Source organism: Ranitomeya variabilis, chromosome 5, assembly GCF_051348905.1.
Source record: "Ranitomeya variabilis isolate aRanVar5 chromosome 5, aRanVar5.hap1, whole genome shotgun sequence".
NCBI classification, from domain to species: domain Eukaryota; kingdom Metazoa; phylum Chordata; class Amphibia; order Anura; family Dendrobatidae; genus Ranitomeya; species Ranitomeya variabilis.
Genome location: NC_135236.1, coordinates 375141212 through 375285390, shown reverse-complemented (window position 1 = coordinate 375285390; position 144179 = coordinate 375141212). Strand labels below are relative to the sequence as shown.

Sequence of the window (144179 nt, the reverse complement as noted above, 5' to 3'; positions counted from 1 at the left end):
TATCCTATGTAGTGTTTTTCCACAAATTAGCTGGAGATGGGTGGAAAGACACTAATAGGAATTTTTTGAAAAAATGTGCAGCAGCCTGCACTACTTAAAACAAAATGAAAATTGATTTTGCAGTATGACGCAGTGAACAACCCTGAGCTGGAGACAACCAGGCTATGGCTGCTCACAGACTACAGGGCGAGCTGCAGTCACACGGAGACCGTGCAGACAGCCGTAAACGGCGCTGCAAGGCCCAAAAACCCTCCTCTACGTTATCCTATGTAGTGTTTTTCCACAAATTAGCTGGAGACGGGTGGAAAGACACTAATAGGAATTTTTTGAAAAAATGTGCAGCAGCCTGCACTACTTAAAACAAAATGAAAATTGATTTTGCAGTATGATGCAGTGAACAACCCTGAGCTGGAGACAACCAGGCTATGGCTGCTCACAGACTACAGGGCGAGCTGCAGTCACACGGAGACCGTGCAGACAGCCGTAAACGGCGCTGCAAGGCCCAAAAACCCTCCTCTACGTTATCCTATGTAGTGTTTTTCCACAAATTAGCTGGAGACGGGTGGAAAGACACTAATAGGAATTTTTTGAAAAAATGTGCAGCAGCCTGCACTACTTAAAACAAAATGAAAATTGATTTTGCAGTATGATGCAGTGAACAACCCTGAGCTGGAGACAACCAGGCTATGGCTGCTCACAGACTACAGGGCGAGCTGCAGTCACACGGAGACCGTGCAGACAGCCGTAAACGGCGCTGCAAGGCCCAAAAACCCTCCTCTACGTTATCCTATGTAGTGTTTTTCCACAAATTAGCTGGAGACGGGTGGAAAGACACTAATAGGAATTTTTTGAAAAAATGTGCAGCAGCCTGCACTACTTAAAACAAAATGAAAATTGATTTTGCGGTATGACGCAGTGAACAACCCTGAGCTGGAGACAACCAGGCTATGGCTGCTCACAGACTACAGGGTGAGCTGCAGTCACACGGAGACCGTGCAGACAGCCGTAAACGGCGCTGCAAGGCCCAAAAACCCTCCTCTACGTTATCCTATGTAGTGTTTTTCCACAAATTAGCTGGAGACGGGTGGAAAGACACTAATAGGATTTTTTGTTAAAAATTAGCAGCAGACTACACTACTTGGAAAAAAAAAAAATAAGAACAGTATGAGGCAATGAACCACCCTCCCTGAACTGAATACAACCAGCTATGGATGGCCTATGTGGCTGCACTCAGACTAGAGAGTGGGCTGCACTCACACACACACACACACACACACACACACACACACACAGACCTTGCAGATCGCTGTGAAAACAGCGCTGCAAGGCAAAAGCAAGGTGAATAGTAGGTGAACACAGCGGTTGCTAAATTAGCCTTTGGAAAGCACAAAGAAGCAAATCGCTATCTCTACACTGGCCCTCAGTCAGCAAACAGCGTCCTGTCACTAACTGAATTCACAGCAGAGTGATCGCAAAATGGCGCCAGCGACTTTTAAACTGCATCATGACATCATTTCAGCAGCCAATCACAGCCATGCCAGTAGTTTCATGCCCTCCATGCTGAACAGGATGTGCCCACACTTGAAATCATTGTCATTGGCTGAATTTGTGCATTTTGAATCTGGGAACTTCTGATTCCGGTATCCGATACGCGGCAAGTATCGGAATCCCGGTATCGGAATTCCGATACCGCAAGTATCGGCCGATACCCGATACTTGCGGTATCGGAATGCTCAACACTACTTATCATACTGTGTCCACTTATTTGTTGGCATATAACACCCTTGCCACACACCTTGGGAGCCCTGGGGACCCCGCTTCACCTGTGGAAACTGTCACCATCATTGCTGCAACAACATCCCCCAGAGGACCCCTTTAAAGCAGCGTCGTCCCCCTTATTGACTGAACACCACAGGTGGCATCACAGCACACTTTATCACAATTCCCTTTAAAGACCTTTCCCCTTTAATTGGATGCCCAGGGCCATGGACCGGGTCGCAGCCACCGTGACATCCCCTTTAAAAGAGACCGGACCCAGTACCGAGTAGGTAGGGCGCTTCATGTATGTGTATGCAGAGATGTGAATGGTGCTGTGTGTGTCTGTGTGTAGGTGGAGGAGAAGGCAATGATGGGTCATGGGGCAGAAGGCAATGATTGAGTCGACGGAGAGGGCAATGATGGGGGTGATGGGGCAGAAGGCAATGATTGGGTTCACTTATTATGTATAACACCATCCTTAGTTACATTGTTTCCTCTTTTGCTATGTATAACACCATCCCTTATTACATACCATCCACTCTAGTTATATATGGTGCCATCCCTTATTATATAGCTTCCTCTGCTGTTATGTACAGTGCTGTTTCTTACATAGTGTATTCTTGTTATTTTTGTTATTCACAGAACCCTCTTTTATTACATACTCCCCTCTCTTAGATATAAAATGACTACTGATGGAGGAGCCGGTGACCAGACAACCTGTCCATCAGCTCCTCCTTTAGAAAAGAAGCCTTCCCATTCTCCATCAGCCATCATTGCATTATACAGCTAACAAGACAGGATGGTATGTAATGAAAAAAACAGGGCTCTATAAAATCCAATATGTAAGGGACGGCAATAAACATAATAAAGGAGACTATGTAATATATACATGTATGTGTGTGTGGCTATATATAGTATATACAGGGTGGTCCAAAATAGGGTAATGAAGGGGGAGTAATAGGGGGAATGTAATAGGGTTATGAAGGGGGAGATTTATCAAACATGGTTTTTGGGGTTCAAAGTTCTCACCACACATCTAGATAAGTTCCTTGGGGGGTCTAGTTTCCAATATGGGATCACTTGTGGGGGATTTCTACTGTTTAGGTACATCAGAACCAAAGATCTTAAATTTGGACTCATCAGACCAAAGCACAGATTTCCACTGGTCTGATGTCCATTCCTTGTGTTCTTTAGCCCAAACAAGTCTCTTCTGCTTGTTGCCTGTCCTTAGCAGTGGTTTTCTAGCAGCTATTTTACCATGAAGGCCTGCTGCACAAAGTCTCCTCTTAACAGTTGTTGTAGAGATGTGTCTGCTGCTTGAACTCTGTGTGGCATTGACCTGGTCTCTAATCTGAGCTGCTGTTAACCTGCGATTTCTGAGGCTGGTGACTCGGATAAACTTATCTTCAGAAGCAGAGGTGACTCTTGGTCTTCCTTTCCTGGGGCGGTCCTCATGTGAGCCAGTTTCTTTGTAGCGCTTGATGGTTTTTGTCACTGCACTTGGGGACACTTTCAAAGTTTTCCCAATTTTTCGGACTGACTGACCTTCATTTCTTAAAGTAATGATGGCCACTCATTTTTCTTTACTTAGCTGCTTTTATCTTGCCATAATACAAATTCTAACTCTCTATTCAGTAGGACTATCAGCTGTGTATCCACCAGACTTCTGCACAACACAACTGATGGTCCCAACCCCATTTATAAGGCAAGAAAACCCACTTATTAAACCTGACAGGGCACACCTGTGAAGTGAAAACCATTCCCGGTGACTACCTCTTGAAGCTCATCAAGAGAATGCCAAGAGTGTGCAAGGCAGTCATCAAAGCAAAAGGTGGCTACTTTGAAAAACCTAGAATATAAGACACAATTTCAATTGTTTCACACTTTTTTGTTGAGTATATAATTCCACTTGTGTTAATTCATAGTTTTGATGCCTTCGGTGTGAATGTACTATTTTCATAGTCATGAAAATACATAAAAATCTCTAAATGAGAAGGTGTGTCCAAATTTTTAGTCTGTACTGTATATATACAGCTTTGCCACCTTAAAAGGAGGCGGGTCCACAGACACATTTCCTGCACAGGGGCCCCAAGCTGTCTGTGTCTGCCCCTGCTGTATGTGCATGTCTACATACCGTGTGTGTGCATGTCTGCATACTGTGTGTGTATCATGAAGAAATATCCCATCAACTGAGACAGCAGCTGATATTGTGAGACAGAATAGCCATTCAGTACAATTTGAAGGCTCAGTAATTGGAATGAGTAGTTAAATCTTTTAATGAGCTTTGAGCCCGACCACAAAGGCAGAGTAAAATTATTTTTTAGGCACGCTACAGACATGGCTGCAGAGTACACAGAGGCTTTTAGACCCAGTACCCCTGTAAGGAAGTAGCAGGTTCCTTTAAGTGCACTCTCTTCCCCTTCTGTGCAGCCCCCATGCCTCTCATGTAAATTTGTGATACATTCCTTATCGTAATGTACTGTTGTAATATTATGCTATGTACCGCAATATAATGCACTGCATATGTGACATGCAGAAATAGAGCTAACTGTAGTTACTTCAAAAGCATCCAGCAACTAGAGGGGTTAACACAGTCACAGGAGACAGGGAGTGGTTAGCAGAGCTTCAGGGGGATTGTGGGAAACTTGTTTATAGTGATGGGCAGTCCGGCTCTTTTTGGTGATCCGGCTCTCATGGCTCCGCTCACCAAAAAGAGCCAGCTCTTTCGGCTCGTGAACCGGCTCTTTTTGGATCCTAAATGGATCCCTATTGACTATCTGTTCAGGCGTCCGAAACCCCGCCTACCTACCGCAGAATCTCCGCCCACTTCTTAAAGCCAATTAAATTGAAGAGTGGGCGGGGTTTTGCTCAGGTGGGCGGAGTTACGCCTCCCGAAGTCTGGGATTTTACACCCAGTGAGAGCCATTCAGGAATTTTAGTGGCTCTCACTGGCGTGCCGGCTCCCATCATTCACAGCAGGGAGCCGGCTCTTTGTGTCGGCTCGTTCGCGAACGACACATCACTACTTGTTTACCATTTTGGCAGCAGCCAACAGAATGAGTGGTGTGTTTCTGTGCTTTCGCTCACAGAAGTTCAGGTAAGTGAGCCATAGGGATACTGGATTCATGTACAGAGATAATTTGGGCTACCCCCTGTACTGCTAATTGAGGAAGTCTAACAGGAGTGGAAAGATAAGGACTGAAAGAAGTTGTGTACAGGGATCATCTCCCTCAGCAAACCCCCCTCCCTCCTCCATTAACCTGTGCTGGAAGGAATGCTGTGTACTACTGTGCTTTTGTAAAGAGTCTTGATCTGTACTGAGCTGTGCTATCTAAAGAGACTCTTAGTCAATGTGCCTCTAAGAAGCAGCTGTACTGTCTATCAAGCCTGTGCTTAAGAGACTTGAATTGTACTGAATGTGCTGCAACATTAAACTACACTGTTCATCTGTTCATGAGGACTCTATCAATTGTATCTGTGTGAGCAAGTGCATCCATCTTGTGCCTGGGGAAGCTGCAGTGCATGGTTGCCCTGAGTAACGGTTCCCCCAGAGTTCCAAAGAATTCATGAGACCTTCCCGCCCCTATCTGAACCTAGCGGCGTACACATAACATTGGTGGCCCGTACGGTGAATTCCGAGCAGGAATTAGAGTGTAGAGGGATAAGAGGCAAAGTGACTGGAAAATACAGCAGCACAGCACCTCAACTCAACTCTGCTACACCAGTTAAAGGGGGCCAGCCCTATAGCAGCGCAGCACCTCAACTCAACTTTGCTACACCAGTTAAAGGGGACCAGCCCTAAAGAAAACTCACTATCAGCAATGGATGTGGAAATACAAATGGACCAGATCAGTGAACTGCTTCTTCAGTTAACATGTGAAGAATTGAGAACAGTAGCAGAACATATAAAGATGTCAGAAGAACAGATCTCTAAAGCACACTCCCGCAGGCAACTTGTAGCCACCATTAATACACAGATAGATGAACTGAGGGAGAAAGAAGCTGAAGATGTCATGATGACATTCCTCCAGGAGCTAACACAGTTTCTAACCGAGTTGATGTTGGAAGATGGAGGGGACGGCACCAATTACCAAGAGCGGGAATCTCCTTCTGCAAACAGAACTACAGGAATTGAAAGAACAATTCAAAGCCTTAACAACAGCCCTGCAGAAATCTACCCAACCCTCTGAACGTGTGGCAGGCTCTGACAGAACCTTTAACCTGCTTCGGTTTGATAAATCAGGAAAACAGTACTCTCCAACACCACAAATCACCATAAGGAAAGAGTTCAAGATCCTGGGACAGATTGAAAAGTGTGAGCAGAAAGAGAAACTGTCTTATATGAACTTGTTGCACCAGATCGATGCAGGATTATTGAAAGGATACCAGCCAGATGAGATCATTGAGGGGGTGGTGAGAGCGATCAGCCCAGGACTGAACCTCAGCAGTATGCTAGACATGAAAGTCAATTGACCCTACAACAGTTGAAGATGATTTTAAAAGGACACTATAAAGAAGAGAGTCCTTCAGAATTGTTCCACCGACTCATTAACATCTCACAGAACAATAATGAATCACCCCAAAGTTTCTTGTTCAGAGGATAGACTGTTGTTCGCATGCAGAGATGTAGGGGCGGAGGAGAAGTTTGATCCTGGGCGATTCCAGAAGAAGTTCTTGAGATCGTTGGGAACAGGCTTAATCTGAAAAGATATTAAGTTACAGCTGAAACAGTATCTAGAAGATCCTGACATTCTGGATGAAGTCCTAATTTAAAAAATGAAGGAGGCAGCTAGTTTGGAGTCAGAGAGCGAACAGAAGTTAAAGAAGGGCTCCACCAAAATGCGTCAGCTGAAGTTGTAGACCTCCGGTTGCCAGTCCAAAGATGATGATGAAGACCCTCCAGTACCACTGCTGAGTGAACCTTAAACAACCAACAAAAGGGAGGACAGCCAGAGCTAACTGGGGAGAAGTAATAGGAGAACTGCAAGCTGAGCTGATGGAGGTGAAAGAGTTGATTCATTCCAGGCCAGAATCTGTATCTCTCAGAAACAGGAATGGGTTCCATAACAGAAGATACTCAGCTTGTGAGGCATGCTGTTCATCAAATCAGAGTGCGGTATGTGTCCACTGTTTAAGATGTGGTGAGGAAGGACATTATGCCAAGGAATGCCAATGGTCACAGTCATTTGGGTTAAAAGACAGGAGGTTGCCAGTGTGGGGCGACTGGTAACCACGACACAGAGGAGGCCCCAGAAGCAAATCCAAATCCCATCAAAGCCCAGAATGGCGCATGAGGTAAAACAGCTGCGTCAGCGCTATCCCCAAGTGTGTTCCCATCTACAACAGCTGCAAGAGACACAGGGGCATCAGTTACTTAATGCCCAGTGTGGAGGTCTAACGTCACACTCCTCATTCACCTCATCAGCCTAATCGGTGAAAGGTGCTATATACAGTGCCAGCTAGATGGACTCCCGGTAAAAGCACTGTGGGACAAAGGAGCCCAAGCGAGCCTTTTAAATAAAGAATGGAGAAGGTGCCACCTGCCACATACCTGCCTTTGGTCGCTAAAGGAACTCTAAGAACCAGTGGAACTCCATGGCAAAGCCATCAACCAGACCAAAATTCCTTTTATAGGCTGGATGGAAGTGACTTTCCAACTCAGGGCCACGAAGAACAGCAACTCCATTGAGCTTTTGGTACCTTTTCTATCCTGGGTTATAATGTAATCAATGAGGTCATCACAAAACACAAGTCAGGGACACTGATAGTGGATTCAATTGCCACATCGTTTGCCATACCCAACGATGTGGCAGAAAATGTGATTCATGGAGTTAAGAAAGCACAGAATACAATGGACCTGAAATAAGTCAAGGTAGGCCTGCGCCCAACCATCATCCCTGCAAATCAAATGGTGGGAGTGAGGTGTGGAGTCCGGTTGGAACCAGGAAGAAAAGTCCAGAAGAGACTGTTCATGCCAAAAGACTCCTCTGAACTTCCAGAAGGCCTAGTTCAAGTTGAAACTGCTTACAATTCCTACTGGTGAGTTTGCCCGAGTGCCGGTGATGAATACCACAAAACACGAAATTAGACTGGATCCAAAGACTCTGTTGATGCCGGACTTTGATTCGTTCAAAGGAAGATAAACATAGCATTAACTTTGCATTTTATAATGGTTTCACATTTATCTATACTGTGGGTTATATTTTATTGGTCACTTGTGATTATGTTTATCTGATGTATATTATGTGGTGTATTTTTTAGTAGTTAGCAGCTTGATGGTGATTGGTGCCCTGCGTGGTATCCACACTATTTAAACCGGCATTTTGTATTCCTGTATATGCTTGAAAAAGACCAGATTCTGGTCGAAAAGTTGCTGTTTCATGGCAAAATAAATATTCTTTTTGATACTATTACACCTGGCTGGAGCGCTGTTCATCGATTTTTGGTCTGTTAGGTCACATTGAAACCATCAAAGCGGTGTATCCAGCCAGTGTGAGACCCGCACAGTGTTCTACCGTGAATTCAGTCCCCCCACCAAGGAACAGGAGTTGCCCAGGGAAGGAAATTGCACTACCCACCTCGGGATCATGGGATTCCCCAGTACCCCTGGAACACTTGTGTGCTGAAGATCTAGTGGTAGCAAAACAGATGCTTAGAAAAGTGTCATGCATTCTCTAAAGATGACTCTGATATAGGCTGTATTCCTTCGTTGCAGTTGAAAATTAATTTGAAAGACACGACCCCAGCAACCAAAAGTTACATGTCGGTTGGGCCTCTGTTAAGTAGATCTTGGAGTATCTTGGAGTATCTGGAGCTTAATATCAATGCCATCAGGGGGGATTTGGACCCTTTTGCATTTTTTTCTTCAAACATGGAACAGTGGCTGGAGCTCGCATGTCACGCCTTGGAGGTTTTGTCATGCCCAGCAGCCACAATTCTCTCAGAATGTGTTTTCGGTGCTGCTAGTGGTGTCTTGACAGATAAGAGCATCCGGCTGTCCCCTGAAAGTGTAGACCGCCTAACTTTCATCAACATGAACAAGTCATGGATCTCCAATGACTTTTGCACCCCAGTCACAGATTGGGCAGACAATGCGATGGTGGTTTTTAGTGCCATGTATTGATCTTGCGTTATTGCAGTTTTTGTCAGCTTTGTGGTGTCCTTTGTGCCTGCTGTTGCTACTGCTGCTGATGTTACAAGCAATTTTTTGAAATGTGGAGACTCCAAATTGGGTCTTCATTTGGTGGGTTGCCTGTAGTAGAAGGATGTTTCAGCAGCCTATTATACTGTTTCTACTTTGTGGAAATTGATGCCACTTTAGTTCTGTGTGACAATTATTTTTTTTAAAAGGGGAGACTTCAAGTTGGGTCTCCATCTGGTGGGTTGCCCGTGTAAGTAGAGCTCCCAGACAGGCAGGCCTGCACTTACTTTCAGTTAACTACCTGTGTTACTTTCCTTACATTTTTCTACCAATATTACTGCATAAAAATGATGTTTGTGCCATCTGAGTATGACTGTAAAAAAAGAAATTGGAGGTGTTGTATGAGGTATCAGGGCTCCCAGCGCAGCCGTCCTACACTGGTCCTTCAACCACCTTGTCTTAACTTAAACTTAAATTCAAAGCTCTAGATGCTGACCCAAACCCTGAGACCACATGCATGGCTTATAGCCGATAGCTAGTGTGCCATTATAAAATGTTCTACTCTGGGTCAATTGATCAGTCACCTACCTGTGTTACTATCCTTACATTTTTCTACCAATAACAGTCTATGAAACTGATGTTTGGGCCACCTGAGTTTGGCTGGGAAACTTAAAAAATGAGCTGTTACATGAGGTATCTGAGCTCCAAGCTAAGAAAGCTTACACTGATCCATTAACCACCAAGCTGTAATGCTGGCCCAGACCCCGATACTTCATGCATGACCCATGGCTGACTGCTGCTGTGCCATCTGTAAATTTCTACTGTGGGTCAATTGATGCCAGTTTTCATGATGTCTACCTCTAATTTTAGCTGTTTGGGAAGCTTTTTGTCACCCCTTAAGGTGTTGTGTATATGTTTGGATTGGCCTCCCATTGAATCTAATAGCGTTCGGTTAAGTCTGTTGAACCACTTGGCGAATTGAACCGAACCTTGAAAGGTTCGCTCATCTCTACTCATCATCCAACCTAACAAGTGATTAGGCATCTGTGCACTTATTCTTGTGGGTCACCTTGTCGACGGTGGTATGGCTTTTATGCTATTTTTGATCAAAAACAGTGTTACAGTGGGTTTTGCACAGGAAAGTAAGCTGTGAGGGTTGTATGTTACTCTTTTGAATTGTCAAAAACTGGAGGGGGTGTCTGTATAGGAAACAGAAAGCATTGATTGGAAACAGACTAAAGAAAAATAGCATTTATATTGTGGGGTCCGGGAGAGTCAAAGCATTAGCTGTGTAATAGGAATTTACTTGGCACTTCAAGAAAGGTTAACAGTGAGAGGTCACCTGGAAGGAGCAGCATAAAGAATGAGTGAGTTTGATGGGACAGGGGAGCATAAAATAAGAAGTAGATTATCAATTGCCAGGATAGTAAGGACTTGATACTCAAATATCAGTGTTGGCTTACCAAAGGGCTTGTGAGTCGAAGGTCAACCCAATGGTGGTATAAAGCAGAATATGTTGATTAACAGCATCGGGAGAAATCCCAGGAGCGTATTGTTCCCTAATTGCCATTTTAGATATCGATGCAGCAGAACAAAAAGGAAGAACACCTATCACTGCAGAAAGAAGACTTGACCTTCGCCTAGATACCCCTTTGAGACTCCAGAAAATCCCTCTTGCACTTGGCACGGAGCTGAAACATCTTCTGTCAGATTTCAGCCATGAAGAGGAGACTGAGATACAGCCCCAAAACTACCTCTTCCTGTCATTTTTCTCTGGGTCATAATTATGCATATTCAATGTCGGACAGGAGCACCTCGGGTACACCTTAGAAAATAATTCTTGGGGCCCACTATGTAGCTACATAGAAATAAATACAAGACCACCGATTGTGTGGTAAAACACGCTAATATCAGGGTATAATATGAGCGTCTTAATGATATAGCAGCGGTTGGGGTAGTTCCCTCATAGAATAACATTTAGCCACCTCATAAAATATAATGCAGCTCTCATATAGTATAATGCAGCCCACTCATAGAATATAATGTAGCCCCCTCATATATAATGTAGCCCCCTTATAGAATATAATGTAGCCCCCTTATAGAATATAATGTAGCCCCCCTCATAGAATATAATGCAGCCATTCTTATATAGTATAATTCAGCCCCCCACAGAATTTAATATGGGGGCGTGGGGAAGAGTGAATATTAATTTCTATTTAGCAGCGGTGACAGGCTTTAGTCACAGCAGCCGACTTCTGCCTCCTGTTACCCGCTGCTGCTCCTCTGGCACTGACTGGCTCCCATAGCAGCTGTGCTGGCGTGACGCTATTAGCAACATACCACTGGCTGGGGGCCCCTGGTTCAGCGGGGGGCCATAGGCAGCTGATGGCCCTGTGTGTCCAACCCTCTATATTTCTGTATAAAATATTGTATCTGATTGTATTGCATTGTATCTGATGTAAATTTCCGGGTTTACTGGGAGTACTACTGTCTAACAGCCGCAAAACATGCAGCCACAGGGAATCAAATATATTATTCGAGCACATGCAAGATATCACCCGAGCATGCTTGGATAACACGTTATCCGAGCACATCTGCTCATCGAGAGTGACTGCAGACTTATCGATTTGGAGTGGACAACCCCTTTAAGATTGGCAAAGACTTGACCGCAGAGAAAAGACATGAACCAAGAAAGATCCAGAAAGAAGACTGTGTATTCTGTGGATGGAGATGCTGGGTTACTGTGAACGGCAGGGAAAAGGAGAAAGCCGTGATGGGTGATGTCTAAGTACAGTATTAGACTTCATTCCACCCTGAACGTAACAGTTATGTTAGGGTTGAGTAGACAAATCCTAACACACACTTCCCTCCAATTTCATTGTTGTTTTCTCTACAACAGGGGGTTTGTAAAGGGAAGCAACCCAAAATTTACAATAATGTGGTAGATTGGCTCACTCATTGGTACACGGAGGTAGACACAGGAACACCGTCTCTTTAAGAACTTCCTTTGGTTCATTATAGGCAGTAAAAGCCAAGCTGAATTAAAACAAACATGGCCCTCTGAGCGAAACAGGAAAACAAAACAAATTGGTAGCACAAAGCATTCTGGTAGCAGGGTTCCTCCCGCTCCCAGTTAGCAGAACATCCACGGTTCAGGTTGGTTCCAGAAAAACCACTTCTCTGGAGTGTTCCTCTCCAGATACTGAACATCTACTGCCTATGGAGGCCAGTTACTTAAGCCCCAGAACACAAAGGAGACGCTGCGGCACAAGGATAATAGGGCTGGACCAGCTGCTCTTTGACTCCTCGACCCTGGCTTCAGGATTGGCCCCTAGGCACATTGCTACCACCAGATCCCTGTCACACCACGGTTTCAGCAGGCTAATGTGGTACACTTGGTACGGCTTTGTTATCTCCTTTCCCTTCTCTCCTTTCCTGGGAGAAAATTTGGACTAGCTGTTGAGCTATACTCCTGGCAGAGGACTTTCTCAGTAGTACTGCCTCTGGGTACCGTGTTGAATAATCCATTACCACCAGGATGTATTGATGACCCCTGGCGGTCTTAACTAGAGGCCCGACAAGGTCCATGACTCTCCGGTCAAATGGGACTTCTATTATGGGCAATGGCACTAGGGGACTGCGGAAATGGGATACGGGAGCTATTAGCTAACAGATAGAGCAGGATCTGCAGAAATTAACAATGTCTCGGTGACACCCAGGCCAGTAGAACCTCTTAAGAACCCGCTCTTGAATCTTATCTACTCCCAGATACCCACCCAAGACATGAGAATGGGCCAGATCCAATGCCCTACACCTATAGGGACCCGGTGACAATAACTGCTCCTCTATGTTTAGTGACCCGATAAAGCAGTTCTTCATTTAAAGTGAAACACAGAAACCTGGTGTCCGCCCCCAGCACTTGAGCAACTCCATTTATCACAGTAACATTGTCAAACACATTTTTTTAAAGTAAGAGCCTGCATTTGGGCAGTCACATAATTCCCCCCAGAAGGCCCCAACTCAGGAATGTTGGCCTCACTGGTCACTGGCTCGTTCTCGCGACCAGCAAGGACACACAAGAGGAACTCATCTGTTACTGTCTGCGCTGGGGATCCTTCATGAGTGGACCAGCTCATGTTTGATTTAGTGGGCACCCTCGCCTTTTCCCACAAGTCCCAGAACAGGCTAATGTCCCACCCAATTATCACCGGGTGTAGCAAGTCTTACTACCCTGACCTCATGGGACTCAGTACCACAGTTAGGTTTTTATTGTCAATGGGGTATTCCTTGGCATCACTGTGGATAAAGAGGACACCCACATGTTTCCCTGGGATCAACTGGTGGGGAAGTGTGGCTCTTATCAGTCACCAAACTTCCAGAGTCCAAGAGTCCTAACACCAGCACCCCATTTATTGTCACGGGACATGCGTGTGGCCCCTCACTGGGCTGATAGTCCTTACTGTAGAATAGCATGAGCAGCGCCTCCCTTGGCTGCAGTCCATCTCCTTGGAGGACAATGGGTGGCTATATGTCCCGGACTGCGACATCTCAAGTAGAACAAGTCTTTACCAACGGCCCTTGACAACCCCTCAGCGACCCCTTGGGATCTAGGACTCCCCCAGTGGTAGCTCAACTGCTCCTCTTTTGGGACTCAGGCTGTCGCTGTATTCCCTGGTATGGGGATGCACCACCCCCGAGCTTTCTTATGGACCTCTCGACCACCTTGTACCGTTCCACTAGGCCCACCAATTTGTCCACATTCCGGGGATTTCCCTGGGTAACCTGGCCTAGGAAGGGAGTGAACAAATCTGTACATGACAACCTGCTTGACCATCTGGGATGGAGTGGAAGACTCCGGCTGCAGCAATTTCTGTACAAGATGCAGTAAATCAATAATTTTGGATCGAGGAGGTTTGTCACCATAATACGCACAGTGGTGAATCCTTTGTGCTCTGACCTACATAAACACTCCAGCTCATGCCAAAATTTCAGCTTTTATTTGGCATACTCCTGCACATCCTGTAATGCCAAATCATAATAAGCCTTTTAGGGATCGCCAGTTAGAAGGGGGGCCAGCACCTCCCCCCACTGCTCTGGCGGCAGCTTCTCATGCTCTGCTACCAGCTCAAACACAGTCTAAAATACTTCCACTTCTCACCTGGGGTAATTTTTTGCGTGGCTTATCTTACTGACTTCTGTACTTATGTGTTGTCACCTGGACTTAGGAGAGAGGCTGCTGGCCTTCCATGAACCGCCTCTGCGAGCAACCACTTCTCTGGAGTGTTCCTCACCAGTCACTGAACATCTACTGCCTCTGGAGGCCAGTTACTTAAGCCCCAGACCACACCCTGGGGTGGAGATAAGTTGGAAAACCTCCCACCGGCTCTACCGTTGTCCACAACAACCCAGCCGATTAAATAAATTAGCTGTTGACCCCTCACAGCACTTAATGTGTTGGAGGAAAATCTCTGAGTTTTACATCACTGACGCCATTAAGCACAGTGAAAGATATATCCCCTCCAGCACTTTACCAGTGACTTTGTCATAATATATATTTAGTATGTTAGCCCTTGTATATATAATATATATAAAGTTTCTCGGAGGACATTTTTTTCATCTATTGTGAGCACCCTCAGCTGCCTACTCTTCTTGGTCCAGTGATTTAGTTGGTCTCAACTGTCCCACAGACACAGAAAACAAGGTTATTTGTCATACCCATCTTGTTGCCCGAGCAGCATGCACAAGGCCTTCAAATCCACACACACTTGCTAATCGTGGTCTTCATATTTAAGTTTACAAAGAACCAATTCCAAGTTCTCGTAGGTTTCCTTCAAGTGTACGGAATGACCTACAGGGATGGAAGTGTAAAACAAAAAACAACATTGTGGAGTAAAACTGCTTTTGAGACTTCTTTTTGAAGAATCTAGAAAAAGATGCCATTGTCCTGAATCATATTGGATTTTGAATTGATCCATCAAACCTTTGACATCGATGCCATAAACCAAATTGTCTTCCTGGGCAAAGTAAGGAACGAACTCCTCTTCACGATGTCTGAAACATGAAAAAGACACTCAAGGTTACATTAAATTCCTGCTTTTGAGCTTTGATTCGAGTAACTCAGCAGCATCTTTGGGAAGATTCAAGTCTCTTACTAAATCCTTCATCTCCTCCTGGATAAAAAAAATTGGTCTTGTATCATCTTCAAAGTCAGAACTTGATTTGTCAGCTTGTTCAGGTATGATTCCACCTTCATCGGAGCTAGATATAGCAGGGGCCTTGTGTACTGGTATATCTGTGCCATGGGGGATGGGACAAATTGCTGAGTGAAGATTGGGGTATGAAATGGAATGCTTCCATTTGTAATTATACCCTTTCACATTGTATGAACAAAAGTAACAGTCGTCACTATGGTTCTTTTGCTCTCGCCATACCATAGGAATCCCATAACGGAAAGCTTTTTCTTACCCTTGAGCCAATTTCGGAGGTCCTCAACACACCGTTTGCATACTTGATGAGGCACCCAAACTTTTTCTGGATCTCCAACTTTTAGTCCGAAGTATGCAAAGTATAATATTTTCACAGTCTGTATTATTCAGCTGTTGATTCAACACTGTATATTCACCACAAATGAAACAGAAACGGTCAGGCGAATTAATACACTTCTTCAAAGCCTTAACGCTAATTTGGGGAAACACGGTTCATTAATGAAATTCCAACACAAGTTTCTTGAAGGCATAAGGACCTTTCATTAAGTCACTAACCACCTGACTGCCACCAGCTAATCACGCTGTTCCTATTGGTGTTAATGGGGAAAGAAAATAAGCTGCCTGTCGATGATTGACACCAGAGTTTACAGAAGAACCTATAGGTTTGTGGAAATTCCTGACGTTTATGTTTTTTTTCAGTATTTTTTTTCATTATCAAAAGACCAAATTACATGGAAATTATATGAAAATAATCAAACAGCTTTTTAGTTGCAGACCTGTGTAATTAATATTCGGAGTAGCCCTGTAACACGCACGTTAGGGTGCAAACCTGTATTGCCTGCAATAAATGTCAAAAGCCATATCTGCGCATGCTTTTTCTATAAAAATAGGAACCACAGCAGTGGCAACTATTGCAAAACAATTATAAGATTTCAATTACTTTGGCCAAATTTCCTTTTGACGCATATAGTTTTGAAAATAGATGTAAATGTTTTTATGTGCACGGTAAGTCATTTTCTTTTTTGCGTTTTGGTAGTATTTCACACAGAGGCCAAGCCATGCCCATCCCATAGAAAACATAAGGAAAGGTACTTTACATGAATATTCACTTTTCTCTGCATCTTTGTGTGAAGAAAGAAAACTATTGTATACTATCCAATTTGAATATAGAATGGAACTCTTGGGCAGGTGCCAGAATTAAAGGAATTATTATTTCCGATGAATAAAAAAAGAAAAAATATCACATCTTCTGCTTCCATCCTGCAGAAGTAAAACAATGGGGAATGAGCAAGATCAGAAGAGTGGGTACAAAGGAAAAGATGAAGACAGAACACTTCTCCCACGCTCTGCTTTATTGGAAGCCTACTAAGCCAATTTATAATAAATGTTTTAGACAAAGGCTATATAGCTGATTGACAATACTGCTTGCGTGATAGTTGAACACCTTCTGCAACATAAGAAGACATTACGGTATTTTGTGTCTATCTTACAATTGTCAACATTGATACTTTTCTTCTTACATCGCCGTCCTCCTGCCATGCTTTATGTGGATGACACGCCCTACGTCATCCACAAAGTGTCCCCAGCATTGCGCTCCTGAACAGGTGCACTTCTCTGCCCTGCTGAGGACAGAGCAAAGGATTGTAATGTGCATGCGCTTTACTTCCAAGTCATCGGTGCTCTTTGGCCTTTTCCTGTGCATGGACATTAGAGTACTTTGCTCTGCTCTCGGCCGAGCAGAGAGAAGTACGCCTGTGTAGGATCACAATGGAGGACACTGTGTGGATGATGTAGGACATGTCAAACGAAGCAGGGAATTGGATGAAGCAACGGGTCAAGACCAAAGATGTCCATTGGACCGGACTGCCCCATAAGTATACTAAAAGCTCATTTTTGGGATCTGGAGATTGGATTGGGGACTAATAGAGACTCTAAAGGTGGCCATACTGTATATGGGAAAAACTGGTGGGAATTTCTTAATTAAAAATATGCACTTCATGTTTAACAACATTCCATATTGAAGTAACTGCCAAACTGCTTTTAAAAGAACTTATTCCATTTTTTTTTAAAGGAAATATTTCAGAGCTCTGTCTTCTCAATCACTTTCTACATAGTGCTCAAATAGAAGTGTCAGTGCCAATGTTGAATCCATTGTTCTCTACAGACATGTCACATTCTCTTGGGGTTGCTCTCTAACAGAAGGGCTGAAGATCAGCGTTAACTTCACTCGATAGACTTTCTCTCGAGTCTATAAACCGCTCAATGCGATCACTTAAGTAGAAGCTCAGCAAAAATCATATTAGCTAAGACATAGCTTTTTCATTACTATGGACAAAAATACTAAAGTGGTTAAGTATCAAAAAAGCATCATAATAATGCAAGTTTCAAATGGTTACAAAACACTGCTGTGCTGCATAGAATATTAACAAGAAATTCAATATGCACCTTGTAATTCTGTGAGTGTCAGGAATCTATTAAACCTTTTATTGTTTCCCCCCTAATTGTAAAAAGTGAAAAAAGTGGAGTACTCCTAGAACATTGATAGGAAAGAGCAAATGGAGTAACCATAAATTACAAGGAATGGAATAAAAGAATGTTTTTATTTAGAAAATCACATAAAACATAATATACCAAATATCAAACAATCAATTTATGAGGAAAAGGAGGAACACTTAGAGGGAATCAACCAGGGGTTGATAGCATCTGTAGGGTAGAGAGACACCAAATTATGTGAAGTACCATAGAGTGCCAAGTTCCATATTAGGTTCAACCACAAAGTGTGCACCTCCCCTTGAGAAAGTGAAAGCAAAACGTGCGTCGGGGCATTGTGGGGACTCCCAGCTTTACCATAACACGGGTGTCAGACTCCATTTATTACATAGTACTACCAATTGTGGCAACCACAGATGAGTGTATTTATACTCAAAACTATTTGCCAATATTTACTATATGCTGGCATATTAATTATTAGTATCTTTTCCTTTTCTTCACATTCACTCCTAGGTATGTGGAGTTACTCCATTTGTTTCCCCACCTGTTTTTTTTCCACACTTTTTGGTTGAACCTCATACAGCACTTAGCACTTTATGGTACTTCACATCATATGGTGTCTCTCTACCCCATAGATGATATCACCCTCTGGTTGATCCCCTCTATGTGTTCCTCCTTTGCCTAAAAAAAATTTGATATTTGGTATATCAGGTTTTATGTGATTCTCTAAATAAAAACATTCTTTTATCTTTTATTCCATTCCTTGTGGTTTATGGTTACACTATTTGCTCTTTTGTATCAATGTGCTAAATAGATGTCCATTTTATTCCATTTTTTTCAACTTCTAAGTTCTTATTTAAATCAATGTCTCTGGGAAGTCTACATAAAATAAATGTACTTGTTCACTACTACGGCTTGCCTGAAGGACAGTACCTCCTGTGGTTCCAAAACTAAAATTCTATTTTATCAGGACTCCTGGGAGGAAATCAATGTTGAAAATAGATTTATTTAATCCATATTGGAGCATTTCACAGAACCACCACTTTGCAGATGATGTACTTAAAAGATAAAGTAAAATTCAAGCCTCCTTTTAGATATGTTAGGCCAGATGTATTAAACTGAAAACTAGTTCTCAAAACAAGAAAAAAAGCAGTTTTTTTAATTGAGGCTTTCACATCATCTTAAAGCAGCATAAGTGCAACTTGCCAGAAACTGCTTGATGCATCAGTGAAACAGCATGGTGCACTCCGCAGAGAAACACCCTGGAAATATTTACAGCATGCTTTCCTAAGTCAGCTTTTAACATAGCGTGAGGTCAGAGCTTCAGCTAAATTAATGTAATTGTACCCACTGCACTAGGGATTTGCAGTGGTCATATCAGAACGTTCCCTTCTGGTGTTAATTTGATTCACCCAATACATATAAAATAGAGACGAAAAGATTGGGAAACCTATATATTACATCTTTAGGAGCTATTGTGACATCACATTATGAATCCATAGGATAGACAGCTTCCTCTCTTCTGGGAAGGCCTTCTACAAGATGTTGGGTTGTGTCTATGGGGATGTTGATAGTGTATGAGATAGAATACCTTGAAATCTCCCTTTTAATTTATCATAAATGTTTTGCATGGAAAAACGTATATGGCTCACACACCACTAAACTCCATCAAATTCTCCCAACCAAACCTTTATGGACCGTACTTTGTGCCCTGGGCAAAGTCATGCTGGAAAAGTAAATGGCCTGTCCTAAACTGCTCCTCAAAGTTGAAAGCATACAGGTGTCCAAAAGCCCTTGGTATGCTGAAGCATTAAGATTTTTCTTCAGTGGAACAATTCCTAAAAAAACAAACCACATAATATTATCCCTCCTCCACCACCAAACTTTACAGTCAGGAAGGTAACATTCTCTTGAAATTTGACAAACCAAGACTTATCAATTAGATTTGCCAAATAGAGATGCTGAATTCATCACTCCAGAGCAGTGGTCCCCAACCTTTTTTTGCACCAGGGACCGGCTTCAAACAAGACCATTTTTCCATGGCCTGGCATGGCAGGGTGGGGCAGGAGCGGGGCTTTGGTCATATAGGGGCAGGGTTATGGAGGGGGTTGAAGTTTAGTGCATACTTATAATTTAATTATGACACACATGTAATCCCCATATATAGTATGATGGTCCTACAACTGTAACCCCCATATATAGCATGATGGCCCCACACATGTAATCCCCCATACAGTACAGAGCAAAAGTTTGGGCACACCTTCTCATTTAAAGATTTTTCTGTATTTTCATGACTATGAAAATTGTACATTCACACTGAAGGCATCAAAACTATGAATTAACACGTGGAATTATATACTTAACAAAAAAGTGTGAAACAACTGAAAATATGTCTTATATTCTAGGTTCTTCAAAGTAGCCACCTTTTGCTTTGATGACTGCTTTGCACACTCTTGGCATTCTCTTGATGAGCTTCAAGAGGTAGTCACCGGAAATGGTCTTCCAACAATCTTGAAGGAGCTCCCAGAGATGCTTAGCACTTGTTGGCCCTTTTGCCTTCACTCTACGGTCCAGCTCACCCCAAAACATCTCGATTGGGTTCAGGTCTGGTGACTGTGAAGGCCAGGTCATCTGGCGTAGCACCCCATCACTCTCCTTCTTGGTCAAATAGTCCTTACACAGCCTGGAGGTGTGTTTGGGGTCATTGTCCTGTTGACAAATAAATGATGGTCCAACTAAACACAAACCGGATGGAATAGCATGCTGCTGCAAGATGCTGTGGTAGCCATGCTGGTTCAGTATGCCTTCAATTTTGAATAAATCCCCAAAAGTAATATCACCAGCAAAGCACCCCCACACCATCACACCTCCTCCTCCATGCTTCACGGTGGGAACCAGGCATATAGAGTCCATCCGTTCACCTTTTCTGCGTCACACAAAGACACGTTGGTTGGAACCAAAGATCTCATATTTGGACTCATCAAACCACAGCACAGATTTCCACTGGTCTAATGTCCATTCCTTGTGTTCTTTAGCCAAAAAAAAGTCTCTTCTGCTTGTTGCCTGTCCTTACCAGTGGTTTCCTAGCAGCTATTTTACCATGAAGGCCTGCTGCACAAAGTCTCCTCTTAACAGTTGTTGTAGAGATGTGTCTGCTGCTAGAACTGTGTGGCATTGACCTGGTCTCTATTCTGAGCTGCTGTTAACCTGCGATTTCTGAGGCTGGTGACTCGGATAAACTTATCTTCAGAAGCAGAGGTGACTCTTGGTCTTCATTCCTGGGGCGGTCCTCATGTGAGCCAATTTCTTTGTAGCGCTTGATGGTTTATGCAACTGCACTTGGGGACACTTTAGAAGGTTTCCTGTTATGATCCTTAGTGGCTGAGGATCACAGAATGAACTAGCTAAGTTACTGAACATAGAACGAGCTCTAGGGAGGTGGTAACTGGACCTGATCCTAACCAAACACACTGAAGGTAGCCGGTGAACGTGCCTAAATTCCTGGACGTCTCGACGCAGCCTGAGAAACTTGCTACCCCTATAGAGAAAGTAAGACCTCACTTGCCTCAGAGAAATGACCCCAAAGATATAGTAAGCCCCCAACAAATATTAACGGTGAGGTAAGGGGAAAATACAAAACGTAGAAATGAAAACAGATTCAGCAAATGAGGCCCACTAATACTAGATAGCAGAAGACAGGCAGGGAACTGTGCGGTCAGTAAAAAACCCTATACAAAATATCCACGCTGAGAATACAAGAACCCCCACACCAACTAACGGTGTGAGGGGAGAAACTCAGCCCCCTAGAGCTACCAGCAAGCAAGGAAATCACATAATAGCAAGCTGGACAAGGACAAGTAAATAACCAAGAAACATATTGAACACTAATGAGCAAAAAATAACCAAACAGAAAACTTAGCTTCTCTTGGAGAGACTGATAGCGAAGGAATTCAGGAGGATCAAGATAGCACTGAATACATCGACAGCAGGCAAACACTGAAAGTCCAGGTGAGCTAAATAGGAAACCAGCTAACAGATAACGAGACAGCTGATCCGCCTCAGACCTGCAGAAAGACACAAAGAGCCACCAGAGGGAGCCCAAAGACAGCACTCACACAGTACCACTTGTGACCAAAAGAGGGAGCCCAAAAACAGAGTTCACAACAGTACCCCCCCTTGAGGAGGGGTCACCGAACCCTCATCAAAACCCCCAGGGCGATCAGGATGAGCCACATGGAAGGCACGAACCAAATCGGCCGCATGAACATCAGAGGCGACAACCCAGGAATTATCCTCCTGACCATAGCCCTTCCACTTAACCAAATACTGAAGCCTCCGTCTAGAAATACGAGAATCCAAGATCTTCTCCACCACGTACTCCAATTCGCCCTCAACCAGCACCGGGGCAGGGGGCTCAACAGAAGGAACCACAGGCACCACATACCTCCGCAACAAAGACCTATGGAACACGTTATGAATGGCAAACGACACTGGGAGGTCCAAACGAAATGACACCGGGTTAAGGATTTCCAAAATCTTATAAGGACCGATGAAGCGAGGCTTGAACTTAGGAGAGGAGACCTTCATAGGAACATACCGAGAAGACAGCCATACCAAATCCCCGACACGAAGTCGGGGACCCACACCGCGACGGCGGTTGGCAAAGCGCTGAGCCTTCTCCTGTGACAACTTCAAATTGTCCACCACATGGTTCCAAATCTGCTGCAACCTATCCACCACAGAATCCACCCCAGGACAGTCAGAAGGCTCAACCTGACCCGAGGAAAAACGAGGATGGAAACCAGAATTGCAGAAAAAAAGGCAAAACCAAAGTAGCAGAACTAGCCCGATTATTAAGGGCAAACTCGGCCAATGGCAAAAAAGTCACCCAATCATCCTGATCAGCAGAAACAAAACATCTTAAATAAGTTTCCAAGGTCTGATTAGTTCGCTCGGTTTGGCCATTCGTCTGAGGATGGAAGGCCGACGAAAAAGACAAATCAATGCCCATCTTAGCACAAAAGATCCGCCAAAATCTGGACACAAACTGGGATCCTCTGTCAGACACAATATTTTCAGGGATGCCGTGCAAGCGAACCACATTCTGAAAAAATAGAGGAACCAAATCAGAGGAGGAAGGCAACTTAGGCAAGGGCACCAAATGGACCATTTTGGAAAAACGATCACACACCACCCAGATGACAGACATTCTCTGAGAGACTGGAAGATCCAAAATAAAATCCATGGAAATGTGCGTCCAAGGCCTCTTCGGGACAGGCAAAGGCAAAAGCAAACCGCTGGCACGAGAACAGCAAGGCTTAGCCTGAGCACAAATCCCACAGGACTGCACAAAGGAACGCACATCCCACGACAAGGAAGGCCACCAGAAGGACCTAGCCACCAAATCTCTGGTACCAAAAATCCCAGGATGGCCTGCCAACAACGAAGAATGAACCTCGGAAATAACTCTGCTGGTCCATCTATCTGGGACAAACAGTCTCTCTGGTGGGCAATGGTCAGGTCTATCCGCCTGAAATTTCTGCAGCACTCGTCGCAAATCTGGGGAAATGGCAGACAAAATCACTCCCTCTCTGAGGATACCAGCCGGCTCTGAAACTCCCGGAGAGTCAGGCACAAAACTCCTAGAAAGAGCATCAGCCTTCACGTTCTTCGAACCAGGCAGGTACGAGACCACGAAATCGAAACGGGAGAAAAACAATGACCAACGAGCCTGTCTAGGATTCAGCCGCTTGGCAGACTCGAGATAAATCAGGTTTTTGTGATCAGTCAAGACCACCACACGATGCTTAGCTCCCTCGAGCCAATGTCGCCACCCCTCAAATGCCCACTTCATAGCCAACAACTCCCGATTACCAACATCATAATTCCGCTCGGCAGGCGAAAACTTTCTTGAAAAGAAAGCACAAGGTTTCATCACAGAGCAATCAGAGCTTCTCTGCGACAAAACAGCCCCTGCTCCAATCTCAGAAGCATCAACCTCGACCTGAAAAGGAAGAGAGACATCAGGCTGACACAAAACTGGAGCCGAAGAAAACCGGCGCTTCAGCTCCCGAAAGGCTTCCACGGCCGCAGGAGACCAATTAGTCACATCAGAACCCTTCTTGGTCAAATCCGTCAAGGGTTTAACCACACCAGAAAAATTAGCAATGAAGCGACGGTAAAAATTAGCAAAACCCAAGAACTTCTGAAGACTCTTAACAGATGTAGGCTGAGTCCAGTCATGAATAGCCTGGACCTTGACTGGGTCCATCTCAATAGTAGAAGGAGAAAAAATAAAACCCAAAAAGGAAACCTTCTGTACTCCGAAGAGACATTTTGAGCCCTTCACAAATAAGGCATTAGCACGCAGGACCTGAAATACCATCCTGACCTGCTTCACATGGGACTCCCAGTCCTCAGAAAAGACCAAAATGTCATCCAGATACACAATCATAAATTTATCCAGATATTCTCGGAAGATGTCATGCATGAAGGACTGGAACACAGAAGGAGCATTAGAGAGTCCAAAAGGCATCACCAAGTACTCAAAATGGCCTTCGGGCGTATTAAATGCTGTTTTCCATTCATCCCCCTGCTTAATACGCACAAGGTTATACGCACCACGAAGATCTATCTTGGTGAACCAACTGGACCCCTTAATCCGAGCAAACAGATCAGATAATAATGGCAAAGGATACTGAAATTTGACCGTAATTTTATTTAGAAGACGATAATCTATACAAGGTCTCAGAGAACCATCCTTTTTGGCCACAAAAAAGAATCCTGCACCAAGAGGGGAGGAGGATGGGTGAATATGTCCCTTCTCTAAAGACTCCTTTATATAACTCCGCATCGCGGCATGTTCTGGTACAGACAAATTAAAAAGTCGTCCCTTAGGGAACTTACTACCAGGAATCAAATTTATAGCACAATCACAATCCCTGTGAGGAGGCAGGGCACCGGATCTGGGCTCATCAAATACATCCTGGTAGTCAGACAAAAACTCAGGAACCTCAGAAGGAGTGGAAGAAGCAATTGACACCAAAGGAGCATCGCCATGAATCCCCTGGCAACCCCAACTTGAAACAGACATAGCTTTTCAATCCAGAACTGGATTAAGGGCATGCAGCCATGGTAGACCCAAAACGACAACATCATGCAAATTATGCAGCACAAGAAAGCGAATCACCTCCTGATGTACAGGAGTCATGCACATGGTCACTTGAGTCCAATACTGAGGCTTATTCTCAGCCAATGGTGTAGCATCAATTCCCCTCAGTGGAATAGGGAATTCTAAAGGCTCCAGAACAAAACCACAGCGCCTGGCAAACGACAAATCCATCAGGTTCAGGGCAGCACCTGAATCCAAAAAAGCCATAACCGAGTAGGATGACAAAGAACAAATTAAAGTAACAGACAAAATGAATTTAGGCTGTATAGTACCAACGGTGACAGATTTAGCGATTTTTTTTACGCGCTTAGAGCATGCTGAGATAACATGAGTTGAATCACCACAGTAAAAGCACAACCCATTTTGACGTCTATGATTTTGCCGCTCAATTCTGGTCAGAATTCGGTCACATTGCATAGACTCAGGTCTCTGTTCAGAAAACACCGCCAGATGGTGCGCAGATTTGCGCTCCCGCAAACGCCGATCAATCTGAATGGCCAAAGCCATTGAGTCATTCAGACTTGCAGGTGTGTGGAACCCCACCATAACATTCTTAATGGCTTCAGAAAGACCTTCTCTGAAATTTGCAGCCAGGGCACACTCATTCCATTGAGTAAGCACCGACCATTTCCGAAATTTTTGACAATACACCTCAGCTTCATCCTGGCCCTGAGAGAGAGCCAGCAAGGCCTTTTCTGCCTGGTTCTCAAGATTAGGTTCCTCATAAAGCAAACCAAGCGCCAGAAAAAACACATCCACATTCAGCAATTCAGGATCTCCTGGCGCCAGGGAGAAAGCCCAATCTTGGGGGTCGCCACGTAACAGGGAGATAACAATTCTAACTTGCTGAGCGGAATCACCAGAGGAACGAGGTCTCAAAGAAAGAAATAATTTACAATTATTCTTAAAATTCAGAAACCTAGATCTATCTCCAGAAAACAACTCAGGAATAGGTACTTTTGGCTCAGATATAGGACTGTGAACAACAAAATCCTGAATGCTTTGCACCCTTGCAGCAAGATGATCCACACTAGAAGTCAGACTCTGAATATCCATGTCTGCAGCTGAATTCAAAGCCACCCAGAGATTAAGGGGATGAGAGAAGCTGGACAGACTGCAGCAAAGGGAGAGGAAAAAAAAAAATTGTACTCAGGGCTTCTCTTATCCCACTTCTGCGATGCATTAAACACTTTATGGCCCGCTGTACTGTTATGATCCTTAGTGGCTGAGGATCACAGAATGAACTAGCTAAGTTACTGAACATAGAACGAGCTCTAGGGAGGTGGTAACTGGACTGACCGCAAAACCTGATCCTAACCAAACACACTGAAGGTAGCCGGTGAACGTGCCTAAATTCCTGGACGTCTCGACGCAGCCTGAGAAACTTGCTACCCCTATAGAGAAAGTAAGACCTCACTTGCCTCAGAGAAATGACCCCAAAGATATAGTAAGCCCCCAACAAATATTAACAGTGAGGTAAGGGGAAAATACAAAACGTAGAAATGAAAACAGATTCAGCAAATGAGGCCCACTAATACTAGATAGCAGAAGACAGGCAGGGAACTGTGCGGTCAGTAAAAAACCCTATACAAAATATCCACACTGAGAATACAAGAACCCCCACACCAACTAACGGTGTGAGGGGAGAAACTCAGCCCCCTAGAGCTACCAGCAAGCAAGGAAATCACATATTAGCAAGCTGGACAAGGACAAGTAAATAACCAAGAAACATACAGAACATTAATGAGCAAAAAATAACCAAACAGAAAACTTAGCTTCTCTTGGAGAGACTGATAGCGAAGGAATTCAGGAGGATCAAGATAGCACTGAATACATCGACAGCAGGCGACAACTGAAAGTCCAGGTGAGCTAAATAGGAAACCAGCTAACAGATAACGAGACAGCTGATCCGCCTCAGACCTGCAGAAAGACACAAAGAGCCACCAGAGGGAGCCCAAAGACAGCACTCACACAGTACCACTTGTGACCACAAGAGTGAGCCCAAAAACAGAGTTCACAATAGTTTCCCAATTTTTGGGATTGACTGACCTTCATTTCTTAAAGTAATGATGGCCACTCGTTTTTCTTTACTTAGAATTTGTATTATGGCAAGAAAAAAGCAGCTAACAGTCTATTCAGTAGGACTATCAGCTGTGTATCCACCAGACTTCTGCACAACACAACTGATGGTCCCACCCCATTTATAAGGCAAGAAATCCCACTTATTAAACCTGACAGGGCACACCTGTGAAGTGAAAACCATTTCCGGTGACTACCTCTTGAAGCTCATCAAGAGAATGCCAAGAATGTGCAAAGCAGTCATCAAAGCAAAAGGTGGCTACTTTGAAGAACCTAGAATATAAGACATATTTTCTGTTGTTTCACACTTTTTTGTTAAGTATATAATTCCACGTGTTAATTCATAGTTTTGATGCCTTCAGTGTGAGTTTACAATTTTCAGTCATGAAAATACAGAAAATCTTTAATTGAGAAGGTGTGTCCAAACTTTTGGTCTGTACTGTATATATATATATACTGTAACCCCCCATACATAACACGATGGCCCCACACGTGTTCCCCCATATATGGCCCCACACATGTAAACCCCATATAATATGATGGCCCCACAACTGTAACCCCCCATATATAGCATGATGGCCCCACATATATAATCCCCCATATATAATTTGATGGCCCCACACATGTAATCCCCCATATATAGTTTGATGGCCTCACAACTGTAACCCCCATATATAGCATGATGACCCCACATGTGTAATTACCCATATATAGTATGATGGCCTCACACACGTATTCCCCTATATAGTATGATGGCGACACAAATGTAACCCCCATATATAGCATGATGGCCCCACATATGTAATCCACCATATATAGCATGATGGTCCTACATGTGTAATCCCCATATATAGTATGATGGCCCCACAACTGTAACCCCCCATATATAGCATGATGACCCCACATGTAATCCCCCATATATAGCATGATGGCCTCATGCCTGTAATTCATCATATATAGCATGAAGGAACCACACATGTAATCCCCATATATAGTATGATGGCCCCACATATGTAATCCCAGTATATAGTATGATGGCCCCACATATTTAATCCCCCATATATAGTATGATGGCCACACAAATGTAACCCCCCATATATAGTAACTAGTCTGATTGCCGTATGTGGAGTCAGGAATGAATTTTTTTTCTCCAATGTGGAGCTTGCTCTTTGCCACATGGTTTTTTTTGCCTTCCTCTGGATGAACATGTTAGGGCATGTTAGGTTAGGTTATGGGTTGAACTAGATGGACTTAAAGTCTTCCTTCAACCTTAATAACTATGTTACTATAGTATGATGGCCCCAAACATGTAATTCCCATATATAGTCATGGCCCCACAACTGTAACCCCCCTCCATATATTGCATGATGACCCCACTTATGTAATCCCCCATATATAGCATAATGGTCCTACACATGTAATCCCCCATATATAGCATGATGGCCTCATGCATGTAATTCCCCATATATAGCATGAAGGCCCCACACATGTATTCCACCATATAGAGCATGAAGGTACCACAAAGTACCGATGGATATATATAACAAAATAAAAAATACTTACCCCTCTTCATTCCCTGCTGCTCCAGTCAGGCCGCGGCTGCAGCATGACTAGGACCACGGGAAGGAGAGCAGAGTGCACGCACTCTGCCCGCAGACAGCGTCAGCGGGTTCCTGGCTGCAGCCACATGTGCATCGCAACGTTTAGATGATGAATGCTGCGTGCGTACACGCGCCCGGCACAGGTGATAATGAACCACCAGGGCAGGCACCTGGAAATTTAAAGGGGTCGGCAGCTGTAAAATCGTCCTAGCGGCCCACCGGGCAATTGCCCGGAATGGCAGATTAGCAATCTGGGCCGCCGCAGACCACAGTCAGATGGGAAAAAAAAAACCAACAGCCCGGTCCTGGTCCGCGGACCAGTGGTTGGGGACCCCTGCTCCTGAGAACCTATTTCCAGTGCTCCTGAGACTGAGGTTTGAATGTGGCTGCTCAGCCATGGAAACCTATGCCATTAAGTTTCCACTGCACAGGTCTTTATGCTGATGTTCAATCCAGAGGAGGTATGGAATTCTGCAGTTATTAATTCAGCAGAAGGATGGCGACTTTTATTCATTATGGAGGTCTCAGCACTTGCCTACGCTCCTCTAACTTTATGCTATGGTTCCTTCTACTATTCAATAATATTACTCACAGTTGATAGTGGAAAATTTAAAAGAAAAGAAATTCACAATCTGACTTGTTACCAAGATAGTCGAAGGGCTGGATAACAGAGGCCCATGGGCTGCACCGTGCTCGCCTGCTTGCCGTCTCCATCTGAGTTAAGGTTGGCAAAAGTTTCTCAAACACCACAACAGGGAGGTTGTACCACAATAGACATTTCGCCAATTGTAAAACCAATGGAGTGGTATATCTTTTCCAGTGCTCATGTCCAATGAGGTACGTGGGAAAAACTAAGAGAGAACTGAGGAGACGGATTGGGGACCATATAGGAGATATCCGTCATGCCAGGGATACGCCAGTCTCTAGACATGTGAGAGAGTTACATGATGGGGACCTTGGGTCTATATCCTTCTGTGTAATTAAAGTTATTACACCATCAATACGCCGTGGCGATTGGAATAAGAAAATCCTACAAAAGGAGTTGAGGTGGATACATAGACTGGATACCACCTCCCCGAGGGGACGTAATGAGCAGATACAATTTGGCTGTTTTTTGTAATATCCCTATCCCTAGGGTCTATTTTTCGTGTGTCTACAATAGTGCCTTGTTATATTCATAGCCCAGTCTATATATCGGTCAGAATTGGCCTAAAATATTTACATATCTACTCTTATTATAGAGAATCTATATTGGTTTTATTTTCCTCCTACTATAAGAGTGAGGATAAATCTGCTTGAATGGAGCCTGTATTATCTTTCTCCCACTATTCTATCGCCGGTAGCGATTAAAATATGTTGATAAAAAGGACCTGAGCATAATACATGAGATAATGGTTTTGCACTTTATTTGATGCTAAAAATTTGCATTTCTAGATAGATTACGTACGCGTGTCAGCAAGATAGTTTTGTGTATACCTTTAGAATATACGGCTCAACCTTACGGTATGCATGCTCTGATATTATAGCACTTGCAGCCGTACTCCCTTCCCTGCTCCCCCTCTCCCCTTTCTCTTCCCCTTTTCTTTAAGAGTTACTTATATACAAACCTCCTGCTATGCATTAGTGACAAAATATATATATTTGCGCCATGATAGGCGCTATTAGGACATCATGGCTATTAGGGCATTATGGCGATAGCAGTATTAGCCCCCTGTTGTGCATTGGTTACCAGGGGGTGTATATCCGCGCCACTGATGGGCGTGGCTTAGCTCTATGTCATCTATGGGGGCGGTGATATCAAGATCTAGATACGTCATGAGAAATAACAAAGGGACGTCTACCTATGTGAATGGGGGAAGTGCACAGGATACCATAGCGGGGCCTATATTACATATATACCAGAGTTATGCATGGGCTATCAGGGGGCGTATATCCGTGCCACAGATGGGCGTGGCCTAGCTATATGTCATCTATGGGGGCGGTGATATTAAGATCTAGACGCGTCATGAGAAACAACAAAGGGGCGTCTACTCATGTGACTGGGGGATGTGCACAGCACACCATAGCGAGGCCTGTATCGCATACATACCAGCAATGTCTCCATGACATGAGAAGGTGACACGCACGCCGAACCATGTGGTAACCGGAAGTGCTGCGACATGACGGATTGGAATCCGCCGAAAGCATATGCATATAAGAGGCAGCGGTGGGTGAATGAGCTCCATGGCATCACATTGAAATGGGGGATTGTCCCGACCACTTTATCTCATAGAATCCACTCACCTTGGGTATCTATATGCTACAATGAGATAAGGACTTTGGTTTATATCTTCCTCCTGATGAACCTCGGTAGAGGGGAGACGCATCGAGATTATTGTAACCTGGTACAAGCATTTATGGGCTGCATGACTTGGGAGTCAGTATTAGACTCTGATAATCTAATTTGATGCATGTCCAAATGGCTATATACACTAGGAGTCGCTATCTGACCCCTGTGATATTTTGTTGCTTTAAGGTGTTGGTTTTGGGTTGTGTTATTTTGGATTTGATTTGTCTTCTGGCCTGGATACGGGTAATAGTCCTCTTGTAACTTGAGATTATTCTTTGGCATATACTATAATTAACGTACTGTGGGTAAACTAAAATCTAGGACATTTAATATTCTCAGCATCTTTAGGTATATGTTCTTATATCTATTATAACAATAGGGGGTTATATCTCCCATTATTTAAGTATATAGAGACTTAGGTTAGTGTGCAGTATTTTCTTTATGTTATAGACTATATACACATGGTTTATACCTAGATTGAGGAGAGTATGAATATTTGACCAAATTGAAAGAAAGCATCTATTACACTAGTATATTTAGCTAAAACTTGATCAAGTGTAAGATATCAGTACACCATTATATCTAGTGGGAACAGCTGAATGTAGGCTCAACACAACTAAGAACAGTGGCGGTCAGATATAGTGAACTATAGCTTTCTACTGACATTGTTAGAGTATCTATCTAGTCAAAACGAGAATTGTCTCAGAAAAATTATATCACTGCACACACATCTCTTTCTTTCTCACCTACCTATTCATCATCTTCCTCACTCCCTGCCATCACAGGGCCCAATAGGGATAGCAGGGTCAGCCATCGAGGAGTGGGGGCGCCACTGCGTAGGTCTTTAGGGTGCCAACCTCCGCAAATAGGTAGGTTGAGGTAGGCCAGTCTAGGGGTAGGCACCGCCCCCTGGTTATTTTTCCTTCTTTTTGTGGTGTTGGTGTGATGTATAAGTATTGTATGTATTAAGGTTTTTAACTATTAGATAATAAAGGTTTATACTTTTTAAGAGAAAGGGATAAACGCTGTGAGCCGTCTCCATCTGAGCTGACTTCATTAGAGGAGGGACCTCCGGCAACTACCTCCACCAATCAGCGTGAAACAGCTGATGCAATGACATAATTTCATGGTGTCAGCTGTGTTCTGCAGAGAGACAGGGAACCAGAGTCAGGAACAAAAGCAGAGCGCCGGGGGAACGGCACCAAGGTGAGTATATGGTGCTCTTTTTTTCATGGGCATGTGATGTTTGGGTGGACATGGGAAGGCTACTGGGGCCTCATCCAGGACATGGGGAGGCTATGGAGGTGTCATGCTGGACATGGGGAGGCTATAGGGGTGTCATGCTGGACATGGCACCACATCCAGGACATGGTGAGCCTACTAGTTCAGCCTCCACAACAGTCAGTCTTTCATGTGGCCCCTAGGGAAAGTTAATTGCCCACCCCTGCTATATAGTATGCTTGTAACATACAGTAGATACATGGGTGGCCCTTCTAATAATCATATTTGAAAAGAATTAATATTGTTATGTTAAAAATAGTACATTGAGACCATAGATCTAAAGAAAACTAGAAATTCATCCAAAAGCCCAAATAAACATACTTGCACGACTTGAGCAGAAATATACAAATTTACAAGCCTTCGAATGCTATCAGCTTTCAGCATGAAAAGTCGGGTAAGTGCATGTATTTCGGCTCATGAAGCTCATACTGGTGAACTTTAAATGCATATCCAAGTCCTTACTACCTCAAAATATTTCTCTAATCTTATCTTTCCTAGACTTTGAGTCAATAAATATACTAGTGTCTCATGTCCCATGTAAACTTCAATGTCTTCAATCTAGAGAATCTCCAGTGTATATGCAACTTTGCTACCCAGTTAAAATCAACAACATAATGAGTAAAGAGGTGAATTTCCCTTGCATCTTTTCTCCATTAGCAATACTACATACAAAAATGCTAACAAAGACATTGAAGGCCATAAATCTTTCTCCTCCATATATCTCTTCCACTACCTCCCACATATATTATCTTTGGTCCTTATAAGATGTAATTCCTTGCCTACTTGTCTGTTCTTCCAACAATCTCCCCATACAGCCTCAATCTACCTTTAAAAGCAACAAGAACACCACCAAGCTGTTGGAAAACCTACAGTTGAAACTAGAAGTTTACATACACTATATAAAAAGACACATATGTATGTTTTAAGAATGTTTAAGACATTTTTATTGCTTACTGCAAAGTCAAAAGTTTACATACATTTCAATAGTATTTGGTACCATTGCCCTTCAACTGAATGACTTGGGTGAAACGTTTGGGATATCCTTCCACAAGCTTCTCACAATAGTTGGTCAGAATTTGGGCCCATTTCTCCTGACAAAACTGTTGTAACTGATCAAGGTTTGTAGGTCACCTTGCTCGCACCTGCCTTTTCAGCTTGGACAATAAATGTTCAATAGGATTGAGTTCTGGGCTTTGTGATGGCCACTCCAAAACATTGACTTTGTTATCCTGAAGCCACTTTGCTACCATTTTGGCAGTATGCTTCGGGTCACTGTCCATTTGAAAAACCCATTTCTGCCCAAGCTTTAACTTCCTGGCTGATGTCTTGAGATGTTGCTTCAGTATTGCAACATAATCTTCTTTTCTCATGATGCCGATATTTTGTGAAGTGCAACAGTCCCTCCTGCAGCAAAACAACCCAACATGATGCTGCCACCCTCGTGTGTCACAATTGGGATGGTGTTCTTAGGCTTCCAAGCTTCTCCCTTTTTCCTCCAAACGTAACGTTGGTCATTGTACCCAAAAAGTACAATTTTAGTTTCATGAGACCACAGGACAGGTCTCCAAAAATTAAGGTCTTTGTTCCTGTGTGCATTTACAAACATTAGTCTGTCTTTTTTATGTTTCTTTTGGAGTAATGGCTTCTTCCTGGCAAGCGGCCTTTCAGCCCATGTTTCAAAGTGGATATTGACACAATCTTACCAGCTTCTGCCATCATCTTCATAAGGTCTTTTGCTTTAGTTCTTGGGTTGATATGCACATGTCCGACTAAAGCACGTTCATCTCTAGGACACAGAACCCGTCTCCTTCCTAAGCGGTATGATGGCTGGACATTCCCATCTTGTGTGTACTTGCGTATAATTGTTTGAACAGATGAAGGAGGCACCTTCAGGTAGCTTGAAATTGTACCCAAGGATGAGTCATACTTGAGCAAGTCCACAATTCTCTTCCACATATATTGGCTGATATCTTGAGACTTTCCCATGATTATGCACAAAGAAGCAGAGCGTTTCAGGTGTGCATTAAATACATCCACAGATGTGTCTCTACTTAAATCTGATGTTGTCAAATATAAACAAAAGCTTCCCATCACATGACATCATCTTATATAGAGTCCAGAATTGTTTAAAGGCGTAGTAATCTTAGTGCATGAAAACTTTTGACTTTACAGTAAGTAATAAAAATAACTTAAAACATTCTCTCTCATTATTCTGGCATTTGGCAAATATTAATAATTATGGTAATCCTAATTGACCTAAAACGGGAAAGGTTTATTCTGATTTCATGTCAGATATTGATAGAAACATGCATACTGTATGTGTCTTTTTATATAACATATGTAAACTTCTGGTTTCAACTGTAGAACTTATAATAACCCTGGTAACATATTCCTAACAAATAAGCATCCACTACTGCCTCCTTTCTTTGTAGATTATAAGCCCTTACAAGGTCCTCTCTCTCTCTAGATCAGTATTTCGCAAACTCCAGTCCTCACGGACCCAAACAGGTCTTGTTTTCAGGATTTCCATAGTGCTGCACAAGTGAGAGAACTCCTGATACTTCCATCACCTGTGCAATGCTAAGGAAATCCCGAAAACATGACCTGTTGGGGTCTGTGAGGACTGGAGTTTGGGAAACACTACTCTAGATAACCATTTCATCCATTTAACAATAAGAAATGGTGTAGCCAGCCTTCACTTGGGCGCTGTATCATCACTATCGAGTTATAGCAGATTGATGTGGCACATAAGTACACACAGTATCAGCCCTATTGAATGACGCATCGGGGGCATACTCGATTTCTGCTCCCTCACTGAGGTTGGGCAATGAGAAGGAACAGGATGCTTGTGACCTGCGTTCTAGTTGGCAGACCTCCAAAATCAGACATTTAGCCCCTATCTGATGGATAGACGTAGGTTATGGCACAGCTCATCTCTTAAAAATAATTTTCATTTGTTTGCAGTATCATAAGCCCGAATGTTAAGCTATCATATTAATATCACTTTGTATCAGATCTATGAGAAACGCTGAGTGGACGCCCTCTACAGACAAAAGAAAAGACAATATTAATTCCCTTACTGCAACTGTATTTCCAAACAATGTGCTCGAACATGTCAAACATGCACAAATATTATCTCAGGAACACTTCTGATTCACATGGTAGCAGTCACTGATTTATAGCTAACCTTCTTCTCAAGAACAGCAGAAAAGAGCCATCTAACAGAGAAACCTTCTACTATAGCGTTCCCACTATGCAAAACTGTCTCTGGTGTGATGTGCCCGCAGGAGTACAGGGATAGCATTTCAGAAACAATACAGTTCACATGAGAAAATACTAAAAGATCAGCAGTGTGTACATAGAAATAAAGCAAATACACATACATTTAAATGGCTGACAGGTGCAATAAAAATAAAAACAATGCAATCGACAATTTTATTGGGTCTGTCGTGGTGGGCAATTATTACACCAAGCGTCTGAAAACATAGCCTGAATTCAGGTGAAAATATATTTCTTGTCGCACATGTGCAAATAATTTCAGGAAAATCTGTAAAAATACACCATCTATATTCCATAAAGTACTAGGTTTAGAAGAACAATCATTTTAAAGGCTTGTCTATGGAGGACTTCACTTTGGAGGTAGTTGAGGTTTCCATCTTGAATCTTTCTGTTGTCAGAAGTAAAAGAACAGCAGTGATCCATTGTCGGCAGTTTGTAGTTCAGGGATTCAGACAGAAGATGTTGAAAATTAAACTTTTTCCTTATAGAGTGCCAAGTCATTATAGGGAGACTTATAGGCCATGTAATGCTCCTCTGGGAAATTAAATAAATGGCCTCTTCAGAGAGGAAGTAGACAGGACATGTAATGCTACCTATTGGGGGTAGAATTCCAAAAGTCAAAATCAGTAATTTAAAAGGGCCCTGCCACATGACTTTGGCTTCTTCTCCTAACAGAAAACTTGTGTTTGCAAGTGGAGTATCTATTTTGGCTTATTAACCCAAATCATGTGACAGGGTTCGGTAAAAGGGTTGACATCAACTTTAAGATTCCTACTCCCAATAGTGGGCACTAGAGTTCCCATACTCCTTCTCCCTGAAGAAGTTATTTGCATATGTTAAAGATTAGTAGTCTTTCTGGTCCTTGCTGGGTCATGTTCACGAGGTATTTGCTTTACTTACACCAGAATAATTCACCTTTATGTGTCTCTTTATGATCAGGGAGAGAGGTTTCTTACATTCATATTTAAAGCTTTCACAGAAGTAATATTTGGCACATGAAAAGCATTTTGGTCAGTCACTGCATGGTAAAGAAGATACAGGGAAAGTTCAGAAGTCTCCTTACAGTCTCTAAAAAGTCTCTATTCCATAACAGAAAAAAAATAGCCTTATCACTAATTGCTACCGGAAATACTAGATGCGTGAAGAAAAAGAAACTCTGGTTGTTCTGATACAAGACGTAGTGTATTACCCCAGTATGGAGTCTTTTGCACCATTGTGTAGTGTAAACCAGGTAAGAATTACAATCACATGGCATTATATTAGCGTTCTCCATTGAATTCCTTTGCACTGCCCAGTGGTACTTTTAGTTGGAGAACAATCACCAGGTCACTGTATTTGGTGAGGTTCATCATCCACACAATACACCGATGAAGTGTAATCCAGTGTACATATGGCATATCTGCAGCCATTACAGAGAAAATGTACTCTTGGTATTATAGAAAATGCCTTCTTCTGTAACCCGCTCCAAGATGGGTCCATAGATATTCTTAGTCAATGGGATTACCAAGCCTTTGCTTTCTATTTCACCTAAGTAAAGACAGAAACATGAATCCTTGTTATAGATGTTCATGTACAAGTAGCTAATAGAACCGCAGGGAAGATTTCATTATACAATATGGCCGACATGATGCTCGTACACAGTGTTATACCTAGCCAGCATTTTTGACAATGCTTGAAACTGCAATACACATGCTCAAACATTGGAGACAGGACAGGGTTCAGAGAGGAGGATTGGGAGTCAGGCAATATGTTATACCACATAAAGCAGTGATGAGAACACTTTCACAACTGGATGAGAGCTTGAGGTTGGAGGAAGAACAGAAGAAAATATCAGACAAAACAAAGAAAGGTAAAGCTGTTAACCAGTTAAGTGTTGCGTGAGAAGAACTAAGAATGATTGTTGCATGTACTTCATCGCCTACACAAAAGCTTCCGCCATATCCTAGAAGATGGTCACCTCCTCTATATAAGCTAGGTATTATAGAGTACAAAACAAACACTGGCGCTCACCCAATAAAAATGGCAGTCCTCAGCTGCTGGGATCAATCAGGGTAATGCCCCCCTGTATATCAATACAGGTCAGTACAACCAGAAGATACCGCACTTAAGGATGCATAAATGGATAACATAAAGTGGAAGACTTAAGTACAAGAATGGAACAAGACCCCCCTGTGGATCCTCAGTGCCAAAAAGCCTCCCTGAACTGATGAAATCACACCGCCCCAGCACAACCTGCCACGAGTAGCACAGCCAATCTATCACTTTATAAGGTGCCGATAGCTTGAGGCTTACCTTGAGTGAGGCTGCTACAGTTCAATGCGGGCCCGTGCTGGATGTGAATCGGTGTTCACCCGTCCGGTATATGTCACCGGGGTTACGGTGCGGTGTGTATCGAATGGCACTGTGCAGCATGGACCAGGGAAGCCCCGGCCGGTAGCGTTCCCTGGATACCGCGTGCAAAAAAAAAAGATGTCCGATAGGCTCCTCCTACCTAGTGACGTCACCTGCAGTAAGGAGCGCTAGGACGCTCAAAAGAGGGGAGAGGAATAAACCAACGCATTTCAAAGAGCACCGCTCCCCTGGCTCACCCTATTATAAATAGTATCTGGCCATCACTGCGCACCGCCCTTTATTTAACCCCAGATTACCCGGTTCTCATGGGAACTCCCATACCAATACTGTGTGTTTGCAAATTAAGGATGGAATGCATCTCTACATTATAAAGGATAGGATCTCGTGCTTCTCTACAGGGGTCATCTATGTGATCCGATGCCCATGTGATAAACTATATGTGGGGCGGACGAAGCGGTGCCTTATGACCCGACTGAAGGAACACATGAAAAATATCCAGAAAGGCCACGCGGGACATCCCTTATCCCGGCATTTCTTGATGAAACATAACAAATCTACCAATGGAATATTCTTCACTGGCATTCAACGTATCCACCAGAATCCCAGGGGCGGCGATTATATTAAGAGCATGTCCAGGGCAGAGACACAATGGATATTCACCCTGGACAGCCTGGTCCCAAAGGGTTTGAATCATGAGGTGGAGTTATTTGCATTTTAGGTATACTCAGTTTCCCCCGTTTTAATAGAAAGGTGATGATGTAACAACCAGGTAGCACATTGGAAAATTAGGATTGGAGATGCGTGAATGGATACCAATGGGAGACCAATATAACGATTAATACCAATATTAATAACATAAGCTTGAAAGAGAAGGCCCCTCTTTGAGGGGACGTGTTGGGGTAATTTTATGAATATATTTTAATATAAGCGGGTATGGAGGGGATTTTTCCGTATAGGGTGTTCCTGGAGAGTTGGCTGAGATACCCTGAATGGGTACCTAGCAAGAGTAGTACTAATATTAATATCGATAATAATAACAGTAACCAAAGGAATAATTTTAGTTGTAATGGTTCACTTTTGAGAGTCATTTTAACTGGTTTTATGTGTCTTATTATTACTAATTTTTTTGTGTAGTTTTTAATTGCAGGTTTTTAAATATTTTGTATTTATAAATAAAAATATGGTCTTAACACACACACACACATATACAACTTTTGAGTATGTAGATATTTATTTAGTATTTTAAGGTAGGAGCCCGTCCACTCTATTAAAACTCATCTGAAGGGACAATAATACTACTCTGCATTCCATCCATAATTTGCAAACACACAGTATTGGTATGGGAGTTCCCATGAGAACCGGGTAATCTGGGGTTAAATAAAGGGCGGTGCGCAGTGATGGCCAGATACTATTTATAATAGGGTGAGCCAGGGGAGCGGTAACCCTGCGGAAGAAGAGCGCTGCTCTTTGAAACGCGTTAGTTTATTCCTCTCCCCTCTTTTGAGCGTCCTAGCGCTCCTTACTGCAGGTGACGTCACTAGGTAGGAGGAGCCTATCGGACATCTTTTTTTTTGCGCGCGGTATCCAGGGAACGCTACCGGCCGGGGCTTCCCTGGTCCATGCTGCACAGTGCCATCCGATACACACCGCACCGTAACCCCGGTGACATATACCGGACGGGTGAACACCGATTCACATCCAGCACGGGCCCGCATTGAACTGTAGCAGCCTCACTCAAGGTAAGCCTCAAGCTATCGGCACCTTATAAAGTGATAGATTGGCTGTGCTACTCGTGGCAGGTTGTGCTGGGGCGGTGTGATTTCATCAGTTCAGGGAGGCTTTTTGGCACTGAGGATCCACAGGGGGGGGTCTTGTTCCATTCTTGTACTTAAGTCTTCCACTTTATGTTATCCATTTATGCATCCTTAAGCGCGGTATCTTCTGGTTGTACTAGGTATTATAGAGCATTAAGTGATCTCAGCAGTGCGAGATTTCTAGCTATAGTTATGATAGAAAGTACAGTATATCTTGTAATATACAGTGTACAACCTACCATCCAGAACCATTTTGGCAGCGATAGCAGTTGGGTATCCCACAGTTTTGGCCATAGCAGAGTAGCCGTTCACCTCACCATACACAACCAAACTAATGTTTTTGGACTCCAGATGTCCAGATGGGTGCCTGATGCCAACATCATTTCTCATGACAATCATATCGCGTTCTCCTGGACCTGAGAATATAAAAATAGCAGGTGACTGGAGGAAACAACAGCTTATAGGACCAGATGTTCTGTTGGCAACGACAAGAATTCAGCAAAAGTGATTTATAGAATTGTTCTTCATTGTTACAGGTAAACCATGAGCTGAAGTGCCCATGCAGGGTGATCTCTCCTACCCTGCAGAGTCCATCGTCCTTCACAGGACTGTGGATCACCAATATACTATAACAGCAGTGTGTTAAAGGCAAAAGTGACTGGTTCTAAAAGTGTAAGAAAATTCGCCAGATACTAAGGAGCCATTGGTGGATGGCATTAAACATTTTTTTAAAGGGAATGTGCCAAGTTTGGAAGTTATCCCCTATTGATAGGATAAGGGATAACTTCCTGATAATGGGTCTTTGAAGAGCCCAGTGTGAATGGGGCAGAGGTTGAGGAAGCTCATTTCAAGCAAGGCTCTTCATAGCCCCGTTTTGGGGATCAGATGGGGTTTCAGCAGTTGTACCAGCAATCTGGAATTTATTCCATATCCTATGGATAGAGAAAACTTTCAAACATTGCACAAAACCTTCAGCTGGTAAAGCTCAAAGCATGAAGTGAAGTCAGTCATACCATAGGAAAGCATCATCTCTAAATGTTTAGCTAGAGCGCCAACAATCGATTCCGCTACAGGCACTGGTTCATCACTTAGTAATCCAAACCTGTTTAGACAAAACACAATGATGCAATTGCAGAAATGTCAAATACCAATGAGCTGTCATTATAATGTTTAAAGTTAGCAGGGGAAGAGACAGCCAATTACTAGCCACAGCAAAGATGTCACTATGGTCAGCGGCACTGCTGCAGCTGGCAACGTTATGATATCTTGGTTACACAAACTTTAGGAACGTTCTAATAACTTTATGAAAGAAGTAGGTATACATAACATAATACACAGGGTTTATTTCCAAAGTTGCAGGTATCCATTATAATCTCACATGTATAAAGCATTGTAAGCAAAACTAGAAAATAATAATGAGCCGCTCCACCTGCTAACTGCTAGCCCAGTATAGCTAAACCCCAATGCTTATCTCTTCAACCCGAAACATGACAGTAGAAGAGAGTGTGAATAGATGAGGACTACAGAGTATAGCTCTTACCATTGGACTACCTCCATGTTGCTGTCATTCTTTCCTACTTTATTATATACAGCCTCTTTCACATGGTCCACACTAGTAGTGGCTGGAATCTTCAGCAGATGACACAGGAGCTCCTTCTATATATTGGAGTAGGTAAATACATTTTAGCCATGGGAATGTAGCCCAGAAACATTTAGTGCCTTATGTGCAAATATATTTAGAATCGGTCTACATAATATGGACAAAAGTAATGTACACCTACACATTAGGCCTACAGGAGGTAAATCCATAGGCAGGAATATAGAGTTGATCCCTCCATCAAACCTGTAACCGATTCCACTTCTCCGAGCAGATTTTAGGCAGTTAACTGGTTCATGCAGCTTTACATGAACACCCGAGCCTTACACTATGGCTGGTCCAAATAACTAAAGCAATTGTTACCATCCACCTCTCGTGTCTCCCCTTTTCCTCATAGATTGTAAGCTTGCGAGCAGGGCCCTCATTCCTCCTGGTATCTGTTTTGAACTGTGATTTCTGTTATGCTGTAATGTCTATTGTCTGTACAAATCCCCTCTATAAGTTGTAAAGCGCTGCGGAATATGTTGGCGCTATATAAATAAAAATTATTATTATTATTATTATTTTTGGCCATCCATCCACAAGAGCATTTGTGTGGTCAGACGCTGATGTTGGAGGAAAGGGTTTGGACTGTTATCTCCGTTCTAGTTCATCCTTAAGGTGTTCATTGGGGGTGAGTTAAGGGCTCTGTGCGGTCAGTTATCTCCTTCCACACTAAATTTACACAACCAGGCCTTTATGGACCTAAATTTAGGCACTAAGGCACAGTCATGCTAGTACAGAAAAGGGACTTCCCCCCAAAAAAAAAAGATTTCCCTTCACCGGAACCAAGTGGCCTAGGCCAACCCCTGGAGACTAACCCCATAGAGTTATCACTGCTCCACCAAGCTTTATAGTTGGTACAATGCAGTCAGACAGGCAATGTTCTCCTGGCTGAGACAGACGCTACAGGCAGAAGACGGCTGTGTAACAGTCATCATGTGCCCGCAATATTGCAAGCTCAGCTACTGAGCCTGCATCAAAAACAGGGACACAATAGAGGACATAATAGTATTTCATATGTCAAGAAGATGTTAAAGGGAACCAGTCACCTGATTCATAATGCCCGTACTTTAACATGCACGATAGTAGGCAGGTACATTTTTATCTAGTGTCTTAGAAAAAATATGCTTTCTCTCAGCATCACTCCAGCTAATTGACAAGTCTCTCGTTATGCAAGAAACCTGTCAATCACTCGTAGCAGCAATAGCAAAATTCATCTGGACTAGTCTGGTCTCTGGCTACGGTCCCTGGCTAGATCTTTAAATAAAGATTTTGGTACTACGCTATGAATACATCTTAGAAAAAAAAAAGCTGATTCCTCCCTAATAGGCTACATCTGGGTAGCCAACACCCAGCAATTCAGTAAGTGCAAAAGCAGTAGGGGGAGCAAAACCAAGAACCCTCAAACAAGGGAAAGTGCGGTGTCCCGCAATGAAGGCTACAACAAAAACATTTTACAGTGAAAAAAAAATAAAAAATCTTTATTTCCCAGTCACTTCATTGGGAACACAGGAACCTTGGGACTTCCCAAAGCTTTCCCTGAGGCTCGAAAACCAATACCAGTGCTGTAGATGGAAGAATCGTAATTCATCAGCTTACAACCAGAGCAAACGCTGCTTACGGCACTTTTCTCCTAAGACTTGCGTCAATAAACGCAAAGCTAAAAATTCTACAAAAATGTGGACAGAAGACCAAATAGCGGCCCTATGGAATAGAACAGATGCCTGGAGGTGTCCATGACCTGACAGCCCGACTATCCGCATTGGCAGGTGGAAACCAGAGACCAATGACAGCCCTAGTGGCGGTCTGACCTCTTCCAGAGCATACCGGGATGACCCACAAGGTAACCGAACGGAGCGGTGAGAGATTAGAGTTTACATTCTAACATGTATTCTTAGGGTCAGCCTCAGATTGCAGAATATTAACCTCTTGTTCCTATGTCACCCAATGAAGCAACTAAGAAAATGCAGAGCATCAGAGAAAAATTTCAGAGAAAAATATACCTGACTACAACCATACAACTGAACTATGATTCATGCTGCCCCCAGTCTGGGCTGCATGAATCAGGTGACAGGTTCCCTGGAGAAGTGCATTTATCAATGTTTTTGTCCCCAAATATAGGTACATACACACATATCTACACAAACATCCCTAAGTAAATATATCTATATCATATATGTTTTATGGGCAGCATTCTGAAACTCCTAAGGGTTCTTGTAGGAAAAAAACAAAAACAAATTTTTTCTGGTTATATAGTCTACAAAAAGTTTAAAACCATCACCTTTTATCATATTATTTCATAATTTTTATGATAAAACAAACCCCGTGGCTATACTCACCCATGTTATCGCTGGAGCACCCATGGCTAGCAGTGGACAGGGATCAGCGTTAATTAAACCCAATTTCACAAACCCATTCATTGCTTTAGCAAACCCCTACACAAACAAAAATGCATTGTAACTTAAAGCAGTAAGGATCACTACTATTTAAATAGTTTATAACCAATAACCATTTTAATCAGAAAAATAGCAAAGGGACAGATCTCCCCAAAATCTCTCTTATTCAAATGGCCAATAGCATAGAGAAAACAAAAATATAAAAGATAACTTTTATTATAACCTTTTTTAAAAAACTACCTCATAAAAACTAGTCCAAGTGCAAAATTCCCAAACACTTGGCCGTACATGTCCAAACGGACCAAACAACATAGAAATCCTGAATACAGATAAACAAGATCCTATTTGGTATATTTGTGACCAGTTCCAATTTCAAACCACATTAAGATTGGATATCAAATCATATGTTTTCTTAGACTGTGTAATAAAGATCTTTTTTTGTCATGTACAACATTCAAGTTACAAAAGTCACAGTCTCTATGTGGACTAGCTTATTTGGGTAGGTCCACACATACCCATAATATTTTGCAAAGCAAATAAGTTGGAAAGATCTCACCCATTAGCAGCTCTGGTGCCGATCATTCATTCTTCCCCTCCAAATAACCGCTCTGCAAGCTGGGAGACATGAGGTCGTCTTGCCCTACTTTGCCCTGTATAGGCTATTGCGGCCCTGACCCCAAATTGCTCCCGCCCTTACAAGGGCAGTCCACAGCTGACCCTTTTAACAAATAGCCCTAACCATCCCTGTACGTCCCGACGCGTTTCGTCAATGTATAGACTCTTCAGGGGACCTCACACTACGTTAGGGTACATAACTAACTCCGAGAAAAAACAGCGGTTCTTCCTCTTTAGTTCACGGGCTTTGAGTGGTCATAGCCCGCCGCCCGCTCCGTTCACTTAAATAGGTCTCATCCTAATTGGTCAGGAAATCCATCATGATGAAACCTCCAATCATAATGACTCACCCATTAATCATTCTGCCACTTCCACACTCCATGAGTGCTCCTCCACGTGTGACAACAAGATGGCCGCTATACTTCCGGTTCACAACCCAGACGCCGCCATACTAGCGTTACGGACTCACCATGGTTACCGTTCTGCCGCTTACACACGCGCTCCTCTATGTGTGGCAGAAGCACGGCAATAGTGTTTCCGGTCCACACCCCGGAAACTCTCGTACTGGCATCACAGAATCCCCATGGTTACCATTCCCCGTAAACATATGATTTATATATCAAATACGGCTCCTACATCTTCCGGTTTAAGTTCCGGATGTTTGTAATGGAACGCAACTTACGTTCCACACAAATATCTATTACGGCCATTAAACTGGAAATTGGGAATTAACACTACCTGGCAGAGCCAATTTTGAAAACTACACCCATTTATGAAGAACTATACTTACTGATGGAGTATAACACCTCCTTATCTCCGGATTGAATTTGATTTTTTCAGCCATTGGCGGATTTGGCTGAACAGTATAGTCCGGTGAACCATTCTGAATAAGGTCTTTTCCATTTTACAACTGGAATTTTGTGGTGTATAACTCCTCTTTATTTTGGCCCTGAGGGATATAGATATTTAGATTAAATGTAAACATAATTCCCCGTTGTTTGAACTGTCCTCGTAGATAAAGAATGGGCAATGTGACGTCATTTTTAATGGCCGTAATAGATATTTGTGTGGAACGCAAGTTGCGTTCTAGAACAAACATCCGGAACTTAAACCGGAAGATGTAGGAGCCGTATTTGATATATAAATCATATGTTTACGGGGAATGGTAACCATGGGGATTCTGTGATGCCAGTACGAGAGTTTCCGGGGTGTGGACGGAAACACTATTGCCGTGCTTCTGCCACACATAGAGGAGCGCGTGTGTAAGCGGCAGAACGGTAACCATGGTGAGTCCGTAACGCTAGTATGGCGGCGTCCGGGTTGTGAACCGGAAGTATAGCGGCCATCTTGTTGTCACACGTGGAGGAGCACTCATGGAGTGTGGAAGTGGCAGAATGATTAATGGGTGAGTCATTATGATTGGAGGTTTCATCATGATGGATTTCCTGACCAATTAGGATGAGACCTATTTAAGTGAACAGAGCGGGCGGCGGGCTATGACCACTCAAAGCCCGTGAACTAAAGAGGAAGAACCGCTGTTTTTTTCTCGGAGTTAGTTATGTACCCTAACGTAGTGTGAGGTCCCCTGAAGAGTCTATACATTGACGAAACGCGTCGGGACGTACAGGGATGGTTAGGGCTATTTGTTAAAAGGGTCAGCTGTGGACTGCCCTTGTAAGGGCGGGAGCAATTTGGGGTCAGGGCCGCAATAGCCTATACAGGGCAAAGTAGGGCAAGACGACCTCATGTCTCCCAGCTTGCAGAGCGGTTATTTGGAGGGGAAGAATGAATGATCGGCACCAGAGCTGCTAATGGGTGAGATCTTTCCAACTTATTTGCTTTGCAAAATATTATGGGTATGTGTGGACCTACCCAAATAAGCTAGTCCACATAGAGACTGTGACTTTTGTAACTTGAATGTTGTACATGACAAAAAAAGATCTTTATTACACAGTCTAAGAAAACATATGATTTGATATCCAATCTTAATGTGGTTTGAAATTGGAACTGGTCACAAATATACCAAATAGGATCTTGTTTATCTGTATTCAGGATTTCTATGTTGTTTGGTCCGTTTGGACATGTACGGCCAAGTTTTTGGGAATTTTGCACTTGGACTAGTTTTTATGAGGTAGTTTTTTTAAAAAGGTTATAATAAAAGTTATCTTTTATATTTTTGTTTTCTCTATGCTATTGCCCAATAACCATTTTACAAAGAATATCGAATCATGCTTTAAGCTCAAAAATGTTTGCTGTCCTAAGACTTTTTTAATTTGCAATGAAAATAATATATATAAAAACCAGAAGTGAATCAGGTTCCTCATTATACAATGCAATCAAAACTATAGGAAAATTCTAGTGCTTAACTTCAATACTAGGCCTTTACTTACCTTTTCATCATCATGGGAATTAAATGTTAGGAAATACCTACAATTAAAAATGTAGTATAGTTCTCCTGATAACATATGTCGCTTACCCTATATGCAGGCCATTGCAGCAGCTGAGGTATCCATGGTTACACAACCACGCATATAAGGACTAGTGGCTGTAACCAAGCTACTGGAATAGCCAGCACTTGTGGTGAGCGACATATCAGGAGAACTATACTACATTTCTAATTGAAGGTTGCTAATTTTATTATAGCACCTACTACATATTGGGATAGGATCTTTGAGATAGGAATACCCTCATAGAGAACATCTGGATCAAAATGCAAGTTTTCTCATTCTCTCTGGCACAAATTAAGCATATTTTACATTATGGGGTTAATTACCTCTAATCACACACATTTTAACCCCTCCCAAATTTGCTATCCACAATGATCTCATGAATATTCAATTAGCAGCTTTGTTTACATTTGTCCTTAACTGCTTGCAGACCACCCACTTAAACTATTGAGGTGGTCTTCAAATTACAATGACATCTTAGAACATCAACCCAAAGTACAGAGACTGTAAATCTGCCAGATGTCCCCCATAGAGGAGGCAGAGACAGTTTATTACCATGTCTGCCTTCCTGAATACTGTGGGTGTACAGTAGCAGAATGGCTACCAGTAACCATGTGAGTGCCAGGTGGGAGCAGCAGCGGCTCCATCGTAGCAAACTCATATTAGCCAGGCAGTGCAGACAGGCGGCTACATTTGCCTATCAAGCTCCTATGCCAGCCACAGTTACAGGTAAATAAGGCAATAATTGTTGAAATTCGTCCCAAAAGATCTTTTATGATCTTATGGGGAAGACCATGTGTAAAATAAACCATAAATAAATAAATAAAAAAACAGAAAGAAAAGAAATTTGAAAAAAAGCTGCTGCCAGGTTCTTGCTTTGCCACCATTAAAAAACATACAACATGCATCCGATACAGAAAAATAATTGGGGGAACACCGCTTAAAATGCACTTTAGTGGTCCTTGGTGGTGATGACAGACATTTCACATTTCCCATTTTTCTCTTTAGTATTTTCCTCAATATTGGACAATAAAAATAAAACAAAACTATAATATATTGTATATAAGGCATCACTTATCAAGAAAAAAAAATCTGAATATCCAAATGAGAAACATTTTTATGGCTCTTGAAACCTCATGCACGAAAAAGAAGCAACCTGGTCACGAATGAGGAAGAATGGCCGTCCTTCTATTGGTTAATGTGATCTTATGTTCAACTAACGTTATAATTTAGAGAAAACATCAGAGATGGCATTAAATATAGGAGACCCATAATCTAGTGACATTATTACCCATCCTGTAAATCAGTGATCGCTTCCATTCAGTGATCAAGCCCTTTACCGGCCAGAACGTACCTTGTACCGGAGCGTTCCTCTCATGAGGGTGTGAGCGGACTGAATCCCATAGGGTTCAGCATACTTTGTACTATCACGGTTAGAGAAGCCTTCTAGATTCAAGCCCGGAAACCAGTCCATGTCTGTGACGGACTCCAGCAGTGAGCCCCCGGGAGCAATATTAACAACCTATGAAGACAGAAAAACACACAACATGTACGTAGATGTCAGCTTTGATCTTTATTTTATTAGGGTGTAAGCAGAGACATAAGGCCGGTTCCGCACACTGGTGTCTCGCGGTCAGTATTCGGAATGCGATGCACAGACCGGGCGCAGGTTTCCTGAATGCGTATAAAAAGGGATAGGACCTGTGCATTGCATTCAGAGCACAATCTTCAACACACTGATGGGACATATCGGCCTCATGGCTAAAGACCGAACAACGAGACAAGTTCACTAACAAACTTGGCTGTGAACAGTATTGTGCAGCATGCACTGTACTGCAATCCAAGCAAGCTGGCAGAGCATTTGGGTGCACAGAAAGGCGTCAGTAACCCTTTAGGCACAACTTTAAAATCACATTACACTGCTGCGTGCCAGATGGCACCAGAGGAAAGGAAGGTCTGGGGAGGAAGACAGGAATTGAGGACATAACGGAAGCAGACTGCAGATTCTGCTGCTTCCCGGTGACATGGGACAGGCTACTGTCCGTCAACTAGAAGCAAAGAGAACAGAACTGCACAAGAGTAAAGAGGTTGAAAAGGTTCAGAATTACAATAAAGATTGGTATTTTTCTTGGACATGGTTAAAATAATATGGATTATTGCATACTTTTTTTTTTCAATTTATGGCTTAACCGCTTAACCCTTTCATTGTTGGAAATGTATGTGCAGTAATTACTCAGCCATAATATAATTTTTGGGATTATGCTTCACCACATTCACAGCCATTACTATTTTTTTTTTTTTTTACATTAAACAGCTTGTTTTTTGCAAGAATTGTAGATTTTTAGGCATTTTGTGATACACAAAAGTTATTGTCTAATGTATACTTATATTGTCTTATAGGTTAATATGGTGTGAGGCAATGACCAATGTTACATGTGAGGGTCGCTGTGTGTTCCCCCCAGGATGCACACGGAGGCGTATTGAGGCCATGGGAGTGCATTGCAGTCACAGGTGTAGCTGTGATTGCAATGCGAAATAAAAAAGCAAGTATTAGTCTTGGACAAGCTATTTGTCCAAGGAAGATTTAAGAAAACCTGCTGGGCTTTTGTGTTTTGAAATGAACTACAGGATGGTAGTCGTGCAGTCTGTTTCATTCCTGGCTGGGTTTTCCATGTGGCCCATGGCCACAGATTCATGTTAAAGGCCCTGCAGTAAAGGGTTTGTGTGTGTCAGTTTTGTTTTGCAAGCAGGCAAAACTCTGCAGAGCACTACCTGAGTGAGGCAACACAGGGCTAAGCGGAGCCAAAAAGCCTGGCACCCTCAGCGTACACAGCGGTGCAGTAGCCCTCGGCAACCGGTCACGGATTGTCTTTGTTTTCCTGGCTGTAATCCAAAGGATCCCTTTTACTTTCTGTTTGTGAGTACACTGTACATTAAACGAGACTTTATTTTGAACGTTTGCCGGGTCAGTGCCTTTTCACTGCACAGAGAGTACACCATTGCACTACAATGGGAACATCAAATATGTATTTTACTGTCTTTCCAAAGTTTATTTAATAAAAGTGTTAAAAAAATGTGCTTATTGTATTGTATGCATTGCTTTCTATATAATGTACTTGCATCTCTTTATATACTGATAAACCATGGCTGTGTGTAGCATTGAGACATCTAACCAGGAAAAACAAAATCACATATTAGATAGCAGTGCGGCCGTGGCTTTCTGATGTTACTGAAGCTTAAAAACAAACAAACAAACAAACAAACACCATCACCCATATCAGGGAAGTGTCGGGCCCCAAAGTCCGGTGCAGGATACAACTACACTGCAGCATCCTAAATAAGAGACTACAAGGGATGGAAACATGATAGCGCATTCCCGTCTCCTCGGAGTACCAGCATTTTACCAGATATTATCACTGATCCTGACCTTAAACATATGACTAGTGATCAGTGAGTGTGCTCGGATCAGAGCACGCTCGTGTGCTAATATTATTATTATTATTATTTATTGTTATAGCGCCATTTATTCCATGGCGCTTTACATGGGAGGAGGGGTATACATAATAAAAACAAGTACAATAATCTTAAACAATACCAGTCATAACTGGTACAGGAGGAGAGAGGACCCTGCCCGCGAGGGCTCACAATCTATATAGAGTATCTTCGGCGTGCTCGAATACTATGTAGGAGTTGTCGTTGCTGCATGTCTCGTGGCTGATCAACAGCCGTAACACATGCAGGGATAGCCTAACAAACAGGTAATCCCTGCACGTGCTGCAGCTGTCGATCAGCCACGAGACATGCAACGACGACCAATCATACATAGTATTCGAGCACGCAGAAGATACTCGATTAGCACACAAGCGTGCTCAGATACAGTGTTCCACGGTTGTGTGAAACCTCATTTCTGTTGGCTCTGTTAGGTATAGGGAGTTCTTCTCCATCGCAAGCAATGGTTTAAGGGAGATTATATCTCTATTTACTGCATTTAATGGACAATATAAATATTTTCTTCCTGTCATGATTCTGACGGAAAAAAAAAAAAATCAACGATATACGTTGTTATGAATTAACACATAAGAGGTAGAATAGAGGTCTTTGCACCACTATGGGTCCCTCTTACAACTTTGTGTAGAACAATAACACAGGACGTCCTTGAGGCCCTGTATGAACAAGGTTGTACCGCTCAAACCTTCTAATGCTCAATAAGATCTACTCCAATAGCGTCTATGCATTTCCAAAAATGATGATCAAAAGATAAAATGTTATGTAACATACAATGTTATGTATTAAAAATGGCATTTCACTAACCTTTCCATTCTTTAAATACGTGGCAGGCTGTATTGTGTTTAGGAGAACAGCCAGAGGGCTCCAGCTGAACTTATATCTCAGAGGATTGTCAGAACATTCAGGGGCTGGAAGGCCTCCACAAAACGATATGTAGGATTCCACCTGCAGAAAGCAAAAAATATTACCAAGGACAGTGGATATCACACGACCCTTGCTCAGGGGGGTTTCAGTACACCTAGCATGGAGGAACCTTTGGGAAGTACTGTTTATTTATCTTAATTTATTTATCTTAAATTCATAGCCCCAACATATTCCGCAGCACTATACAGACATTATCATCACTGTCCCCATTGGGGCTAAATCTAAAGTCTTTCGAGTGTGGGGGGAAACTGAAGAACCTGGAGGAAACCCACCCAAACACGAGGAGAACATACAAACTCATTGGAGAAAAATAAACAATCCTGCAAATGGTATCTACGCAAGTAATGAATGGCCAACAATAACAAGCATTGCATTATTTGGCTGGGCTGATTGAAGGGGTGAACCTTAAACTCATCGGCCAGCTAGCTCTCCTAGAAAGCACGTTCTGCAAGACACCTTATATGAACAATAGTTAGGATACATTTCTTAATGTCTCTGCTCATTCGGGGCTTTCAGCAAAAGGGACATCCGGAAATAACTTTCTGATTCACAAATATATTGTTATTTAAAGTTTAGCATCTTCTTGAAACTGAATAAACATAAAACGAAACCCATCACGTATGTAATACCCTCTTGATTAGTACCTTTGCTCCGACATCTTTAGCTTTATCAAAGCATTCCATAGCCAACATATGGTCAAGACCTGGATCCAAACCCATTTCACCGACAATTGTGATCCCAGCATCTTCCACACTACAAAAGAAATACATACACATAAGTGGCCACGAGTCCTGCCGCGTGGCTGTAGCTGCCGCTATGCATGGAGCACTAGGACTCCTCAGAGGATGCTGCAAGTTTTCAAGGACTGGTATATCCAATATTTACATACAGCTTTATACCACATCACAAGACAAATGTTACCAGGAATGATGAATAATCTATGTACTGTTATGTCTGCGTGATATTATATAGAGTTCCAGGGTGCAACTTGTCAAAAGGAAAAATATTATTATATTGTCAAAGCAAAATACATAATTCATGCGGTTACAGAACTAAGCAGCATCAGAAGACCCTGAAACTCTTCAAAACTGGAGAATAAGCAACTGTCAGGTTGCCGAAAACCGACTATAAAAGGAACCAAGTAGACTGGTTACAGGGAATCGGTCACCAGGATTTTGCTACACCAGCTAAGAGCAACATGATGTAGGGGCAGAGACCCTGATCCTACAGGTTTATCATTTACTGGGCTAAATCGTTATTATATCAGCTGCAGATCTAGCAGTTCTCTGAATGCTGAGCTCAGTATAACCCTGCCCACATCACTGATTGGCAGCTGTGTACACTGTGTATAGGCAGAAAGCTGCTAATCAGCGGTGAAGATGAGGTTATGCTCAGCTCATGAATATGGGAGCAGGTTTGCTAGTTCTCTATCACTATTTTATCAGCACCGGATTATCAAAACCACATCAAGTAGCCCATTATGCTGCTCTCTATTTAGGTAGAAAAATCCTTTTAAATGTCACCATATAGCACATGAATGGGTAGCAAACTACTGATTGAGGTAAGAACATCCATGAATAGCAGACTACTATGCCAGAAAAAAGTGTGGTAAGCGCTGTTCTAGGCTACTTACCTGCTGACGAGGTAAGCAACGCAAGGAAAGTAGAATGGGAGACAAATGTTTAAGTCATAAAATAAATGGCAAGAAAGTCAAGATGAAGAACGTTACTTTTTTAAAGTACACGATGGTCCACATAAAATCATACTCCAAATCCTGAAGCCGCGAACTTTGTAGAACCGTCATGTCTATGCACTGCGTGGACAGTCGGAGGAACCATTTACATGCTTTGCAAATGTTTGATTAACATTATAATAGGTGTAGATCAAAAACGGACGTATATTATACCTCTGCTGGAGTTCTTTCATCGACGGCGTCAAGTAACTGGCAGTTACCAGGTTCACCTTATTCTTGATGCATTTCTTGGCCACTAATGGATGCACAGAGTAGGGCAGTAAACTGAAAATTGCACAAACAGACGTAAGTGGAGGTATTGCGTTGTGGAATAGGGGCACATTTTACATTTCAATGCCATCAAACTTATAACATCATTTCAACACATGGGTGAAGACATTTTTAGCAATGGAAACTAATAAAGAAGAGATGGCGACAATTACTAATGAAATGAGAACATTTCTGCACATAGTAGCATGTCCACCTCATATGATCGGCAGAAATCAGCTGATTCCATGTCTGCAATCTTCCTAATAACGGAGCAAAAAACTCCAAGACTTTAGGATGTATTTCTGTAGCAGAGTATATATGTTTGCTACCGAATCCAAAAGTTGGCACAGTTAACGTAGCATCACAACACTGCGATTTTCTTTAGCTTGTCAATTTATGCCTTCAAGCCACCATGCTTTTCTTTGTTTTTTTGCTGTTGACATATAGTGGAGTATGAGAACTATTTTTGTGTAAGAATACAATTTTGGGACATATATAGATACAGTTTAAAAAAAAAAAAATCAAAATACTTGTTTAGGGTGAAAGTGGAAAAAATAAAAACAATTGTACAATTTATTAGGCTTTGCTTTTATGGCACTCACTTTGTGGTATGAATGAAACCTTATTCTGTATGAGTAATACTAAACTTTATTGCTTTATTTTTGTGTTGACCTGAGCTGTGTTTCTTTGCTCTATTTTTGCAGCATGAGATAATGTTTGCTTTGACGTCACTTAGGATGCCTATAACTTTTTGACTGGAGACATCTCTGTTCCTGGTCTTTACAGCAGAGCTTTAGCCGTTACATACAGCTGATTGAAGCAGTTTCTGAAGCCACTTTTCCATAGCCAAAACTCGTTTGCTATTGGGATTCTGTGGAGGGGCACAGTGGAGCCACTAAGCAGAATCCCAAGGTGGTGGTGCACATGGTGTGTACAAGTTTCCAGCTTTAAGATACTAATTTGAAGGAGATATTACTTATGGCCAAAAAATGTGGACACCTGACCACCTCACCAGTAGAAGATTGCTGGCCATCCGAACCTGGCAGTGCATGGTCTACCGCCATGGGACACGTCCACAAAATCAAAGGATCAAAAGTTTCACAAATGACTTGTGACAAATGTGATACCTTAAGACAGTACAACATTAAGAGTTCCTGAACCAGTATGATCGACATCACTAAGAATGGAGATCACAAGGCTTCCTACCTGATCGTATGCATCTGTTTAGCTAAAACATCTGAGCTCAATAGTTCAGGGTGGGACCTACATACTTTGGGCCATAAAGTGTATCTGAAAACCAGAAAACATATCTTATGGAAACAGTGAAAATGGCTACAGTAACCTGACAACAAGTTGATGCTTCTTCACTAGAGAGGACAATTTCTCTTCACTCTTGAAGACGTCCATCTCCAGTGGGGTTGTGTTGTTGTACTTCTTTGATAAATGATCCACTTGGTCTTTAATCATGGACACTGAAAAAACAAATATTACCTCAAGCACTTCAATTTACTAGTCCAAGAATACCATTAGTGGATTCAAATGCATGGCCTAATAATCGACCATATGTTAGTAATTTATTAGCCAGATTCATTAAAGGGGTTGGCCAAGGTATAGAGAATATCTACCAATTTGTGAAAAAATGTACACATTACTAAGATATCCCCTTTTTTAAAGGTTTGTTCTGTTTTATTTTTTTCTTCATATTATTTAAGCCATGAATGCCCTTTGTTCAGTTGTAAGTCCACAGGACACTCCTGTTCATAAGATGGCCGGTTATGTGACCAGAGTCTTCAGCGCAGGATCAATGTTTTCCTATGGTGGAAGAGTAGATTTCTGACAGTGCAAGGGCAGGTAGTCTCAGTATTATAATGAGAAGGCTGAGTGATTAGTCCAACACATGCCCTTCCATCTAGAGCCATTTTATGGATGGCAGGGCCCAGTGGATTTGCCAAAGAAGGGGATGAGGCTTCAATTCGATGGAGCTGGGGTCAAATTTAGCCATATGTCAAACTTACAATGCACACGGAGAATATCTTCATCTAAATGAGGACATAAAATAATCCATCCTTTAAGAAAATAGTCCATCATGTCTCGTATCACCTGTTGTATGCCCTTAAATCCGCCTGATCAGAACAAGAGTCAAGAGACCTCAACTTTCATCAATTTATAAAGTAAAATTACTCCATCTAAAAAGTGGAGTTGCGCCCTTGTAATTTTCAATTCCAGTTTTCTTCTAGGATCTAAATGACCAAATTCATGCAGAAAACAGATCTATTGCATGAAAGTTGCAAAAACACTAGAAGGACTCCAAAACCAGAATGCAGCCCGTCTGGTATCTGTTTCTTAAAGGGGTATTCCCATCTCCAAGATCTTATCTCAATATGTAGTAGGTGTAGTAATAATAATAATAATAATAATAATAATAATATTATTATTATTAATAAATTAAAATAATATGAGCAAATCTATCCAATTAGAAATGTAGTATAGTTCTCCTGATAACTGTCACTATATGAGTGGTCGTAGCCATGGAGACTTAAGCTACTGCAATGGCCTGCACATGACGCAAGAGACATAGAAACATAGTATAGTTCTCTGGATAACCCATGTCTCTTACGTCATGTGCATGCCATTGCTGCAGCTTAGGTAACCCATGGTTACGACCACTCCTATAGTGACAGTTCGTTAATTGCTAGTGGTCATAACCATGGATATTTGCTGCACATGAGGTAAGAGACATATGTTATCAAGAGAACTATACAACATTTCTAAATGGAGTCCATGAACACATAGAGACCCCTCACATGAATAATTAGAGAGACCACATGAATGTAAAGTTCCAAAAACATGAATAACTTTTATTGAAAAGACATACCATTAAAATTCTCAACCAGAATACATAAATAGGTTATTAAAGTTAAAAAATACCTCCGATCTACAAAACAGCAGGTCACATGTAATGGTGTCACAACACCTAAAAAAATCGCCTATTATTGGCCAACCTAAATGGTAAATAGCCTAAGAAATGGCATAATGGTCGTGGTAAAGAGGACCGTCTGATGAAAACAGTTGTGCAAAAAGGCGCTCTATACGTGTCAGTTTACTGAAGCTATATGCTAAGCAGTTGTGCAAATATACACCATATAAGTGCCCAATGTTAAACTACTATTAAATCTACATAACAACAGTTATGCATAAGAGCGCTAATATGCACCCAATAATTAACTGCCATTAAGACCACATAATCGCACTTGTGCTTTAAAGCGCTGTATATGTAACAAATGGTAGACTGCTGCTGGGCTGCAGAGTGCACGCTAATAAGGTATAATTGTATCCAAAGCGATACTATGATAATCTATAATATCACCTGCAACCATATTAGTTAGCCGCTATAAGTCAAAATACAGGGGCCCTGGAAGAAGAATTCTATCGAAACGCGCGTAGGGCAGTCGGCAGGTCCTGTGTTTTGTTAATCGTGGTAAATATACCTTGGTTTCCCTGTATTTTGACTTATAGCGGCTAACTAATATGGTTGCAGGTGATATTATAGATTATCATAGTATCGCTTTGGATACAATTATACCTTATTAGCGTGCACTCTGCAGCCCAGCAGCAGTCCACCATTTGTTACATATACAGCGCTTTAAAGCACAAGTGCGATTATGTGGTCTTAATGGCAGTTAATTATTAGGTGCATATTAGCGCTCTTATGCATAACTGTTGTTATGTAGATTTAATAGTAGTTTAACATTGGGCACTTACAGTATATGGTGTATATTTGCACAACTGCTTAGCATATAGCTTCAGTAAACTGACACGTATAGAGCGTCCTTTTGCACAACTGTTTTCATCAGACGGTCCTCTTTACCACGACCATTATGCCATTTCTTAGGCTATTTACCATTTAGGTTGGCCAATAATAGGCGATTTTTTAGGTGTTGTGACACCATTACATGTGACCTGCTGTTTTGTAGATCGGAGGTATTTTTTAACTTTAATGACCTATTTATGTATTCTGGTTGAGAATTTTAATGGTATGTCTTTTCAATAAAAGTTATTCATGTTTTTGGAACTTTACATTCATGTGGCCTCTCCAATTATTCATGTGAGGGGTCTCTATGTGTTCATGAGCTTATTGAATGTGTTCTTCTGTACTTTTCAAGGACTAATATGCACGTATTTCTAAATGGAGGTATTTGCTGATATTATTAATACACCTACTACATATTGGGATAGGACTTTGGAAATGGGAATACCCCTTTAAATGCAAAATTAGCAATAAAACATTAAAAGGTCTTGTCGTAATTTGTCTAAATATTTGTTAGCTCCCAGAAATAAGATTCTCACACAGTGTCATGACACAGGGACCCCCAGCAATCAGCGGTTATCGGTGGAGTGACAGCAGGAGAGTTTGCATTTCCTTTGAAATGTGGTATCAGTGCAACCTAAGAATAACAAGGTGCCGATAAAACTAAGGATTTTTAACTTTGCATTTCTATATGTTATAGCCATATACAAATTGCAAAATGTTTAAAAAAGTAGAAATATCCCTTATCTATTTTACCACAGATCAGTAGATCAGACCAAGATGTCAACATTTTGACAAGTGTTATTATTACCTGCAGTAATTTCAACATTAGGATCTCTTGTAAGATAACTTATGACGGGTTCTGAAACATAACCAGATCCAAGTACCAGAATCCTCTTCTTCGATCCCACAGTCAGTAACTGGGCGTACTCTCTGGGAATTAAACAAAACCTCATTAAGATTCATGGATAACAAATAAATAAATCAGAAAACATATTAATTTAAGTGACCTCGATTAAAATTAAGCCATCAAAAACATTGATCTGATCTGACATAGCATTGAGACCACTTCTAGGTAACGGGATGGGACCCTTGAGGAAGTACCGTATATACTCGAGTATAAGCCGACCCGAGTATAAGCCGACCCCCCTAATTTTGCCACAAAAAAACTGGGAAAACTTAATGACTCGAGTATAAGCCTAGGGTGGGAAATGCAGCAGCTACTGGTAAATTTCAAAAATAAAAATAGATACCAATAAAAGTAACATTAATTGAGACATCAGTAGGTTAAGTGTTTTTGAATATCCATATTGAATCAGGAGCCCCATATAATGCTCCATACAGTTCATGATGGTCCCATAAGATGCTCCATATTAAAATATGCCCCATATAATGCTCCATACAGTTCATGATGGGCTCCATAAGATGCTCCATATTAAAATATGCCCCATATAATGCTGCACAAATGTTGATTATGACCCCATAAGTGCTCCATAGAAACATTTGCCCAGCATAATGCTCCACAAATGTGGATTATGGTCCCATAAGATGCTCCATAGAGATATTTGCCCCATAGAATGCTGCACATGGCCCCATAAGATGCTCCATACAGATATTTGCCCCATATAATGCTGCACATGGCCCCATAAGATGCTCCATACAGATATTTGCCCCATATAATGCTGCACATGGCCCCATAAGATGCTCCATACAGATAATTGCCCCATATAATGCTGCACATGGCCCCATAAGATGCTCCATACAGATAATTGCCCCATATAATGCTGCACATGGCCCCATAAGATGCTCCATACAGATAATTGCCCCATATAATGCTGCACATGGCCCCATAAGATGCTCCATACAGATAATTGCCCCATATAATGTTGCACATGGCCCCATAAGATGCTCCATACAGATATTGCCCCATATAATGCTGCACATGGCCCCATAAGATGCTCCATACAGATATTGTCCCATATAATGCTGCACATGGCTCCATAAGATGCTCCATACAGATAATTGCCCCATATAATGCTGCACATGGCCCCATAAGATGCTCCATAGAGATATTTGCCCCATACAGATATTTGCCCCATATAATGCTGCACATGGCCCCATAAGATGCTCCATACAGATAATAGCCCCATATAATGCTGCACATGGCCCCATAAGATGCTCCATACAGATAATTCCCCCATATAATGTTGCACATGGCCCCATAAGATGTTCCATACAGATATTGCCCCATATAATGCTGCACATGGCCCCATAAGATGCTCCATACATGGCCCCATAAGATGCTCCATACAGATAATTGCCCCATATAATGCTGCACATGGCCCCATAAGATGCTCCATACAGATATTTGCCCCATATAATGCTGCACATGGCCCCATAAGATGCTCCATACAGATATTTGCCCCATATAATGCTGCACATGGCCCCATAAGATGCTCCATACAGATATTTGCCCCATATAATGCTGCACATGGCCCCATAAGATGCTCCATACAGATATTTGCCCCATAGATATTTGCCCCATATAATGCTGCACATGGCCCCATAAGATGCTCCATACAGATATTTGCCCCATATAATGCTGCACATGGCCCCATAAGATGCTCCATAGAGATATTTGCCCCATACAGATATTTGCCCCATATAATGCTGCACATGGCCCCATAGGATGCTCCATACAGATATTTGCCCCATATAATGCTGCACATGGCCCCATAAGATGCTCCATACAGATATTTGCCCCATATAATGCTGCACATGGCCCCATAAGATGCTCCATACAGATATTTGCCCCATATAATGCTGCACATGGCCCCATAAGATGCTCCATACAGATATTTGCCCCATATAATGCTGCACATGGCCCCATAAGATGCTCCATACAGATATTTGCCCCATAGATATTTGCCCCATATAATGCTGCACATGGCCCCATAAGATGCTCCATACAGATATTTGCCCCATATAATGCTGCACATGGCCCCATAAGATGCTCCATAGAGATATTTGCCCCATACAGATATTTGCCCCATATAATGCTGCACATGGCCCCATAGGATGCTCCATACAGATATTTGCCCCATATAATGCTGCACATGGCCCCATAGGATGCTCCATATAGATATTTGCCCCATATAATGCTGCACATGGCCCCATAAGATGCTCCATACAGATATTAGCCCCATATAATGCTGCACATGGCCCCATAAGATGCTCCATAGAGATATTTGCCCCATATAATGCTGCACATGGCCCCATAAGATGCTCCATACAGATATTTGCCCCATATAATGCTGCACATGGCCCCATAAGATGCTCCATACAGATATTTGCCCCATAGATATTTGCCCCATATAATGCTGCACATGGCCCCATAAGATGCTCCATAGAGATATTTGCCCCATACAGATATTTGCCCCATATAATGCTGCACATGGCCCCATAGGATGCTCCATACAGATATTTGCCCCATATGCTGTTGCTGCGATTAAAAAAAATAAAAAATTACATACTCACCTCTCAGGCCCCCGACACTTGCTATACTCACCTTTCCCGTTCCACCGCCAACCGCCGCTGTGTCTTTCTGTCCTCTGCACTGACGTTCAGGCAGAGGGCGGCGCGCACTAATCGCGTCATCGTGCCCTCTGACCTGAGTGTCACTGCAGAGGACGCGGAAGACGCAGCAACGCCGATGGTGGAACGGGGAGCAGGTGAATATCGCGCACTGAGTTATACTCACCTGCTCCTGGCGCGGTCCCTGCACATCTTTTCCTCAGCGCCGGCAGCTTCTTCCTGTATTGAGCGGTCACATGGTACCGCTCATTACAGTAATGAATATGCGGCTCCACCCCTATGGGAGTGGAGTCGGGTCCATATTCATTACTGTAATGAGTGGTACCATGTGACCGCTCAATACAGGAAGAAGCTGCGGGGAAAAGACGTCCAGGGACCGCGCCAGGAGCAGGTGAGTATTATTACACAGCTCCGCTCCCCCTCCCCTGCCGACCCCTGGGTATGACTCGAGTATAAGCCGAGAGGGTTACTTTCAGCCCCCAAAAAAGTGGGCTGAAAATCTCGGCTTATACTCGAGTATATACGGTAAGTAAACAGGCAGTTCTTTAGGCCACGTGCACAGGCTCAGTATTTGGTCAGCATTTTACCTCAGTATTTATAAGCCAAAACCAGAAGGGGTTGATAAATACAAAAGTGGTGACGTGTTTCTATTATACTTTTCCTCCGATTGTTCCTCTCCTGATTTTGGCTTACAAATGCTGAGGTAAAAACTTCACCAATTACTGAACGTGTGAACATGGCCTTAGACTGATATCTTGGAAGAAGGACAAGGGACAAAAATAAGATGTGAGTGACTAACAAGAGCTAAATTGTGCTCTAACAATATTCCCCTACTGATTCCTGCTGCTCCCATCTCCATCCTCTTTCTTGCATACAGACATGTGACCGCTGCAAACAGTCACCACACTAGTAGCATACACCTTCTGAACAAGAGGAGCCATAGAAATCAATGGGGTACCTGATGGATCATTAAGGTAAGAAGCCCTAGTTTTTATTTGTTTTCAGCATTGGGCCTTTTGTGATAATACATAGATGTTCCCTGTAATCTAGATAAACCCGACGTGTGTCATGTGACTGGCTGCAGACAACGGTCGTGAGGGTGACGGCTTCTATTTACATTTTTAAATTATGCAGCAGGATAATAAATATCATTGGAAAGACGAGGAATAGAAGTGACTTTTACCTGCTCTCCCGCAGCTTCTGGATATATTTGTATTTAGGCATCAGCGTACCATTGCTTGCAATCACTGCCTGGGTTTAGCAATCGCAAACGAGAAAAAAAAAAAGGGATTGTTCAAAATGTTATCAAAGTCGAGCAATGAAGATGATTAAATGGACAGAACGGTATAAAGACTTACATTCCGAACAACAGGAGAAAATTTTTCCTGCTCAATTGGTTTTGTAGCATTTGACATCAGCTGAAGAGGGGGAAAGACAAATTTACACAGGAATGGGTCAGTGCTAAAGCAAAAACAGCATCAAAACTAAGGCTGCCGTCACACTAGCAGTATTTGGTCAGTATTTTACCTCAGTATCTGTAAGCCAAAACCAGCAGTGGGTGATAAATGCAGAAGTGGAGCATATGTTTCTATTTTACTTTTCCTCTATTTGTCCCACTCCTGGTTATGGCTTACAAATACTGAGGTAAAATACTGACCAAATACTGCTAGTGTGACTGCAGCCTAAGAGCACGTCCTAAATTAGACCTTTGGGATCAAACGATGAGCAGTATGGACATTTTTGTACGCGTACCCTTAAAACCCCAGCTACCCTAGTACAATGAAGAGTACGGCCACATTCAGGTGTTGGAAGCTTTTTCATACATAGAAAAAAAAAAAGGAAGAAACCAGACTATTTTTCATTAATGTGCTAGGTCACATTTTCCTCCATTTTTGGCTGTATTTTGTATCCAATAAAGAAAGCCTCTCCTACCCATTAAAGCAATAGAAAGAGACCTGATTTGGATGGATGGATGGAGGGAAGTGCCATCCTCTAGTATTTATTGATGGCCCATTCTCCAGAAACCACCATGTTTGATTGCCACATGATCATTTTTTATTTGCAGACAATTCCGCCCTGGAATTTCATTGCCCACTATGTCTGTATTTAACCCCCCCCCCCCAAAAAAAAAAGAGAAAAAAAAAAATTCAGCTTGGTTTAAGTTGGTATACATGCCGCACATAAACGCATGTTCACATTGGCCATAAAGCATACAAAACCTACAAGAAACAAAATGATCTGTTTTTGATCACAAATAGCATAAAAGCCATCCCAATGCGACAAGGTGACTCTGGGAGGTTCTAAACTGTCTAATATTAAAAGCCTTACCATGTGTCAAAGTTGACCTCAGTGTGTGAATAAGGGCAGACAAAAGGACCGGGTCCCAACCAGTGGACACCAGTCTGGGGAAGTCTTTAAAGGGAATCTAAACAAAAGAAAGTCAAAACCGCACCCTTTCATATATAAATTGAAGGTCTCAGCGGACACAAGGGCGCACGTCCAAAACCAGGGAGCCCATCCCGGCCAGTATCAAGACCACAAAGAACAAAACGACAGCGCCACAATGGATGGTGAAAAAATAGGAGCTTACATTTATTCTGCCTCCTGTAGCGACGTTTCGGTCAACAGACTTGATAAAGGTCTGTTGACCGAAACGTCACTACAGGAGGCAGAACAAATGTAAGCTCCTATTTTTTCACCATCCATTGTGGCGGTCTTTTTGTTCTTTGTGGTCTTTAAAGGGAATCTGTCACCTACTTTTTTGAATACAAGATGTGGCCACAGCCTTTAGGGTCTTATCTACAGCATTCTGTAATTCTGTAGATAAGCCCCCGATGTTTTTCTTATCTTTCAGGTTACAAGTTAGATTATACTCACCCAGGGGCGGTCCGGTCCGATGGGCGTCGCGGTCCAGGTCTGGCGCCTCCCATCTTCATGCGATGACGTCCTCTTCTTTGCTTCCTTTCGCGGCTCCTGCGCAGGCGTACTTTATCTGCCCTGTAAAAGGCAGCGCAAAGTACTGGAGTGCGCAGGCACCGGGAAAGGTCCGAGAAGCCCAGCGCCTGCGCACTACAGTACTTTGCGCTGTCCTCAACAGGGTAGATAAAGTACGCCTGCGCAAGAGCTGCAATAGGCAGCAAGGAAGAGGATGTCATTGCATGAAGATGAGAGGCCCCTGACCCGGACCGTGACGCCCATCAGACCGGACCGCCGCTCCAGGTGAGTATAATTTAACTTGTTTTTCTTATCTTTCAGGATACATCGGGGGCTTATCTACAGCATTAGGGTACCGTATACGATTTACCAACGATCACGACCTGCGATACGACCTGGCCGTGATCGTTGGTAAGTCGTTGTGTGGTCGCTGGGGAGCTGTCACACAGACCGCTCTCCAGCGACCAACGATGCCTAGGTTCGCTGGTAACCAGGGTAAACATCGGGTTACTAAGCGCAGGGCCGCGCTTAGTAACCCGATGTTTACCGTGGTTACCAGCGTAAAAGTAAAAAAAAAAAAACCGTACATACTCACCATCTGATGTCCGTCAGGTCCCTTGCCGTCTGCTTCCTGCTGTGACTGAGTGCCGCCGTACAGTGAGAGCAGAGTGCAGCGGTGACGTCACCGCTGTGATCTGCTCTCACTTTCCGGCCGGCAGACAGTCAGAGCGGGAAGCAGACGGCAAGGGACCTGACGACATCAGATGGTGAGTATGTACGGTTTTTTTTTTTTTACTTTTACGCTGGTAACCACGGTAAACATCGGGTTACTAAGCGCGGCCCTGCGCTTAGTAACCCGATGTTTACCCTGGTTACAAGCGAACGCATCGCTGGATCGCTGTCACACACAACGATCCAGCGATGACAGCGGGAGATCCAGCGACGAAAGAAAGTTCCAAACGATCTGCTACGACGTACGATTCTCAGCAGGGTCCCTGATCGCTGCTGCGTGTCAGACACTGCGAGATCGTAACTATATCGCTAGAACGTCACGGATCGTGCCGTCGTAGCGATGAAAATGCCACTGTGTGACGGTACCCTTAGAGAATGCTGTAGATAAGCCCCTAAAGGCGGTGGCTGCAGCTTATATACGAAAAAGTAGGTGACAGATTCCCTTTAAATGTGGTTTCTAGTTCAGGAAAGGGCGGCCACACCCCGGATTGCACAGAATGCCAAAAAAAAAATCAAAGGACTTCCCGATCAGAGTCACCTTGTCGCGGTGGGATGGCTTTTATGCGATCTTTGATCAAAAACAGTATTACTAAGAACTCTGTGTCATTTAACCCCTTAATCCCATTGGACGTACTATCCAGTCGAGGTGACCTGGGACTTAATTCCCAGTGACGGGATAGTACGTCCAGCGCGATCAGCTGCGCTCACGGGGGGAGCGCGGACGATCGCGGCCGGGTGTCAGCTGACTATCGCAGCTGACATCCGGCACTATGTGCCAGGAGCGGTCACGGACCGCTCCTGGTACTTTAACCCCCGGGACACTGCGATCAAACTTGATCGCAGCGTTCCGGCGGAACAGGGAAGCATTGCGCAGGGAGGGGGCTCCCTGTGTGCTTCCCTGAGACCCTCAGAGCAACGCGACGTGATCGCGTTGCTCCGAGGGCCGCCTACCTCCTCCTCCCTGTAGGCCCGGATCCAAAATGGCCGCGGGGGGCCTTCCAGGTCCTGCAGTGAGGTGGCTGCAGTGCCTGTGTGATCGCTGCTCTGACACAGTGCACTGCAAAGTGTCAGATCAGCGATCTGACACTATAGTGTCCACACTGGGACAAAGTAAAAAAAGTTAAAAAAAAAATATTTACATGTGTAACAAAAAAAATAAAAAAATCCAAAATAAAGAAAAAAATATATTGTTCCAATAAATACATTTCTTTATCTAAATAAAAAAAAACAATAAAAGTACACATATTTAGTATCGCCGCGTCCGTAACGACCCGACCTATAAAATTGTACCACTAGTTAACCCCTTCAGTGAACATCGTCACAAAAAAAAGAGGCAAAAAACAACGCTTTATTATCATACCGCTGAACAAAAAACGCTGAAAACGTCATCTTGTCCCACAAAAAACGAGCCGCCATACAGCATCATCAGCGAAAAAAATAAAAAAGTTATAGTCCTCAGAATAAAGCGATGCAAAAATAATTTTTTATATAAAATAGTTTGTATTGTATAAAAGCGGTAAATGAGGTATCGCTGTAATCGTACTGACCCGAAGAATAAAACTGCTTTATCCATTTTACCAAACGCGGAACGGTATAAACTCCCCCCCCCCCAAAAAAAAAAAAGAAATTCATGAATAGCTGTTTTTTGGTCATTCTGCCTCACAAAAATCAGAATAAAAAGCGATCAAAAAAGGTCATGTGCCCAAAAATGGTTCCAATAAAAAAATCAACTCGTCCCACAAAAAACAAGACCTCACATGACTCTGTGGACCAAAATATGGAAAAATTATAGCTCTCAAAATGTGGAGACGCAAAAACTATATTTTGCAATAAAAACCGTCTTTTAGTGTGTGACAACTGTCAATCATAAAAATCCGCTAAAAAAACAGCTATAAATAGTAAATCAAACCCAGTTCATCACCCCCTTAGTTAGGGAAAAGCAATAAAATTTTGAGCACCTTGAGGGGTGCAGTTTTTAGAATGGTGTCACACTTGGGTATTTTCTATCATATAGACCCCTCAAAGTGACTTCAAATGTTATGCGGTCCCTAAAAAAAAAAAAAAAAAAAAATGGTGTCGCAAAAATGAGAAATTGTTGGTCAACTTTTAACCCTTATAACTCCCTAGCAAAAAAAATGTTGGTTCCAAAATTGTGCTGATGTAAAATAGACATGTGGTAAATGTTACTTATTAAGTATTTTGTGTGACATATCTCTGGGATTTAAGGGCATAAAAAGTCAAAGTTGGAAAATAGCGAAATTTTCAAAATTTTCGCCAAATTTCCATTTTTTTCACAAATAAACGCAGGTAATATCAAATAAACGTTACTGCTATCATGAAGTACAATATGTCACGAGAAAACAATGTCAGAATCATCAGGATCCATTGAAGCGTTCCAGAGTTATAACCTCATAAAAGGACAGTGGTCAGAGTTGTAAAAATTGGCCCAGTCATTAACGTGCAAACCACCCTTGGGGTTAAGGGGTTAAATGCACTTTTGCTTTTACTTATTTAGTTACAGCAGGGTTTTTGCTCATTTTGTGTCGTGTAGGTTTTGTATGTCTGTATTCTGTTCTGTCCCAACCTGTAGAACTTGTCTGAGTAGTTGCAGAAATGGTCAAAGGGTGCGGCGATCCCCTCCCACCATGGGGATAATGCCATATTGTATTGGAAAACGATCACTGCAGATCTGTTTATACAGACAATATAAACCAAGAACGCCTGGGGAAGCAGTACACCATTAGCACTGGAGCGGCAGCGGATGGGAGATTTCTACCTACATCCAGGGAACACTAGTGGGAATTTCTCTATGGGTCTTCTATTACTCCTAGTGCTATAAAATGATTTCCATTCTTCATTTTCTACAGTGAATTAACTTCCATACTACTCAGCCTTGAAACAGTAATGTAACAGAAAAGAACAAAGTAACCACATGACACTTGTAAACCTTGGTAGCATTACACTCCGGGTGAGCCCAGGACCTCAGCGCTCCACTTATTTCATATACATGGGATATTGGCACGATTCCCCTCTTAATGCATCACAAGCTTACCTTGAAAGCACTGCCAGACGGAGATTAACTTATAAGAACTAAAGCTTGTCAAGAAGCAGGCATTTGCATTCATCAATTCACCACTAACAGACCTAAAATATTACAAATCTACGGCTCGCCAGGTCCCAGCTATACAAAGATGCAAAGAACTTTCCTGGAAAAAGAAAAATGTGCTGCCTTCTCCTGAGACACTGAGACTTTGTCCACAAAAATGCTCGAAAAATAGATACGGTAATAAGAAAGACTTGGTATACTCACCATCTCCTCAACGTATGGGAACAACATGTCTCCAAAGTACTCCGTGGCTTCAATAGGAAGCTGCGCAGGCAAATTATCAATGGAGCACATCAGAATACCATTTCCTTCAACGCTAGAACATAGAACAAGTTTATTCTGGAAGTAAAGGGTTTCACTGTGGTTCAAAGGGGAAAATAAAGAATAATACGACTTACCTGTCATGAATAATATGCTGGTCGGCGTCATACATGCAAAAAGGCATATCGATGGTGGTACACTCAGTCATGAAATCTATGGATCCCCCAGTGTCTGCAGAGATGTCACCGATGGCTAAAAGTCTGAAGAATTAAAGTAACACATTTATGACATGGAACAGAGCACTAAAGCAAGATGGCAGCACAAGACTCCATCCCTCTCATCGACGGGACACGCTGAGTATTCAGGAAAATGCAATTACCTACAGTAGATTTAATGGTCGGCACGCAAAGTCAAACAGGACACAGAAAGTTGAAAAAGAAAATGTACAGTGAGACTATAGAAATAATGACCCTGGATTAGCCACATACAAAGCAACGTTTCCCAACTCATTTACCAACGTAAAGGAGTTTTCCCAACTTAGCCAAGATAGCGGACAGATTGCTGACTACTGGGGTCCAACTGTTGGGACCCCGACCAATCTTAGTAACTGAGATGACTGCCTGTACAGAGCGATGGACGCACATGTGCACCATAGCTTAATTCATTCTCTTCTGTCAGGGGATTGGTGTATATGCATGGTCACTGCTCCATTCTAATGCACCACTTTATTTCTCAGAATCAGTAGGAGTCCCCGTAATCAGACACAGGAAATTAGTTGGGAATACCCCTTTATGGCCATGTACACACGCAGCAGAAACTCACAGCTGCAGATATCGGTGCAAAGTTGTGGCAAATTCACTGAAATACATCCACAACACAGTCCACATGCCATGCGGTGATGTAACCTCATCCACTTGCCTGCTATTATATAGATTTACTGCAGCAATTATGTCCCATGTGAATTCTTCCTTAGGATGAATTTACCTACATTTAGGTGCCAAAGTTTGAACCAAAAACTGTAATGTCTTCAAAAACAATAAGAAATATCCAGGAATTACTTCTACTTCTTCCTGCTGCATCAAATCATCAAATCTTGCCTCAAATTGTACAGTATATGCATGTTTCCTGTCTTGGGTGTGTTCACACTGAGTTTTTCGGAGCAGAAACACCAAAAACCCTCAAATCAAAACTTGTGGTCTTTGGACGGTTTCTGTTTGTATGTGCACATTGAGGTTTTGCTCAGTTTCTGCTCTGAAAACTCTGCAAAAAGACTCGTTTTTTAAGAGGATTTGGAGAGTTTCCACCCAGTTTCAGCCCCAAAACCTCCTAAAACAACTCTGGGAGCACATTCCTGATAACTGATAAGTTTTCCAGTGGAAACTACTTCAGGAAACGCTCCTTTAAAAGGTATGCTTCCATTGAGCTTTTGAGGCATTTCTGGTTCAGAAATGGAGTGGAAACTCTCCAAATACTCCTCAAAAACTTGGAGCTTCTACTGCGTAAACTCAGGGTGCAAATACCCTTAGAGCTTTTGAGGATTTTTTTTTAAAGAGTTTTTCAAGTGTTTTTGCAGAGTTTTTCCTTTTTATTGCAGCCTTTGGACAATGCCTAGGTCAGAGTAAATTCCAACAGGAGATATTACAAAAAAGTGAAGGGTACTCTCATTTCTCCCATCAAGAATGTTTCAAAATCTGAAGTGGAAGAAAAACACAATCATTTTACAATTGAAATGACTAAGAAGATTTCTTTTTAAGCTTTATGTGATTTTTCAGGCACTTTTAAGAGTGGACTTTTTCTAAAATTTTCAGCAAAAAACCTCAGAGTGCTCATGGCCAGATACTGTCTTTAGGACAGTTGTCTTTGCCTTCTCCTTCTTTGCATAGCACTCACTTGCAGATTCCTTGCAGTGGCACATAAACTACATTGCAGAAAGGAGCATACATGACAAAACAAGCATGGTACATCACGACAGCGGTGCCGGTAGCGGTGCAGCAGTGCCTACTTGTGCGGTAGTTCTGGACATCCCTCTGTGACAACAGCAGTAGACTTAACCGGTGCTAGCAGCCTTTGAGCATCCTGTCTGTTGAGCAAACGGGGCGTATGGGGATCCCAATATATTCCGTTAATTAAACAAGTTGTGTAAGGTGCAATCTTTTGGGGGAAAAAAAGAACAGGAAAAGAAAAAGGATTAGTATGGCTGCCATGTCATACAGATAGGCCAATATAAAAAAAAATAGAAATAACACAACTCAAGTATAGGGTGGTAGACTGCGATATAAGATCATTTATTGATTAAAGCAGTCATGTAATACATGTATGAACTAAAGAAACATTTCTTACACTTACATCAATATTAAACCTTGAGGTATAAAGTTCTGGATTCTTATCATACTCTACTGGATCATAGACACCATCGGTTTTCCTTACAAGGTGGTGATGACGGCTTAGCACAGTTCCATACACTTTTCGGAGATCTGCAGGGAAGATGAAAGATGATTGGGTGGCAGACATACCACGGAAAAAAAAAGCTCTCTGCCAAGAAATGCGTTTTACCTCCAGTCTTGGAAACTTCTCTCAGCTCATGAGGTTCTACAAATTCGCAGGGTAATTCATTAAACATTTCCTGAGCTCCCTAATTTGCAAGAAAGAATTTAACAAATTGAAAAAAAAATAATTAACACCCAGCGTTTGCTTCATTTCACGTCAAATTCTAAAGTGAAATACAAAATGTTTTTGTATAATGATGCATGGCTGAGAAATTTATTGTCCAGACATTCGGTAATGTGCATAAACAACATTCACATTCATTCTTAAAGTGTAAAGGAAACAATTTACATTTGTTTTCCATTAATCACTAGAACAAGATGTGATAAGAATATTGTAATATATTTTGTTACAGAACAATGCTGCTTTCTCCAATTATCCGACAAATCTTCTTCATTGCATTAATTATTAAATTTTAGGGTGCAGTCAGACAGAGATCGGAATGCAGTGCACGGACAGGCTGGCGGCTCTCCCAAACCTAGCGTGACAGCTTCATATATTTCTATGCAGCTGTCAGGCTCGGGTTGAGAGAGCCGCCAGCCAGTCTGAGCACTGATGGAATGTCGAGGCTGCAGCCAATCAGAAGCTACTAATTGGCTGCAGCCATTACAGCACTCTCATCGGAAGAGGAAGTCAGGAGCCCAAGAGGCAACACCAGCAACAGAACGGGGCAGCAGATCCAGTAGGTGAATAATGTTTGGCTTTTTTATTTTTAAGCACCCTAGGCCCATTGGGACAGCTTTTAAATGTAGTAGACAACAATTTTAAAGCCTTTAGGGCACAGATAGGGCGTATAGCTCGTGTGATGATCGCATCGCACTGCACAGACTTACCTGGCACCTCTCCTACCTGAGCAAGACAGTATGATGTACGGTATTTTTTATGCAGCTGTCAAGTTCAGGTCAGGAGAGCAGACAGCCAGTATGAGGACGGAGATGCGATCCTCGCATGAGAAATACAGCCGTCTGTCTGCGCCCTGAACATGATACCGGGATTAGAGATTGCAGAATTTATCCTCTTGTTTAGCACCAGTCCAGTTAGTCAAAAGAAGATCAAGGAATGGTGGGAGGTAAAAAGAGTTGCAGGTTCCTATCCAGCTGTCACAGATTACAGACTAGGCCAATGGACAGGACACCTGCAAATCAATTCTCCCATCTCTAACCAGTATCTTAGCTCTCCATTATATTTTAGGGGTGTTCAGAGGTCAGTGACAAATGGTCGGATCGCACTGTACAAGCTGGATGGCTGCACGTCTCCTGACCTGAGCGTGACAGCTTCACAGAAATATATGACGCTAACATGCTCGGGTCCGGAGATGCATCGTCAGTCCATGCATTGCGATCAGACCTCGGACCGATTATCACTGACATCTGAAACTGGCCTCAGTCACATTAGTCATTTAAAATCCTGGCGTATTTCATTGGCTCTTGACAGTGAAAGGAAAAAAAAAAAATCAGGTTCTCACTTTTGAAACATTGCCTGTCCCAGTAAACACAAAGGTCAGAGGTCCAATAGATTTTGGCATCAAGCCAAGAGATATTTCATATCCCGCATCCCTCACAGCCTGGACAGCTTGGCTGCTGTTCCGGTAGTTATGAGCCATACCTATATGCTGCAAACACAAAAAACACAGCATAAAGGAACAAAAGCCAAAAATCAACATATTAAAGGTTCAGTCTAATAACAGATATCATGTTAGTACATTTTACTCAACTTACCATGAAAGGTGTGTGGTGTCCCAGTGCAAGGAACCTCAGGCCCAATCCATGCAACATGTTGATCATTCCTACATAGATGGATTGAATGGGTTCAGTTGGGGGTGTTTTTTAGGTGCACAATGTAGATCACTCACAGACAAGTATGGCATTTGAGCTTAGAGAAAAGGCGATTACATGACTGCATGTTGAATCTCTAGAACAGGATGCCACCACCGCTGTATTGTCTACATACACACAGCCGCAGTTCTTCAAGAACTCAATTTTAACTCCATGTATAACCTTTTTCATTTTCACATTTTTTTTTTTTTTTTTTTTTTTTTTTAAGTCTGAAAAAATTTGTTTTGCCTTCCTCTGGATCAACATGTTAGGGCATGTTAGGTTAGGCTATGGGTTGAACTAGATGGACTTAAACCTTAATAACTATGTAACTATGAATACATATTTCTAATTTGCAGTGCCACCTTTTCAAGGTGGATGATTTAAATACCTACTGTATTTTTCGGACTATAAGACACTTTTTCCTCCAAAAATTTGGAATAAAAAGGGGGTGCGTCTTATAGTCCGGATGTACCTGCTCTGGCTGTGGATGGGGAGCGTCAGCGGTGGAGGAGCGGGTCGCAGAAGCCTGGTGCTGTGGCTATCCCCTGTGCCCGCCGTTAAAGAGAAATGAACATTCACTGCTTCCCACACCCATAATCCCTCCCACCTCTGTGCACTGAAGCTGGCGCCAAGAGGTGGAATGTACTATGGGAGTGGGGAGAACTGAATATTCATTTATCTTTAATAGCGAGCACAGTGTTAGCCGCAGCCGCCTGCTTCCTGTAGCGGCTGGGCGATCACGTGTGCCCGCTATTAAAGAGAATGAATATTCACTGCTCTCCATGCCCATGGGAGTGGAGAGCAGTGAATAATCATTCTTTATAGTAGCGGGCACATGTGATCGCCCAGTAGCTGCAGGAAGCCAGCGGCAGCAGCTAACAGTGTGCCTGCTATTAAAGATGGTGAATATTCACTACTTCCGACGCCCATAGTCACCGGCGTGGGGAGCAGTGAGTATTCCGTCAGCTGATCTCAGCTTGTAAAGCAGCGTATGTCGTCACTGCCTTGCACTGCTTACAAGCATAAATCAGCTGCTGGAATCAGAACAGGATGAAGAACAGGGTTGGTAAGTAGAATGTGTTTTTTTTTTGTTTTGTTTTTTTATTATGTTTATGTTTTTCTGATGGAGACCACACATACCAGGATGGGGATGAGGGGGACCACGCATACCAGGATGGGGATGAGGGGGACCACGCATACCAGGATGGGGATGAGGGAGACCACGCATACCAGGATGGGGATGAGGGGGACCACCCATACCAGGATGGGGATGAGGGGGACCACCCATACCAGGATGGGAATGAGGGGGACCACCCATACCAGGATGGGGATGAGGGGGACCACGCATACCAGGATTGGGATGAGGAGAACCACGCATACCAGGATGGGGATGAGGGAGACCACGCATACCAGGATGGGGATGAGGGGGAACCACGCGTACGAGGATGGGAATGAGGGGGACCACGCGTACGAGGATAGGGGATGAGGGGGACAACGCATAAGAGGATGAGGGGGACCACATGTACCAGGATGGGGGGGGGACCATGTATATCAGGATGGAGATGAGGGTGCCACGTATACCAAGATGGTGATAATGGGGCCATGTATACCAGGATGGTGATGAGGGTCCATGTATAACTAGATTGGGGACATATACACTGCTCAAAAAAATAAAGGGAACACAGAATATAACTCCAAGTAAATCACTCTTCTGTGAAATCAAAATTGTCCATTTAGGAAGCAACACTGTTTGACAATCAATTTTACATGCTGTTGTGCAAATGGAATAAACAACAGATGGAAATTATTGTCAATTATCAAGACACACTCAATAAAGGAGTGGTTCTGCAGGTGAGGACCACAGACCACATCTCAGTACCAATGCTTTCTGGCTGATGTTTTGGTCATTTGTGAATGTTGGTTGTGCTTTCACACTCGTGGTAGCATGAGACGGACTCTACAACCCACACAAGTAGCTCAGGTAGTGCAGCTCATCCAGGATGGCACATCAATGCGAGCTGTGGCAAGAAAGTTTGCTGTGTCTGTCAGCGTAGTGTCCAGAGGCTGGAGACGCTACTAGGAGACAGGCCAGTACACCAGGAGACATGGAGGGGGCTATAGGAGGGTAACAACCCAGCAGCAGGACCGCTACCTCAGCCTTTGTGAAAGGAGGTACAGGAGGAGCACTGCCAGAGCCCTGCAAAATGAGCTCCAGCAGGCCAAAAATATGCAGGCGTCTGCACAAACGGTTAGAAACCAACTCCATGAGGATGGTCTGAGTGCCCGATGTCCACAGATGGGAGGTTGTGCTCACAGCCCAACACCATGAAGGACGCTTGGCCTTTGCCACAGTACACCAGGATTGGCAAAGTCGCCACTGGTGCCCTGTGCTCTGCACAGATGAAAGCAGGTTCACACTGAGCACATGTCACAGATGTGACAGAGTCTGGAAACGCTGTGGAGAGCGATCTGCTGCCTACAATATCCTTCAGCATGACCGGTTTGGCAGTGGGTCAGTAATAGTGTGGGGTGGCATTTCTTTGGAGGGCTGGCTGCAAAGCCCTCCATGTGCTCGCCAGAGGTAGCTTGACTGCCTTTAGGTACCTAGATGAGATCCTCAGACCCCTTGTGAGACCATATGCTGGTGCGTTTGGCCCTGGGTTCCTCCTAATGCAGGACAGTGCCAGACCTCATGTGGCTGGAGTGTGTCAGCAGTTCCTGCAAGATGTAGGCATTGTAGCTATGAAATGGCCCGCCCGTTATCCAGACCTGAATCCGATTGAACACATCTGGGACATCATGTCTCGCATCATCCAGCAACGTCACGTTGCACCACAGGCTGTCGAGGAGTTGGAGGATGCTTTAGCCCAGGTCTGGGAGGAGATCCCTCAGGAGACCATCCGCCGCCTCATCAGGAGCACGCCCAGGTGTTGAAGGGAGGCCACACAAATACACGCACACACACACAACAGAACATCATTTCCTTGTCTTGAGGCATTTCCACTGAAGATGGACCAGCCTGTAATTTGATTTTCCACTTTGATTTTGATCATCATTCCAAATCCAGAACTCCATGGGATATTAATTTTGTTTTACATTGATCATTTTTGTTTTATTATTCTCAACACATTCCACTATGTAATGAATAAAGATTTGCAACTGAAATATTTCCTTCAGTGATATATCTAGGATGTGGTATTTTAGTGTTCCCTTTATTTTTTTGAGCAGTGTATGTACCAGAATGAGGGATATTAGTACAGAATTGAGGGACATTACCCATGTAGCAGTGTCAGCAGCAGATCCCCTCCATCTCATAACAGTGTATCATGACCACATTTTTTGCATCAATTTTTTCTATTTTCCTCCTCTGAAACCTAGGTGCGTCTTACAGTCCAAAAAAATATGGTAAGTGGAATCTTCAAGAATATTAGCACATGTACCTGCTACACCAGCCCATTGTCCAAAGGCCACAACTCGCATTCCCCTATGATCCATCATTTTTTCATAATCAATTAGTCTAATTTCCTTTGGAAGAAAAAAAAATAATGCATGATTATCGTGCATTTAAAATGAACACAAGATTAGCATACAAAAAAAATATAATAATAATTCAATACAAAAACAGAAACGCAAATGTTTTAGTTTATTTTGAAAACCTTACTTAGCAATTATGATATTGCTTAAAGAGGACCCATCAAATCGCTTGATGTTTTGTAAATCGATGTATACTTCATAACATACCAATTTTGCAGCATCTTTTCTTATACACTCCGATTGTACAGCTCCTTAATTTATCCCTCATAGTGGGTGTTACCAGTGTCCCCTACACCAGAGGTGTCAAACTGCATTCCTCGAGGGCCGCCAACAGGTCATGTTTTCAGGATTTCCTTGTATTGTACAGGTGATAATTTAATCTCCTGCACAGAATGATTCCAGCACCTTGTGGAATGCTAAGGAAATCCTGAAAACATGACCTGTTGGCGGCCCTCGAGGAATGCAGTTTGACACCTCTGCCCTACACAGTAACCAATTACTGCTGACAATGCTAGACTGTATGGTCGCACCCTTTTGACAAAGTAAACAATTCCCCATTGGCAAATGATTCAAAAAAGGTGTTTCAGCATTGAAATCTAAGAAACAGGTGCAATTAGTGACACAGACATGTCAGCCCATCTGTGACCCATATATCCTCCAAGTTATTTAAATATGTGAACTTTCAAGATCTGTTTTTGGCAAACAAAGTATATAGCGCAATAGTCCCATAACCTTTAAAACTGTTATTCTCATGTTGTTACACAGATATAGACAGGTAGACCGTGGGAAAATATGCACGTCTGCAACATACTTGCTTTTTCTATCTTCTTCCATTCTCCAGCTATGTCCTTCTGATCATTGTTTGCCACTCATTGCCAAGGGAACTGGCCACCTCTGCTGTTTACATGAAGGCTAGTTGGAAACTGGAGCATGTGCGCTAGTTTCTGAACCCAGCTACCACTCTCCAGTCCAGTTCCTCAAGGAAATGGCTGCTGAGCATGCACTGTAGCCCCAGGAGCAGTTCTACACTTCTGCTAAGCCAGAGAAACCAAGAAGAGACCTGCCCACACGCCTACCCTGAAGCACAAACATGTTCCTCACCATAGAGAGACTGCTTGTGCTTCGGTGCGGCCTGTGGTCAGGTCTTTCCTTGGTTTCTCTGGCTTAGAGCAGGAAGATAAGACCATGCATAAAGTCCCACACCGGAGCACGGGCATATCATTAACTGAAAACACTGATTACACAAGAACCACAAGACAGATTTCTTCACCCCAGGTATCATTTTAATCTGTTTAACACTGCCAATCTGACAGTGTCTGTAGGTTACTGAGCAAAATCCTGCTTACAGGTTTTTTTTAAAGAAACAGAGACAGTGCCTTGTGGCCAAACAGTGAATCCGGGATTAAATACGCAGTGGAAAAGGATCACACGAACAAGATATCTAACGGAACCTGTGGATGTGTAAGTTGACCCATTGCTCATTTATACCCAGTTTTAGAAAGATATTAGGTAAATGGTACGTCTTCAATTCTTCCAGTGACAAGTAGAGCACAGACATTACGTTAATAATTACCTGTTTCAGAATTTCATCCAACAATGACATATTTGCCTCTTGAGCCTTTATAGTATGCGAAAAGAAAGCATAGGTCTTTTTGGGAAGGAGTTTTTCCTCTGGTGGCCTCTTCACTCCTACAATAAGGGACGCATCGGAAATGTCCTCCTGCAGAATTCCACCAGCTTTGATATAATCCTTAAAAACAAAAACTTACTATTATAAAGGGGTTAGGCATTAGCACAAAGCATGTTTATATAGGTAAGTAGTTTGGTACCTTACTCGCTCAGTGATTTAGTGTTACCAAAATCTTACAACTGATAATTCTTAACTCCTCAGATCAAAAAACAGTATTCATTCACGGATGTTAATTATCTGGACAGGTATAGCCAATACATCAATACGGTACCTATAAGTAACGGAGGTGTGTGGAATGGAACACTAATATTTTAGTTCTACATTTGAAACTTAAAATGTACAAGTAGCTTTAATGTAGTTTTCACATGAGACACTTTAGTCATTTACACTGGATCAGGCAGCAGCTGTCAGGTTCCCTTAAATTGGTGGTTTACATTTTTACACATTTTTTCTTTTTTACTATAGAAACAGAACACTCAATAGGCTGATCACTAGTCTAATGCACCGCAATACTCACATACTGCACATCATTACACCTGTCAATGCTACACAGTTCACCATACCTAATATACTTGGAGGTCATTGTTTGGCCACACTTTTTGCCATGGCAACCACTGGCACCATGTGATTGTGGTGCAAAGGGTGCCAAAGGGGTGTTCCAGAGGGAGCACCCTGCCTCTTCCAACCAACTAGATGGTGCAGTCGCTATTGACCGCAGCATCTCGAGCGTTGAACAGGTAGGATCACTGCAAGCAGGGACCCAGGCTCTTGCTTCAGAAATGTTGTGACCGCACAGGGCATGATCACCATGACGTATTGATAAGTGCAACTGAGGGAACACCTTCCCAAATATGACGTACAGTACATCCAATATTGGGAGGGGGTTTTAATTTATGAATCGAACAAGTGATAATCAAGGTTTTCTCTTCTACAGGCTCTCTTTCTATTTGTCAGCTTTCCCTGAACTCAGCTCTGTATAAGGTGGAGACTAGCTGCTATCATGTCTCCTGCACAATTGCACACAAAAAGGAGATCCGGCTCCCTTATCTTCATCTCTCTCATAGCAGCATGAAAGATGTTTTACAGCAGTAGTGAGCAGTGCAGCTGTGAATCCAGCAATGGGGTGAGAGAGAACATTCACTAGAAGCAGCATAAATTTTAGTCTGTATGTGTCATGTTATTAAACAGACTGCTCACTGTCTATAAAGGATGTAAATACAGAGCCTGGTGTGGGCGGGGTTAGCTTTCTCAGCTCTGCTGCATTCAACAACTAGTATAGAAAAGTAGAAGACAAAAAAAGCGCAAATAGGGTCTTATCCCCAGGATTGCTTCTAATCAATTATGAGAGAACTGCTCACCTGGTGGTACACAGTAAAGGCGTGTAGTTAGTCAGCTGCTGCAGATCCACAGGTCGGCGCTGCGACCTCTTAGAGACGTAGATGAATGTGGATAAAATCCGCACTGCTGTGACAAATAATGGATCCAGATATAGTTGTAATGTGTTCGGGTGGTTTATTCAACGCGTTTCGAAGCTCACGGCTTCTTCTTCAGGAAGCTTCCACACAAAGATACCTTTGTGTTGGAAACTTCCTGAAGAAGAAGCCATGAGCTTCGAAACGCGTTGAATAAACCACCCGAACACCTTATAACTATATCTGGATCCATTATTTGTCACAGCAGCGCGGATTTTATCCACATTCATCTATTATAACGCATTCAACATCTAAGAACTCTGATTGCATTACACCTACTGCACCCAGTAAAGTGAAAAGTGATTCATCCCTGGATTCAGGGTCTCTTTACCTACATTATGCTGCTCTCAGATGAATTAGAACAAACCTGCTGGCAGATTCCCTTGAAGAGGAGAAAAACCCCAGAAATGTTAACATTTCTACTCCAGTCACAAGGCCTCAAATTTCCTGTTCTGTACAGAAGACTGCTCAGCAATATCATTGGCATGACTGACAAGATGGCTTTACTCTTCAAGATAGAAAGTGATATGAACCCCCCCCCCCAAAAAAAAAAAGAAAATTATATACTGTATTTTCTGGCGTATAAGACTACTTTTTAACCCCTGAAAATCTTCTTAAAAGTCGGGGATCGTCTTATATGCCGGGTGCCGTCTTGTATGCCAAGTGCAGACACCAATGTGTATATTTGTCTCACAGGAAAGTGTGAGTGGAGTATCCCCCATTACCTCATTGTAGCTGCAGCATGGGGTCTCTGTGCTGGGGAGAGGCGGCAGCTGCTGCTCCTCTTTGTGCCGCATAGGTGCTGTGCTGTGGGGCGGTGGCCGCCGCCGCTCCCCAGCACCCCACACTGCAACTACAATGAGGTAATGGGGGATACTCCACTCACACTTTCCTACTTTCCTGTGAGATGCCCCCTCTTCGTCATCAGGACCACTCCCCCCCAAAAGGCACAATAGTCACCGGCCCTATAAGACGACATACGGCGTATAAGAAGACCCCCGACTTTTAAGAAGATTTTATATTTTAACTGGCAAACTTGGGGGGTCGTCTTATATGCCGGAAAATACGGTATATTATATATATATATATATCCTGACTGCATATTGTCTTTAAGAAAATTCAAAGTTTTACTTCTGTGCAAGTGGGGTGAACTGGGTATAGGAGGAAAGAATGGTCCGTCTCCCTCTTTTCATGCTTTCAAGGCGTTGCAGTGAAAGAAAAGAATATGACAAGTCTTTCTATTAGTTTTGTACTAATAAGAAAGACAGTATCTTTCTGGTAACACAAGATGTCCTTGAATCACTGGAACAAAACACTTTCATTCTGAATGTTACATGTATTGAACAACATTGGCCAGTAAAAGCAATAATGCTCAGATAGCTGACCCCAATACAAGTGCAGCTGAAGAAATACTGTTACAAACTAATGACTCTGTAATTGTTAAACGTCCTTTAAAAAAAAAGTCCAACACTTTTTTTAACGATTGAAAGTAAAATGCATCCACATGAATCAATGGTTCCATTAAAAAAATAAAATAAAAATATTTCAGAGATCGCATGACTACTATTCAGGTGTTGTTATTCATTACTTGCCTGTATGTAGCATCTGCTTTCATTACAATGAATATACCGGTAATCCTTTATGTTCAAAAACCACTCGAAATAAGTGTGTTCAGGTACTAGAGCTAGGACATTTAAGCAATTTTGTTATCAGCAGCTATCCCCTTGCTAATAAAGAAAACCTCAACTTGGCAGTTATTGCAGTTGTTTCATTACATTCTACTCAATACGTAGAATGTATCTCCTATTAACACAATACACAAGCAAGAAGAAGTCTATACATCAATAATGCCTATAGCTTACATATGTATGTAGAAACCCAACATCATCTTTATTCAACAGGCCTCAAATTACCCCCCAAAACAGTGAAGCCGCAGCTTCCTCGCTACATTTATTACTTCCTTAAGGAGTGGGCTGAAGGATGGAATATCACAATGATATAGATCATTTGTCTTGGCGGCGGGTAGGTTAACAAAATACTCATAAAGGTTAGTGCTACGTAAAAGAAAAAGTAGTTTCACATGTGAAAAGAATCCAACACATCTTCTACCTTTGGCAAGAACTTTTTGGCATATAGTAATTTCAGGGCCATGTGAATGTGCCTCACTGATGGGGTGATAGGTGAGGTTTCTCCCGATGTCTAACCACTGAGATGCCACAGCCACTACCTACAGTGGTATCTAAGCGGTTAAACAGCCAGGAGATCACATTCAATGATATACACAATTTTGTGGGGAAAAAGTAAACCTAGATGTAACTTTTTTCCACTGTAATCCTGTGTGAGATGATAATAATGTGAGAACAGCTGAGAAGTGATATTTACAGAACAGAAGTATCAACCTCATGTAAACTTCCACACAATAACTTCTCTCAGCACAGAGGCGACAGGACTATAAGGGGCCCTCGGAAGGTGATTATATGTTTATTTTTTAACCTGTGACATACGTGGCTGGGCAATATACTACGTAGCTGGGCAATATACTACGTGACTGGCCAATATACTATGTGGCTAGGCAATATACTATGCGGCTCTGTGCTGTATACTACGTAACTGGGCAATATACTACGTAACTGGGCAATATACTACGTGGCTGGGCAACATGCTACGTGGCTGGGCAACATGCTACGTGGCTGGGCAATATACTACGTGGGCTGTGTAATATACTACGTGGGCTGTGCAATATACTATGTGGACATGCATATTCTAGAATATCCGATGCGTTAGAATCGGGCCACCATCTAGTCTATTCTATAATCCCTTAAAATTATTCTTCTTCAAGAAACCAAGACACACCAATATCCAAAATGGCTAAAAAAGTGAAAACTAGTTAATAGTGTAGATGTGCTAAAATCAATGGGCCATACCAGAGATGACGGGGATTCCCAAAAAATGTCCTGGGCCAGAAAATATGATGGCACAATCCACACACCAGCAACATGTTGCGTTCCCATGAGGTCGTCGGGCACGTCAAAACGCTGCATGCGGATGCATCCGCATACAACGCATGTCTCTGCGTACCCAATGTTAAAGATAGGTACGCAGGACGCATGCGCATCTATGTGGATCTGAAGGGAAGAAGTGCACAGCCCTATGCAGAGCACCCAAATGCAAGTGTGAACTTAGCCTAACATTGGGCAAAAGGTTCACAAAAAAAACGTTGTGGCAAGTATGTTTCTATGTGCTAGATTGAGAGAATAATGCTCGATATAGTGCTGGGACTGCAAGTCTGAACCATATGGACAGAGGATTGGGACTACCTTGTACTCTATGAAAATACAAACACATCAATTGAAGTCTGAGAGAAGCTATTGTGTGAGAGCTTGGAACAAGGAGACTACAGACTCTGGAGCCTCTCATGTTAGAGGTCACTGATTGTGTATTAAGTCCATTGTGAACCTCAATAGAGAGCGTAAAAACATGTAGGTGCAACAGTATGGATAAAGACATGAGAAAACAAAGAATATCAACAAGTAGTTTTAAAAACTATGTTTATCATAAGAACTTGACCTAACCGACAGGTCATTTTCTCACAATACAATTAATTAGAAATCTAGCACTGTGTGTACAACTCTAACAAAGATCAGTCACAATTGGGGCCAGCGATTGTCTACTCCTTACTAACTTACATTGGCAGGATCAGTCAGATAATAAAAGTGCCCAGCACCTTTTCGTACATTGCTAAGGAGAGTGTGCTTCCCCATAATGCCTGGCAGCTATCATATATTATGGTCTAGAGCGGTCAATCAAGTGGGCCTGGAAAAGATATGGGCAGGAAATGTGGTGGCCATGATAGGTTTTTACAGCATAGTGACAGTTGGTCAGAGCGCACAGCTTACAATTATACATAGGGACAGAAATGCCTTAAACCGAGTATGGTATACTACTGCAGTGCTCCTGACTGTAGATAATGCAAGCTGAAGTCTTAGGCCATGTTCACACTATCACTATTTGTTCAGTATTTTACATTAGTATTTGTAAGCCAAAATACTCACCAAATACTGAACGTGGCCAAAAGGAATTAGGCTATTAACGTTACTTTTCGTTTTTGTTTGCACTTTTACATGCGGTTTTATCTAGTTTTTCAAACTGCGTTTTTTGCCTCTTGTTGGCATGTCATGATTTACATAAGGCTGGTTTCTCACATCCTGATATTTCCGGTACCGGAGATGACAGTGTCCATGTGTGTAATACATGCGGCAAACGTGTGGCAACATCAGTACCACACGTACTGGAACCAGGGAAGAAGCGGTACAGTAAGCGCTGCTCCCCGGCGCCTGGTGCTGAAGACAGCTCTCATCATTCTCCACTGCTCTGCCGGCGATCAGCGTGAGCAGGGGAGAATGATGATACTTGTACTCAAGTGATCGCAATGACAGCAGGCGGTGGCTCATGGGACTATTACTCCCATCAGCCTACGACTGCTGCCGCTAATAACAGTGACAGCAAGTGTATACATTTTACCACAACTCCTTTATATGTATCAACGTAGTGACGTAACTATTCAGTGTTACTTTTTTTTTTTGTCAAGGTAGAAGGTGTTAAGAATTTAAATGAAAAAAATCTAACATTTTGCATGACAGTTTCACTAGTTCAATTTGGCAACTATTATGTTGTCGCATATGGAAGGGGTATACCTAAATCCTGACATATGCTGTTACAATTTCCTTTTTAAGAGCAAATAAGCTACTTAACCAAAAATTTGAAAATAAATTATTACACTACATCAAGAAATTTAACTGTACAGGTCTGTTTTGGCACGCTTGTTAAATTTGCCATTTGGAGACTTGTACAGTATGTAACACACCGATATTATGGGCGTCTTGCTGTTGCATGAGAATTTTTGGCCATCATGTGTTATGCTATTTAGCATTTTGTAGGTGATTCTTTTTCCAGGGTTGGATAAGTTACACTTCATTGTATACGTTATACTTGTGTCCAAAATGTATGGTAAAATAAATGGTTGAATGGTAGTGGTAATAAAGTAGTGTAAGGCCACGTTCACACGTTGAGTATTTGATGAGTTTTTCATTTCAGTATTTGTAAGCCACAACCAGGAGTGGGGGAAAAAAAAAAAAAAATACATGTGGTGATGTGTTTCTATTATACTTTTCATGACGGTTTCGCTCCTGGTTATGGCTTACAAATAAAGGACGTAAAACACTTCCCAAATACTCACCGTGTGCACGTGGCTTAGGGGGAAAATTAACAAAACCCAGGAGAAAATTGTGAGGTGCAAGCAACAGCAGTACCACCACTGCTAGCATCAGCTGGTCTAGCAACAGCATTACCAAACTAAAGCCTCCTTTGGCCCCCTAGGACGAAGAATAGGGGCGTAATGGAATGTATAAGTGATCACTCATCTCATTTAGAACTGGATGAAGCCTCCTCTGACAGCAACAGTTAGTTTGAGATAATGTTCTGTAAAGTCAAACTAGGTGTAGGTTTGCTGACTTCAAAGCTGGGGTAAGTTTTCTTCTATCAAGTCAGGTATTTTCTCAACAGCTTATCTTAACCCCTTTACCCCCAAGGGTGGTTTGCACGTTATTGACCGGGCCAATTTTTACAATTCCGACCACTGTCCCTTTATGAGGTTATAACTCTGGAACGCTTCAATGGTTCCTGATGATTCTGACATTGTTTTCTCGTGACATATTGTACTTCATGATAGTGGTAAAATTTCTTTGATATTACCTGCATTTATTTGTGAAAAAAATGGAAATTTGGCGAAAATGTTGAAAATTTTGCAATTTTCCAACTTTGAATTTTTATACAATTAAATCACAGAGATAAGTCACATAAAGTACTTAATAAGTAACATTTCCCACATGTCTACTTTACATCAGCACAATTTTGGAACCAAAATTTTGTTAGGGAGTTATAAGGGTTAAAAGTTGACCAGCAATTTCTCATTTTAACAAAACATTTTTTTTTTTTTTTTTTTAAAGGGACCACATCTCATTTGAAGTCACTTTGAGGGGTCTATATGATAGAAAATAACCAAGTGTGACACCATTCTAAAAACTGCACCCCTCAAGGTGCTCAAAACCACATTCAAGAAGTTTATTAACCCTTCAGATGTTTCACAGGAATTTTTGGAATGTTTAAATAAAAATGAACATTTAACTTTTCTACACAAAAAATTTACTTCAGATCCAATTTGTTTTATTTTACCAAGGGTAACAGGAGAAAATGGACCCCAAAAGTTGTTGTACAATTTGTACTGAGTACGCCGATACCCCATATGTGGGGGTAAACCACTGTTTGGGCGCATGGCAGAGCTTGGAAGGGAAGGAGCGCCATTTGACTTTTCAATGCAAAATTGACTGGAATTGAGATGGGACGCCATGTTGCGTTTGGAGAGCCCCTGATGTGCCTAAACATTGAAACCCCCCACAAGTGACACCATTTTTGAAAGTAGACCCCCTAAGGAACTCATCTAGACGTGTTGTGAGAGCTTTGAACCCCCAAGTGTTTCACTACAGTTTATAACGCAGAGCCGTGAAAATAAAAATTATTTTTTTTCCCCCACAAAAATTATTTTTTAGCCCCCAGTTTTGTATTTTTCTAAGGGAAACAGTGTAAATTGAACACCAAAAGTTGTTTTCCAATTTGTCCTGAGTACGATGATACCCAATATGTGGGGGGAACCACCGTTTGGGCACATGGCAGAGCTCGGAAGGGAAGGAGCGCCATTTGGAATGCAGACTTAGATGGATTGGTCTGCAGGCGTCACGTTGCATTTGCAGAGCCCCTGATATAACTAAACAGTAGAAACCCCTCACAAGTGACCCCACATTGGAAACTAGACCCCCGTAGGAACTTATCTAGATGTGCTGTGAGAACTTTGAACCCCCAACTGTTTCACTAGTTTATAACGCAGAGCCGTGAAAATAAAAAAAAATTATATATATTTTTAACACAAAAATTATTTTTTAGCCCCCAGTTTTGTATTTTCCCAAGGATAACAGGAGAATTTGGACCCCAAAAGTTGTTGTCCAATGTGTCCCGAGTACGCTGATACCCCATATGTTGGGGTAAACCCCTATTTGTGGGCACGGGAGAGCTCAGAAGGGAAGGAGCACTGGTTTACTTTTTCAATGCAGAATTGGCTGGAATTGAAATCGGACGCAATGTCGCATTTGGAGAGCCCCTGATGTGCCTAAACAGTGGAAACCCCCAATTCTAACTGAAACCCTAATCCAAACACACCCCTAACCCTAATCCCAACCCTATTCCCAATCGTAAATGTAATCCAAACCCCAACCCTAACTTTAGCCCCAACCCTAATTTTAGCCCCAACCCTAACCCTAACTGTAGCCCTAACCCTAGCTCAAACCGTAACCCTAACCCTAGCTCAAACCGTAACCCTACCCCTAGCCCTAACCGTAACCCTAACGGGAAAATGGAAATAAATACATTTTTTTTTTTTTTTTTTTTTCGTAACTAAGGGGGTGATGAAGGGGGGTTTGATTTACTATTTATAGCGTGTTTTCTAGCGGATTTTTGATTGGCAGCCGTCACACACTAAAAGACGCTTTTTATTGCAAAAAATGTTTTTTGCGTTACCACATTTTGAGAGCTATAATTTTTCCATATTTTGGTCAACAGCGTCATGTGAGGTCTTGTTTTTTGTGGGACGAGTTGACGTTTTTATTGGTAACATTTTCGGGCATGTGACATTTTTTGATCGCTTTTTATTCCGATTTTTGTGAGGCAGAATGACCAAAAACCAGCTATTCATGAATTTCTTTTTGGGGGGACGTTTATACCGTTCCGCGTTTGGTAAAATGGATAATCGGTATTAGTCTTACCGGTAATTATGTTTCCAGGAGTCCATACTGACAGCACCATGGAGGACGTCTCCCCTCCTCCTTGCTGGGACAGGAAACACACGAGAGTTTAAATATCCGGTACCACCCCTCACTCCTCAGTGTTGTAACAAGGACCAACTCATGGAATGATGCAAATAAAACTTTTAATGAATAAACCATATAACAAATAGTATATAGGCACATAAACTGATTAAACCAAAGACAGAATGGGGGGGGGAAGTACCGGTGCTGTCAGTATGGACTCCTGGAAACATAATTACCGGTAAGACTAATACCGATTTTCCAGGACGTCCCTCCTGACAGCACCATGGAGAGTACCAAAGACCCTCCTTAGGGTGGGATTACTGCTTGGAGGACTTTCCTCCCGAAAGCCGTGTGCTGACTGGACATAACATCGAGTTTATAATGTCTACAGAATGTGTCAGCCCTGGCCCATGTAGCCGCTTTACAGATTTGTTCTACTGAGGCTCCTGCGTGCTCTGCCCAGGAGGCAGATACTCCCCGTGTAGAATGGGCTTTAAGACCTACCGGAGGTGACATGCCTTCTGACTGATAGGCTTCTGAGATCACATCCGTGATCCAACGTGCAATTGAGGCTTTAGACGCCTTCTTACCCTTGTTTTTACCCCCAAATAGAATAAAAAGATTTGGGTCTATACGCCAAGAGTTTGTAGCTTTAAGATAGTCCAGGACTCCCTGTCTGACATCCAGGGAGTGAAGGACTCTCTCTTTCTCGTTAGAAGGGTTATTACAAAAGGACGGAAGTATTATTGCCTGGTTCCTATTTTTGATAGAGGCTACCTTTGGGATAAATGAGGGATCTAATTTTAAGATTAGACTATCATCCCTGATCTGGAGATAGGGATCCCTTGTACATAAGGCCTGAATTTCTCCAACCCTCCTGGCCGTAGTGACAGCTACAAGGAAAGCCGTTTTCCGGGTGCGGATAGAAATGGGCATGTCATCCCCCATAGCGTAAGCGCCTTTACACAGGGCCCTAAGGACTAAGTTAAGATCCCATGATGGTAATAGCTGCCTAATGGTAGGACGCATTCGTTGAGTGGCCCGAATGAACCTTATTATCCATGGGTGAGATGCCAACGGGTAGTCCAGAAATGAGCTTAGTGCCGAAATCTGGACTTTTAATGTGCTGGGACGGAGACCCAGGTTGAATCCCTTTTGAAGGAAGTCCAGAATACGGGGAATGTCCGGAGATCCTGATACAACGTCGGATCTGCCACCTTCTAGACAAAAACGTTTCCAGATTTTCTGGTAGATCGCTGAAGTAACAGGTTTTCTACTACTCTGGATAGTAGTTATGACCTGATCAGATAGTCCCTTTGATTTCAGGATGTCCCTTTCAGGATCCAGGCTGAAAGACGAAGTCTGCTGGGGTCTGGATGGTATACTGGACCCTGGTGGATGACTCTCCCCTTGATCGGCAGCTCGACGGGATGGTCGACTGCTAAGCTCCCCAGTATGGGAAACCAGCTTCTTCTTGTCCAGAACGGGACAATCAGGATGACCTTTGCTTGATCCTCCTTGATCTTCCGTAGGACCGCTGGAATTAATGCCAGGGGAGGGAACGCGTATGAGAGAGGCTGGTTCCACTGCTGGCTCAGTGCATCTATCCCTTCTGGGAGATCCGCGGGGTTCAGAGAAAAGAATCTTGGGGTCTTCGCGTTTCTTCTGTTTGCGAATAAATCGATATCGGGGGTTCCCCATCTGTGACATAATGTCTGGAAGATACTCTGTTCCAATTCCCACTCTGTTGGGTGCAGATCCCTTCTGCTTAGATAATCTGCTACTATATTTTGAGAGCCTTCTAGGTGGATAGCCGTTATTGATAATACTGTTTCTTCTGCCCATTTGAAGATAGTCTCTGCCAGATCCTGCAGTGGCTGATATCTTGGGCCTCCTTGATGGTTCAGAAATGCGACCGTTGTTATATTGTCGGAGAAGATTCTTACGTGATGATCTGAGAGTGTAAGCTGATTGTGTCTTAGTGCTTGCCAGACGGCATATAGCTCTTTGAAATTGGAAGATCTGCTTCTGATGCTTGCTGGCCACCTGCCTTGCAGGATTCTGCCCTGTAGATGTGCTCCCCATCCCCAAGCGCTGGCGTCCGTGGTAACAACCACGTAGGGGGAGGTAATCCATAGGACACCCACCTTTAGATTTTTGGTATGTGTCCACCAGTGAAGAGACTTCCGTGTTAAGATTGACACCTTTAGCGGAGCCTCTAAGGAAGACTGCCGACGATCCCATACTGACAAGATCTGCCTCTGCAGGTGTCTGGAGTGGCTTTGTGCCCACCTGACGCATGGTATACAAGCTGTCATTAGCCCGAGAACTTTCATCGCCATTCTTATGGTGACTCGATGTTCCAATAGGTACTTGACCTGCGTCTGGATCGTCTCTCGTCTGACATCTGGCAAAAAGGACGTTCTTAATTTGGAATCCAGACATACACCTAGGAAAGTTTTCCTCCGTTCTGGTAGTAAATCGGACTTCTGCCAATTTAGTACCCATCCCAGATGTTCCATTACTGCAATTGTTCGAGTTCTGTGAGCCACCAAACGATCTACTGAATCTGCCACGAGAAGGAAGTCGTCCAGATACGGAATTATTATAATGCCTTGACTTCGCAGGAAGGCCACCATTTCTGATACAAGCTTTGTAAAAATGCGAGGAGCTGAAGCCAGTCCGAACGGGAGGCCCTGGAACTGATAATGGAAGGTCCCTGATGGTAGTGCTACTGCAAACCTCAGCAGCTTCTGAGATGAAGGATGTACTGGAACCTGGTAGTAGGCCTTCTTTAGGTCGATAGTACACATGACCGCATTCTGGTTTATGAGCTGAACTGCTGATCGAATGGATTCCATTCGAAACCGTTTGTATCTCACCCAGGCATTCAAAGGCTTTAGATTTATTATGGTGCGAGTGTCGCCCGACGGCCTTGTGATAGTAAATAGGGAGGAGTAGTGCCCTCTTCCTATCTCTGACTGGGGAACCGGGATTATTACCTCTGTCCTGAGCATGACCTGTAAGTCTTTTAGTATGGCCGACTCTGCTGTGACTATAGTAGGAGCAATGTATCTTTCTGGGGGAGGTGAGTAAAGCTCTATGCTGTATCCGTCTGATACAGTCCTGCGAACCCACTGGCTCTGAGTAATCTGAGCCCAGTTTTCTGCAAACCCCCGCAGTCTTCCCCCAATGTTGGTGGCGTCATTGTGGCTTATTTCTAGTGGATGGACTAAAGAAAAAGCCTTTGTTTCTGCTACTCTGTCCACGGGAGCCTCTGTAGGATCCTCTGCTGGACCGACCTTGACCTCTTGTATCGAACTGCCTCTTGGAGAAAAAGTTTCTCCGAAAGGGCTGAGGTCTTTTGGGTTTATCCTCCGGAAACCCTTTCTTTTTGTCAGATGCTGACTCAAGGATAGAGTCTAGAGCTGGTCCAAACACCCTCTGTCCCGAAAATGGAATAGAGCAGAGTTTGGACTTGGATACATTGTCACCAGACCAGGATCTCAACCATACTGCCCTCCGAGCTGCATTAGACAGAGAGCTGTTACGAGCTGAAAATCTGACTGACTCTGCAGTCATGTCTGAAAGGAATGCCATAGCGGACTTCATGATAGGAAGGGAATGCAAAATATCAGATCTAGGGGTCTTATCAGCTAATTGCTCTTCCAACTGCCCCATCCACAAATACATAGACCTGGCCACCGAGGTGGCTGCTATATTTGTTCGAATCAGGGCCGCAGATGCCTCCCAGGCCCTTTTCAGGAGAATGTCCGCCTTCCTGTCCATAGGATCACGAAGACTGGAGGAGTCTTCAAATGGTATAGCCGTTTTCTTGGTGACTTTAGCCACGGGAACGTCAATTTTAGGGACCTCCTCCCATAATTTAGCTTCCTCAAGATTGAATGGCAAACGGCCTTTAAAGTCACGTGAGAGAACCAAACGACGCTCGGCCTCTTTCCACTCTTCCAGGATCATAGCTTTAATATGTTCACTTATAGGAAACACAGTCTGATTCCGAGCTACTAGTCCCCCGAACATTAAATCCTGCCTGGACTGTGGTTTGGAGGTGTCTTCAATCTGCATCGTGTTTCGTACTGCCAGTACAAGTTCATTCGTTTCTTCAGACTGGAAGAGATACTTCCTGTTCTGATCATGGCTTCCTGCAGGAATTTCTCCCTCCTCTTCTGATGGGGAATCCCTGAGTTCAGAACCTTCATCAGAAGAACACTCTGGCTCCCCCTGGGGTTCTTCCCGTCTAGCACGCTTGCGACCCATTATAGGACTGGACGGGCGAGACTGTGCGAGGCTGGATATAGAAGCCTGAACCTCCTCCCGAATTAGGGACCTCATCTCGGATAGCAGAGACGACTGCTCGTCCTTCATGACCTTAGAAGTACAGGCTGTACATAGGGTCTTGCCATGGGAATCTGGGAGCTTTACGTGGCATACTGGACATCTTATGCTCTTAGCCGTGGCCTTCCCAGATTTTTTAGCCGTAGCAGGGGGAGCAGCGGGGTTTCCCTTATCCTATACAACATAAGATAGGGAGTAATAGGCTAGATGGTGTGCGGTATTTTATGATGTAGGGGTATACTGCCATAGGCAGACTTACCCCTTCCTCTTCCACTCGGTCTTCCATATTCCGGTTCTGAGGTATACCGTGCACCGCCGTCCGAAGCTGAACGCTACCCACAGCGACCGCTTCAGTACAGCGTTCTCCACCGTGGAGCGTTTGAATTCCCCGCTCCTAGAACGCCACCGGAAGTGACGTTTTTCGCCGGCTCTGACGAAACCGGAAGTGACGCGGCTCTTTAGCTCAGGAAGTGCCGGCCAGCTGTAACGACTCCCGCACCACGCCTGAAGCCTGGGGACCTGCTGGGATCGCTGCCGCGTCGAGAACCGAGAGCCCCCCACCGGGAGGAGCGGTTCAATCCCGGAGCTTAGTCCCGCTCCGGGCCTTTGGGGTAGAGGGACTCCCGACTGGGGAGTTTCGACCCTGAGCCACTGACAGGGGGAAGGATCTGGATAACCGCACGATCCCCCTGAGCTCGGTAAGCATGCTGCTCCTCTTCGTGTGTCCCTCCGTGCAGGGACAGGAAAAACACTGAGGAGTGAGGGGTGGTACCGGATATTTAAACTCTCGTGTGTTTCCTGTCCCAGCAAGGAGGAGGGGAGACGTCCTCCATGGTGCTGTCAGGAGGGACGTCCTGGAAAAAGCAGTTTTATTTTTCGGGTCAGTACGATTACAGCGATACCTCATTTATATCTTTTTTTATGTTTTGGCGCTTTTATACGATAAAAACTATTTTATAGAAAAAATTATTATTTTTGCATCGCTTTATTCTGAGGACTATAACTTTTTTATTTTTTCGCTGATGATGCTGTATGGCGACTCGTTTTTTGCGGGACAAGATGACGTTTTCAGCGGTACCATGGTTATTTATTTCCGTTTTTTTGATCGCATGTTATTCCACTTTTTGTTCGGCGGTATGATAATAAAGCGTTGTTTTTTGCCTCTTTTTTTTTTACCGTGGTCACTGAAGGGGTTAACTAGTGGGACAGTCTTATAGGTCGGGTCATTACGGACGCGGCGATACTAAATATGTGTACTTTTGCTTTTATTATTTATTTAGCTAAAGGAATGTATTTATTAGAACAATTTTTTATTATTTAGGATTTTTTTTTTTTTTTTTTTTTTTTTTTTTACACGTGATTTTTTTTTTTTTACATTTCTACTTCGCCCCGGGGGGGGGGTTGGCATCACAGTAAAGTGACGGATCGCCGATCTGACACTTTGCTGTGCACTGTGTCAGATCGGCGATCTGACGTGCACAACAGGGAGGCTTCCCGGCGCCTGCTCTGAGCAGGCGCTGTGACGTCACCTCCCTGCAGGACCCGGATGCAGCCCCGCGGCCATTTTGGATCCGGGGACCGCAGGGAGGAGACGCTCGGTACAAGGTGAGCACATTGCCTTGTACCGATCTTCTCAGGGAAGCACGCAGGGAGCCCCCTCCCTGCGCGATGCTTCCCTGTACCGCCGGTACACTGCGATCATGTTTGATCGCAGTGTGCCGGGGTTAATGTGCCGGGGGCGGTCCGTGACCTCTCCTGGCACATACTGCCGGATGTCAGCTGCGATAGTCAGCTGACACCCGGCCACGCTCCCCCCGTGAGCGCGGCTGATCGCGCTGGACGTACTATTGCGTCCTTGGGAATTAGGGCCCACCCCACATGGACGGAATAGTACGTCCAATGGCAGAAAGGGGGTTAATGCCATTACTCTAGGCTGGATAGAGTGTCGCATGAATGATCTACAGTATTGGCAGAGTGCGAAATCGCCTTCAAGTGGGGAGGGGTGGAAGATGACCTAGGTGACGGGCAACAGGTTATTTGTTTAGGCTATTCAGTTACACATGAGAGTGTGGTGAGAGGTGTATGTTGCTCTATATAATGAAATGTATTCCAAAACTCTTTATACCAGGAGTTATCAGAAATTTTTCTTAATTTTTTCTTTTTTTTTTTTTCTTTCAGATCATGTCTGTCTCTGACATTTCTCATCACAGGTGCCTAAACAGCCCTGATTCCTTTTGTTACGAGTGCATCTCACAAAATTAGAATATCATCAAAAAGTTAATTTATTTCAGTTTTTCAATACAAAAAGTGAAACTCACGTTATATAGAGTCATTACAAACCGAGTGATCTATTCAAGTGTTTATTTCTGTTAATGTTGATGATTATGACTTACAGCTAATGAAAACCCAAAAGTGATTACCTCAGTATATTAGAATATGTTATAACACCAGCTTAAGAAAATTATTTTAAAATCCGAAATGTTGGGCTACTGAAATGTATGTTCCGTAAATGACCTCAGTACTTGGTCGTGGCTCCTTTTGCATCAATTACTGCATCAATGCGGCGTGGCATGGAGGTGATCAGCCTGTGGCACTGCTGAGGTGTTATGGAAGCCCAGGTTGCTTTGATAGCAGCCTTCACAATGTTGGGTCTGGTGTCTCTCATCTTCCTCTTGACAATACCCCATAGGTTCTCTTTGGGGTTAAGGTCAGGCGAGTTTGCTGGCCAATCAAGCACAGTGATACTGTTGTTTTCAAACCAGGTATTAGTACTTTTTGCAGTGTGGACAGGTGCCTAGTCCTGCTGGAGAATGAAATTTCCATCTCCAAAAAGCTTGTTGGGAGAGGGAAGCATAAAGTGCTCTTAAATTTCCTGGTAGATGGCTGCGCTGACTTTGATCTTGATAAAACACAGTGGACCTACACCAGCAGATGACATAACTCCCCAAACCATCACTGATTGTGGAAACATCACACTGGACCTCAAGCAGCTTGGATTGTATGCCTCTCCACTCTTCCTCCAGACTCTAGGACCTTGATTTTCAAGGTCTAGTGTGTTTACTTTATCTAATATTTAAATCTGTTTGGTGATCTGAAACATTAAAGTGTGAGAAACATGCAAAAGAATAGGAAATCGGAAGGGGGCAAACATTTTTTCCGCACAACTATACAGTGGGTACGGAAAGTATTCAGACCCCTTTAAATTTTTCACTCTGTTTCATTGCAGTCTTTTGGTAAATTCAAAAAAGTTCATTTGTTTTCTCATTAATGTACACTCTGCACCCCATCTTGACTGAAAGAAAAATAAAAAAAAGAAATGTAGAAATGTTTGCAAATTTAATAAAAAAAGAAAAACTGAAATATCACACGGTCATAAGTATTCAGACCATTTGCTCAGACACGCATGTTTAAGTCACATGCTGTCCATTTCCTTGTGATCCTCCTTGAGATGGTTCTACTCCTTCATTGGAGTCCAGCAGTGTTTAATTAAACTGATAGGACTTGATTTGGAAAGCCACCCGCCTGTCTATACAAGACCTCACAGTGCATGTCAGACCAAATGAGAATCATGAGGTCAAAGGAACTGGCCAAGGAGCTCAGAGACAGAATTGTGGCAAGGCACACATCTGGCCAAAGTTACCAAAAAAATTCTGCAGTACTCAATGTTCCTAAGAGCACAGTGGCCTCCATAATCCTTAAATGGAAGAAGTTTGGGACCACCAGAAGCCTTCCTAGACCTGCCTGTCCAGGCAAACTGAGCAATCGTGGGAGAAGAGCCTTGGTGAGAGAAGTAAACAAGAACCCCAAGATCACTGTGGCTGAGCTCCAGAGATGCCGTAGGGAGATGGGAGAAAGTTCCACGAAGTCAACTATAGCTGCAGACCTTCACCAGTCGGGCCTTTATGGCAGAGTGGCCCGACGGAAGCCTCTCCTCAGTGTAAGACATATGAAAGCCCGAGTAGTTTGTTTAAAAAAAAAAAAAAAAAAACATGAAGGACTCCCAGACTATGAGAAATAAGATTCTCTGGTCTGATGAGATGAAGATAGACCTTTTTGGTGATAATTCTAAGCGGTATGTGTGGAGAAAAACAGGCACTGCTCATCTCCGGCCCAATACAATCCCAACAGTGAAACATGGTTGTGGCAGCATCATGCTATTGGGGTTTTTTCAGCTGCAGGGACAAGAGGACTGGTTGTCATTGAAGAAAACATGAATGCGGCCAAGTACAGAGATATCCTCGATGAAAACCTCTTCCAGAGTGCTCTGGACCTCAGACTTGGCCAAAGGTTCACCTTCCAACAAGACAGTGACCCTAAGCACACAGCTAAACTAACAAAGGAGTCACTTCAGAACAACTCTGTGACCATTCTTGACCGGTCCAGCCAGAGCCCTGACCTAAACCCAATTGAGCATCTCTGGAGAGACCTGAAACTGGCAGTCCACCAACGTTCACCATCCAACCTGACGGAACTGGAGGGGATCTGCAAGGAAGAATGGCAGAGGATCCCCAGTTGTGAAAAACTTGTTGCATCATTCCCAAGATGACTCATGGCTGTACTAGCTCAAAAGGGAGCTTCTACTCAATACTGAGCAAAGGGTCTGAATACTTATGACCATGTGATATTTCAGTTTTTCTTTTTTAATAAATTTGCACAAAGAGAAGAGAACTGTCCGAGTATATTAGAACCAAAATTATTGAACATTATCCCCAATCTCAAGGTTATAAGTCGATCTTCAGAGGTCATGATGCTCCTTTGTTCAAGGTGCACAGCATAATCAAGAACTTTAAAACCCATGGCATTACAGCTAATCTCCCTGGACATGGACGGCAGAGAAAAATTGACTATCCGTCGTCATTTGAATTAAATGAAACTATGGCAAGAGACCCAGGAGAACCCCACTGCAGACAGAGACAAAAAAGCTAGAATGCAGTTTGCCAAAATGTATGCAAGCTAAAATCCTGCTGGGAAAGCATTTTGTGGACAGATGAGATCAACGTAGAACTTTTTAATAAAGAAAATCATTCTACTGTTTACCAAAAAACAGAATTAGGCCTACAAAGAAAAGAACACAATGCCTACAGGAAAATATGTTGGAGGTTCAAAGATGTTTTGGGGATACTTTGCTGCCTCTGGGTGCCTTGACTGTGTGCTGGGCAGCACGAAATCTGAAGATTACCAAAGGATTTTGGCTCGCAATGTAGTGCCCAATGTCAGAAAGCTGGGTTTGTGTCCTAGGTCATGGGTCTTCCAGCAGAACAATGACAGTGTGTGTACTGTATGTGTCTAATATGTGAGCAGTGTGTGCGCACTATACGAGTCTAATATGTGAGCAATGTGTATAGCACATAGGCTTACATTGCATTTTTGAGCTCCATTCATTTATTCTCCACAAGCACAGCACAGGAACCCAAAAAAATTTGTCTGAATGTATCCAAAGGATATTTTCACATGTCTTTTCCAGGCAGATTCCACCCAAAATACAACTGAAAAGCACCCACATTTAAAAACTGCACTAAATATAAGTAGCTGAACAGTGATTTGGCTTTTTTCCTATTAATTTCTTGGCAAAAATTCTGTCTACATTCACAAAAATCTAAAACAAAACGACAAATGGCGGTGATCAGATCCATTACATGGACAATACCTTCTCATGGATTGCTCTTCTATTCGATGGCTGCACCAGGACCTTGTAGCCCAGGTTTGTGAGCTCCTTCACATGCTTTGGAGCAAGCGGTGCTCTCCTCTCCCAGGCATTGATGTCTTCCCTTCTTATCGCGAGTACAGCTTTATGGTGACGACGCACCAACTGGTCATAGAAAGCGTTATACCTCCGACACTTCACAACTTGCCACATGTTGAGTCCTTGGAAATGTAAGACAAAGTTTACAATATTAAAGGAAAGCATCCAAGACAATATTTAGAAATAGGAGCAACAAAAATCAATGAGAAACAAAAGTGTGATCTTCAGAATTCACAATTTCCATTCTGTCTGCGCAAAGTAGAGAAAGATTTGCTTTATTGTTAAACTTTTGCATTGTGTAATGAATGGGGGAAAAGCTCCAAGACCCCACTGCAGCCACTACACACTGATCACGTCCAGCTGTCGCCACCCAGGGAACAGGACACTGCAGCCTTGGAGCGCTGGGGTTCTGGGTTCAAATCCCACCAAGGACAACATTTGCAAGGAGTTTGTATGTTCTCCCGGGTTCTCCAGTTTCCTCCCACATTCCAAAGACATACTGATAGGGATTCTAGATTGTGAGCCCCTTCGGGGACAGTGATGATAATGTGTGCAAACTGTAAAGCGCTGCGGAATATGCTAGCACTATATAAAAATAAAATCTACTATATAATTGTCTAAGGGTCACTTCCGTCTTTCTGTCTGTCTGTCTCGGAAATCCCAAGTCGCTGATTTGCCGCGACCAATCAGCGACGGGCATAGTCCGGCGGCAAAATGGCCGCTCCTTACTCCATGCAGTCAGTGCCCGCTCCATACTCCCCTCCAGTCAGCGCTCACACAGGGTTAATGGCAGCGTTAACGGACCCCGTTATGCCGCGGGTAACGCTGCTATTAACTCTGTGTGACCAACTTTTTACTATTGATGCTGCCTATGCAGCATCAATAGTAAAAAGATCTAATGTTAAAAATAATTAAAAAAATAAAAAATAGTTATATACTCACCGTCCGTCGGCCCCTCGGATCCAGAACAGGCCTGTGACGCTCCGGTGACTGCTCCATGCATTGCACTCTTGGGACCGGAGCGCGCGAGGAGCATCGGTAAACGCTTCGCCTGGATCCGGGGCCAACGGAAGGTGAATATATAACTATTTTTTATTTTAATTCTTTTTTTTTTTTTTTATGATGCCCACATTGCAATGTACTACGTGGGCTGTGCGATGTACTACGTGGGCTGGGCAACACGCTACGTGGGCTGGGCAACACGCTACGTGGGCTGGGCAACACGCTACGTGGGCTGGGCAACACGCTACGTGGGCTGGGCAACACGCTACGTGGGCTGGGCAACACGCTACGTGGGCTGGGCAACACGCTACGTGGGCTGGGCAACACGCTACGTGGGCTGTGCTATACGCTACGTGGGCTGTGCTATACGCTACGTGGGCTGTGCTATACGCTACATGGGCTGTGCAATATACTACGTGGCTGTGCAATCTACTACGTGGCCAGCCGCGAACAATCAGCGACAGGCGCAGTCCCGCGAATTGGCACGGGATTTGAACCACGCTTCGCTAATTGGTCGCGGACGGCCGAATCCTGTGTATTCAATGTATTATTCTAAAATCTTCATAAATAAACTACATACATATTCTAGAATACCCGATGCGTTAGAATCGGGCTACCATCTAGTTATTATTATAAAGGACAACCTCTCTAACTGCTTCCGGATGACCCAACACCTTAAGCATTTGTTGAGTCTTTTTCTATGTAAACTTGACACAAAACCTGAAAAGTTTCTTGATGCCAGAAAAGTGGATGAGAATCTTGAAGTCTCCTGCATTCGTTGCTTATTTGTGGCTTACAGATTTATATCTGCAGCATGTCAATTCTTTCAACATTTTTGCTGCAGATGTCACTCTTACTAATGAATGGGGAAAAGCTGCACCAAAAACACAGGTAAAAAACACAAAAACGCACCAATTTTATGCAGAGGAGATGCAGACATTTCTGCACCAAATACTTCACATGTGCACATACCCTAAAACTTTGAGCCAGTCTTCATATAAGGGGTTAAATGAGCGTACACTTTCTCATGTGGGAGAATTGGGCTGATTAAGCGGATGACACTTGGCTCGACCTCTGTCAGAGATTGTCTCATGTGGGAGAATTGGATCAACCTCAGCACAGGTGTGGAGAAGACGCAGAACTTAAGCTCTCCATTGTCTGTGTCCGCGGATGTCAGACTGCACTTGGATGACAAAGTATACGGAAAAGTCCACAGGGGTCTTTTATGACTGTGAGTGACTGATATATTGTGCATGAATATTGCTATACAAAAGGAACACAATTGTATCTGTCTTCCTTCATGGCTGCAAGAAAAAAAAAAAAAAGGCTCATATTTCCTTTTTTCGCACTTTACAAGTATCAGTGGCATAGGGGGTAACTTCCCGCTTGCTGAGGGTTTGACCCGAGACCCCCAAGATCCCAAGAGTGGAGCAGTGGTCAATGGTGAGTGCTGAAGAGCAGGCGAGCGCAGCGATCAGCCATCACCGGCGGTCCCATCACAGTAAGCTCTGGGGGAGATTCTCCTGCAGATCAGGGTCCGGCCCATAGTCCTGGTCAGCTCATTCACACATAGAGATGTGGATTTCTCTGGAATAAGACACCAGCTCACACATATCATTATATTCACCTCTCTATGACCACATGCCCATGTAGACGGGTTAGGAGGGCTGACCCCGGAGCAGTAGTGCCCATGGCCGCCCACCGCCCCACACAGGGCTCTTCAGAGGTTCTCAGGATCAGTGGGGGTCCCAGTGGGCGCGCCCCTAACAACTGGGAAGTGCTCCCATAGTCCTACACTTCAGGACACCCCTTTAAACCTGCATGTGATGAAAGGGTTAATGGGCCAAGCAGCTGAACGTGTGGCATTGTCTCCCCCGGGGTCCATCAGGACGGTGAGAGGAGCAGTGACCGTGAGTGACGAGGCTGCCCTCCTTACAGCCGGCGTGGCCACCGCACTAGTGAGGGCAGGCTCGCTCCACACCGCGGCCGGAGCAGCAGCGTGCCCCCATAGCAGGCCTGCCAGCCGGGAACGACCTAATAAGCGACGAGGGGACGAGGTCACCTACCTGTCCGCACCAGGGTGGCAGTGTGACGCAATGTGCGGCCTGTACCACCTGCAGGACACCCCCGGGAGAGACGGCTTCAGGAGCCCAGAGGTGAGAGACACAACTTTAGGGATTCAAGAACGTCAACTCCGTTTCCACCAATCGCTGCTCGCATAGAAGACACAGCCTTCCCTCTGAGCCAATGGGAAGCAGGGAAATAAGCGCATCCCTGTTGTGAAGGCCGTCATTGAGGGTAACGAGATCTGTGATATGATGACCTAAAATGCACTGTGACTCCGCCCACCGCTCCAGTCTGGGGCCTGTGATAGGCTGGAGGCGGCTCAGGCTGTAGTGGCAGCTGCTGGCCATAGAAACACATGGAGCCTCAGCCGCCCTATAGAGAGGCAACTGTGGTAAAAGCCCCCACCTGTCACCATCCTGCAGGCAGCTGTACAGCCCGGGCCACACACTATACAGTGATCGTTAGATAGGATGCACACGTGTACTGCGCATGCGGCTACAAGTGGGTATGCTACCTGGTCACACACAGCCCAAGGAGCGCCACAAGGCTATGGCTGCACCGGAGTCAGTCATGTGACAAGACCTGGCCTACCGCCTAATGCGGCATTGTGTCTAGTGTTGTGAAGTATGTGACAACGCGACTGTGGCCGCACTGTCACCAGAAATCCAACCCGGCTGCAGTCCTGGCTGCAGGTAGCTTTCCTATCATGGACAACAAAGTAGGTTGCCCACGACTGCTAACTACTTGCCACCTGTGTCACGTGGTGCGGGGCCGAGGGCGAGGCTCTCTTATGCCTCATCACGTTAAATGAAGGTGGGGTCCTAGCTGGGGATGTGGACTTGTGCTGTTGAGTCGCCCACCAGGACAGTGGGGTACTCGGTACCAGGTCCGGTCGCTCTTAAAGGGGATGTCACAGTGGCTGCGACCCGGTCCGTGGCCCTGGGACTCAATTCAAGGGGAACAGTCTTTTAAGGGGTATTGTGAAAGTCTATTGTTCGTGATGCCACCTGTGGTTCTCTGTCAGTGGGGACCGACGCCGCTTAAAGGGGTCCTCTGGGGTGATGGTATGGCGGCTGCGTGGTGACGCTTCCCACAGGTGATAAGGAAAATGCACATGGCACTCAAGGTTCCTATGTGGTGCTCAAGTCAGGTTTCCAGCCCGTCAATCCAATAATCAAAATAACTTGGCACTCAGAGGATTATTTGCAAGATGATTATTCCATTTTATTTGTGCATCCAGTTAAAGAATAAACGTTTTCGGTCCATACATCAGACCTTCATCAGAAATTCCTTCTTATCAAACTGAAATATAGGCAGATCATAGAATAAAATAAATAACAATATACATAAAGTGCACAATATAAAGAACAACGGTATTGCAGTTATATTTTTCCAGACCAGATCCAACATGTGACGACAAAGAAGTGCGCAATCGTGGCGGCTGGAGCAAATCCGGTATCGTGATCCGTGAGCTGTGAGTGCTTCCTATTATCAAGAGCTAAAAAAGCTATACAGCTATACATCCCCATTGCTTCTCCCCTTTCCCCGTCTGCTTCTCACCTTTTATCTCTAACCTCCTCTTTCGGCCTCTCGCAGCATACTAACTCTCCAACGCATGAAGATGGAAACTCCCTTGACTTGGTCTTCTCCCGACTTTGCTCAGTGGATGATTTCACAAACTCCCCTCTCCCGCTCTCTGACCACAACCTTCTTTCATTCTCTATCAAGAACTGCCATCCCGCTCAGGTCACCCCCACTTTCCACACTTATAGAAACATACAGGCCATTAACACCCAGAAACTTATGAAGAACTTGCAGTCCTCATTGGCCCCAATCTCCTCTATCTCATGTCCTGATTCTGCTCTGAACCATTACAATGAAACCCTGCAAAGTGCCCTGGATGAAGCTGCTCCTCCTATACATAGAGCAACTCGACACAGACGGCGACAACCGTGGCACACGCTGCAAACACGCTTCCTGCAGCGATGCTCCAGGTGCGCCGAACGTCTGTGGAGAAAATCTAATCTACCCGAAGATTTCATCCATTATAAGTTCATGCTAAAAACATACAACTCTGCCCTTCACCTCTCCAAACAAACCTATTTCAACACCCTCATCACCTCGCTGTCCAATAACCCTAAACGTCTCTTCGACACTTTCCAGTCCCTACTCAACCCAAGAGAGCAGGCCCCAACCACAGATCTCCGCGCTGACGATCTGGCCAATTACTTCAAAGAAAAAATTGACCACATTCGACAGGAAATCATCTCCCAATCTCTTCATACCAGGCACTGTCCTCCCTCCCCCACTGCATCTAGTTCACTCTCTGACTTTGAACCAGTTACTGAAGAAGAAGTAAGCAGGCTCCTTGCATCTTCTCGCCCGACCACTTGCACCAGTGACCCCATTCCGTCACATCTCCTCCAGTCCCTTTCCCCAGCTGTCGCCTCTCACATAACAAAAATATTCAACCTTTCCCTCACTTCCGGTATTTTTCCCTCCTCATTTAAGCATGCCATCATACATCCATTACTTAAAAAACCCTCCCTCGACCAAAACTGTGCTGCTAATTATAGACCTGTCTCTAATCTTCCCTTCATCTCTAAACTCCTCGAATGCCTGGTCCACTCCCGTCTTACCCGCTATCTCTCAGATAACTCTCTTCTCGACCCTCTTCAATCTGGCTTCCGCTCTTTACACTCTACTGAAACTGCCCTCACTAAAGTCTCTAATGACCTACTAACAGCTAAATCTAATGGTCACTACTCCATGCTAATTCTATTGGATCTTTCCGCAGCATTCGACACTGTGGATCATCAGCTCCTCCTCACAATGCTTCGCTCCATCGGCATCAAGGACACCGTTCTCTCCTGGTTCTCCTCCTATCTCTCTGACCGATCCTTCACTGTACGTTTTGCTGGTTCCTCCTCCTCTCACCTTCCCCTTACTGTTGGGGTTCCTCAAGGATCAGTCCTAGGCCCCCTCCTCTTCTCTTTGTATACTGCCCCTATTGGACAAACAATCAGTAGATTTGGTTTCCAGTACCATCTCTATGCTGATGACACCCAATTATACACCTCTTCTCCTGCTTTCACTCCGACCTTCTTAGAAAACACCAGTGATTGTCTTACCGCTGTCTCTAACATCATGTCCTCCCTCTATCTGAAACTGAACCTGTCAAAAACTGAACTCCTCGTGTTCTCTCCCTCTACTAACCTACCTTTGCCTGACATTGCCATCTCCGTGTGCGGTTCAATCATTACTCCAAAGCAACATGCCCGCTGCCTTGGGGTCATCCTTGATTCCGAGCTTTCATTCACCCCCCACATCCGATCACTGGCTCGCTCTTCTTATCTGCATCTCAAAAACATTTCTAGAATTCGCCCTTTTCTTACTTTCGACTCTGCAAAAACTCTTACTGTTTCTCTTATTCATTCCCGTCTGGACTATTATAACTCTCTACTAATTGGCCTCCCTCTTACCAAACTCTCCCCGCTCCAATCTGTCCTGAATGCTGCTGCCAGGATCATATTCCTCACCAACCGTTACACCGATGCCTCTACCTTGTGCCAGTCATTACACTGGCTACCCATCCACTCCAGAATCCAGTACAAAACTACTACCCTCATCCACAAAGCACTCCATGGCTCAGCACCACCCTACATCTCCTCTCTGGTCTCAGTCTACCACCCTACCCGTGCCCTCCGCTCCGCTAATGACCTCAGGTTAGCATCCTCAATAATCAGAACCTCCCACTCCCGTCTCCAAGACTTTACACGTGCTGCGCCGATTCTTTGAAATGCACTACCTAGGTTAATACGATTAATCCTCAATCCCCACAGTTTTAAGCGTGCCCTAAAAACGCATTTGTTCAGACTGGCCTACCGCCTCAACGCATTAACCTAACCATCCCTGTGTGGCCTATTAAAAATAGAAAAAAAAACACATAATCGGGTTCCTTGCATCGTGTTCTCATACACTTTATGCAGTTAATAGCCCTCTGTGTCTGTACTGCTACATACTTAGGCTGTTAACTGGTTCATACAGCTTTACGTGAACACCCGAGCCTTACACTATGGCTGGTCCAAATAATTAAAGCAATTGTTACCATCCACCTCTCGTGTCTCCCCTTTTCCTCATAGTTTGTAAGCTTGCGAGCAGGGCCCTCATTCCTCCTGGTATCTATTTTGAACTGTGATTTCTGTTATGCTGTAATGTCTATTGTCTGTACAAGTCCCCTCTATAAGTTGTAAAGTGCTGCGGAATATGTTGGCGCTATATAAATAAAAATTATTATTATTATTATTATACAGCTGTAAGTAAAGGTAAGGAAAAGAACAAATGGCATGGAAACAAACGGTTATGGCACAAGACGGTCAATCCTGTAAGAGGACTCCATATGTGGTCGAGGTCAATGCTACCTCAAAGGATACTAGGTGGAGGAATAATCCGGGTGCTTGAGAAAGGTGTTGTGCACTACAACAAATAAGAGATAACCTATGAAGAAAAGTGTGACAACATCTGTTAATTGGGAAATTGTTAGTGTCCGTATAGGTATCTGGCTGTAAGGAGAATTTTAACATTAATGACTAATATACGTGACCTGATATAGGAATTAAGATAGTGGTATAAGGCACAAGATTATATGGCTGACCGAAAAGAAAAGAAAGCAGTAGAAGAAAGTATAGGGACCATGTGGCAACCACGCGATGACACTAAAACTAATTAAACGCTGCTGAGCTGTGGACTATGGGAACATGACAGGGCCCTAAGATAAATAATGGAGCATATGGAGTAACGTTACCTGGAAAAATGCACGTAGATATATCAAGGCCAGATAGGCCTGAGCTGGGTAACCCGGGACCAAGAGGAGAGAGGCAGAAAGCCTATGGCATATAAGGGAAAAGTATATATATATATGTAATAACCCCAATCTAGGTACAAAACTCCCCAGGAAAAATGACCATTGGTGTACACCCAGTTACCTCTATATTCCTGAAGAGGCTGTGCTGGGTGCAGGCGCAAATCCGCCGCTATGGATGGCGCTGGGAAAAGATACATAGACGAAACTTGTCTAAATATTATGCATGATAGCCACCAGCGGTGGGCGCTATGTAATATGGGCCAGTAGTTACCTTACAACGCCAGCCATGTGGCGTGGAGACAGGTTCCCGGAGACCGCTGTGCTATGGCGGTACTTCCGGGTATAAATGCCCTGTAAGACCGGGTCATGTGACCCGCCGCATCATCCCGGTCATGTGACCGCGGCATGATCCAACTGCGCATGCGTGCCTGGCGCTTCATTGAAGCTGAATGAGTCATGAGAGCAGCGGTTACTGCAGGGGGATCGTATCATGTAGAACTGCGCATGCGTTGGGGCCAGAGCTTGCATGGAGCTCATACAGAGAGAATAATGTGGGCGAAGGCTTACATGGTGGTTGCCAGGGCGACCATGTCGCCATGAAGGAAGACAAGCATGAAAAAATAGGAGTGAGTAGACAGATAGAGACGCTTAAGTGGTTCAGAGCCAGTGCTCATATATCCTACCATCTATAGTGCCGTATACGACCGCCAGTGCCCCGTGTGAGTCGTGAGACTAACGATTCTGGGGAAAAAAGGAAGAGACATAGCAGAATTAGACCAACAAATTTAAAAAAACCTTATAAACATATTACCACAATTAAGGAGCTATATACATATTTTCAATATTAAGACTAGAGGAATGCTGCTACATCATAGTCCCTATTAAGTCCCTTAGGTTCTAGGGTCTGCAAGGTAAAGATCCAGAATGCTTCCCGTCTTTTGAGTATATTTATGCGATTCTGGCCTCTCCTCTGGGGATCTATCTGCTCCAATACCTGAAATCGGAGTTGGGAAATGTTATGATTTTTTGCAATAAAGTGGTGGGGGAGAGGTAGATGCGTTTTCTTGCACCGAATGGTGGATTTGTGTTGGGACACTCTTTCCCGAACAGCTTGCGTGGTTTCCCCCACATACAGTTAGGTCCGTATATATTTGGACAGAGACAACATTTTTCTAATTTTGGTTATAGACATTACCACAATGAATTTTAAACAAAACAATTCAGATGCAGTTGAAGTTCAGACTTTAGCTTTCATTTGAGGGTATCCACATTAAAATTGGATGAAGGGTTTAGGAGTTTCAACTCCTTAACAGGTGCCACCCTGTTTTTAAAGGGACCAAAAGTAATTGGACAGATTCAATAATTTTTAATGAAATGTTCATTTTTAGTACTTGGTTGAAAACCCTTTGTTGGCAATGACTGCCTGAAGTCTTGAACTCATGGACATCACCAGACGCTGTGTTTCCTCCTTTTTCATGGTCTGCCAGGCCTTCACTGCGGTGGTTTTCAGTTGCTGTTTGTTTGTGGGCCTTTCTGTCTGAAGTTTAGTCTTTAACAAGGGAAATGCATGCTCAATTGGGTTGAGATCAAGTGACTGACTTGGCCATTCAAGAATATTCCACTTCTTTGCTTTAATAAACTCCTGGGTTGCTTTAGCTTTATGTTTTGGGTCAGTGTCAATCTGTAGTATGAAACGACGACCAATCAGTTTGGCTGCATTTGGCTGGCTCTGAGCACAGTATGGCTCTGAAGACCTCAGAATTCATTCAGCTGCTTCTGTCCTGTGTCACATCATCAATAAACACTAAGGACCCAGTGCCACTGGCAGCCATGCATGCCCAAGCCATCACACTGCCTCCGCCGTGTTTTACAGATGATGTGGTATGCTTTGGACCGTGAGCTGTACCACGCCTTCGCCATACTTTTCTCTTTCCATCATTCTGGTAGAGGTTGATCTTGGTTTCATCTGTCCAAAAAATGTTCTTCCAGAACTGTGCTGGCTTTTTTAGATGTTTTTTAGCAAAGTCCAGTCTAGCCTTTTTATTCTTGATGTTTATGAGTGGCTTGCACCGTGCAGTGAACCCTCTGTATTTACTTTCATGCAGTCTTCTCTTTATGGTAGATTTGGATATTGATACACCTACCTCCTGGAGAGTGTTGTTCACTTGGTTGGCTGTTGTGAAGGGGTTTCTCTTCACCATGGAGATTATTCTGCGATCATCCACCACTGTTGTCTTCTGTAGGTGCCCAGGTCTTTTTGCATTGATGAGTTCACCAGTGCTTTCTTTCTTTCTCAGGATGTACCAAACTGTAGATTTTGCCACTCCTAATAATGTAGCAATTTCTCGGATGGGTATTTTCTGTTTTCGCAGCTTAAGGATGGCTTGTTTCACCTGCATGGAGAGCTCCTTTGACCACATGTTTACTTAACAGCAAAACCTTTCAAATGCAAGCACCACACCTCAAATCAACTCCAGGCCTTTTATATGCTTAATTGAGAATTACATATTGAAGGGATTGCCCACACCTGTCCATGAAATAGCCTTGGAGTCAATTGTCCAATTACTTTTGGTCCCTTTAAAAACAGGGTGGCACAGGTTAAGGAGCTGAAACTCCTAAACCCTTCATCCAATTTTAATATGGATACCCTCAAATGAAAGCTGAAAGTCTGAACTTCAACTGCATCTGAATTGTTTTGTTTAAAATTCATTGTGGTAATGCCTATTACCAAAAGTAGAAAAATGTTGTCTTTGTCCAAATATATATGGACCTAACTGTATGCTAGGCCACAAGGACACTTAATGACATAGATGACGTACGTGGATTCGCAAGTGTAAAAACCCTTGATCGGTAGGGCTTTACCTGTTTGCGGGTGGAAAACTGTGGGGCCCTTTTGGACATTACTACACTGTAGGCAATTGAGGCATGGGAAGGTACCCTTTCTCTGAGTTTGGAGGAAAGTTTGTCTGGCTACAGTTGACTCTGGGCCTATATCAGCTTTGACCAACCTGTCTTTTAAATTTGTAGCGCGTCTGAAACATGAAAGAAATGGAGATTTAAATTCAGGGGTAAGTGGATAACTTTTAGACAAGATGTTCCAATGCCTCCTGATAGTAGATTGTACCAGGCCTGAAAATGGGTGAAAGGTTGTGACAAAAGGAATTATTTTTGTACCAATATTGGACCTTCTCTGTGATGTATTTGTTTTGGCCTTGGAGAGTATCCCCCGTGGATAGCCTCTGTTAGAAAATTTCCCCTCCATCTCTGTCAGTCTGATTTTCTTTCTACTGTTATCCGAGACAATCCGTTCTACCCTTTGGAATTGGGACTTGGGGATGGAGTTTTTTGTTGAGGGAGGGTGACAGCTACTGAAATGGAGTAGGCCGTTGCGATCTGTAGGTTTGGTATATAGGTCAATGGCAAGAGAACCATCCCTCTCTTTGTAAACCAAAGTGTCCAGAAAACTAATTTGCTTGGTGTCATGTTGTATGGTAAATTTCAATTCTGGCCATATGTTATTTATATGGTTGTCAAATGTCAAGAGTGACTCCATAGGTCCATCCCATATACAAAAAATGTCATCAATGTATCTCCGCCATATTTTACAATGACTGATGAACAGAGGGTGGGAAAAAACGAAGTCATTTTCAAAGGCTGCCATGTAGGCAACCGCAAAAGGAGGCGCAACATTCGAGCCCATTGCTGTGCCCTGCTGTTGAACATAAAATGAGTCTTGGAACATAAAGTAATTTTCCTTCAGTACCAGATCTAAAAGGTCAGCGCAAAAATGACGGATTTTGATGTCGACTTTGGCTTCACTTAGAAGCCTATCCGTGGCCTGTAACTCTTTCTCGTGGGTTATGGACGTATACAAACTGTTTACGTCCCAAGTGATCAAGAGGCATGTTTGGGGTAACGGGCTCAAGGATTTGATGCTACCAATGAAATTATTGGTATCTAGCAGGAAGGACTGTGTGGTCTTAATTAAAGGTGTGAGAATTTTTTCTAATACAATGGCCAATGGTGATAAGACAGAGTCTGTTAAGGCCCCGTCACACATAGCGAGATCGCTAGCGAGATCGCTGCTGAGTCACAAGTTTTGTGACGCAACAGCGACCTCAGTAGCGATCTCGCTATGTGTGACACGTACCAGCGACCAGAGTATATTGTAGACACAGGGTGCACTTGAGCCGAGAATAAAAGAAGGGTGCTAGGCCAAGTCCAATATGATACAACACAAAGAGGACAAGAGAAAAAGAATGGACTAAATCAAGCCTGCACAACCGTGTAACAAAAATACCAAAGCATGTTTATTGAACACCATAAAGGGACACTTAAAAACATCTAAAATACAACTGTGTGTATAACACCCCAATATGACCTCCTAAATATGCAGCAATAATATATAGCAGCCGACCATGCTCGATATAAAGTGATGTATATCAATAGACCTAAATATATACAGTACAGCAATACGTTACCACATGGATGACAGAATGTATGGCAACTGGGTCACTGAAGAGTGTGGCCCTAATCACGAGAGAAGACCTAAGTAGGTAAAACAAAAACTCCCTGCTGGGAGATCTTATGAAGTCGGCATGCCACCGAATAAGCGTTCAACTGGATCTGAAATCACGGTGAGTGTAAATCAGAGGGTCAGAGAGTCAAGCCAGAGCTGCAAAATTGCAGAGCCACATGCCATAAATGGCCGATCAATGGTCAGGAGGGGATGTGAGAAGCAGAGCCCCACGCGTATCGCCGCCGCAGCGGCTTCGTCAGGGGAAGACTTCATGTCCCATGTGGCCGCGACGCAACCAATCACAGCAAGCCGTGACGTAATTTCAGGTCCTTCAGGATTTTAAAATTACGTTCTGGCTTGTGATTGGTCGCGTCGCGGTCACATGGGCGACGCGACCAATCACAAGCCGTGACGTCACGGGAGGCTGGACACGCGCGCATTTTAAAATGCGAGCGTCTCCTGCCTCCCGTGACGTCACGGCTTGTGATTGGTCGCGTCGCCCATGTGACCGCGACGCGACCAATCACAAAGCCGGAACGTAATTTTAAAATACTGAATGCCTAGAAGGACCTGAAAATTACGTCACGGCTTGCTGTGATTGGTCGCGTCGCGGCCACATGGGCGGCAAGCGACCAATCAGAACCCGTGACGTCACGGAAGGAAGGAAAAGCGCGCATTTTAAGCAAACAACGCTGCCGGTTCCCTCGGTGAGGTCCAGGCTGCGTCGGAGAGGTGAGTATAGCAATATTTTTTATTTTAATTCTTTCTTTTACACATTAATGTTGTTTCGATACCGATACCCGATACCACAAAAGTATCGGATCTCGGTATCGGAATTCCGATACAGCAAATATCGGCCGATACCCGATACTTGCGGTATCGGAATGCTCAACACTAGTGACGACAAAGAAGTGCGCAATCGTGGCGGCTGGAGCAAATCCGGTATCGTGATCCGTGAGCTGTGAGTGCTTCCTATTATCAAGAGCTAAAAAAGCTATACAGCTGTAAGTAAAGGTAAGGAAAAGAACAAATGGCATGGAAACAAACGGTTATGGCACAAGACGGTCAATCCTGTAATGACCAGAGGTCCGAATAAGATCCAGTGAGTCACAAACCAAGACCAAGGCAGAAATCTCCAACGGTATTTACTCAAAGGCAAAATAATAAAGGTAATATGGAGAATATTAAGGCAGATGCACCCCAAAGATACACTAGCTCAGCAGCAGCTGAAATCACTGTGCCACTCCAAGGTCTCCGAGAACTGTATGCTACAACAGACTAATAAGAAATTTACCTAACAGGGCAACTAAAAACAGGAACAAGTGTAAATTGAATGCAATGTTATCAAGGGAGCCCCTGGAATGGCACACTGAGTATAACTTACACACCTCTAATATTCAATACACCTCTAAGGTAACCATTAAACACTCTGGACAGGGATACCCGGGTATCTATGACTATTGGTACCGTATAGGGTTGAGCGAAACGGGTCGATCATTTTCAAAAGTCGCCGACTTTTGGCTAAGTCGGCGTCTCATGAAACCCGATCCGACCCCTGTGCTTGTCGGCCATGCGGCACGCGACTTTCGCGCCAAAGTCGCGTTTCAATGACGCGAAAAGCGCCATTTCTCAGCCAATGAAGGTGAACGCAGAGTGTGGGCAGCGTGATGACATAGATCCTGGTCCCCACCATCTTAGAGAAGGGCATTGCAGTGATTGGCTTGCTGTCTGCGGCGTCACAGGGGCTATAAAGGGGCGTTCCCGCCGACCGCCATCTTACTGCTGCTGATCTGAGCTTAGGGACAGGTTGCTGCCGCTTCGTCAGAAGCAGGGAGAGCGTTAGGCAGGGTCCACTAACCACCAAACCGCTTGTGCTGCAGCGATTTCCACTGTCCAACACCACCTTCGGTGTGCAGGGACTGTGGAAGCTATTTTTTTTTTTTTTTCCCCTCAGCGCTGTAGCTCATTGGGCTGCCCTAGAAGGCTCCGTGATAGCTGTATTGCTGTGTGTACGCCACTGTGGAAACCAACTGCTTTTTTCAAAGCACATATCCTCTTGTTCCTTCCTTTCTGCACAGCTATCTTTTTTGTTTGTCCACACTTTTTATTTAATTTGTGCATCAGTCCACTCCTATTGCTGCCTGCCATACCTGGCTTAGATTACTGCAGGGAGATAGTAATTGTAGGACAGTCCCTGTTTTTTTTTTGTTTTTTTTGTGGGAGATTAAGATTGGCATTTCTGCTACAGTGCCATCCCTGTGTGTGCCATCTCTCACTGAGTGGGCCATAGAAAGCCTATTTATTTTTTCCGTGATTTGTGTTCTAAATTCTACCTCAACACAAAAACACTACATCAATCAGTGGGAGAAAAATATTGGCCTCAGTCAGGGCTTGTGTGCCACTGCTGTGTGTGCTATCTCTCATTCAGTGGGCTATAGAAAGCCTATTTTTTTTTTTTTTTTTTTAATATTATTTGGTTTCTAAAGTCTCCCTGAAAAAAAAAAAAAACCTGAAAAAACAGTGGGAGAGTAATATTGCCCTTTCAGCTTGTGTGCCAGTCTTGACTCCTGGGTGTGCCACCTCTCTCTCTCATTCAGTGGGCTATAGAAAGGCTATTTTTTTTTTTTTGTTTTTTTTAATATTATTTGGTTTCTAAAGTCTCCCTGAAAAAAAAAAAAAAAAACATAAAAAAACAGTGGGAGAGTAATATTGCCCTTTCAGCTTGTGTGCCAGTCTTGACTCCTGGGTGTGCCACCTCTCTCCCTCTCATTCAGTGGGCCATAGAAAGCCTATATTTTTTTTTTTTAAATATTATTGGGTTTCTAAAGTCTCCCTTAAAAAACAAAAAATACATAAAAAAACAGTGGGAGAGTAATATTGCCCTTTCAGCTTGTGTGCCAGGCTTGACTCCTGGGTGTGCCACCTCTCTCCCTCTCATTCAGTGGGCCATAGAAAGCCTATTTATTTATTTTTTAAAATATTATTGGGTTTCTAAAGTCTCCCTTAAAAAACAAAAAATACATAAAAAAACAGTGGGAGAGTAATATTGCCCTTTCAGCTTGTGTGCCAGTCTTGACTCCTGGGTGTGCCACCTCTCTCTCATTCAGTGGGCCATAGAAAGCATTTTTTTTTTTCCTTGATTTGTGTTCTAAAATCTACCTCAACACAAAAACACTACATCAATCAGTGGGAGAAAAATATTGGCCTCAGTCAGGGCTTGTGTGCCACTGCTGTGTGTGCTATCTCTCATTCAGTGGGCTATAGAAAGCCTATTTATTTATTTATTTTTTTTCTTATTATTTGGTTTCTAAAGTCTCCCTGAAAAAAAAAAAAAAACATAAAAAAACAGTGGGAGAGTAATATTGCCCTTTCAGCTTGTGTGCCAGTCTTGACTCCTGGGTGTGCCACCTCTCTCCCTCTCATTCAGTGGGCCATAGAAAGCCTATTTATTTATTTTTTTAAATATTATTGGGTTTCTAAAGTCTCCCTTAAAAAACAAAAAATACATAAAAAAACAGTGGGAGAGTAATATTGCCCTTTCAGCTTGTGTGCCAGTCTTGACTCCTGGGTGTGCCACCTCTCTCTCTCATTCAGTGGGCCATAGAAAGGCTATTTTTTTTTTTGTTTTTTTTAATATTATTTGGTTTCTAAAGTCTCCCTGAAAAAAAAAAAAAAACATACAAAAAACAGTGGGAGAGTAATATTGCCCTTTCAGCTTGTGTGCCAGTCTTGACTCCTGGGTGTGCCACCTCTCTCCCTTTCATTCAGTGGGCCATAGAAAGCCTATTTATTTTTTTTTTTAAATATTATTGGGTTTCTAAAGTCTCCCTTAAAAAACAAAAAATACATAAAAAAACAGTGGGAGAGTAATATTGCCCTTTCAGCTTGTGTGCCAGTCTTGACTCCTGGGTGTGCCACCTCTCTCCCTCTCATTCAGTGGGCCATAGAAAGCCTATTTATTTTTTTTTTTTAAATATTATTGGGTTTCTAAAGTCTCCCTTAAAAAACAAAAAATACATAAAAAAACAGTGGGAGAGTAATATTGCCCTTTCAGCTTGTGTGCCAGTCTTGACTCCTGGGTGTGCCACCTCTCTCCCTCTCATTCAGTGGGCCATAGAAAGCCTATTTATTTTTTTTTTTTAAATATTATTGGGTTTCTAAAGTCTCCCTTAAAAAACAAAAAATACATAAAAAAACAGTGGGAGAGTAATATTGCCCTTTCAGCTTGTGTGCCAGTCTTGACTCCTGGGTGTGCCACCTCTCTCTCATTCAGTGGGCCATAGAAAGGCTATTTTTTTTTTTGGTTTTTTTAATATTATTTGGTTTCTAAAGTCTCCCTGAAATAAAAAAAAAACTTAAAAAAACAGTGGGAGAGTAATATTGCCCTTTCAGCTTGTGCGCCAGTCTTGACTCCTGGGTGTGCCACCTCTCTCTCTCTAATTGTGGGCCATAGAAAGCCTTTTTTTTTTTTTTTTTTTTTTTAATATTATTTGGTTTCTAAAGTCTCCCTGAGAAAAAAAAATAAATAAATTAGGTGGGAGATTAATATTGACATTAGTGCTTGAGTGACAGTCCTGCGTGTGTGTCATCTCTGTGATTTTGTGCCACAGAAAACAGAGTGTGTAACATTGTGCCTGATTTTCCTTGTGGTCTCACCAACCTGTTAAGGGATATTGAAATCATACTGAAGTTATAGCTCACCGTGTAAGTTGTTTGACAGCAACAAATAAAGTTACTTTGGTTAAGATTTTAAAACATTGAGGAAGTCTGGTGCAAGAGGTCGTCGTGGGCGTTCATTGTCAGCTGGTAATGATGGTAGTGGTAGTGGAGCATCAGGTGGTCGTGGGGATAAAAATATTCCACCTAAGTCTGGAGCTGTGGAGCCAGTTTCGTCGTCAGGCTACACAAGGCCTCGAACGCTCTCTTTTCTGGGAGTAGGAAAACCGCTTTTAAAGGCGGAGCAGCAACAGCAAGTTTTGGCTTACATTGCAGACTCAGCCTCTAGCTCTTTTGCCTCCTCTTCCGAAACTGGTAAATGTAAAAGCAGCGCGTCGCTTGTGGATGTTCACGGTCAGGGACAAGTCGCTTCCTTGTCCTCCTCAGCAAAAACTACAACAAGAGAGAAGGATGCAGCAGGCGACACAACGGGTCACTCCATGGAGCTCTTTACACATACCGTCCCTGGCTTAGAAAGTGAAACATTTAACAGGCCATGCCCATTACAAGTATATTCTGACATGGAGTGCACTGATGCACAGCCACAGCCAGAGTACTATGCTGCTCCTTTGACTCAGACCACCACATTGCCCTCTCAGGGTACAGATCCACAATCAGACCCTGATGAGACTATGTTGCCCCGCCACGAACGCTATACCACCGACCGACACAGTGACACAGACGAAGTTGCACACGAGCTCGAAGAGGAGGTAATAGATGACCCAGTTATTGACCCCGATTGGCAGCCATTGGGGGAACAGGGTGCAGGCGGCAGTAGTTCAGAAGCGGAGGTGGAGGAGGGGCCGCAGCAGGCATCAACATCGCAACAGGTTCCATCTGCCGGGCCCGTATCTGGCCCAAAACGCGTGTCAAAGCCAAAACCTGTTGGAGCACAGCGTTGCCATCCGGTTAAAGCTCAGTCTGCAATCCCTGAAAAGGGATCCGAGTCTAGGAAGAGTGCAGTCTGGCATTTTTTTAAACAACATCCAACTGATCAGCGCAAAGTCATCTGTCAAAAATGTTCAACTAGCTTAAGCAGAGGTCAGAATCTGAAAAGTCTAAATACTAGTTGCATGCATAGACACTTAACCACCATGCATTTTCAAGCCTGGACTAACTACCAAACGTCCCTCAAGGTTGTAGCACCCTCGGCCAATGAAGCTAGTCAGCAACGCAACATCCCTTCCGTCACTGTAAGGCCACCATTTTCCGCACCACCGGCAGTATCTGTGCAGGTTTCTTTGCCAGCCAAAAGCAGTCAGGGTCAGGGAATCACCAGTTTTGTAGGAGGAAATATTGCATCTAGGGCACCGGCGGAAACAATACCGCCTCCAACCGTCTCTCAGTCTGCCATGTACACCGGCACACCCGAAAGTTCCACGATCTCCAGCTCTCCAGTCCAGCTCACCCTACATGAGACTCTGGTTAGAAAAAGGAAGTACTTATCCTCGCATCCGCGTACACAGTGTTTTAACGCCCACATAGCTAGACTAATCTCGTTAGAGATGATGCCCTACCGGTTAGTTGAAAGCGAAGCTTTCAAAGCCCTGATGGAGTACGCTGAACCACGATACGAGCTACCCAGTCGACACTTTTTTTCCAGAAAAGCCATCCCAGCCCTGCACCAGCATGTTAAACAGCGCATCGTCCATGCACTCAGGCAATCTGTGAGTACAAAGGTGCACCTGACTACAGATGCATGGACCAGTAGGCATGGCCAGGGACGTTATGTGTCCATCACGGCACACTGGGTGAATGTGGTGGATGCAGGGTCCACAGGCGACATCAATTTAGGGACAGTTGTGCCTAGCCCACGGTCTAGGAAACAGTTGGCTGTAGGCGTTCGCACCCCCTCCTCCTCCTCCTCCTCGTCCTCCTGCAGAAGCTACAGCTCTTCCACAGAACGCAGTCTGCCAACCACTCCATCGGCAGATGACACTGTTGCACACCAGTTGTCCCATTATGGGCCAGCTACTGCCAAGCGTCAGCAGGCTGTATTGGCTATGAAGTGCTTGGGCGACAACAGACACACCGCGGAAGTTCTGTCCGAGTTCTTGCAACAAGAAACGCAGTCGTGGCTGGGCACAGTAGATCTTGAGGCAGGCAAGGTAGTGAGTGATAACGGAAGGAATTTCATGGCTGCCATCTCCCTTTCCCAACTGAAACACATTCCTTGCCTGGCTCACACCTTAAACCTGGTGGTGCAGTGCTTATTGAAAACTTATCCTGGGTTCTCCGACCTGCTCCTCAAAGTGCGTGCACTTTGCTCACATATCCGACGTTCGCCTGTACACGCCAGCCGTATGCAGACCTATCAGCGGTCTTTGAACCTTCCCCAGCATCGCCTAATCATAGACGTTGCAACAAGGTGGAACTCAACACTGCACATGCTTCAGAGACTGTGCGAACAGAGGCGTGCTGTTATTTATTTGTGGGAGGATACACGGGCAGGCAGTAGGATGGCAGACATGGAGTTGTCAGGTGTGCAGTGGTCTAAGATACAAGACATGTGTCAAGTCCTTCAGTGTTTTGAGGAATGCACACGGCTGGTTAGTGCAGACAACGCCGTAATAAGCATGAGCATCCCCCTAATGCGTCTGCTGATGCAAAGTTTGACGCACATAAAGGAGCAGGCGTCTGCACCAGAGGAAGAGGAAAGCCTTGATGACAGTCAGCCATTGTCTGGTCAGGGCAGTGTACAGGACGAGGTAGCGGGCGAAGAGGAGGTGGAGGACGAGGAGGATGATGGGGATGAGTATATTTTTAATGCCGAACCTTTCCCGGGGGCACAGGAAATTGGTTGCGTGTCACGGCCGGGTTCTGGTTTTTTGAGGGACACAAGTGACATAGATTTGCCTGCAACTGCCCCTCAACCAATCACAACCGGAGATTTTACAACTGGAACTTTGGCCCACATGGCGGATTATGCCTTACGTATCCTAAAAAGGGACACACGCATTACGAAAATGATGAACGATGACGATTACTGGTTGGCCTGCCTCCTTGATCCACGCTATAAAGGCAAATTGCAAAATATTATGCCACATGAGAACTTGGAACTAATATTAGCAACCAAACAATCAACTCTTGTTGACCGTTTGCTTCAGGCATTCCCAGCACACAGCGCACGTGATCGTTCTCACACGAGCTCCAGGGGGCAGCAGACTAGGAGTGTTAGGGGTGCACACATCAGAAGTGGCGTTGGACAGAGGGGTTTTCTGACCAGGTTGTGGAGTGATTTTGCTATGACCGCAGACAGGACAGGTACTGCTGCATCAATTGAAAGTGACAGGAGACAACATTTGTCCAGTATGGTTACTAACTATTTTTCATCCCTTATCGATGTTCTCCCTCAACCGTCATTCCCATTTGATTACTGGGCCTCCAAATTAGACACCTGGCCAGAATTGGCAGAATATGCATTGCAGGAGCTTGCTTGCCCGGCAGCAAGTGTCCTATCAGAAAGAGTATTCAGTGCTGCAGGTTCAATATTAACCGAAAAAAGGACTCGTCTGGCTACCCAAAATGTTGACGATCTAACATTCATTAAAATGAACCACAACTGGATTTCGAAATCTTTTGCCCCACCTTGCCCGGCCGACACCTAGCTTTCCTATGAAAGGCTCTTGCCTGTGAATTACTTTTCTAATGTCTAATTTGCTGCAGCTGATTGTACAGCATACGACATGTTTACACCTCCCTAAATGGCCAAACTCCCCACACGGGGCCGTGGTATCGCGACTTGGCGCAAGCACCCGTGAGACTGCTGTTTGTCTGAAGAGGTGGGTGTGCTCGCTTTTGGTTGACGGCATTGCTACTGGGTCCCTCATAGTACAATGTAGTGTCTCTGGCGGTGGTGGTGCGCACCCAACGTCAGACACACCGTTGTAACATGAGGGGCCCTGGGGCGGTCCCGCCGGCCTCTAGAGAGTTCCCCCCTACCCCAGCTCAAAATGTGCTCTACCACATGCAAAATTATGTCGCACAGCTCCACCAATCTTTAGTCTATTCGCTGACATCATTCAATGTCTGGCACTGACAATACAAATTTGTAGACATCTATGATGCAACTTAAAGTAGTCTGTGTCTGTGTCCTATATTGGCACCATTAAATAGTTACTGCCAAATTACTATGTCAGAAACTCAGCAGATGAGCCCACCCCTGTACCTAAGTATGCCACCTTTTTTTTTGTTTTGGTTGTTTTGCGAGACATTAACATCTACCGTATTTATATTTTGGGAGTACTGGGACAGACACTCCTTGCACTACTCCTCCACTCACCACCAAGCTGCCCGTGTATCCATGTAACCGCTGTAAAACTGCCATGAGCCTATTGTTTGTTATTTTAGGCCTTTGAAGCCTGTCTGCGGTCCCTCCTTCCACTAGTCCTCCACTGACCAGACCACTGCTGCCCGTGTACCCCTGGAACCAATTATAAAGTGCCTACAGCCAGCCCATTTTTTTATGTTAGGCCTTTGAAGCCTGTCTGCGGTCCCTCCTTCCACTAGTCCTCCACTGACCAGACCACTGCTGCCCGTGTACCCCTGGAACCAATTATAAAGTGCCTACAGCCAGCCCATTTTTTTATGTTAGGCCTTTGAAGCCTGTCTGCGGTCCCTCCTTCCACTAGTCCTCCACTGGCCAGACCACTGCTGCCCGTGTACCCCTGGAACCAATTATAAAGTGCCTACAGCCAGCCCATTTTTTTATGTTAGGCCTTTGAAGCCTGTCTGCGGTCCCTCCTTCCACTAGTCCTCCACTGGCCAGACCACTGCTGCCCGTGTACCCCTGGAACCAATTATAAAGTGCCTACAGCCAGCCCATTTTTTTATGTTAGGCCTTTGAAGCCTGTCTGCGGTCCCTCCTTCCACTAGTCCTCCACTGGCCAGACCACTGCTGCCCGTGTACCCCTGGAACCAATTATAAAGTGCCTACAGCCAGCCCATTTTTTTATGTTAGGCCTTTGAAGCCTGTCTGCGGTCCCTCCTTCCACTAGTCCTCCACTGGCCAGACCACTGCTGCCCGTGTACCCCTGGAACCAATTATAAAGTGCCTACAGCCAGCCCATTTTTTTATGTTAGGCCTTTGAAGCCTGTCTGCGGTCCCTCCTTCCACTAGTCCTCCACTGGCCAGACCACTGCTGCCCGTGTACCCCTGGAACCAATTATAAAGTGCCTACAGCCAGCCCATTTTTTTATGTTAGGCCTTTGAAGCCTGTCTGCGGTCCCTCCTTCCACTAGTCCTCCACTGGCCAGACCACTGCTGCCCGTGTACCCCTGGAACCAATTATAAAGTGCCTACAGCCAGCCCATTTTTTTATGTTAGGCCTTTGAAGCCTGTCTGCGGTCCCTCCTTCCACTAGTCCTCCACTGGCCAGACCACTGCTGCCCGTGTACCCCTGGAACCAATTATAAAGTGCCTACAGCCAGCCCATTTTTTTATGTTAGGCCTTTGAAGCCTGTCTGCGGTCCCTCCTTCCACTAGTCCTCCACTGGCCAGACCACTGCTGCCCGTGTACCCCTGGAACCAATTATAAAGTGCCTACAGCCAGCCCATTTTTTTATGTTAGGCCTTTGAAGCCTGTCTGCGGTCCCTCCTTCCACTAGTCCTCCACTGGCCAGACCACTGCTGCCCGTGTACCCCTGGAACCAATTATAAAGTGCCTACAGCCAGCCCATTTTTTTATGTTAGGCCTTTGAAGCCTGTCTGCGGTCCCTCCTTCCACTAGTCCTCCACTGGCCAGACCACTGCTGCCCGTGTACCCCTGGAACCAATTATAAAGTGCCTACAGCCAGCCCATTTTTTTATGTTAGGCCTTTGAAGCCTGTCTGCGGTCCCTCCTTCCACTAGTCCTCCACTGGCCAGACCACTGCTGCCCGTGTACCCCTGGAACCAATTATAAAGTGCCTACAGCCAGCCCATTTTTTTATGTTAGGCCTTTGAAGCCTGTCTGCGGTCCCTCCTTCCACTAGTCCTCCACTGACCAGACCACTGCTGCCCGTGTACCCCTGGAACCAATTATAAAGTGCCTACAGCCAGCCCATTTTTTTATGTTAGGCCTTTGAAGCCTGTCTGCGGTCCCTCCTTCCACTAGTCCTCCACTGGCCAGACCACTGCTGCCCGTGTACCCCTGGAACCAATTATAAAGTGCCTACAGCCAGCCCATTTTTTTATGTTAGGCCTTTGAAGCCTGTCTGCGGTCCCTCCTTCCACTAGTCCTCCACTGGCCAGACCACTGCTGCCCGTGTACCCCTGGAACCAATTATAAAGTGCCTACAGCCAGCCCATTTTTTTATGTTAGGCCTTTGAAGCCTGTCTGCGGTCCCTCCTTCCACTAGTCCTCCACTGACCAGACCACTGCTGCCCGTGTACCCCTGGAACCAATTATAAAGTGCCTACAGCCAGCCCATTTTTTTATGTTAGGCCTTTGAAGCCTGTCTGCGGTCCCTCCTTCCACTAGTCCTCCACTGGCCAGACCACTGCTGCCCGTGTACCCCTGGAACCAATTATAAAGTGCCTACAGCCAGCCCATTTTTTTATGTTAGGCCTTTGAAGCCTGTCTGCGGTCCCTCCTTCCACTAGTCCTCCACTGGCCAGACCACTGCTGCCCGTGTACCCCTGGAACCAATTATAAAGTGCCTACAGCCAGCCCATTTTTTTATGTTAGGCCTTTGAAGCCTGTCTGCGGTCCCTCCTTCCACTAGTCCTCCACTGACCAGACCACTGCTGCCCGTGTACCCCTGGAACCAATTATAAAGTGCCTACAGCCAGCCCATTTTTTTATGTTAGGCCTTTGAAGCCTGTCTGCGGTCCCTCCTTCCACTAGTCCTCCACTGGCCAGACCACTGCTGCCCGTGTACCCCTGGAACCAATTATAAAGTGCCTACAGCCAGCCCATTTTCTTATGTTAGGCCTTTGAAGCCTGTCTGCGGTCCCTACTTTAAATACTCCTCCACTGACCACCAAGCTGCCTGCCCGTCTATCCATGTAACCGCTGTAAAACTGCAATGAGCCTATTGTTTGTTATTTTAGGCCTTTGATAGCCTGTCTGCGGCCCCTACTTGCAATACTCCTCCACTGACCACAATGCTGCCTGGAGTGCCTGCCTGTGTATCCATGTAACCGATGTAAAACTGCCATGACTGCCTACTGTTTGTTATTTTAGGCCTTTGATAGCCTGTCTGCGGCCCCTACTTGCAATACTCCTCCACTGACCACAATGCTGCCTGGAGTGCCTGCCTGTGTATCCATGTAACCGATGTAAAACTGCCATGACTGCCTACTGTTTGTTATTTTAGGCCTTTGATAGCCTGTCTGCGGCCCCTACTTGCAATACTCCTCCACTGACCACAATGCTGCCTGGAGTGCCTGCCTGTGTATCCATGTAACCGATGTAAAACTGCCATGACTGCCTACTGTTTGTTATTTTAGGCCTTTGATAGCCTGTCTGCGGCCCCTACTTGCAATACTCCTCCACTGACCACAATGCTGCCTGGAGTGCCTGCCTGTGTATCCATGTAACCGATGTAAAACTGCCATGACTGCCTACTGTTTGTTATTTTAGGCCTTTGATAGCCTGTCTGCAGCCCCTACTTGCAATACTCCTCCACTGACCACACCAATGCTGCCCGTGTACCCCTGGAACCTATTTAAAAGTTCATAGAGCCTAGTTATATATTTTATTTACTATTAATAAGGCCATGATGGACTACGCTGTACCACGCTACAAGCTAACCAGTCGACACTTCTTTTGCGAGAAAAGCCATCCCAACCCTCCACCAGCATGTAGAAGACCGCATTGTCCATGCACTCTGGCAATCTGTGAGTACAAAGGTGCACCTGACAACAGACGCATGGACCTGTAGGCATGGCCACGGAAGATTACGTGTCCATTACGGCGCAATGGGTTAATGTGGTGGATGCATGGTCCACAGGGGACAGCCTACTAAGTCTGTCTGCAGTCCCTAATTCAAATTGTCCTCCACTGTCTAAATCGGAGCTTCCACCTTCTGGCTTTCGGCCTATAGTATCAGAAATTAAACTGCATTTGGCCTTCAACTTTGGTTAGGGCCTACTAACGGCTTCTGCCCCTGCCTGGTGTTGCCCTCAACTAAATAAAGCTGAGCTTCAACCTTCTGCTCCAAATTACCATTTTAAAAAATGCAATAGGCTTTTCCGGCCTACTAAAGGTGTCTGTCTGTGTGCCCCTGCCTGGTGTTGCCCTCAACTAAATAAAGCTGAGCTTCAACCTTCTGCTCCAAATTACCATTTTAAAAAATGCAATAGGCTTTTCCGGCCTACTAAAGGTGTCTGTCTGTGTGCCCCTGCCTGGTGTTGCCCTCAACTAAATAAAGCTGAGCTTCAACCTTCTGCTCCAAATTACCATTTTAAAAAATGCAATAGGCTTTTCCGGCCTACTAAAGGTGTCTGTCTGTGTGCCCCTGCCTGGTGTTGTCCTCAACTAAATAAAGCTGAGCTTCAACCTTCTGCTCCAAATTACCATTTTAAAAAATGCAATAGGCTTTTCCGGCCTACTAAAGGTGTCTGTCTGTGTGCCCCTGCCTGGTGTTGTCCTCAACTAAATAAAGCTGAGCTTCAACCTTCTGCTCCAAATTACCATTTTAAAAAATGCAATAGGCTTTTCCGGCCTACTAAAGGTGTCTGTCTGTGTGCCCCTGCCTGGTGTTGTCCTCAACTAAATAAAGCTGAGCTTCAACCTTCCGGCTCTCATTAAGTGGTTTTAAAAAAAAAAAATGGTGGTTAGGGCCTACTAACGGCTTCTGCCCCTCCCTGGTGTTGCCCTCAACTAAATAAAGCTGAGCTTCAACCTTCTGCTCCAAATTACCATTTTAAAAAATGCAATAGGCTTTTCCGGCCTACTAAAGGTGTCTGTCTGTGTGCCCCTGCCTGGTGTTGTCCTCAACTAAATAAAGCTGAGCTTCAACCTTCTGCTCCAAATTACCATTTTAAAAAATGCAATAGGCTTTTCCGGCCTACTAAAGGTGTCTGTCTGTGTGCCCCTGCCTGGTGTTGCCCTCAACTAAATAAAGCTGAGCTTCAACCTTCCGGCTCTCATTAAGTGGTTTTAAAAAAAAAAAATGGTGGTTAGGGCCTACTAACGGCTTCTGCCCCTCCCTGGTGTTGCCCTCAACTAAATAAAGCTGAGCTTCAACCTTCTGCTCCAAATTACCATTTTAAAAAATGCAATAGGCTTTTCCGGCCTACTAAAGGTGTCTGTCTGTGTGCCCCTGCCTGGTGTTGTCCTCAACTAAATAAAGCTGAGCTTCAACCTTCTGCTCCAAATTACCATTTTAAAAAATGCAATAGGCTTTTCCGGCCTACTAAAGGTGTCTGTCTGTGTGCCCCTGCCTGGTGTTGCCCTCAACTAAATAAAGCTGAGCTTCAACCTTCTGCTCCAAATTACCATTTTAAAAAATGCAATAGGCTTTTCCGGCCTACTAAAGGTGTCTGTCTGTGTGCCCCTGCCTGGTGTTGCCCTCAACTAAATAAAGCTGAGCTTCAACCTTCTGCTCCAAATTACCATTTTAAAAAATGCAATAGGCTTTTCCGGCCTACTAAAGGTGTCTGTCTGTGTGCCCCTGCCTGGTGTTGCCCTCAACTAAATAAAGCTGAGCTTCAACCTTCTGCTCCAAATTACCATTTTAAAAAATGCAATAGGCTTTTCCGGCCTACTAAAGGTGTCTGTCTGTGTGCCCCTGCCTGGTGTTGCCCTCAACTAAATAAAGCTGAGCTTCAACCTTCTGCTCCAAATTACCATTTTAAAAAATGCAATAGGCTTTTCCGGCCTACTAAAGGTGTCTGTCTGTGTGCCCCTGCCTGGTGTTGTCCTCAACTAAATAAAGCTGAGCTTCAACCTTCTGCTCCAAATTACCATTTTAAAAAATGCAATAGGCTTTTCCGGCCTACTAAAGGTGTCTGTCTGTGTGCCCCTGCCTGGTGTTGTCCTCAACTAAATAAAGCTGAGCTTCAACCTTCTGCTCCAAATTACCATTTTAAAAAATGCAATAGGCTTTTCCGGCCTACTAAAGGTGTCTGTCTGTGTGCCCCTGCCTGGTGTTGTCCTCAACTAAATAAAGCTGAGCTTCAACCTTCCGGCTCTCATTAAGTGGTTTTAAAAAAAAAAAATGGTGGTTAGGGCCTACTAACGGCTTCTGCCCCTCCCTGGTGTTGCCCTCAACTAAATAAAGCTGAGCTTCAACCTTCTGCTCCAAATTACCATTTTAAAAAATGCAATAGGCTTTTCCGGCCTACTAAAGGTGTCTGTCTGTGTGCCCCTGCCTGGTGTTGTCCTCAACTAAATAAAGCTGAGCTTCAACCTTCTGCTCCAAATTACCATTTTAAAAAATGCAATAGGCTTTTCCGGCCTACTAAAGGTGTCTGTCTGTGTGCCCCTGCCTGGTGTTGCCCTCAACTAAATAAAGCTGAGCTTCAACCTTCCGGCTCTCATTAAGTGGTTTAAAAAAAAAAAAATGGTGGTTAGGGCCTACTAACGGCTTCTGCCCCTCCCTGGTGTTGCCCTCAACTAAATAAAGCTGAGCTTCAACCTTCTGCTCCAAATTACCATTTTAAAAAATGCAATAGGCTTTTCCGGCCTACTAAAGGTGTCTGTCTGTGTGCCCCTGCCTGGTGTTGTCCTCAACTAAATAAAGCTGAGCTTCAACCTTCTGCTCCAAATTACCATTTTAAAAAATGCAATAGGCTTTTCCGGCCTACTAAAGGTGTCTGTCTGTGTGCCCCTGCCTGGTGTTGCCCTCAACTAAATAAAGCTGAGCTTCAACCTTCTGCTCCAAATTACCATTTTAAAAAATGCAATAGGCTTTTCCGGCCTACTAAAGGTGTCTGTCTGTGTGCCCCTGCCTGGTGTTGCCCTCAACTAAATAAAGCTGAGCTTCAACCTTCTGCTCCAAATTACCATTTTAAAAAATGCAATAGGCTTTTCCGGCCTACTAAAGGTGTCTGTCTGTGTGCCCCTGCCTGGTGTTGCCCTCAACTAAATAAAGCTGAGCTTCAACCTTCTGCTCCAAATTACCATTTTAAAAAATGCAATAGGCTTTTCCGGCCTACTAAAGGTGTCTGTCTGTGTGCCCCTGCCTGGTGTTGTCCTCAACTAAATAAAGCTGAGCTTCAACCTTCTGCTCCAAATTACCATTTTAAAAAATGCAATAGGCTTTTCCGGCCTACTAAAGGTGTCTGTCTGTGTGCCCCTGCCTGGTGTTGTCCTCAACTAAATAAAGCTGAGCTTCAACCTTCTGCTCCAAATTACCATTTTAAAAAATGCAATAGGCTTTTCCGGCCTACTAAAGGTGTCTGTCTGTGTGCCCCTGCCTGGTGTTGTCCTCAACTAAATAAAGCTGAGCTTCAACCTTCCGGCTCTCATTAAGTGGTTTTAAAAAAAAAAAATGGTGGTTAGGGCCTACTAACGGCTTCTGCCCCTCCCTGGTGTTGCCCTCAACTAAATAAAGCTGAGCTTCAACCTTCTGCTCCAAATTACCATTTTAAAAAATGCAATAGGCTTTTCCGGCCTACTAAAGGTGTCTGTCTGTGTGCCCCTGCCTGGTGTTGTCCTCAACTAAATAAAGCTGAGCTTCAACCTTCTGCTCCAAATTACCATTTTAAAAAATGCAATAGGCTTTTCCGGCCTACTAAAGGTGTCTGTCTGTGTGCCCCTGCCTGGTGTTGTCCTCAACTAAATAAAGCTGAGCTTCAACCTTCTGCTCCAAATTACCATTTTAAAAAATGCAATAGGCTTTTCCGGCCTACTAAAGGTGTCTGTCTGTGTGCCCCTGCCTGGTGTTGCCCTCAACTAAATAAAGCTGAGCTTCAACCTTCTGCTCCAAATTACCATTTTAAAAAATGCAATAGGCTTTTCCGGCCTACTAAAGGTGTCTGTCTGTGTGCCCCTGCCTGGTGTTGTCCTCAACTAAATAAAGCTGAGCTTCAACCTTCTGCTCCAAATTACCATTTTAAAAAATGCAATAGGCTTTTCCGGCCTACTAAAGGTGTCTGTCTGTGTGCCCCTGCCTGGTGTTGCCCTCAACTAAATAAAGCTGAGCTTCAACCTTCTGCTCCAAATTACCATTTTAAAAAATGCAATAGGCTTTTCCGGCCTACTAAAGGTGTCTGTCTGTGTGCCCCTGCCTGGTGTTGCCCTCAACTAAATAAAGCTGAGCTTCAACCTTCTGCTCCAAATTACCATTTTAAAAAATGCAATAGGCTTTTCCGGCCTACTAAAGGTGTCTGTCTGTGTGCCCCTGCCTGGTGTTGCCCTCAACTAAATAAAGCTGAGCTTCAACCTTCTGCTCCAAATTACCATTTTAAAAAATGCAATAGGCTTTTCCGGCCTACTAAAGGTGTCTGTCTGTGTGCCCCTGCCTGGTGTTGCCCTCAACTAAATAAAGCTGAGCTTCAACCTTCTGCTCCAAATTACCATTTTAAAAAATGCAATAGGCTTTTCCGGCCTACTAAAGGTGTCTGCCCCTCCCTGGTGTTGTCCTCAACTGAACAAAGCTGAGCTTCCACATTCTGGCTTTCGCCCTATACTATCAGATATTAAACTGCATTTGGCCTACTAGTGTGGTTAGGCCCTTGAAACAGTGTCTGCTGCTCTTGGGTTTGCTACTCCACTGAACAAAGCAATGCCGCCTGTTTAGTCCTGTTACCAATTTTGAACTGCATGTAGCCTACTTTATTCTTTGGCCCTATATCTGTTTCCTCCTCATCCTGCCCATTGCCCAGCCACTGCTAAATGAGTCTGCTGGTACATTGACCTAGACCACTACATTCCCCTTGTACTCTACACAGCCAGAATCTGACCCTGCTGAAAGTAAGGTTCCCCTTCCCGCATGTTATACCACCTTACACAGGGACAAAGAGGAAGGTGCAGATGAAAGTGCAGGTTCCTTCATCAGGTGGGGGGGCATACTCGTTGGCGACGTCACTGGCACAGGGCCCCTCAGAGTACGCAAAAGTGTCGCTGCTGGTGGGAGGCGCCCCCGCCATGCAAACACACCGCCGTACTTTGAGGGGCCCTGTGCCAGTGGCAATGCGAACGAGTGGGCCCCCCCCTGCTTGCTCAGGATCACAGCACTTGCAACGTTTAAATACTTACCTTTCCCTGCAACACCGCCGTGACGTAGTCTGCATTTCCTGGGCCCACGAAAAACTTGAGCCAGCCCTACTCCCCCCACAACTTTCCCCCAATTCCCTATGCCCAACTATTATTATACAGTTAATTAAGATTGGCAAGCTTCAGAAACAAGAATGGATGTTTTTGGCATTAAAATGGGCACTGTAGGTGTTTTCCTGGCCTCCACTCACTGCCGACTATGCTTCCCCATTGACTTGCATTGGGTTTCGTGTTTCGGTCGATCCCCGACTTTTAGCGATAATCGGCCGACTGCACTCGACTCGACTCTGGACAAAATCGGGTTTCCCAAAACCCTACTCGATCTTAAAAAAATGAAAGTCGTTCAACCCTAGTACCGTATCCTGAGATAGATCTCCTCTCAGGCAGGAATCTGCACAGGCTGCAGCCAGTCCATATCTTCAGCGCCAATAAGTTACAGCAAGCTCTTCTTGTCTGATCGGCCGATGCCGAGCCCAAACGCCGGGGACTTAGTTAGTGGTCTCACGATGTTGTCTCTGCTTCTGTAGCTCCTAGGAATGCTTCCACGACAACCCGTCCATTTCTGTATCAGCAGTCTGTCAGACTTGTTTCTCCACTTGATGCACAGGGAATCCACAGACTCTCAAACACGTAGTGGGTTTGCAGTAAAGTTTCAGTCTTTCAAAATAGAGGTTAGCTCCTCTCCAGAAAAACGTTAGGAACAAAAGGTCTCTCACAGAGTTGAACAAAAGGTTAGCTTTTCTCCAGGAAAACGTTAGCAATGAAAAGTCTCTCAATAGCTTCTTTTTCTCCAACAAACTCGCAGTAAAATCCACACACAGTCTCTTTGTTATATCACAGCAGCTTCTGCTCTTTCTTCCCGCTTTTCTCTTCTCTGCTCTCACTTCCTTGTTTCACTTTACACACGAGATACCAGACCCCACCCCCCAGCACACATTCTCTCTTGGAGTCTTGCAGGGTCTGTTCTCTGCTGCAGCAGGCAAAAACCACAGGGTCCTAGTGCCCTCTCAGTGGGACTACAGTTCACCCTCTTACATGCCACCCCACTAGAGGTTGGCGTCCTCGACATACCTTCCCACTCAAATTCATCTTGAGCATATCGCTGAGGCGGTATTCCTGCCGTAGATCGTGTAGTTCTCCTGAGTCCTACATCAACAGGTGCAACCTTAGAGGGAGCTAAAGTCTCTTCCGTGGTCGTGTTAGTGGGCGCAAGTGGAGTTGTCTCCTCCTGCGGCTCGATGTCCTGTGATACAGCGTCAGGACCAAGCAGTTGACCTGATGCACTCTCCTCAACAACATCCTCCATATCCCCAACATTCTCATCACCCGAGGCCAGATCGGTCACAGGGGGCAAATAAGCAGGCGCAGGGGTAAGCACACCATCAAACTCAAGATTGGTCACAGGGGGCAAATAAGCAGGCGCAGGAGTAAGTACACCATCAAACTCAAGATCATTCAGAGTTCCCGCCCCTTGGAACATGGCCTCTGGCTCTAGGGGAGTAGGCGCCGAATCTTCAAACCAGCACCGTTGTAACATGTTACGATGCAAATTACGGGTTGGCCCCCCTGTCCCCACCGGTTCGACCTCGTACACTGGAATCTCAGGGTTCACCTGTTTTTTTATCAGATACGGTATCGCCTCCCATCGGTCACTCAGCTTTCCTGACCGTCATTTTGTCCTCACCAACACTCTGTCTCCCAGAGAGAACAGCTCTGTTTGTACAGGTCGCGTGTCCCTATGGACCACCTGGCGAAGGCGGTCGCCCACCACCTGATGCACCACCCTCAACCGCCGCCGATGCTCTCGTACCCACTCGGATGCAGTCCGAGGGGGGGGCAGAGGAGGGATCTGGCATGTTCAAATCCTCAATGTCTCGGCCAGGTCTACCAAACATTAACATGTGTGGTGAGTAACCAGTAGTACTGTGCACCCTGTTATTGTAAGCCCACATCAATTCGGGGAGATACTCAGGCCAGCATGTCTGTTGCTGACTCTCTAAGGACCTCAACATTTGCAACAAGGTCCGATTAAAACGCTCACACGCCCCGTTACCCTGAGGGTGGTAAGGCGTTGTTCTCGACTGCTCGATACCATAGAGCTGGTGCAACTCTTTCATCAGCGTCCCCTGAAAGCAGGCCTCTTGATCTGAATGTATTCTCTGCGGACACCCAAACACTTGGAAGAAATGTCGGCACACTGCCTCAGCCACCAACTTGGCCGTCTGATCTCTTGTCGGCACCGCTACAGCATACTTGGTAAAGTGATCTGTCATCACCAGGCAATAGGAGTACCCTGACGTAGAGTACCCTATCAACACGTAGTCAATCATGAGTAGCTCCAGTGGAGCTGAAGTCTTAATAGACTGTGTGGGAGCCCGCTGCTCAGGGCTTTTGTTGAGCCCACAAATTCGGCACTGCCGACACGCGTCGGCCACCATCCCTCCCAACTCAGGGCAGTAGAGAACTCGCTGCAACCACTGAAGTGTCTTTTCACTTCCAAAATGGGCCCCCTTCTCATGCGCCTCACGAGCGACCACTGGACCCATCCCCACGGAATTATCAGTTGGTACCGATGCTGCAGCTCCGATGGCAGGTACACCTTACGATACAAAAGACCTTGTTCCACACACAATTTATCCCATTGTCGAAGGAGTTTCATTCCTTCCATGGACAACTGAGCCTTGTCCTCTGCACTGGGCCAGGCCTTGTTTTGTACTCAACGGCGCACAAGTGCAACGTCCGGACACTCATCCTGGACTCTTGTCCAATCTGAGGATGTTTTACCCAGGACACAGGGCATCCCGGTGGCCACCCCACTTGAGTGTACCACACTTTGGAAGATAGGTATCTGCCCCAAAGCTGGAGTTTCAGTGTCCTCAAGTTGTTCGTCAACATCTTCCCCTGATGACCCAAGGGGCACTCTTGACAATGCATCTGCATTGCCGTTTTCTCGACCAGAGCGAAATTTAATGCGGTAATTGAACTTGGCTAGTCTGGCGACCCACCGCTGCTCTAACGCTCCCAGTTTTGCATTCTCTAAGTGAGCTAGCGGGTTGTTATCTGTCATGACTAGCACCTCAGCTCCTGTTAGATACTCGGCGAAGCGTTCTGTCATTGCCCACACCAGGGCCAGCAATTCCAGCCGGAATGAGCTGTAGTTAGCCGGATTTCGCTCGGAGTCTCTTAAAGATCTGCTGCCATAAGAAATCACTCGCTCTCGGCCGTCCTGCACCTGTGCTAGTACTGCCCCCAACCCATGGAGACTACCATCGGTATACAACAAAAAAGGGGTGTCAAACCGGGCGTAGGCCAGCAATGGGGCACTCATTAGGGCGGTTTTCACTTCATCAAATGCCTTTTTCTGTAGGGGCCCCCATGGGATGGGGCGATTTCGAGGACCCAGCGCTGTCCCTCTCAAAAGTTCATTCAAGGGACTCACCACTTGTGAGAATTTAGGCACAAACCGCCGATAGTATCCTGCTAGGCCCAGGAAGGCCCGCACTTCTTGCAGGTCACAAGGAGGTGGCCACTCTTGTACCGCCTTGATCTTACTGTCTAAAGGTAGTACCCCGTCCGGGGTCACCAGATGCCCCAAATATTCAATCTGGTTTCGTAACAGTTGACATTTTTTTGGCTTTATTTTCAGGCCGTAGCTCTTGAGCCGCCGGAGAACTTGACGCAGCTTCTCCAGATGATCTTCAAATGAGGTTCCGAACACCACAATGTCGTCTAGATATATCAGGACTGATTCAAAATTTAGATCGCCCAAGCAATGTTCCATCAGGCGTTGGAAGGTTCCCGGGGCAGTAGCGAGGCCAAAGGGCATCCGGTTGAACTCAAAGAGCCCCATTGGCAAGACAAACGCCGTCTTGGCCCGATCTTTTTCAGCCATTGGGACCTGCCAGTACCCGCTTGCCAAATCCAACGTTGAGAAATACTTGGCCCGACCCAGGGCCGACAGGGATTCTTCAATACGGGGTAAAGGATATGCGTCCCGTACGGTGTGGGCGTTCAATTTTCGATAGTCCACACAAAATCGGAGTGTCCCATCCTTCTTGCGGACCAAGACTACAGGAGCCGCCCAGGGACTCCGGCTCTCTCGGATCACTTGGTTGTCCAGCATACTGGCCACCATGCTCTTCACCTCTTGATAAAGCGCTGGAGGAATTTGCCGATATCTTTCTCTAATGGGTGGAGTATCCCCCGTTGGAATCTCATGCCCAATCATCTGGGTACACCCAAAGTCCTCTCCATGTCGGGAAAAGGTCTCTTGATGTTCCCACAAAACTCTCTCCAACTGCTCCAACTGCACGGGGGTCAGCTTCTCCCGATCCACTCCCATCTGCTCCATGATCACATGACCATTCCATTCCTCCGTAGGAGGCTCAGTCCGGCCTACCTCGACCGCAAAGGTCCAGGATGACTGTTGGTCTGGTCGCAGTTCGAATCCTGCATTTTCCGGCACCTTTTCTGCCAGCACGAACAGTTCAGCCAGTATGGTTCCAGCAGGAATTGCAACAGCTTCATCTAAAACATTGATGCATCGGACCGGCACTCGTCCATTCTTCACAATCGCCAGAGGCCGGGCCACATGTACCTTGGCAAATGAGGAACCCTCTCGGGCGGGCTCAAGTAGCACTTCAAGCCCATTCAATCTCTGTGCAGCTCCCACAGGCAGCATTAAGAGTTCCTCTTGTCTTGGTCCCAGCAGGATCGGGGCCCTCGATGGCACTCGGACCCGGCCCACCCGGCCACCTGGGACCGCACTTTTCAGCAAGTCGCAACTCAGCACTAGACGGTGTAGAATTCTCTGTGTGGGTCGGTGTCTTGTCGCACGGGCCCAGTATCGGGGTCCTTCACTGGCATACATCTGGTGATTCAAGTCTCGCAGCACGTTCATTCCGAGCGTCACTTCCATCCCTCTTCTAGGGGGATGATCCACCAGTACTACCCCTTTCTGCCCCAGCTCTTGACCAAACATTTTTAGTTGCATCCACACGATTCCCTTGACTGACAGTTGACCATTATTTGCGGCGGTCAGTCGTATCACTCGGCCATCCTCTGGAATCACTAGTCGACTGAAGTATCTCTCATATACTTCTAGTGGCATTATAGTACATTCGGATCCCGTGTCAACCAAACACCTCATCTTCCGCCCTTCAAATTCTGCTTCTATCACTGGACTACATGCAAACAAATCTTGCTCATTCCGTCGAGGGCTTTGTGTGGGTGGGGCCGCTGCTGCTTGCCCTCTCATGGCAGCGGCCGGAAGTTTAAAGCTGGCGACGGGGTTTCTGGGGCTGCAAGCGTCCGGCAGTAACGAGAGATGTGTCCCTGGCGCCCACACTTCCAGCAGGTGATTGCTCCTCGTGGACGAGGGCTTGACTCATTCTGATAGGACGACCTGGCCGTCTGTGGGGTCACCGTTCCAGGGGGTGGGGCAGGAGGCCCCCGTGAGGGGGTAGAGGCGGGATCAACTGTCAGTTGAGACAATTTCAGCTTCAACTCCTTCACCTCAGCACGCAAAGCTTGTACCACGCTCACCAGCCCCTCTTCCCCTGACCCTGATGACCCACCTTCCTCCAGCTGGGCACTGTTCACTGACCCCTCGGGCACATGGGCAGATTTCTCTTCTCTTTCTACTGCAGCTCGGTAAATCTGCCAGAAGGATAATTCTAACATTTCTAACAGTTTGTCCCGGAGAAGTCTATTAGCTAAACCGGTGATGAATTGATCCCGGAGCAAGCGGTCTACCTCCCGGAATGCTCCCATGGCCCCCTGGTCTAGTCGCTGCATCTCATTCAGCGTCTCTTGCAAGATATTAGAGTACTGCATCAGGGACTCACACTCTCTCTGGGGACGATTAAAGAATAGGGACCGAAGCTGGGCCACACGCGCTCGGCCCCCCAAACTTCCCTCTAACAGTTCCAAAATCTTTTCTAACGTATCCCTCTCTGATTCTGGGCGCACCATCACCATACGCCTAATATCACCCTCCAGTGCATTTAATGCCAGCTCAGCGCGTAACGCGGGGGTCAAATTACACATGCGCAGAATACTCCGGATTCTCTCAGCCCAATCTTGCAACGCCATATTGCGCCCATCGTATTTCGGCATGTGCTGAAGTAAAGCTCCTACAGGCACATACCCTCCCGGAGTCGCCGCGGCTGCCAGGGGAACCCCAACCCCCGAGGAGGATGCGGATACAGCGGGGTCCACCCTCGCCCCTGTCCATGACAAACACTGGATCCTGCCGACTACGCCAAAAATGTAATGACCAGAGGTCCGAATAAGATCCAGTGAGTCACAAACCAAGACCAAGGCAGAAATCTCCAACGGTATTTACTCAAAGGCAAAATAATAAAGGTAATATGGAGAATATTAAGGCAGATGCACCCCAAAGATACACTAGCTCAGCAGCAGCTGAAATCACTGTGCCACTCCAAGGTCTCCGAGAACTGTATGCTACAACAGACTAATAAGAAATTTACCTAACAGGGCAACTAAAAACAGGAACAAGTGTAAATTGAATGTAATGTTATCAAGGGAGCCCCTGGAATGGCACACTGAGTATAACTTACACACCTCTAATATTCAATACACCTCTAAGGTAACCATTAAACACTCTGGACAGGGATACCCGGGTATCTATGACTATTGGTACCATATCCTGAGATAGATCTCCTCTCAGGCAGGAATCTGCACAGGCTGCAGCCAGTCCATATCTTCAGCGCCAATAAGTTACAGCAAGCTCCTCTTGTCTGATCGGCCGATGCCGAGCCAAACGCCGGGGACTTAGTTAGTGGTCTCACGATGTTGTCTCTGCTTCTGTAGCTCCTAGGAATGCTTCCACGACAACCCGTCCGTTTCTGTATCAGCAGTCTGTCAGACTTGTTTCTCCACTTGATGCACAGGGAATCCACAGACTCTCAAGCACGTAGTGGGTTTGCAGTAAAGTTTCAGTCTTTCAAAATAAAGGTTAGCTCCTCTCCAGAAAAACGTTAGGAACAAAAGGTCTCTCACAGAGTTGAACAAAAGGTTAGCTTTTCTCCAGGAAAACGTTAGCAATGAAAAGTCTCTCAATAGCTTCTTTTTCTCCAACAAACTCGCAGTAAAATCCACACACAGTCTCTTTGTTATATCACAGCAGCTTCTGCTCTTTCTTCCCGCCTTTCTCTTCTCTGCTCTCACTTCCTTGTTTCACTTTACACACGAGATACCAGACCCCACCCCCAGCACACATTCTCTCTTGGAGTCTTGCAGGGTCTGTTCTCTGCTGCAGCAGGCAAAAACCACAGGGTCCTAGTGCCCTCTCAGTGGGACTACAGTTCACCCTCTTACAAATCCTGTAAGAGGACTCCATATGTGGTCGAGGTCAATGCTACCTCAAAGGATACTAGGTGGAGGAATAATCCGGGTGCTTGAGAAAGGTGTTGTGCACTACAACAAATAAGAGATAACCTATGAAGAAAAGTGTGACAACATCTGTTAATTGGGAAATTGTTAGTGTCCGTATAGGTATCCGGCTGTAAGGAGAATTTTAACATTAATGACTAATATACGTGACCTGATATTGGAATTAAGATAGTGGTATAAGGCACAAGATTATATGGCTGACCGAAAAGAAAAGAAAGCAGTAGAAGAAAGTATAGGGACCATGTGGCAACCACGCGATGACACTAAAACTAATTAAACGCTGCTGAGCTGTGGACTATGGGAACATGACAGGGCCCTAAGATAAATAATGGAGCATATGGAGTAACGTTACCTGGAAAAATGCACGTAGATATATCAAGGCCAGATAGGCCTGAGCTGGGTAACTCGGGACCAAGAGGAGAGAGGCAGAAAGCCTATGGCATATAAGGGAAAAGTATATATATATGTAATAACCCCAATCTAGGTACAAAACTCCCCAGGAAAAATGACCATTGGTGTACACCCAGTTACCTCTATATTCCTGAAGAGGCTGTGCTGGGTGCAGGCGCAAATCCGCCGCTATGGATGGCGCTGGGAAAAGATACATAGACGAAACAGCTATGTGGCGTGGAGACAGAGGTTCCCGGAGACCGCTGTGCTATGGTGGTACTTCCGGGTATAAATGCCCTGTCAGACCGGGTCATGTGACCCGCCTCATCATCCCGGTCATGTGACCGCGGCATGATCCAACTGTGCATGCGTGCCTGGCGTTTCATTGAAGCTGAATGAGTCATGAGAGCAGCGGTTACTGCAGGGGGATCGTATCATGTAGAACTGCGCATGCGTTGGGGCCAGAGCTTGCATGGAGCTCATACAGAGAGAATAATGTGGGCGAAGGCTTACATGGTGGTTGCCAGGGCAACCATGTCGCCATGAAGGAAGACAAGCATGAAAAAATAGGAGTGAGTAGACAGATAGAGACGCTTATGTGGTTCAGAGCCAGTGCTTATATATCCTACCATCTATAGTGCCGTATACCACCGCCAGTGCCCCGTGTGAGTCGTGAGACTAACGATTCTGGGGAAAAAAGGAAGAGACATAGCAGAATTAGACCAACAAATTTAAAAAAACCTTATAAACATATTACCACAATTAAGGAGCTATATACATATTTTCAATATTAAGACTAGAGGAATGCTGCTACATCATAGTCCCTATTAAGTCCCTTAGGTTCTAGGGTCTGCAAGGTAAAGATCCAGAATGCTTCCCGTCTTTTGAGTATATTTATGCGATTCTGGCCTCTCCTCTGGGGATCTATCTGCTCCAATACCTGAAATCGGAGTTGGGAAATGTTATGATTTTTTTCAGTAAAGTGGTGGGGGAGAGGTAGATGCGTTTTCTTGCACCAAATGGTGGATTTGTGTTGGGACACTCTGTCCCGAACAGCTTGCGTGGTTTCCCCCACATTTGCTAGGCCACAAGGACACTTAATGACATAGATGACGTACGTGGATTCGCAAGTGTAAAAACCCTTGATCGGTAGGGCTTTACCCATTTGCGGGTGGAAAACTGTGGGGCCCTTTTGGACATTACTACACTGTAGGCAATTGAGGCATGGGAAAGTACCCTTTCTCAGAGTTTGGAGGAAAGTTTGTCTGGCTACAGTTGTCTCTGGGCCTATATCAGCTTTGACCAACCTGTCTTTTAAATTTGTAGCCCGTCTGAAACATGAAAGAAATGGAGATTTAAATTCAGGGATAAGTGGATAACTTTTAGACAAGATGTTCCAATGCCTCCTGATAGTAGATTGTACCAGGCCTGAAAATGGGTGAAAGGTTGTGACAAAAGGAATTATTTTTGTACCAATATTGGACCTTCTCTGTGATGTATTTGTTTTGGCCTTGGAGAGTATCCCCCGTGGATAGCCTCTGTTAGAAAATTTCCCCTCCATCTCTGTCAGTCTGATTTTCTTTCTACTGTTATCTGAGACAATCCGTTCTACCCTTTGGAATTGGGACTTGGGGATGGAGTTTTTTGTTGAGGGAGGGTGACAGCTACTGAAATGGAGTAGGCCGTTGCGATCTGTAGGTTTGGTATATAGGTCAATGGCAAGAGAACCATCCCTCTCTTTGTAAACCAAAGTGTCCAGAAAACTAATTTGCTTGGTGTCATGTTGTATGGTAAATTTCAATTCTGGCCATATGTTATTTATATGGTTGTCAAATGTCAAGAGTGACTCCATAGGTCCATCCCATATACAAAAAATGTCATCAATGTATCTCCGCCATATTTTATAATGACTGATGAACAGAGGGTGGGAAAAAACGAAGTCATTTTCAAAGGCTGCCATGTAGGCAACCGCAAAAGGAGGCGCAACATTCGAGCCCATTGCTGTGCCCTGCTGTTGAACATAAAATGAGTCTTGGAACATAAAGTAATTTTCCTTCAGTACCAGATCTAAAAGGTCAGCGCAAAAATGACGGATTTTGATGTCGACTTTGGCTTCACTTGGAAGCCTATCCGTGGCCTGTAACCCTTTCTCGTGGGTTATGGACGTATACAAACTGTTTACGTCCCAAGTGATTAAGAGGCATGTTTGGGGTAACGGGCTCAAGGATTTGATGATACCAATGAAATCATTGGTATCTAGCAGGAAGGACTGTGTGGTCTTAATTAAAGGTGTGAGAATTTTTTCTAATACAATGGCCAATGGTGATAAGACAGAGTCTGTTAGAGAAACGATGGGCCGGCCTGGTGGTTTATTTAATCTTTTGTGTATCTTGGGTAAAATGTAGAAGAAAGGAGTGATGGGATCTGTTTTGGTGAGAAAATCCCTCATTTTGCTATCAATGGTACCTGCTTGGAGATGTGCCCCCAAGATCTGTTCAATTTTCTTTTCTATATGGTTTAAGGGATTAAACGATATCTTTTTATAGACTGCCCGATCATTGAGCTGTCTAAACACTTCCTCTAAATAATCAGATTTGTCCATAGTCACGGTGGCTCCACCTTTATTTGCTGGTTTTAAGATCAGTGATTTATCAGATGATAGCAGTTCAATAGAGAGCCTCTCAGACTGTCAAATTGGTTTGAAAATGAAATTTTCCCTGCTCCACTTCTCGATAGAAGGGATGAATGTCCTTTTCGACCAGGGAGACAAAAGTTTCCACTGGAGGATTGTTTCTCGGAGGCATGTACGTACTAGGCAACCGTAATTCCAATTCTTGAAGTGCAAGTAACGGAGCGTGGTCCTGACGCGGGGTTTCCAATACGGATGGTTGCTCAGAGAAATGAACCCGTAATCTGATGTTCCGATAGAATCTCTGTAAGTCCATACTTAATTCGAAGGTGTTGAATTTGTACATGGGGCAAAACGATAAGCCCTTTTGGAGTAAGGAGAGTTGGTGTGTGTCCAGATTCCTGGAAGAGATGTTAATCACCAGTGGTAAGTCCTTACCTGGGATCTGGTTGTCATCTGGTTTTTGGAGTCCCCGGCGGCATTGGCCCCCCCGCCTCGTTTTCCTTTTTGGCGGCTCCGACCGTTCCCTAAAAAAGAGTGAGATGTAGAGGTATATGATGTGCCAGATCGGCTGTCGGTGGAGCCTGAGGAACTTTGGGAGCTGCGACGTCGGTTGAATTGGCGAGTACCACGCCAATGGTAGACACGGTTCTGGAGGTAATCCTCCGTATCTCTTAAGAACTTTGACCTCTTCTTCTTCTCCAATTCCATCCTGTGTGTGCGTAACAGATCTTGGTTCTTTGTCTTGAGTTCCTGGAACTCCTCCTGGGGCATGGTGCTGGCCAGTTGACTCTCGATGGCCACTATTTGAGACTTGACCGATTCCAGGTTCTTTTGCAGATAAGATAAAGTAAGTGTCATCAGGTCCGCAGAGCATTTGTTCAGTATATGCTCAAATTTTGTACAATAGTCTTTATCGTCCATGAAGAAAGTTGGCTGTAAAGATACCCTCAGACCCCTCGGGATTCATTGGACCTGAAGATATTCCGCCAAGGTTATAATATGAAGCTCCAAATTGATGGCTCTTCTAGACTCACGTTCCAGATCCCAATTTTTAATCTCCTGGGTGGGAGTTTGTAGAAAATCGCTCGGTGCGGTTACTTTAGCAAGAATCTCCGCCGCTTCTGCTGCGTTGAATGAAAAAGTCTCGCTGGACATAATCCAAGGTGCTCGTGTAAGGATACTGTAGATAAGGAAAATGCACACGGCACTCAAGGTTCCTATGTGGTGCTCAAGTCAGGTTTCCAGCCCGTCAATCCAATAATCAAAATAACTTGGCACTCAGAGGATTATTTGCAAGATGATTATTCCATTTTATTTGTGCATCCAGTTAAAGAATATAGTCCTATAGTCCGAAAAATACGGTATATATACTTTTCCCTTATATGCCATAGGCTTTCTGCCTCTCTCCTCTTGGTCCCGGGTTACCCAGCTCAGGCCTATCTGGCCTTGATATATCTACGTGCATTTTTCCAGGTAACGTTACTCCATATGCTCCATTATTTATCTTAGGGCCCTGTCATGTTCCCATAGTCCACAGCTCAGCAGCGTTTAATTAGTTTTAGTGTCATCGCGTGGTTGCCACATGGTCCCTATACTTTCTTCTACTGCTTTCTTTTCTTTTCGGTCAGCCATATAATCTTGTGCCTTATACCACTATCTTAATTCCTATATCAGGTCACGTATATTAGTCATTAATGTTAAAATTCTCCTTACAGCCGGATACCTATACGGACACTAACAATTTCCCAATTAACAGATGTTGTCACACTTTTCTTCATAGGTTATCTCTTATTTGTTGTAGTGCACAACACCTTTCTCAAGCACCCGGATTATTCCTCCACCTAGTATCCTTTGAGGTAGCATTGACCTCGACCACATATGGAGTCCTCTTACAGGATTGACCGTCTTGTGCCATAACCGTTTGTTTCCATGCCATTTGTTCTTTTCCTTACCTTTACTTACAGCTGTATAGCTTTTTTAGCTCTTGATAATAGGAAGCACTCACAGCTCACGAATCACGATACCGGATTTGCTCCAGCCGCCACGATTGCGCACTTCTTTGTCGTCACATGTTGGATCTGGTCTGGAAAAATATAACTGCAATACCGTTGTTCTTTATATTGTGCACTTTATGTATATTGTTATTTATTTTATTCTATGATCTGCCTATATTTCAGTTTGATAAGAAGGAATTTCTGATGAAGGTCTGATGTATGGACCGAAAACGTTTATTCTTTAACTGGATGCACAAATAAAATGGAATAATCATCTTGCAAATAATCCTCTGAGTGCCAAGTTATTTTGATTATTGGCTTCCCACCGGTGAAGCAGGGTCCCCAGGGCTCCCAAGGTATATGGCAGGGATGATGTGTTGCCGGTAAATAACACAGGGTTGCAGTCTTTACCTGGTTTACTGGAGTTGTATTAGGCCTCAGTCCAGGGTACCGGCAACAGGTACAGAAGGAGTCCAGGCAGCCCGGAAACAAGAAGTCCCCTTGGCAGGTCAGGTTGGGAGCCTTCCTCTATGCGCTGGGTTTCTCGTACCTTGCTACCTGTGGTTTGCTGGCAAAGTACTCCTTTCTCCTCTCCTGGGACAGAACCTGCACGGCAGGCAGCTTGAGCTGTACTCTTGGGGGTCTCTGACACGGTGACTCCAGGCTATATCTGCTGCTTTGCCTCAGGTATGGTATGGGCAGTATACTTATAGTCCTATGCCCTCCGGCTCTGCTGTGGACCTTACAGCTATCCACAACCTCGGGCTCCCGGTGCCCGTTTTCTGCTCTCTGGCTCTTAGGGGCCTAATCATCACCTCCTTGAGCCCTCAATCTCTCCTCTGCTCCTTTCCTGTCTGCTCCAGACTCAACTGAACTCTCTTGTCTCTCTGGACTAACTGTCTGACTGCTCCTCCAGACCAGGATCCTTATTCAGGGAAGCTGCCCTAAAACCGGGTTTTGAGCTCCCCCTCCTGGCCTGGATTCAGAAGGTGCTGTGTGTGTGAGATTACCTGCCAAAGGGATCTCTCTTGTCTCCAGGCATAGCACTACTCTCCCTGAGAGGAAGGCAGCACTACTGTGGTACCCGAACTCCTGTGGTGCCACACTGTGAGGGCGCTATGCCTGTTTAGGCCACATGTATCCAATGTTGTGGGATTGCCAGGACCAGATGTTTCACAGTTCAAGGCAAGGAGGGAGACCACCAGTTCAAAATAAACCTTTTCCTGAACAGTAACTTGGGGAGGGTTATATACAGTAGATAGCGGGTACATATCTTCTCAAACCTGGACAATGCATAACATTTTCCTCACACAAATTCAATTCCTTTTTTTTCTCTTTGTTTAGTTCTATGGCTTCACTGCTCCACGCTGCTTCACCAAAACCCAGCTCAGTACCGCAGTTCAGCTAGCAAGAGTCCTTTACTCAACCTGCGATTCTTCTTTCCCCACTGGGGAACTATGGTGCCACTATGGCCGGTACTTATCTTCTCTCCTACTGACGCTCTGGAACGTCCGGGGCACTCTCTTCGTCTCGCATACTCTGTCCTGTGTAGGCTTCTTAATTTTAGCAGTTCTAAACTCTGGGCCATATTGCTAGGCATTCTCTTCCAGGAAACTGTCTCTTTCCCTTTAGCTTAGAACCTCCCACTCTGGGCTAGTCCCAAAATTAACTTTTCTTATCCCTACTGTCAAGCAATGCATATTATCAACATCATTATTGCACATCACAGTTCAAATTATGCAACATAACTACACTTGTTTCTTCAAGGGTGAACGTGGGCAATATGTCCTTCTCCTTACATTTCCGCCTTCTTTAATGATGGTCATTCTCAGCCATCCAAGACCTACAAAGCACCCACACACTGCTGCACATTTATATCTCCAGATGCTTTGGAAAATACAGAGCCACTCTCCTGCAAAATTCTAGACTGAACCAGATAAAGTCTCTTTCATTTGCTTGAGAAACGCAGAGCTGGTTCTCTTGGTTAGGACCTCAGAACTATGACCAATCCTTTTTTCACTGTTCTCCTAAACTGGCACCAATTCCGCTGCTTAATTCCATCTGAACAGGGACCCTCAAGCCAAAAACACGACATATTCCTTTCCAGCAGGGTAGCCCTTCACGCAAAGACACAGTCCATTGTCCCCCATAGGACAGGGATATAGCCCATTTGCTTCACATCCATCTACGACACAGGAACACACACATTCCCTTAGAGATGATGTTCTTACTGGATGAGATTCAGGGGGATGTTCAAAGAGCGCAACAAAACTAGGGGGGGGGAACACACTTCTGCCATGCATGGCCATTTACATGGGGGTGTCCCAGATACGTTGGTCATAGACCCGCTGGAACCTTGACCTTTAAAACGAGGGTGTAACTGGCACAATACAGCCTTCTCCAGCTTCCATCACCATGAAAAGAATCAATTCTCACTTTTCCTTAGAATCATTTTTTCTTCTTGGACCCAGACCCCTGTACATAGATAGTCATGTGCGCACCTTGGGCCATGTACAAGACAGCTGGGTTTGTTGTCACTGCCGGCAGCTGGGCTGATACCTCACTTTCAGCTCCCAATTTTTCCATAGAGCTATAGAAGCTTCGGACCACTGCTACGGTTCACTCTTCCACACAAACCCTAGGACGTGGATGAATCACCACCCTAGGGATGGGCACATGTACACGGGGCGACACTACCGTGGACTGCATCTGGGTCTTGGGCTCCATCTTCACCCAGAAACGGGTCCCACAATCCACCCTTTCAGGCCATCTTTTAAAAATTTCACCCACTCTCCTGGTTACAGACTCTGCAAGTAGAGGGGACCACAACCTCACCACACAGATCACACATTTACGTATAGAGTAGGTTTGGTATGCTCCTGTTCCAGGAAACCGTACCACGTTTCTCGATTGAAGCATAAGACCAATCCCTATGTCATCTGCTGAACTAGGTCTTCGCTTCCAGGGCCAGCCAGCCAGTCCCGAAGAATGCTGGTGACCTACCTCGCCTTGGTGACAGCGGTCACCGATCCAGGGATGGTGACCACTTCCGGCATTGATGAGTGACCCACTGGTGCCTAGGTCTGTAAGGTCTCCAGGTGTTTAGCCCTACCATGGGACATGAACCAGGCGGCCATCAGAGGTTCAGCTGCCAGCTTGTGCCCGGCCTCCTTCTTCTCTATCAGGCTGCCCAGCCTCACCTCAGACTCCATCATCACCATCATTTGGAGCAACCATCCTTGCCCGATCCTCTCCTTGACCAACTTGCTCTGCTCCAGACCTCTTCTTTCCAACAATAACTGCCACTATGCCATCATATCACACTGGTCTTCTTTCTCCGACTTACAACCCACAAATGGTCCCATCTCTTTCACTGCTTGTTGCCTATCAAAACACTGGATCTCGCTGTTTGGGGTTCTCTTCAGCTCACTATCACATTTATCTATCTCCTCTGCCCATTTTCTGGGTGGGCACTCCTCGCTGCATGCTGGTACTTCCAGTTCCAACACTCCCTCCATTAGGCGTAACCTCTGGAGCGGGACCAGCATCAGCACCCGGAGCAGACTGGTGGACCCACTTGCCATCGGGTACACCGACGCGCTATGGGGGCCCGGCACTTGCTTCGAGCCCCCGGCACTTGCTTCGAGCCCCCGGCACTTGCGATATTCACCTCTCCCTGTTCCACCGCCGTGGCGTTTTCCAAGTCCTCTGACTCTGACGTTCAGGTCAGAGGGCGCGATGACATCACTAGTGTGCGCCCTCTGCCTGAGCAGTCACAGTGCAGAGAGCCGGAAGACGGCGAGGCTGGGGAGTCCGGAGCAGAGTAGCGGACAGCGAGGAGAGGTGAGTATTTCAAATTTTTTCTTTTAATGTTTGGAGCATCTTATGGGGCCAATTATATATGCAGCATTTTATGGGGCTAATTATATTTGGAGCATCTTATGGAGCCAGTTATATATGGGGTATATTATGGGGCCAATTATATATGGAGCATCTTATGGGGCCAATTACATGTGGAGCATCTTATGCGGCCAAATATATATGGAATATCTTATGGGGCCAATTATATATGGAGCATCTTATAGGGCCAATTATATATGGAACATTTTATGGGGCCAATTACATATGGAGCATCTAATGGGGCCAATTACATATGGAACATCTTATGAGGCCAATTATATATGGAGCATTATATAGGGCCATTTATATATGGAGCATTTTATGGGGCCAATTACATGGGTCCAATTATATATGGAGCATCTTATGGGGCCAATTACATATGGAGCATCTTATGGGGCCAATTACACGAGGAGCATCTTAATTGGCCCTGTATGGAGCATCTTATGGGTCCAGTTATATATGGCGCATCTTATGGGGCCAATAGTATATGGAGCATCTTATGGGGCCAATTACATATGGAACATCTTAGGGGGGCAATTACATATGGAACATCTTATGGGGCCAATTATATAAGGAGCATTATATGGGGCCAATTATATATAGAGCATTGTATGGGGCCAATTATATATGGAGCATCTTATGGGGCCAATTACATATGAAGCATTATATGGGGCCAATTATATATAGAGCATCTTATGGGGCCAATTATATATGGAGCATCCTATAGGGCTGATTATATATGGAGCATTTTATGCAGCCAATTATATATAGAGCATCTTATGTGGCCAATTATATATAAAGCATCTTATGGGGCCAATTATATATGGAGCATTTTATGGGGCCAATTATACGTGGAGCATCTTATGGGGCCAATTATATATGGAGCATTATATGGGGCCAATTATATATAGAGCATCTTATGGGGCCAATTATATATGGAGCATCTTATGGGGCCAATTATATATGGAGCATCTTATGGGGCCAATTACATAT

General features: G+C 44.3%; 1 protein-coding gene across 3 annotated transcripts; it reads right to left on the bottom strand.

Annotated features, from left to right (window-relative positions):
* Positions 1-35209: 35209 nt before the first annotated feature.
* Positions 35210-100037, bottom strand: AASS (aminoadipate-semialdehyde synthase). 3 transcript variants are annotated; one of them, XM_077264962.1, is made up of 24 exons: positions 100013-100037; positions 96443-96660; positions 76935-77111; positions 75268-75352; positions 71729-71796; positions 71476-71622; positions 70020-70098; positions 69813-69940; positions 69469-69617; positions 67604-67726; positions 67410-67521; positions 61792-61851; positions 61617-61684; positions 57651-57772; positions 54374-54503; positions 52936-53046; positions 51674-51782; positions 50910-51050; positions 47953-48120; positions 43480-43575; positions 41042-41157; positions 40515-40603; positions 39741-39917; positions 35210-36862 (listed from the first exon to the last, which is right to left on the bottom strand). In XM_077264962.1, the coding sequence occupies exons 1-24, from the start codon at positions 100020-100022 to the stop codon at positions 36744-36746; spliced, it is 2802 nt and encodes a 933-aa protein (XP_077121077.1). In that variant the 5' UTR covers positions 100023-100037; the 3' UTR covers positions 35210-36743. The 3 variants fall into 3 exon arrangements, with proteins under 3 accessions (XP_077121077.1, XP_077121078.1, XP_077121079.1); XM_077264963.1 differs by lacking the exon at positions 100013-100037 and adding an exon at positions 99607-99840; XM_077264964.1 differs by lacking the exon at positions 100013-100037 and adding an exon at positions 99655-99716.
* Between the last annotated feature and the right edge of the window lie 44142 nt (positions 100038-144179).

What these genes read in the sequence shown, in the direction of transcription:
- AASS (XM_077264962.1), bottom strand. An exon ending in TGGATGAAATTCTGAAACAG is followed by an intron (nt 75,353 to 76,934) that starts GTAATTATTAAC and finishes TTTCTTCCAAAG; the next exon opens with GAAATTAGACTAATTGATTA. An exon ending in CAGAAGCTGCGGGAGAGCAG is followed by an intron (nt 57,773 to 61,616) that starts GTAAAAGTCACT and finishes TTTAATTCCCAG; the next exon opens with AGAGTACGCCCAGTTACTGA.